Genomic DNA, 144,179 nt, shown 5'->3' on the forward strand with positions numbered 1-144,179 from the left:
GATCAATGTAGTATCTACATAGAGTCTTCATCTGTCTCTTCTAGTCAGTTTGGTATGGGAAGGTACTCTTTAGTCTGCCAAAAGAGAAGGATGACCACCAACCCAGCCACAAAACCTTTGATCTACAATGGTGCATACAAATTATGCTAGGGCAGTGCTAGCATAAAGCTTCAGATAGGAACCAAGTAATATATTACTAGATTTAAGGCCCATTTCAAGAGATGGAATCCATACCTGACACTGCTTGCATGGCTAAGAAACAAAGACAAAACAGCCAGACACCTTGGGTAAAACAAAATATTACTGGTTTTAAAAAAAGGGAGTGATAAAATGAGTACTAATGACATTCTGCTGTATTCTGTTAGGAGCCTTATTCAGCCATCTAGAAAAAAACCTCCTCCTCCTCGAGCAGATGGGAAAAAGTACTGAAACCCACGGTCAGTCAGAGAGAGAGAGAGACAGAGACAGAGACAGAGACAGAGACAGAGACAGACAGAGAGACAGAGAGACAGAGAGATACAAAGAAAGAGACAGAGAAACTTTGAAATATACAACTCTACATGGTATGTCTGTCTCCATCAAACCTCTCGGCTCATAGCTTAGGAAAGCCCACAAAACAGGAGTCAGAAACAGTTAAAGACCAAAAGACATGGAGGATACCCTGATATCAAGGCTGTCTAAATCAATTGAGCAAGGCTCACATAAACTGACAGAGACTAAAGTAGCATGGACAGGACTTAAACTGGTCTGCACCAGGTTTTCTGAGCATATATTATGGTATCCTCATTATTTTTGTGGTACGACAAAGTTTTTAAATGAGTGTGGGGGTGTCTCTGATTCTTGGGCCTTCTCTTGGGCTCTTTTCTTTCTTTTGGCTTACCGTTTGGAACTTGGGTATGATGAATTTTGTTTTTATCCTATATAATATTTTATTAAATAAGAATGCTTTTATTTTTTTTAGATGCTTAAGATACTCTACTAATTTTAAGATACACCTGCATGTTCTTATGGTCATGTCATTGATTTTTCATCTATGTCTTTGTAATTTTATTATCTGGTTTTTGAAAATGTCATAAAAAATACCATTTCTGCCTGTTCTCCAGACAAAGGACAATGGATACTTTCTGTAAAGAGCCAGGAAGAAAAGATGTAAGTTTTGTATAATGTATGATCTCAACTCCTACTACTCTCTACCTCTGTAAATTGAAATTAAGCATAACTTAAGCACAAAGTCATGGCTATGCAATTTTGACACTGTTTATTATATATCGTCTATAACAGCTTAGTCACAAATATCTTTATTCAACACTATTTTGGTAATTTAAATAACTACTCTCTTTGTTTTGAGATTATATTATAATTATATTCTTCCTCTCATGTCCTCTCTCTAAACTATCCCATATATCTCTCCCAACTCTCCTTTAAACACATGGCTTCCTTATTCATTATTTGTTATACACACACACACACACACACACACACACACACACACACACACACACATTTCTAAATATACCTTGCCTTGCTCAGTCTGTATATCATTAGTTATATCTATGTGTTCAAGTGTAACTATTTGATACTGGAAAACCAATTGGTGATGTTTTAGTTAAACACTACTTAGGAATCACACTACGAGATATATTTAGCCATCCTACAGGCTTTGTCTTACTAATACCTGACCCAGATTTATTTCTAGGAGTTAAAACACATTGCTGAGAGAGACCATACTAAGACGAGTAGAAAATTGCCAATAGGAATAAATGAGATTAATTCCTCTCATGAAGACAGGAAAATGGAATACAAAAATATTATGTAAGTTTAAGTTCATAAAAAGTTTTATAGGTAACCTAAGCTTAAATTATGAACTTAGGACTCACCTTCTGACTTATAACCTGCCACCTGGCCCTGGCCCAGAACCAGCATTTCCTACCACACATGAAATTGTACAAGTTTAACTAAAATTTTCCTATGTTTTCTGAATATTGGTGATGAATTCTCTTATGCACAAGTTATGGTTCAGGAAAACAAAGAGCTGTCTTATTTATTCTAAACAATAATGTATTTCCTGACCGTTTACCTTAGACACAGCAGGGTTTGGTCTATGACATATACAGTATTCCGTTATACTTGCAGAATTGTAACTATGGAAAGAAAATGTAATATTATTTTTATTATTGTTGATATTAATAGAACTATTCATAATGCATTTGTTATTAATGATGTTGTGATATAAAAAGAATCCTTAATTATTAATGGCATTGATATGACATTATTAATTTGGATACTAAAATGAGCATTTCATTATTCCAGATGCAATTATCTTGTTAGACAGAAGTTATTGCTAATAGATTATACTTTCTGCAGTCTTGCTTTGGCACACCATAATTAGCTGTGGGCTTATATAGCCGAATAAAAAAATATGCTAGAAATTTTATCTCTGGGTGCTAGACATTCAAGTATAACTCAGTGCAATAAGGTCAAAAGGGAAAAAATGGATGGCCAAACACTTTTCTGTCCATGTCCATCCTCCTCAGAGGGACTTTTCAAGTATATCATGTAGAGAAACTATGCTAACTATGCCAGTATGTAAAGACTTGACTTGTGGAAGGTCTTCTGTCATGTCATATTTTCTACACAGTAAATCAGCACAGAAGTCTCTCTCCTGTTCTGCACTGATTATTAAGATGTGATATTATCCAGTGATTTATATTACACTGTCACAATGCATTTCATTTTGCTTTGTTTCAATAATATAATGAATTCTTCAATAATTTCTTTCAATTTGACTCAGGAGTTATTATAGACTCTAGGATTTTATTTCTTGATATTCTGTTCAGCCTTATTAACACACATGAAGAAAGTATATCCCTCCATAATTGCTTATAGCCTGTACAGCGTAATACACCACATTACCTCATTTTAGATAATTCTTTTGTAGTGGTATGATATTCTAACACTTAAAAGCTCTGCACAGAAGCAAATAGCTTTATGAATTACATTATAATCTTGGTCAACTTCAACTGATTATTGCTATAGAACACTTTGGTCTTTGTCCTTTAGCAACCACCCTGCACTTTAAAAATCCTCAGGTACAATTTGAAGGACAGTTGAGCAGAAAAACTAATATGGACAATGAAATATTTTCAGAGAAACCCTGATCAGGATTTTGTACGGCTTCTTTTGTTCTCTTCCTGCTTCATCCATCCCCCTTGCCCTCAGCACATATACATATACTTGAAGAAATTATTGTCATCTTCAATCTTCTGATGCTTGAGATCTTAAAAATTAGGTGTAGTTTGAATTTAGGGACACCTAAGGTAGGTGAATTGCTTGTGCTTATTTCCTTAGAAAATGATTTCTTATAATCCAATTTTAAAGATATTTTGCCAGCTGGGCAGTGGTGGTGCATGCCTTTAATCCCAGCACTTGGGAGGCAGAGTCAGGCAGATTTCTGAGTTCAGAGCCAGCCTGGTCTACAGAGTGAGTTCCAGGACAGCCAGGGATATAGAGAGAAACCCTGTCCCTGTCCCGTATTCTAAGTTTCTGGGAGGAGCTAGAGAAAATACCCAAGGAGCTAAAGGGGTCTGCAACCCTATAGGTGGAACAACAATATGAACTAACCAGTACCCTCCGGAGCTCATGTCTCTAGCTGCATATGTATCAAAAGATGACCTAGTTGGCCGTCAGTGGAAAGAGAGGCCCATTGGTCTTGCAAACTTTATATGCCTCAGTACAGGGGAACGCCAGGGCCAAGAAGAGGGAGGGAAGAGGGAAATGGGGGGGAAGGGTTTTGGGGACTTTTGGGGTAGCATTGGAAATGTAAATGAAGAAAATACCTAATTAAAACATAATGAACAAAAAAAGAACTTCCTGTGCAAACCAATAGAACTAAGTCCTTTTAAAGAACGCACTAGCACTTTTAATGTCACTGTTTTCTGACAGTTCCAGTTGCTTTGTCTGACTTTTGTTGTTGTTACTTGTTGTCTGTTTGCTTGAGTGACTATTTTGGAAAAATTATTTAAGACCAAAAAAAGAAAAAAATTTGTCTCAAAAAAAAAAAAAAAGAAACCCTGTCCTGAAAAATCCAAAAAAATATTTTGCCCTTTTTACTGTGTATTAATAGACTCAAACTCATCCCTCGAGAGAATTTCAATGAAGAAACTGTAGCAGACAGAAGAAATTATTTGCACATTCTTGTTCTAAAATATTAGTAGCAGTAAGAAATTAGATATTCAAAGAACTGAGGAGATAATAATCAGTAAAATGTTTGCTTTGCAAGTGTGAAAACCAGAGTTATATTTCTATTGCTCAGAATAGTGCTACATGCTCTAAATCTAGGAGTAGCAAACCTACCCTTCTTGTGCAGTTCCCAGGGCATTGAGGATCCTGTCTCACAGAAAATAGGTGTTACCTCTCAAACAAAATGTGAGCTTACTCTCTGGTCTCCACATGAACAACCACATGTATATTACCTCATAGACATATAATATGACCTTACTACTATTAAAGATATTTTAGGGTAAATCTAATGCCATGGACGACTAATGCAATGAAAACTTTTAAAACACTGAAAAAGGAAATTTGAAATGATACCAGAAGATGGAAAGACCTCACTCACATGCTTATGTGACATTCTAAAAAAAATGTCTGTCTTATCAAAAGCAATCTACAAGTTCCATCGAATGAATCCTCACCAAAATTCAAAAGAAATTAAAAAAAAACACTCAAATTTTATTTGTAAATGGAGAAATCACAAGAAAATGAAGCAGAGCTGAATAATTAAATAATTGTTCAAGGCATCACCAGCTCTAACTTTAAGTTATTCTACAGAACTTTTGTAATAAAAACATCATGGTACTGGAATATGGATTAATAAAATAGAATTGAAGAGAATACAAACAATGAGGACCAATAATTTTAGACAAGGAATACAAAAATGTATAACAGAACCGGGCATGGTGCTGCATGCCTTGAATCCCAGCACTTAGGAAGCAGAGGCAGGCAGATTTCTGAGTTCGAGGCCAGCCTGGTCTACAGAGTGAGATCCAGGACAGCCAAGGATACACAGAGCAACCCTGTCTTGAAAAAAAAAAAAAACAAACAAACAAAAAACAAAAAAATATAACAGGGAAGAAAAGACAGCACTTCTATGAACAAATGTTGCTGGAGTTGGATAGCTCTTCTGTAGCATGTTTAGTTGGCAAAAGATTTTATTCTATTCTGTAGAATAAAATTCATTTTAATGGTGGCCTTTTGCTATTCAGATTAGTTTTTGTTTCATCTTGCAGCATTTGTCAATTATTGGTCTTGGTCAGAAAGCCCTTTCTGCTGTACAAAGTTCAAGTGTATTTCCTACTTTCTTCTACTTCGGATTCAGCTATTTGAAGTTGACTTTTGTGCAGAATCTAGGATTCTGTATACAGAGAAGTCAAAGGAGTTAGAGCAAGGACTGAAGGAGCAGAAGGGGTTTGTAGCCCCATAGGAAGAACAACAATATCAACCAACCAGACCCCCTCCCCTAGAGCTCCTAGGGACTAAACCACCAACCAAAGAATAAACATGGAGGGACCCATCGCTCCAGCCTCATATGTAGCAGAGGATGGCCTCGTCCAGCATCAATGGGAGGAGAGGCTCTTGGTCCTGTGAAGGCTCAATGCCCTAGTGTAGGGGAATGCCAGGGCATGGAGGCAGGAATGGGTGGGTGGGTGACTGAGCACCCTCATAGAAGCAGGGGGAGGGACAATGAAATAGGGGGTTTCAGAAGGGAAACTGGTAAAGGGGATAACATTTGAAATGTAAATAAAATATCCAATAAAAAAGCTAAACATTAAGAAAGCTAAATCCTAACTACCCAATGAAAAAATGGGATATAAGTTAGTTTGACATACCAGTGTAAATAAAGATACAGTATAAATGTAGGTGTGTGTTTGTGTGTATGTGTGTGTATATGTGTATGTGTAAGTGTGTGCACATATCAGAATAGCACTGGCCACTCAGGTGACTCAGCAGGTAAAGAGCTACATATGTAGCAGAGGATGGCCCAGTCGGCCATTAAAGGAAGGAGAGGTCCTTGGTCTTTCGAAGATTCTATGCTCCAGTATAGGGGAATGCCAGGGCCAGGAAGTGGAAGTGGGTGGGTTGGGGAGCAGGGGGAGGGGGACAGGATAGGGGATTTTCAGAGAGGAAACTAGGAAAGGGGATAGCATTTGAAATATCAATGAAGAAAATATCTAACAACAAACAAACAAACAAACAAAACAAAAAAACAAAACAAAACGAAATTTGGTTCCTAAAAATGCAAACATAATGATTTAAGTTTGTCCACCAAACCCATGTAAGAATGAGAGGAATGAACCAATTGTACAAAGCTGTCTTCTGACTCTACAGCTATGACATGACAAATGGAAAAACCACATACATGTTATCTATGCATACATTAACAAAACGTAGCTAAATAAAACCAATAGACAGAACTGAAACTTTATAAATGAAAATACATAGGAATATTTGCCTATGAACAAGAATGTTAATGATAAATAATATTCATAAATAAATGTAAGAAACTGGAGAACACCTTTGCATGGACCAGTGTTAATAGGAAGCCAAAAGCAATTGTGGCCAAGTCCAATGTTTCTACTCACACTCCTAAGAAAATGCACAGGGGTAAAGTGAAAAAGGCAGGAAGAATTATCACATAATTCTTTTCTCTGGATATTAAGCCAGGTGTTACTTGAAACTCAGCTTCTCAAATGTATTTGTAATGAGATTTATTTGTAGAATATCAATATCTAAAGCAGGAAGGCTCCTGAATGTAAATTAAGCAGTTATGATCCTATGAGTTTCATGAATGAATGAATTGTGGGGAGCGGGTGTGGCGGCAGTATATGGAGAAAGAAGAAACAGGACTGAATAAATGTGTGCAGAAGGATCCTGTAGCAGCGTCGTTCTTCCTGGCCAGTTGAGCGAACGCGGGTAACAGTTGGTGCCAGAAACCCGGGAAGAAAAACTCGGGACGGGACGAGAAGACCTGGGACGAGAAGACCTGGGACGAGAAGACCTGGGACGAGAAAACCCGGGAAAAGAAACATCTTCAGGCATGAGCGAAGACCCCCTGCTACAGGGAGGATTCAGAACTGCAACACGGGGAAGAAGTGGTTAATAAAGGTTCCCGTAAAACAGACTGTTGAGAAGGATCTGGTGTGGATTCAGAACTCTTCAGCTGGGGAACGGTACTGGTAAGTCTCCCAGATTGATCCCCGGGTTAAAGGGGGATATTTTTAAGAGAAAGAAGAGAGATGAAGACTGAAGTTTGCTGAATAAACTGCTGTTAGAAGGACTGGTGGTCACGTCGTTCTTGCTGGTCGAGAGTGGGCGCGACAATTGGTGGCCCGTACGGGGAACCGACTCCCCCACCGAGTTCAGAACTTTCAGCAGTCAGTGTTTGCCGGCAGGGTAAGTTCACGGTGAGTGAAACTTGCGACCCCAGGAGTTTGGGAAGGACCTCGGATAAAATAGAGGTGAGCATAAAGTTGCCAGGAAGTAGGCACAAAGTAACCCAGGAGTTTGGGAAGGACCTCGGATAAAATAGAGGGGAATATAAAGTTGCCAGGAAGCAGGCACAAAGTAACGATAAGGTTCATGGCTTTGGGACAAGATAAGGTTCATGGTTTGGGGACAAGTTAAGGAACTATGATAACCTCAGTGTAGTGATCAATAGATCCTCGCTGTGTAGTTATGCTTTTTTCTCCCGTTGACCCTTTGTGGGTAGGTCTGATAGTTTTGGTCTTGTTTGTTCTGATATATGGACTCTGTTACTGTTTGAAACTGTGTGTAGAGGCAGTCAAGACAGGTCAGAAAATCCTTACAGAGCAACAAGAAAGTATGTCGGAAGAGGAGAAGGGCTTAAAAAGAAAAAGGAAAAAGAAGACACAGTAAAATCAGGTGAACAGAAAGGACGAAACAAAAGAGCCGAGGTGGAGGAGGAAGGCGAATTAGCTTCTGTGCCTCCTCCCTATGCCTCCTCAGCAGCCACCTATAGGTGGACCTTCTGTCCGGAGATTTGGCGTATTGACTCCCCAGATGAACACACAGGTGATTGAGGTTATGGTCTCATTACCACGAGGTATTGTGTCCATCTCCCCTGGGATCGACCAGATCAGGTGTTGACTTGGGCGAGAGGGTCTGTTTGTGTGTTTCCACAGGACCAGACGGAACCTCTTTGGGTGCTGGAGAGGTTGGTGAGACGCTGCAAGAATGAGGCTCCTGATCCAGTTGCCCCTGTGGATGTGGTGGATGATCCCACAAGCACAAACGATGGAGCCGAGATGAGAGATCCTTTCGGTATTCCAGAAGCCAATACCAGCTCGACATGACGTTCAAATTTTTCCATGCCTTTTTGATCCCTGAATTCCCCTTAAAGAGATAGCCTCTCTGGCCATCTATCCCTTGCTTTAGGGAAGATGAGCGGGGATGAGAGCCCTGGGATGTATGATTGTTATAGTGTGTGTGTTTTTTGTGTTTGGCACATGTGTTAGGTGCAGAGTGTGCGGGTCTGCACTTTCGCCATGGTAGCGTAGGCTTTTGCTGCAGTGGAGGCGGGACAATCTCCTCAGATTCGGTTTGCCGCTCTAAAAGAAATTATGCTGCATTATGCCGTGGGGTGCGAGGCTAAGCACTGCACAGAGGATAGCTTGCTGTTGGCATCCTGTGGAAGGCACGTCTGATTGCATGAAGGTTCAGTGTCCTAGTTCCCTTCCCCCAGGAAAAATGACACGGGAGCTGGCCAAGACCTCTCTGGGTGATGAGCCTAAGGGATGGTTTTGTGTAGGGCCCCTATGCTTGCACACTGGGGATCAGACCTCTACCTTCACCCATGAGGCTTGCTTGCAGCAATTAAGATCTGGCCATAGGTTAATTAACATCCTGGCCTTTTGATGCACCTGCCGCAAGCAAAACACAATCTCCCCAGGTGTGGCTTGGCATGATAGAGAGGTAGTCAGTGATAAGACTCCCTGGGCATGTCACCAACCTAAGACAGGGATCAAACCAATGCTGTTTGTCTCCCAAGGACGGGTAAGGGGCATGGCTGCGAGGGGCTATCTACAGACATTCTCTCTGCCAAAAAAGAAAAAAGGGGGAATTGTGGGGAGCGGGTGTGGCGGCAGTCCCAAAGGCGCCAGGGACTGCAGCTAAGTCATATGACTTGCACCTGACTTCCTCATATAAGACACAAACATCTTGAGTGCTGCGCAGGTGTACCAGGATACAGGTGAATCCAATTTGGTGGAGATTTGCCCCTGCTGCCCTGATTAGCTGAGGCTGCGTGCCTGGTGAGGCGGCGTGGCCTGCAGTGCGTGGATGAGAGAGAGTATAAAAGGAGTGAGAGGCCCAGGGTTCGGGGGAGATATAAAAACAAGGGAGATATATAAACAAGGGAGATATAAAAACAAGGGAGATATAAACAAGGGAGATATATGGAGAAAGAAGAAACAGGACTGAATAAATGTGTGCAGAAGGATCCTGTAGCAGCGTCGTTCTTCCTGGCCAGTTGAGCGCGCGCAACAATGAATGTATGTAAGGGAATACAACAAACAAATATAACCTAATTTTTCCCTGCCACCAGAAAGTGAAGTGTGTGCATCTCAGAGCTTTACACTAACAAATAACTCTTTAAGACCCAGTCAGTTTCTCTATTATAATTAATTTTTATTGCTTGAGAAAAAGAGCACTGAAATTTTATTTCCATACAACAGCTTATCTAGGGTTTTTCAAGAATGTGAGAGACTTTGCTTTTTGATTTCAACTCTATTAAAAAGGAAAATACTGTAAATATTTGGCTCCTCTCTAGGGGAATATTTTCAGGGTATTGTCTTTTTCACTGGTAAGTGAAGAATTCTGAATTTTAATATAAATGGTGCAAGGAAAGTCATTTTAGTTTCATTCCATTTTTCCTGTCTGCTAAGTAATTTTGACACTGGCATTTGCAATAAAACAAACTCGTCATTCTAAGTGGAATGATTTTGTTAGAAAGGTTCCCTTCCTAGAGTTCTGGGCTTGAATCAATGGACTGTGATTCAGGGACACAACAATGTAAAATAAAAGCTGGGGGGGCCCGGCATTCTTCCTCTGCTGAATACCGGTTTTAGTAGGCTGAATGAAAAGTCTGTTCACGTAATCCATGAGATCAGTGCTGTTGGGACTTTCAGTGAGAGGGTGATAGCTGAGGAAATGCCAAGAGAGTAGGAAGTCATCAATAAAAATCGTTTCCTCAAACAAACCCCTCAACTTTCTTGCTCTGCGACCATTCTGAATACATCTGCTCATCCCTAAAATGAAGTGAAAGACACCTGTCTCAAATGTAAATTATTATAAAATATAGACACTGAAAACCTATTAAGCAATTTCCACATAATAATATTTCCTGGTACACAATTATGTGTAATGTTAAGAAACCCAAGTTTGTTTTGCTTTCTTCTCCTTCTTATAGAAATTTGAGGATCTGAAACTATGTCCTGGAGTCAATGTCATAACAAATTCTTATGTCCTCCATTATCCAGATAAGCCGTTTTTCTTATTTATTTATTTATTTATTTATTTATTTATTTATTTATTTATTTATTTATTTACATTAGAATCAAGGAGAAACATGTGGGTGGCATGTGATAGTGAAATTCTTACCCCTGTGCTTATGGCAGGGACCAATGTCTATCCCTTACCCTACCTTTGCCCATAATTTCTTCAATCTTAGATAAACACGTTGTGTTTTTGGTCAGGTGAAGGCAATATATTTATAGTTGGCTCCTGTGTTTGTACCTCACTGTTGCTTCCATGTAACATAATCTGTTCTCTTGATATTTACTGCAAGTACCTATGTGTGTCAGTGTATGTGTGTCCATGTACATATATGTGTGCATATACATGTGTGTGTGTGTGTGTGTGTGTGTGTGTGTGTGTGTGTGTGTGTGTGCATCTATGTGCTTGTGTGTGCCTGGGTGTGTGTAACTGATTCTGTGCAAAGGACCATTATTTTATTGGTCCATGAGTTGCTGTTCATTTACAGAGGCACTGTATGATGTTTTTAAGGTCCATTTGCATCAGAATTTCTTTACATGGATTATTTATCTACTTATACAGATGAATTCATTTGCTTTCTGGGATAGTTTTACACTATCTAGACTACATTTGCACTCAGGGATGTTGCTACCTCAGCATCATCAACACTGAGATTACCTGATGCGAACAAATAATACACCAGCAGTGTCTCCATCTTGTATCACACTATTTCTCTTCCTGTATGCTTTCTAGCATCTTGGATCAACAAAACAGGGCAGAAGTTTTAGAAAGATCCTAAAATAAATAATTTTATTTAGTATAGTACATTATTAAAAGAGCTTTAACTATGCTGAGGCTCCTGATGTACATAAATATAAATTAAATTATTTACTTAGTATGTGTGGTTTGAAGAAACATAACATATATTTGGTACTCTTCATGATTTCAGGAATTTACCAAGAGTATTTTAATTTATTGCACATGGATAAAGGAGGGTTTACTATAAAATCTTCTCCATCGTGGTTACTTAAATAATAATAAAAAAAATACACTGTAATTTCATCATTACCAAACAGAATAGTAAACGTTAAAAATCTTGGTCATATCAATGACTTGAAAAGGGATGTAGGAAATATATTCTCTACATACTATAAATCAAATTAAAGTGCTTACAAATACATATATATGAATATATATAATGTGTTCATATATTATATATTTTAATACTCTATCTATCTATCTAGCTATCTACTGTCAATATATGTGTGTAGGGGTGACCTATCCGGTGTAGGGGAAATTATGCTACTAGTCTATGAGTTACTTTGCATTTACAGGGCATTGTATATATGTATTACATATTATAATATACATCATAAAATATATAATGTACACATATATAAGTATATATTTGGTTATATATTACATAATACATAATAAATACATAATATCTATATATAAATATATATTTATATGTGTGTATTACATGATACATTATTGCATATGATACATATATAATTATATATATAATTATATATACAATACATATATATATAAGTAACTATATAAAGTGTTTGTGTACGTATGTCAGAAGAGTTCTGCCTACTGATTTTCCTAGCTAGGCAGAAGGATGAGACAGAAGATGTACCTGAGTTCACAGAAAACCCTGTCTCATAAAATAAAATAAAATAAAATAAAATAAAATAAAATAAAATAAAATTAAATTAAATTAAATTAAATTGTCAAGTAGCATGACACTGTTCTAGAGCCCAGCTACACGGGTGCTGCTGCATTTGTAAGTGTGTGTGCCATTCTCCAGTGTAGTTTTTTTCTTTTATGAAAACAGATACTTTTCTCACATAATATATTCTGATTATGGTTTTTTTCTTCGAGTTCATCCTCAGCTTCCCTCCCAACAAATATACTCCCTTTCTGTCTCTTATTAGAGAAGTTAAGTCCTATAAGAGATAATATTAAAGTATAACAGAAAAAAAGATTTTTTTCATAAAAAGGGAAGCAAACTCCAAATATTTTCAATGATTTTACACAAAATCAAACAGAGATGACATTTAATTATTATGTGTGTGTGTATGTGTGTATATATAATTTAGCTAGAATATCTGAATGAGATAGTGTGAAAACAAGGGCAAGGCAAAAGAAATATTTGACAGCAAGAAGTTAAACAAGGAATTGTTATTTAGGATGTATTAACAAGTTTCTTTATTTCTAACATAAGTGTTTCTAAACATCAGTAAGTAAAAATAAGCTATTAAAATATATAATAAACTCTATAGTTCTTTTAAATGGTTAAATGACCTATATGTTTGTTCATATGTAACTATAACTCTTACAGACAAGTTTATTCTGACTCAAATCAATAAGGTGTATAAATGCTTCTATTGAACAAGTGTGAATGACAGGGCCTGGGGAACTTTCAGTGTTTCCAATGAGGCTGAATGGGCATTGTACAATGAGCAACAAATAGAATACAATACAGCAAATAGAAAATAGATACACACCGTTGCTATAAGTTAGAACAATGTATAGAAATGATTTCTCAGATTAATATAGTAACATGATCACTGATGAACTTCTGTCTTTAATGAGGGTTTAATAAAACACACACACACATACACACACACACACACACACACACACACACATTCCAAATGGAATCTTTCATTTGAGTATCTGCCTCAGTTAATTCTGTCTGAGAATGTTCGGTTTTATGAGAGAATAAAAGGCCGAGTATGTGAAAGACCTCAAGCAGTTCAAACTCTAACCAAGGAAAGGCAAATCAGAGGCAAGCAGAAAGCCATCCATGATTTATTATTTAATTGAATCACAAGAACTATGAGCACAGATGTTCTATTGAAGGATTTCTGCAGATTTCATAACAACAATGCATTTAAACAATAAGTCTAGGTCATAGATCTTGGGGTGGCAATAAAGATGCTGTCATTATTTAGGCATAAAGGAAGGATGATCTATTCTTCTCAGAGGAGTGGGAAAAGCTCAGGGAAGGAGGTGGTGTTTTAGGATGTTGTTGAATTTCTATGCTTGGTGACAGCAGAGTTGTCTTTCCAGTCTAAGGAACTGGAGGCTCTTAATGAGTTACACTGAGGAGAAAGACATTTCAAAGCCTAGGGAGAGTCTATTGCTGGACTCATAGATGTGAGGGGATGAATTAGACACTCATCTGGGAAGGGAAACTGGGCTGAATCCTGTAGCTGTCTGAGTTGAGTTTATGTGTCTTGGGAAGAAATCATGGTTCTTTACACAGGGTACAGACTTTAACATGACTTAACCCATCAAACATCCAATCAAAAATATATCATGTACTGTAGATGTTAGCCACATGAATGGAAATGAAAACAGGGTTTGAATAAAGAAATAATCACTCTGAGGAGGAGAAAATGTCACCTGCCAACTTGATAGAGTAAGGTGGGACAGGAACTGTGGGAGTGCTCCTTAGCTCAGACATAAGAAGCTTTATCAAGTCTCTTCGTCAAATCCCTTCGTCATATCAGGTGGCTGAAGTGTGTTAGTTTTAGGTAACCGTCAATATTAGAGCATCTGTCAGCATGTGTGAAAATCTGTGGGCCTGGATTATATGAGAAGATAGTGAATGTTCACAATTCTTAAACATGTGCATTTTTTCTCCAGATGTAGTTATGTGGTTCTGATTCTTTCCATACCAGCCTTGCCTTCAGTGGAAGTCTCTGAGGCATGGCTCCTGGCTTGTCCCTTCCTGCAGCCACCAGCTCCTGAATTCTAATGAAGGCCTGGGGCTTCACTTCCATGCATACATATTTGCACTCACTAAAGGAAAAAAAATCCAAATCTTAACTTGAAATACTTAAATTGATGACAAGTGATAAAAGGGGGGGGGGCAGTTTAACCATGTTGGTGCTTTTATGGTGATACAAATTAGACCTGATTTGTTGGACAGGAAACAAAAAGAAATATAACCCTTTTCTAGGGTAAGAACAAATGAGAAGGGAAGTTATCCTTTTACGATGCAAAATATGCCCAAGGAGAGTGAAATGCTTGTTTTACTGGAAATTCAACCTACCCAATATACATTTAAATAACCATGGTCTGTGGTATTCAGTCCTTGAAATATCCAATTTAGACAGCCTTTGGCTGAGACCTCGCTTTTTAAAAAATAGTTCTGTTTTCAGTGTCAAATATTTGGTGTCCATCAGCTGCACTAAAGAAAAAAAAAATAGGTTGGGCAACATTGTGTCTTTTGAGATATAGTAGCATGACAGAAGGTGACAAATGGGAGAATGTGTCACAGTGAAGCATGATATATTGCAGTGCAGTGATGTGCTGATACTCAAAGAATCCATAATATGCATCTTTCTTTTTATTTGCTGCTATTTCAGAGGAGATTATTCTTATAGATTAAGGGACTACTGTCACATCCTAGGTAACAGAGTAAGTATATTTTACTACATTAATATTTTTGTGGAAGACTGCCGTGTGCTTTTTCTCTACTTCCATTCTAATAATTTCAGATTAGACCTAGAAGTGTTATAAATAGAATTCTATTGCCTGGCTTATCCAGACATCACACAACATAATACGTCTGAATTCTAGATCATTACCATGGGAAAAGATTAATGCCATGTTGGACATGCAAAAGATTGAATGAGATGTATAGATTTAAACAGTGATATTTTATAGTTTCCTCAGAAGCTTTTATGGTAAAATACAATGATGACTAGAAATTTCTATTCTATATTTAAAAATCATTTTGTTATTAGCTTTTAATAAAAATTGTTGTGTTTTTGTAGGACCACTATAGAATTAATGAACCTGTCTCTTATCATTCTTTCTAAATGTTAGCAAACAGTAATATTGAAAATACTTATGATGCATAGCACACTATCATTTTTTAAATCTGTATCTAAGGCCCTTAGATTTCTGATTCTGAAAGAGGTATGTAATTTGTGATATTTCTCAGAAACTTGCTGAGGGATTTTTAAAGGTAGAGCAAACACAGATCTGTGCTTGGTGCATGAATGCTTCTTATATATTTTATTACAAAATACCAACCAAACACAGTAGCTGCACTTGAAACATTAATATTAGTTTGGAAAAGTTGCAGTTTCATACTGAAAGTTCTGTTAGGATGCTTTTCTTTCATCCAGTTATAATCCTGGTGTCTCTTCGTTCCTGTAATCAGCAGGGAAAAGGGTATCTCTAAGAATAATTTATGTAGTATTCACATAAGAGTACTATTTTGTATCTTAAACTTTCAAAACCAATTTATATATACAAGACTCTAAAGTTAGTTTATATGAAAATGAAGAAATTCAATATCAACTTACCCTATCCTGCTTTCCCCAAACATGAAAATTTGTGTACCTGAAATTATCCTCACCCATTTTCCATCCCGTATATAGCATATAGCGCAATTCTCACCCATGTATACACATGACTATTATTTTTCATAAGTAGAAAATGCAGTTTACTCATACATGAGGCTTCTCACTTATCCTGATGAGTGAAATACAGAAACAAACAGCTGTAGATGGAGCCTAGTGTCAAAACATTTGATCAGCATATATAGAGCATTGACTTGATCCTGAGCAAGACAAAGTATCACTGCTTCTGCTAGGTTTTCTGCCCCTTGTCTCTTTCTTCCACTCTAGCTCTTACTTAGTAATGCCTATGGACTAATCAATCATACTCAAAGACAAAAGTATAGTCTTTCTCTGAACCACAGAAATATAGTTTTTGTAATTTAAAATGCATTGATAATGTCAGTATCATAATGAGTGTAAAATAATACATTTTGTGTCTTGGATTAAGATTTTGAAAATATGTCAAATCAAAGGTCAAATTTGAGGTAGAGGATATTTATAAAATAGTAGAAACTTTCATTTTTGTTTTGCTGGAGATCAAATGCAAGAATAGGCAATCACTCCTCTGTGAAATATACCTGGCCCTATGAAATATTTTTGAGTCCAAAATGCATTCTGCTCTAGTAAAAGAGTATAAAACGTGAATCTACACCCAGCTGCATTTTGTAGGGAGGAAAGGAACTTCATTTTATATATGTTCTCTTATGAATGAGACTTTCTTTCTAGCTGATACCTAGCAAAAGGGATATTTATCTGTCTGTGTTAAGAGCAACTACTTCATAAATATTAAACACCTGCAAATAGAACTAGTTAGTTGTGATGTCTTTAACTCACACACACACACACGTGCGCGCGCACACACACACACACACACACACACACACAAGCACACATACATCACAAACGTGGCACGCATGTACACACACACACATACACACACATACACACACCAAACAAACAAACAAACAAAAAAATGTAACACCACAAGGTCAAAGTATTCAGAAAATGATTCCTGGAGCCACGCTAGTATTCTGGTGTATGTTGAAATCTTGAACAAGTATAAGCTAGATTAACACTAACCACAGCAACATAATAAATGGATGAACTAGATTCAAGGGTTTGGGCCAGCAGGCTGATAACAAGGTTTTCTTCCATATTATTTTGTGTGGCTACCACTAGAATTTATGCCAAAGATTTTAGGGTGCTTCTTCCTTCTTCAAATAATATGATTAATATCCACTTATCAGTGAGTACATACCATGTGTGTTCTTTTGTGACTGAGTTACTTCACTCAGGATATTTTCTAGATCCATCCATTTGCCTGTGAATTTCATTAAGTCATTGTTTTTAACATCTGAGTAGTACTCCATTGGGTAAATGTACCACATTTTTTATATCCACTCTACTATTGAGAGATATCTAAGTTGTCTCCAGCTTCTGGTTATTATAAATAAGGCTGCTAGGAACATAGTGAAGCATGTGTTCTTGTTATATGTTGGAGCAACTTTTGGGTATATGCCCAGCAATAGTATAGCTGAGTCCTCAGGTAGTACTATGTTTAATTTTCTGAGGAACCACCAGATTGAGTTCTTGAGTAAGTACAAGTTTGCCTTCCCACCAACAATGGAGGAGTGTTCTTCTTTCCCCTAACTCTTCCATAAAGATCCCTGACCTCAGCCCAATGGGTGGGTGTAGGTATCTATGTCTTGTCTCAGTCAGCTGCTGATAGAGTCTCTCAGACGATAGCAATGTTAGGGTCCTGTCTGAAAGCACAACATGACATAATAGTGTCAGAGTTTGGTGCCCACCCATGAGATGAAGCCCAAGTTGAGCCAGTCTCTGGATGGCCTTTCCTTGAATATCTACTTCATATTTGTCCTTGCACTTCTCTTAGACAGAAACAATTCTGGGTGAATTGTAGGTAGGTTAGTGACCCATATCCCTCTCCTATCTACTGGAGGTGGTCTCTTCAGGTTCTATCTTTCCACTGTTGGATCTTTCAGCTAAAGTCATCCTTATTGTGTTCCAAGAGCCTCTCACATCCAAGGTCTGTAGACAATATCCCTTTCATGGGAGGTTAGAGATAAATTTAGACTTGGTTCACTCATTTGTTATTTTTATTACGTCATGATAAAATTATTTTTATGTTTTAAGACAGGAACTCAAGAGTTTGGCCCTTTGGCCAAAAACTCAGTATAGAATGTGTTGATCTTGAATACATAGAAACCATTCTATCTTTGTCTCTAAAGTATGTGAATTAAAGGCATGTGCCATCTATCCAGGCTACATGCTGCAACTTTAAAAAAAATACTTTAGGTTTTACAATGAAAGTTGACATTGACATTAGCCTCAATCATATTACAAAGAGATATAACACTTTTTTAGAATACATATTTACTGATTATTAAGTTGCTGAGACTTTTTGTTGGCCTGATCTAGAGTTGACATGAAATCCTTCTTTCTAAAGACTAGCTTTCATGATAAAAGAATTCATCATGTCAACATCCAATGGAGGAAAATAATCCAGGTATTATGTCTATCAACCACAAGGACCAGCATGGTATGGCATCCCTAAGGGTACACTGCTGGCACCATACTTTGGTGGTAACTACCAGCTCTCTAATTGGATTTAAGAGCCACTTAACATAAAATAAACCATAGCAAGGACTAGTAGAAATCTAGCCCACAACCTAGGGCTAGTCAGGGCAAGAATCTTGGTGAAGAACCTACAGTAAGTAACCACTTTGCTAAACCTGTGTGATCTCAAACTACTTCCTAAATACTTGTTCTTTTATCCACAGATAAATATCATTCTCTCCTCCAATCAAGGAGACATCACTTTACAATAGATGAAAACTATTATAAAAAGCCACAACTGTTGCCAGAAATATTAATAAAGAACGACGAGTTCCTGTCCTAGTGCTGCCTACTCTCTGTCCTGATGGCCTAGCTGGCCATGTGCTTGCAGGAAATGGCTGACCTGTTTTTATGTCATGGAGATTCTCTCACTCAGAGCTCCAAAATATCTCCACTCAGGTTGCTAGGTCCCCTCTGGTGGTTACCACACCAACCCCATGCTTCACATTCCCCATGGCCTTTGCTACTGTACCTTTCTCTCCAGAACCCAGATGAGCCACCACATGAAGGAAAACACAACACACACTTCAGAAATGATGGTAACTCAATCATTGGGTGCAAAAACTAAAATCCTAATCTTTTAAGCCTTGAATGATCTGGTGGCAAATCCTGACTAATCTGCCATTGAAACCAGGAGACACTACATCTTGTCCTCACACTATTCCCATCCAAAAGGACCTAACTCTATCCTGCTTCCTCTCATCCTCTGTCCAATCCAGAAGTCCCTCCTACTTGCCCAGTGATTGGCTCCTTTATTCATTAAGGGATTGGTTCACAAGAATCCCCTCCCCCCATACTTGTGACTCACTACTCATCCCTAGCTGCTCTCAGGAGAGTAGAATTTGCATCAAAATACAAGCAGCACTAGGCCCATCCACAACACTACAACCATTAAAAATGCAGAGCTGTGGAGTTCAGACCCAAAGATACATCTACAAAATAGCTACCCAATAAAACACGCAGGGATCCAGATATCATTGTAGAAGAGGGGGGCAGAAAGATTGTAAGAGCTAAATTAACATTGAGATTGCTTTATTTCCTGGGAATGTAAGAAGCTACACAACAAAATGATTGCCTATTCTTGAAATGGACTAGAACAACATAATTACTTGAGCAGAACAAGAACGGCATAATTGAGTTTTGGTTAGAATCATATTTTTCAGTTTATTTTTTGAGTTATTTATATATTCTGAATATTAATAACATATATCATATAATAGGTCATATATATATAGCTGGCCAAAGTTCATTCTCTCTCTCTCTCCCTCTCTCTCTCTCCCTCTCTCTCTCTCCCTCTCTCTCTCTCTCTCTCTCTCTCTCTCTCTCTCCCTCCTCCTCTTCCTCCTCCTCCTCCTTCTCCTCCTCCTCCTCTTCCTCCATTTATGCACTAGGTTGTATTCCTAAATATTCAAAAACTTTTATGAGGTGCCACTTGTAATTTGTCCTTAACTCCTGGGCACATCAGATGATATTCAGAAAAGCTAATCGCATCCTGTGGAATACTGCCTAATATTTCTTCTAGCATGTTCAGTGACGAAGATTTTGTATTATTAAAGTATTTGATCCTTCTGGAGATATTTTGTTTCAAGGTGATATATTTTGGTCTTATTTCTTTCTTCTACTTGTGAAGTTTCAGATTTCTCAGCATTATTTGTTGGAGATATTGGCATTTCTCCATTGTATTTTTTTGATAATATTTGAAATATCATAGAGCTATAGATATACATATCTATATTTGGGCCTTGTAGTTTGTTTCCTTTCTGTACATGTCAGCTGTGAGGGTATCATACTGCTTTTATTATTAAGGCTTTGTAATACACTTTGAAATCTGAAATAGGACTATCTCAAACATTTTTCTGTTTGCTTAGAGTGGCTTTTACTATATACAGCCTTTTATGGTTTTCAAGAATTTGGGGAAAAGTTTTTTTGTATTTATGTAAGGACTAAGATGGGTTTGATTGTGATTTGACTAAATCTGTAATAGATTTTGATAAAATGGCTATTTTTACAATATTAATTCTACCAATCCGTGAGCATGGTCTGTCCTTTCATTTTCAAGATTGTTTCTGTCTTTAGAGAAGTATAAATTTAAGTGTAGAGGACTTTTACCTCCGTTGTTAGGCTAATTTCTAAATATTTTATCTTCCTTTGAGGATGTTGTGGACATCCTCTAATATGCTTCTTAATGGTATGCATTAAGGCCATTGATTTTATAAGATGATTCTGTATCCTGAATTTACTGAAATTGATTATTGTGTTTATTAGTTTTATGGTACAATATCTGCTCCATAATATAATATCATTTACGATTTGGAATAGTTTGAATTGTTCTGTTTTCCCTTAAACATTTATGTCCTGCTAATTTCCTTCTCTTACCTTGTTGATCCCACTAATGTTTGAACAGTTCTTTGAAAACTATGAGAATAGTGGCAGATTGACTCAATATTGGGTGTAGTAAGATTAATTTCTGTTTTCCTGTTTATGATGATGTTCCCTGTAGGTTTGTCAAGTAGACCCTGTATTATATTATGTTATGTTACTTTCCTTTCAGCACTAATCTCCTTGCCAATTTTATCATGACAGTTTGCTTGGTTTTTTTTAAGGACTTTTTGCATCTATTAAAATTATCATGTGATTTTAAGTCCATTTGTTTGATTTGGCATTTGTCTTTCAAATATTGAACCATCCCTGTATCTCTAGGATGCAGTGAACATTATTTATCTGATTTCTATGTGGCTTTCTTTTCCTTTCCTTTCCTTTCCTTTCCTTTCCTTCCCTCTTTCTTTCTTTCTTTCTCTTTCTTTCTTTCTTTCTTTCTTTCTTTCTTTCTTCCTCCCTCCCTCCCTCCCTCCCTCCCTCCCTCCCTCTCTCTCTCTTTCTTTCTTTCTTTCTTTCTTTCTTTCTTTCTTTCCTTCATCCCTTCTTTCTTTTCATTCCTTCCTTCCTCCCTTTCTTTCTTCCTTCCTTCTTTTTATGTAGACGAGGTTTCTCTGTGAAACACTAGATGTCCTGGAACTTGCGCTTTAGATGAGACTGGCCTCAAACACATATCAGCCTTGCCTCCCAGTGCTGGGATTCAATGTATGCACAATTTAATTAGTATTTCAAATATATTTTCATAAGTATTTTAGAGATTTAATTTTCATTTTTAGGTGCTTTTACTTTGACCTGGTTTTAGTGATACAGTAACATCAGCTTCATAGAACATATTTGAAAATGTTCTATTTCTACTTTCTAAAAATAATTTAGGAAGTAAAGATTAACTTAGAAATTAACAGATTTATTTTAAATTTTACAACTGAATGGATTGCAATCTATTAAAGTACTTTATAATATTCTACATATCTATGGTGTCAATTGCAATGGTTCCCGGTTAATTTCAAGGTTTTTTGTTTTTATATTTTTAATTTGACTCATCTCTTTCTATTAAACTTATCTTCTCCAAAAAATTAGCTGTTTTATTTGCATCACTATATTTGGGTTTGCTTTGTTCTTATTTTTCCAAAATTTTACTTGCACCATTATGCTGTTTACTTTTGCTATTTCTGGTTTTCTGTTGTAGATAACTAGAGTTGTAATTTTTCTTCATAGGTCTGCTTTTAATGTGTCCCTGGGAGTTTCTAATAATTTCATTTTTATTTAGTTCCAGAAACTATTTTTATTTTTGATTTCTTTTTTGATCTATTCATTATGCATAAAATTTTACTTGAAAGTTATTTGTTGTAAATTTTGTTTCACTACATTATTGTTAAACATATATAGAAAGAAATTCTTATTTTAATTTTTATGAATATTTAGTTTGTGTTTGTGTCTCAGAATGTGTTCTATTTTAAACAAGCTTGCATGGGATGGTGGTTGGGAACAATAATATTTAGTGTTTTGCTTTAATAATTTGTAGATATCACTTAAGTCCAGTTTATATCTGTTGTAATTTAATTCTTACTTATCTCTGTTTATTTTTGTCTAAATCACCTATTGATTGGAGAAAATAATGTGCTGAAATCATCTACTATTTATCATTTGGTTGATATTAATAAGTGTTCTCAACCTTAGTATTACACATTTTAATAAAATTGGGTACACTAGAAGCATGTGAGCATGTGTGTGAATGTGTGTGCATATTTAAATATACTTATTTATTTAATTATATATTTAAGGCATGACCTCTTGCATAACTGTCTCTTTGATTACAAAGTAGTGTCCTTTTATAGCTCTTTAGATTAGTTTTAGTTTGAAGTTTATTTTGGCAGGTGTTAGGGATGTGTATATGTTTATCACTAGGATGAGTTTCTTGATTTTTGTTTCTTAATCCAGTCAGTCACCTTGTCTTTTGATTAGAGGACTGAGAGAACATATATTGTTCATCACTCTTAGCAATTATGAAAAAGCAAATTAAAGCAACTTTGAGATTTCATCTCACCCAGTCAGAATGGATATGATTAACAAAATAAACAAGAAAAAATGCTGATACGACGTGAGCAAAAGGAAATCCTCAGAAGGAAATCGTCACTCACTGTTGGTGCTTTTGCAAACTGATCTGGACACTGAAAATCACTATGCTGAATTCTTAAAAAGACACTAACAAATCAAAAATATGACTTGACTATGTCAGTGGCATAAGAGATCCAAAGGTCTTAGCATTCTCTACACAGACACTTGCTCAATGAACCATGTTCATTGCCATTTTATTCACAATATCTAATAAGTAGAAAGAGCCAAAGTATCCATAGACTGGAATGAGAGAGAGAGAGGGAGGGAGAGAGGTGCATGTGTGCTGAAATGAAGTTACGAAGCTGCCATTCGGAAAGAAAGTATTTCCCTTGAAAGCCATTTACCATTCAACAAAAATTCAGCAGAAGAAGCCTCTTTTCTAATTGATGTTCAGGAAGTCCTAGAGATTCTGAAAATATTTACACTGCCCATGGAGGAAAGCAATCAACCAGCTTACCCCTACTTGTATATATATCAAAACAATGGCTAGCATGGTAAGATATTATTTTTATTGGATATTTTATTCATTTACATTTCACATGTTATCCCCCTTCCTGATCCCCCCAAATTTCCCATCCCATCACTCTCCTGCTTCTTTGAGGTTGTACACCCACCTATCCGCCCACTCCTGTATCCTGCCCTCCCATTCCCCTACATCAGGGCATCAAGCCTCCACAGGACCAAGGACCTCTTCTCCCATTGATGCCCGACAAGGCCATCCTCTGCTACATATACAGCTGGTTCTTTGGCTCTTCTTAGAAGGGGTAAGAAAATATTCACAGTAGTAAATAAGGAGACAAAGTGTGAAGCAGAGACTGAAGGAAAGGCCATACAGAGACTGTCCACCTGGGGATCCATCCCATATACAGTCACCAAATGCAGACACTATTGTGGATGCCAAGAACTGCTTGCAGACAGGAGCCTGATATAGCTGTCTCCTGAGAGGCTCTTCCAGAACCTGACATTTACATAGGTGGATGCTCACAGCCAGCCATTTTTGCTCACAGCCAACCATTGACAAGATATTTTTAAAGATACTATAATGACCTGTGGGGAGCGGGTGTGGCGGCAGTCCCAAAGGCGCCAGGGACTGCAGCTAAGTCATATGACTTGCACCTGACTTCCTCATTTAAGACACAAACATCTTGAGTGCTGCGCAGGTGTACCAGGATACAGGTGAATCCAATTTGGTGGAGATTTGCCCCTGCTGCCCTGATTAGCTGAAGCTGCGTGCCTGGTGAGGTGGCGTGGCCTTCTGTGCGTGGATGGGAACTGAGAGTATAAAAGAGTGAGAGGCCCAGGGTTCGGGGGAGATATAAAAACAAGGGAGATATAAAAACAAGGGAGATATATAAACAGGGGAGATATAAACAAGGGAGATATAAACAAGAAGAAACAGGACTGAATAAATGTGTGCAGAAGGATCCTGTAGCAGCGTCGTTCTTCCTGGCCAGTTGAGCGCGCTACAAGGGAGATATAAACAAGAAGAAACAGGACTGAATAAATGTGTGCAGAAGGATCCTGTAGCAGCGTCGTTCTTCCTGGCCAGTTGAGCGCGCGCAACAAGTGGTGCCGAAACCCGGGAAAAGAAACATCTTCAGGCACGAGCGAAGACCCCCTGCTACAGGAAGGATTCAGAACTGCATCACTGGGAAGGAGCGGTTAATAAAGGTTCCCGTAAAACAGACTGTTGAGAAGGATCCGGCGTGGATTCAGAACTCTTCAGCTGGGGAACGGTACTGATGAAGAGAAAGAAGAAAGATGAGGACTGAATAAACTGCTGTTAGAAGGACTGGTGGTCGTGTCGTTCTTGCTGGTCGAGAGCGGGCGCGACAATTGGTGGCCCATACGGGGAACCGACTCCCCCACCGAGTTCAGAACTTTCAGCAGTCAGTGGTTGCTGGCAGGGTAAGTTCACGGTGAGTGAAACTTGCGACCCCAGGAGTTTGGGAAGGACCTCGATAAAATAGAGGTGAGCATAAAGTTGCCAGGAAGTAGGCACAAAGTAACCCAGGAGTTTGGGAAGGACCTCGGATAAAATAGAGGGGAATATAAAGTTGCCAGGAAGCAGGCACAAAGTAACGATACGTTCCCGGTTTTGGGATAAGTTAAGGTTCCCGGTTTCAGGACAGATTAAGGAACTATGATAACCTCAGTGTAGTGATCAATAGATCCTCGCTGTGTAGTTATGCTTTTTTCTCCCGTTGACCCTTTGTGGGTAGGTCTGATAGTTTTGGTCTTGTTTGTTCTGATATATGGACTCTGTTACTGTTTGAAACTGTGTGTAAAGGTAGTCAAGACAGGTCAGAAAATCCTTATAGAGCAACAAGAAAGTATGTCGGAGAAAGAGAAGGGCTTAAAAAGAAAAAGGAAAAAGAAAGGAGACACAGTGTTATCAGGTGGACAGAAAGGACAAAATAAAAGAGCTGAGGCGGAGGAGGAAGGCGAATTAGCTTCTGCGTCCTCTCCCTATGCCTCCTCAGCAGCCACCTGTAGGTGGACCTTCTGTCTGGAGATTTGGAGAGGATCGACCAGATCAGGTGTTGATGTGGGCGAGAGGGTCTGTTTGTGTGTTTCCACAGGACCAGATGGAACCTCTTTGGGTGCCGGAGAGATTGGTGAGACGCTGCAAGAATGAGCGTCCTGATCCAGTTGCCCCTGTGGATGTGGTGGATGATCCCACAAGCACAAAGGATGGAGCGGAGATGGGAGATCCTTTCGGTATTCCAGAAGCCGATACCAGCTCAACATGACATTCAAATTTTTCCACGCTTTTTGATCCCTGAATTCCCCTTAAAGAGATAGCCCCGCTGGCCATCTATCCCTTGCTTCAGGGAAGATGAGCGGGGGTGAGAGCCCTGGGATGTATGCTTGTTATAGTGTGTGTGTTTTTTGTGTTTGGCACAAGTGTTAGGTGCAGAGTGTGCGGCCCGCACTTTCGCCATGGTAGCGTAGGCTTTTGCTGCAGTGGAGGCGGGACAATCTCCTCAGATTCGGTTTGCCACTCTAAAAGAAATTATGCTGCGTTATGCCGTGGGGTGCAAGGCTAAGCACTGCACAGAGGATAGCTTGCTGTTGGCATCCTGTGGGAGGCACGTCTGATTGCATGAAGGTTCAGTGTCCTAGTTCCCTTCCCCCAGGAAAAATGACACGGGAGCTGGCCAAGACCTCTCTGGGTGATGAGCCTAAGGGATGGTTTTGTGTAGGGCCCCTATGCTTGCACACTGGGGATCAGACCTCTACCTTCACCCATGAGGCTTGCTTGCAGCAATTAAGATCTGGCCATAGATTAATCAACATCCTGGCCTTTTGATGCACCTGCCACAAGCAAAACACAATCTCCCCAGGAGTGGCTTGGCATGATTGAGAGATAGTCAGTGATAAGACTCCCTGGGCATGTCACCAACCTAAGACAGGGATCAAACCAATGCTGTTTGTCACCCAAGGACGGGTAAGGGGCATGGCTGCGGGGGGCTATCTACAGACATTCTCTCTGCCAAAAAAGAAAAAAGGGGGAATTGTGGGGAGCGGGTGTGGCGGCAGTCCCAAAGGCGCCAGGGACTGCAGCTAAGTCATATGACTTGCACCTGACTTCCTCATTTAAGACACAAACATCTTGAGTGCTGCGCAGGTGTACCAGGATACAGGTGAATCCAATTTGGTGGAGATTTGCCCCTGCTGCCCTGATTAGCTGAAGCTGCGTGCCTGGTGAGGTGGCGTGGCCTGCTGTGCGTGGATGGGAACTGAGAGTATAAAAGAGTGAGAGGCCCAGGGTTCGGGGGAGATATAAAAACAAGGGAGATATAAAAACAAGGGAGATATATAAACAAGGGAGATATAAAAACAAGGGAGATATAAACAAGGGAGATATAAACAAGAAGAAACAGGACTGAATAAATGTGTGCAGAAGGATCCTGTAGCAGCATCGTTCTTCCTGGCCAGTTGAGCGCGCGCAACAATGACCCTCATCTATATGTTAACTAACAACTATACAACAGGAGTGAAAACTCATTCAACAGGAAGGAAATCATGCCTGAGGCTGTAAACCTACAAAATTGAAAGGGCTTATTAAGGTCATGGGTCTTAAAAAAAGAAACTACTAGTGCCATTTTAACAAGCGAGCATGATTTCTAATTACAATCAAAATACTTATGCTAACAGATAAATGTAGCTCTCATCCCTCATTAAAGATGCTTCTCTTTGCAGCAGACATAGACTATCATAGAAAACCATAACTGTTCAAAATATAGTGATCAACTAATTTCAAGGTACTTAGCCCCAACCTATATAGCTACTACACAATTCCTGCTTAAAAATCATTATGGAGGAGAGTACTGAAAAATTTTAAGAGCTACAGGAATGGGATATCTGTTGAGATATTGTTTCTTTAAAATGACAGTAAAGCTACATCTGAAGAATGATACTTCAATGAGATGGCTGCTTAAACAACACCCAAATGATGACAATATGTATAGAAATGCTGAAGTAAAAGAGAGACCACTGATGGAGCCATATCTGTTGACAAAGTACTACAGGCAACAAAATGCTGAAAATGGGAGAATTACTCTTTTCTATGGATGAGCCTCTATTAAGCAATCAACCCTGAAATCACATGTATATAATTAACACTAAAGAGACCTACAAGATTATAGTTACATATTTATGTAGAGTGAGGGCAGCAGGAGAGAGGAGGCTGGGGGGAATAGAGGTGGAAGTGGAGGAGCACCCTCTCAGAAGCAAAGGGAAGGGGTATGGAGTGAAGAATTCTGGGAGGAGGGAGCAAGAAGGGGGACAACATTTGTAATGTAAATAAATAAAATAATTTAATTAATTAATTAATTAAAATTTAAATTAAATATTAATCAGTATTTCTGCCAGGTCAGCTCCCCTTTTTTCACTGCCAGAATTCATTTTTGTGTTTGTTTGTTTGTTTTAGTGGTGTAATATTCCATTCCTCATCTGCATTTACTATAATTACTATAATTACTGCAACTGGAACAGGTACCTTTTCATCCACTGTCATCACTCATGAGAATATAAAGGTTTTTTTCCTACCATTTACACCTACGATGAGAGAAGCTTGTCACATTTATTTAAAGACATTCTTTAACTATATCATGACTGTATGAAGCAATTCAAAGCTGATTCTGACATTTCAGTGTGAAATCACCAAATTAAAGTAAAATGAATAACTAAATGGAGCTGAGATGAAAGGATGGACCATCTAGAGACTGCCGCACCCGGGGATTCATCCCATAATCAGCCTCCAAATGCTGACACCATCACATACGCCAGCAAGATTTTGCTGAAAGGACCCAGATATAGCTGTCTCTTCTGAGGCTATGCTGGGGTCTGGCAAACACAGAAGTGGATGCTCACAGTCAGCTATTGGATGGATCACAGGGCCCCCAAAGGAGGAGCTAGAGAAAGTAGCCAAGGAGCTAAAGGGGTCTGCAACCCTATAGGTGGAACAACAATATGAACTAACCAGTACCCCCAGAGCTCATGTCTCTAGGTGCATATGTATCAGAAGATGGCCTAGTTGGCCATCATTGGGAAGAGAGGCCCCTTGGTCTTGCAAACTTTATATGCCTCAGTACAGGGGAAGAAGTGGGAGTGGGTGGGTAGGGGAGTGGGGGGAGGAGGGTATGGGGAACTTTTGGGATAGCATTTGAAATGTAAATGAAGAAAGTACCTAATAAAATATATTTAAAAATAATTTTAAAAAGAATGAAATAATTCTTTGACCTAATTTTTTCCTCTTTGAATGAGATAAGAATCATGAAGCTACAATTCCATCATCATCTTCCCGTTAAACATTAGAGGAGCCCTGTATCACTAAACCCTAAAGAAATTGCTTAATTGCTTATGCATAGTGAGTGACAGAGCTGGCAAGTATTTCCTAATTTGTATCTTTTGATTACATAATTTATTTTAAAACATTAACCTGAAATAGTCAGAGATATCATTTTTCCCAGGATTAGCTTATTTAAAATAGAACAGTATTAAATTACTAAAGCAAGTTAATAGAAAGCATTTCTATTTTTTAAATTTTTGTTTATAAAATAGAAAAATGACCACCTCTTTGACAAAGATTTGTGTTGGTGGCTCCTTATGAGTTGATTGCAGAGTTGTTATGAGTATTTAAACAACCTCTCAAGTTTAGATATGTGCTATACTTTAAAATAATGTAACTTGTATGTGTGTGTGTGTGTCCTATGTGTGTGACTGCGAGTAAGCGTGTTCATGTATGTGAATATGAGTACACATGTCATTGTGCACATGTGAAAGTCAAAGAACAACTTTGGTATTGGTCATTACTTTCTACTTGTGTGAGACTTTTTGTTGCTTTTTCAGTTACATCGTAAGATAGGCTAACTTTTCTAGGACTTTAGGAGAGTGTCATGTCAACTTCCATCTTTTGTAGTAGCTTTGAGTTGATAGGCATTCATGATACAGGTCCAGCTTTTACATGGTTATGGCGATCTGAGCTCAGATTCTCATACTTAGCCAAGCACTTTAATCCACTGAGCCATTTCCCTAGGCCCTAAAATAGATTTTAATAATAGTCATATGCCATTGACAAAGATTACACTCACCAATCAAGAGTAATGACGATTTATGAACAATTGAAGAATTACACCTGCTCTAATACAGTCTGCTGAGGTCCGTGTCTCTCAGACCTTCCCAAATAATTTATCTCTGTGCACTTCTACATAAGCAATAGAGAAATGTAATGCAATTTTTGTTGAAAGACTAATGATGAAATAGTTTGAAATGCATAAAATTTTTTTCCAAAACTCTAGTTTTAAGTGTCTGAGGGTTTTGCTCACATGTATGTCACACCTTGTTTGCCATGCTCATGGAGGCTTGACCAAAAGAGGATGCCAAGTGGATAATGGAACTCAAACCCAGGTTTGAAAAACAAGCTAGGTTTTTTGATCACTGAGACAATTCTCCAGTGCTTATTTTATATTTTTGATTAAAAGACTTATTACATGAAGTTTATACTCTTTACTGCTTTAATTGTACAATTCAATAATGTTAAGGATGTCCATACATTTATAAACTTCTAGCACATTGCAACTTGAAACTGAATCTCTATGCCTTAGCAATAACTTCCTTTTCCTCTTTTCCTGTTGTCCCTGGTACCCATTATTGCACTCTCCAGACTATGTATCAAACCACATAAGTAATATATTTAGTTGGGCTCATATGATATCAGTTCTTTTATCTTATGACATGTACATACTCTTTTCATGATTCATTCACCTGTAGGACATATTAGAATATATTCCTGTTCTAAGGCTCAATTTTACTTTGCTCTGTTATGTGTGTGACACAGTGTATTACGCATTAACCTACCTAGAGACATTTTCCCTCTTTCTATTATGGAAAGCACTGATATGAAGGTGAGTGTGTCAATAATTCCTGAGTACCTTTCTTTCTAACCAAGCAGTTATATTCTAAGAAGATGGATGGATGAATCTTTAATCACATTCATTGAATCAGTTCTTTTTCTCATTGCTATGAAAACTCATTGACAGAGCAACTTACAGGGAAGAGAAGTTGATTTTGATTCATGATATCAGAGGTTGAAATCCATTGGGGCATTGAAGAAGTGGCTACTAGAAATGTTTCATCAGTGGTGATAGGATATCTTGATATAACTTGTTCTTGGTGCAGCTGTAATAAAGGAAAAGAGCAGGAGCAGGCCTGTCACAAGGGATGTCCTTTCTCCAACTGGAACTCCTGTCTCAAATGTTATATATACGCAAATGCACAGTCACCTAGAGACCGAGTTCAGAAATACAAGTGCTTTGGGTACAAACTTCACATTGAAAGCTTAACATTAGTTCAAATGTCAATTTGTGAAGGGGCCATCGTATTGATTTCTCCAATATCTACAGCATCTGTCTTCCTATCAACAACGTGCCTAGGACCCAATTCATCCATGTTGGTTACTTCATTGCTTCCTACTTTCTTGTTTATGCTGATTTCTTCATTAATCCATCTGGTTATGGTTTTGATCTTTATTGAGGTAGACTCTCAGTCATTTTATTCACCTACTAGGTTCACATCTAGCTATATAAATTGACATAATTTAGAATTTCCTTAAGTTAGTTAGTGGCGATTTATTGTTATTTTGGTTGCTGCTGTTGATAATGTTTTTCATTTACAAACAAATATTCTGTATGATTTTAGAGATGGTTGTTCAACTGGATTTCCGGATTCTTGCAAAAGACTAGTGAAGGCCATAGAAATAAAAAATATAGTAGGAGGAACTTGACCAACTTTGAGGAGTGGAGGATTCTCTATAAACTAAGGAGGGTTCTTGCTAAGAACAAGGTAAGCAGACCACAGCAGAGGGGACAGGGTGAGAAGGAAGAATGGAGCCAGGGTTTAGTCCTGAGGAATCCTCTGTACATTAGCAGAGTTGGCCCAAGGGAAGAGTCTGTGTTACTATAAAATAAGAGGAAACCTGGCTTTTTTCTTTCAGCTCCTTTCCTTCCTCATGTCAGCCTTACTCACTAGAAAATATATAAAAACTGCAATGCCTACAGGTAATACTTTAAATAAGGCATTATTTTACGTTCAGATTGCTTGGGAGAATTTTGAGAGAGAGACAGACAGAGACAGAGATGGAGAGATAGAGATAGAGAAAGAGAGAAAAATAGAGAACATATTTATAAAACTATGAATTGTTTATTGTACAATTTAAACATGCCCATAACACACTCATATTAAATATGAGAACAAATTAGAGAAGCCACATGATATCAAAACACTTCATATTTTGAAAAGTGTAATAAGCATAACTTCCTACATAAAAAACTAACAGCATTATTTTACGTGAGAATCCTAAAATGAAATCAGATATAAAATTTTTACTTTAAGAATGTTAATATTTCTGTGAGTCGTATTATGGCTTTATATTTTATTTCAGGATACCAATAAGCTAATTATAGCTATCAAGACAGTATGTTTAATTGGTGCTAATTTTTACATGATGTGAATTGGTTTTCATGGAAAAAAAACTATTGTAAGGAATACGAATATAGAATTGTAGTATAGTATAAATAATAATGACTTAAAATTAAACATCAAGACTATTTTTTTGTGGCCAAGGATAAATTTTACAACTTTTGCTTTATTTTTTGTATGCACTCTTTTCCTTAGAAAGAACCTACCAAAACATCTGTACACTCTTCCTTTCCTGTTATGACTTTACACATTGCTAAGTCTCACGTAGATAAACAGATTCAAATAAAATTTGGTGATAAAAGAAACCAGCACCTACTGTATGTTGAGAATTTCGATGGCAACTTTCAGCTGAATATGAATTAAAATGGCTAGGTTATAAATCCCCTGAAAATAAGGTTTATAATGGAAATGCTGACAGGCATTTAACGATAGCAGCAGTAGCTGGCACCACTGTAATAAAAGGACTTAAATGAAAAAAAAATGTGTGCCGCACAAAGACATGCATATTTCAGGGTGAAGCTATGTGCAGACTCAATGTAGGGATGGATGATAATGTGTCTTGGCAATTATGATGCAGGGGGCTGGTAACAAAGGATCTTGAAATTCAGCTTCCAATCAAATTGTGGGAGAGTTTAAGGAAAAGCCTGACTATGTATTGTTCCTGTTCTATTACTTGTGCGCCATCATCTCAGGAATATATTTTATTCCGTTTCCCTGTGAGAGCAAAGAAAAACTTAGTCAGAAACTGAGCCTCAGGGAGCAAGACAGGTCTTATAACAGCCAGTCCTCTGAAGCCCTTGAACGAATACATGATTGAAGTGCTGGTTAGGCATTAGGGCAGGGAACACCAACCTATCCTCTAAGGATGATAAATCTCTTCAGTCACACAGTTCACCATTCTGCCTATTTCAACTCTCTCACTAGACAGGACAGCAACCCTAAGTGGCTCCTCTCAACCATCTGCATACAGATTTCACCCTCTGATTACATCCAAACAATACATTAGTATTTTGTTTCCCTTTCTTAGCAATGTAGCACTTAACCGTCTCTCCTCCTTTGCCTCCTTCTCTTCTACCTCCTCCCACTCCTCCTCCTCTTCTGCCTCCTCCTCTTCTCCCTTCTCTTCCTCTTCCTTCTCTCTCTCCTCTGCCTCTTCCTGTCACTTTTTGCTCTGCTTGTAAATTTTAAGCTCATATGTTTTAAACTCATAACATTCAATAAGTAATTGAATGTTAAGCATGCCAAGGTGTGCTGTTCTCATTATACCTATAAAAGTTATAAATCTCCTAAAAACGGACTTTTAAAAGTTCACTTGTAAATTCGTATTTCCAGACACCTGTGCCCAAGGTTAGTACCAAAGAGATCTACTCTGTAATTATTTTGAAAAATAACAAGGTCTTTACCTCTTTGGGGGAAGAATTTCCCCAGGAAATAGGATAAAGGCATGCTGGTGCTAAAATGTGTGTGTTCTTTCTTCATACCTATAAATCCCACCCAAACTGTCAAGGTTGACAATTCAAAATGATAATCAAAACCATTTTTTACTTTCCTTCTTGTAAGTGCCACAGGCAAGTTATAAAAGATAAGATAACTGATCCCAAAGAATGGCTGGCATTAAATATTTGACATAGGCTGAAATGAATACTATGAATATGACTGCAAGTCATAAAGCTGTTTAGTTTTCAAACTACAGGTAACTAGAACTACATGTGCTTATATTTGTATTGCAGACGTTCTCAATTGTTAAATTAAGTTAGTTTAGTTAAATAACTTTAAATAGTATATTAAAAGTCATTTAAAATTATATATGCATACATGTCTGTATATGCACAAATACATTAATATAAATTATCAATATATAAAGTTGAGAAAAATGCAGAGTACAAAATAAAGAGTTGTTTATGTACAAATTATTTATTTCTCTTACAACAAATTTGAATAGATTAAAAATATCCCAATATAATTGTTTAAAATAACTAAATTTAATATTTCTCACTATGGATTTTTAAATATTTAATAACTTATCTAAGCCCTATTTAAATTTTATACCAAATATACAAAAATAAATAAATTAGGCATTGTACATAAATTGCATGAAGTTAGGTGAAGTGAGTTTGACACCACCATATTAAGACAAATCATAGTAGAAGCTATGAGAGCTGAATCCTGGTTATTCTTCAGTCACAGTTATCACCAACTACAACAGCAACTGCACCATTTGAATCTCTAAGGAAAACCAACTGTTAGCATGACTTATTAAACAGGAATATAGGTTTTTAATATTGAAAAGAGACAAAGAAGAGAGAGAGTAACAATATGTGGGATAAAGAGGGGGTTAGTGATGTTAACCTCCAAGTCTCATCTCTAGACTGAATTCTCCAAAACCACATGAAATATTCTGGAAACTTGCTGAACTCCCACCTTGATGATAATGGACTGAACCTCTGAACCTGTAAGCCAGCCCCAATTAAATGTTGTCTTTTATAAGACTTGCTTTGGTCATGGTGACTGTTCACAGTAGTAAAACCCTAATTAAGACAGAAGAAGAGGATGTTTGACTGAAGCACACACCCTCCATCTAGCCTCTGGTTCCTGTTTGACTTGCAGAGGGTTTCCCAGAAGAATTTATTAATAGACATTTTATTTCTCTTTCAGAAAGACCAAATAAGTTTCATGGCTGTTGAGAGTCATCAGGTGATAGCTACATAAGGGAAGATGTTTAGTGACATAAGTGACATAGAGTAGAGGCTGGGGCATGATGGGTGGGGATGTTATGGCATATGCCATCAACCATTTCTGCTCCAATCTAGTTTTGAATTTTACCCAAATACTAGTTTTTTTTGCAAAATGCCCATTGAACACCAATTTTATTTCTTGTTTCTTTACTTTAATATTCTCTCTGTGACATAGTCTCTAATGTTGTGTTTGAGACACACCCATTTACTGCATTCTTGTACAGCAATAGATGTCATTAAGCTCCCATTTTCCCAGTTTTTATAAGGACATTACAATCATTTTTGCGATACTGAGTATTTTTAATAAGCCTCTTTAAATATATATCATGAATACCATTCAGGAAGATATTTTATTGAATGCATACTTGAATCGGCCATAGTTTGTTCATAGGTATGTTTAGCTGAAATGGAAATGTCTGATTCTTTGGAAACTCAGTCATATCACATTTTGTTTTTCTGGAATCTGTCTTGTGAGAGGATGTTTGACTGAAGCAGACACTCAAGAGGATGTTTTGTTGAAGCAAATGTGTGAGAGGACATGTGAAATTTTGCTGGAGAAACTGCTTGAGAGGCACATGAGATTTGGAAACAGTATAAATGCAACTCCCAAAATAGTAAAAGGTTGCTCCCCTCCTAAATTTTTTATTAATTTCTGGGCAGGTTCTTTTCCATGTATTTTCATTTTGTTTGGTTTTTTGTTGTTTTTTTTTTGTTGTTGTTAGTCTGTTTGGTTTTGTTTAGTTTTTAAGTTTTTATTAAGTATTTTCCTCATTTACATTTCCAATGCTATCCCAAAAGTCCCCCATACCCTCCCCCCACTCCCCTACCCACCCACTCCCACTTCTTGGCCCTGGCATTCCCCTGTACTGAGGCATATAAAGTTTGCATGACCAATGGGTCTCTCTTTCCACTGATGGACGATTAGGCCATCTTTTGATACATATGCAGCTAGAGTCAAGAGCTCAGGGGTACTGTTTAGTTCATATTGTTGTTCCACCTATAGGGTTGCAGATCCCTTTAGCTCCTTGGGTACTTTCTTTAGCTCCTCCTTTGGGGGCCCTGTGATCCATCCAATAGCTGACTGTGAGCATCCACTTATGTGTTTGCTAGGCCCCGGCCTAGTCTCACAAGAGACAACTATATCAGAGTACTTTCAGCAAAATCTTGCTAGTGTATGCAATAGTGTCAGCGTTTGGAGGCTGATTATGGGATGGATCCCTGGATATGGCAGTCTCTAGATGGTCCATCCTTTCGTCTCAGCTCCAAACTTTGTCTCTGTAACTCCTTCCATGGGTGTTTTGTTCCCAATTCTAAGAAGGGGCAAAGTGTCTACACTTGGGTCTTTCTTCTTCTTGAGTTTCATGTGTTTACCAAATTGTTTCTTATATCTTGGGTATTCTAAGTTTCTGGGCTAATTTCCACTTATCAGTGAGTACATATCATTTGAGTTCTTTTGTGATAGGGTTACCTCACTTAGGATGATGCCCTCCAGGTCCATCCATTTGTCTAGGAATTTCATAAATTCATTCTTTTTAATAGCTGAGTAGTACTCCATTGTGTAAATGTACCACATTTTTTGTATCCATTCCTCTGTTGAGGGGCATCTGGGTTCATTCCATCTTCTGGCTATTATAAATAAGGCTGCTATGAACATAGTGGAGTATGTGTATTTCTTACCAATTGGAACATCTTCTGGATATATGCCCAGCAGAGGTATTTCCAGAGTGGTTGTACAAGCTTGCAATCCTAAGAAAAATGGAGGAGTGTTCCTCTTTCTCCACATCCTCTCCAGCATCTGCTGTCACCTGAATTTTTGATCTTAGCCATTCTGACTGGTATGAGATGGAATCTCAGGGTTGTTTTGATTTGCATTTCCCTGATGATTAAGGATGATGAACATTTTTTCCGGTGCTTCTCAGCCATTGGGTATTCCTCAGGTGAGAATTCTTTGTTTAGCTCTGAGCCCCATTTTTTAATGGGGTTATTTAATTTTCTGGACTTCACATTCTTAAGTTTTTTATATGTATTGGATATTAGTCCCCTATCTGATTTAGGATAGGTAAAGATTCTTTGCCAATCTGTTGGTGGCCTTTCTGTCTTATTGACAGTGTCTTTTGCATTACAGAAGCTTTGCAGTTTTATGTGGTCCCATTTGCCAGTTCTCGATCTTACAGCACAAGCCATTGCTGTTCTATTCAGGAATTTTTCCCTTGTGCCCATATCTTCAAGACTTTCCCCCACTTTCTTCTTTATAAGTTTCACTGTCTCTGGTTTTATGTGGAGTTCCTTGATCCACTTAGATTTGACCTTAGTACAATGAGATAGGAATGGATCAATTCGCATTCTTGTACATGATAAGCACCAGTTGTGCTAGCACCATTTGTTGAAAATGCTGTCTTTTTTCCACTGGATGGTTTTAGCTCCCTTGTCAAAGATCAAGTGACTATAGGTGTGTGGGTTCATTTCTGGGTCTTCAATTCTATTCCATTGGTCTACTTGTCTGTCGCTATACTAGTACCATGCAGTTTTTATCACAATTGCTCTGTAGTACAGTTTTAGGTCAGGCATGGTGATTCTGAAAGACCCCCGAAGGGAGACCCTCACTCAAGCCTTGGGACAGCCGCGGACCCAAGAAGACACTGAGACCGAACTCAAAATGTAGAGGGCAAGATTTAATAAAGCAACAGCAAGAAAGCACATAGACCAGAGCTCTGGGGTCGAAGCTCATACACCTAGTATGGTGTAGAGGAGAATCGACCTCGAGCCAAATTTTTCACAGGCTTATATAGGAAAAACTCAAGGGGGGAGAGCGGGGCAGGGAAAGTACAAGTTTGCATAACTAAGGGGTTCTGCCAAGGGACAAGGGGTTCTGCCAAGGGAATTCTACGTAACTAAGGGGTCATGTCCTATTATTTGGCAATGTACCCGGTTCATTCTGAGGTTGTTCCAGGAGGCCCTTATCTCAAAAATGTTCTTGGAACAGTCCTTAGTTGGGAGGGTTCTAACTCTAGGGTAAGGAGTTCAGGAATGCATTCTGGGATGAAGAGTTCAGGAGTGTTCTGGGAACAATCTCTAGATGGGAGGGGTCGGGCTCTGGGGTGAGGAAGAGTTCAGTAATTTTTTATCTTTATTCTTCAATTCCACCAGAGGTTCTTTTATCATTGACAAGAGTTTTTGCTATACTAGGTTTTTTGTTATTCCAGATGAATTTGCAGATTGCTCGTTCTAATTCATTGAACAATTGAGTTGGAATTTTGATGGGGATTGCATTCAATCTGTAGATTGCTTTTGGCAAGATAGCCATTTTTTCTATACTGATCCTGCCAATCCATGAGCATGGGAGGTCTTTCCATCTTCTAAGACCTTCTTTAATTTGTTTCTTCAGAGACTTGAAGTTCTTATTATACAGATCTTTTACTTCATTAGTTAGAGTCACACCAAGGTATTTTATATTATTTGTGACTATTGAGAAGGGTGTTGTTTTAACAACAGATCCTGTAGAAATCCAAAACACCATCAGATCCTTCTACAAAAGGCTATACTCAACAAAACTGGAAAACCTGGATGAAATGGACAAATTTCTAGACAGATACCAGGTAGCAAAGTTAAATCAGGAACAAAATAAAGATCTAAACAGTCCCATATCCCCTAAAGAAATAGAAGCAGTCATTAATAGTCTCCCAATCAAAAAAAGCCCAGGACCAGATGGGTTTAGTGCAGAGTTCTATCAGACCTTCAAAGAAGATCTAATTTCAGTTCTGTACAAACTATTCCACAAAATGGAAGTAGAAGGTACTCTACCCAACTCATTCTATGAAGCCACAATTAGTCTGATACCTAAACCACGGAAAGATCCAACAAAGATAGAGAACTTCAGACAAATTTCCCTTATGAATATCGATGCAAAAATACTCAATAAAATTCTTGCTATCCAAATCCAAGAACACATTAAAACAATCATCCATCCTGACCAAGTAGGTTTTATTCCAGGGATGCAGGGATGGTTTAATATACGGAAATCCACCAACGTAATACATTACATAAACAAACTCAAAGACAAAAACCGCATGATCATCTCCTTAGTCCAAGAGAAAGCATTTGACAAAATCCAACACCCATTCATGATAAAAGTCTTGGAAAGATCAGGAATTCAAGGCCCATACCTAAACATGATCAAAGCAATCTACAGCAAACCAGTAGCAAACATCAAAGTAAATGGTGAGAAGCTGGAAGCAATCCCACTAAAATCAGGGACTAGACAAGGCTGCCCACTTTCTCCCTACCTATTCAACATTGTACTTGAAGTCCTAGCTGGAGCAACTTGACAACAAAAGGAGATCAAGGGTTTACAAATTGGAAAGAAAGAAGTCAAAATATCACTTTTTGCAGATGATATGATAGTATATAAGTGACCCTAAAAATTCCACCAGAGAACTCCTAAACCTGATAAGCAGCTTTGGCGAAGTAGCTGGATATAAAATTAACTCAAACAAGTCAATGGCCTTTCTCTACACAAAGAATAAACAGGCTGAGAAAGAAATTAGGGAAACAACACCCTTCTCAATAGTTTTTTTTTTGTTTTGTTTTCTTATTCAGTTTAAATCTCAGTATCAGCTCCCTTCTCCTCACAGTACTGAGCCAAGCAAGTTCTACCCCCATTTAACACTTTTCTTTCTCTTTGGAGAAGGGGAAGTTCCCCTCTGGGTGTCAACCCCCCAACTAAACAGCACCAAAGACACATAGGCACATCAAATCCCTGTGGTTCTAGACATATCCTCTCCCAGTGACGCAAGCAAGGTTATGCAATCCATTAAAGGAAGCAGGATCCACAGGCAGGCAGGCCACAATATCAGAGACAGTCTCTGCTTCAGTTCTTGGAGGTCCCACATGAAGACCAAACTGCTTATCTAATACATATGTAGAGGGGGCCTAGGTCCTGCCCATCCTCATTCTTTGGTTGGTGATTCACTGCAAGGCCCCAAGGGTCCAGAGTAGTTGACTCTGTTGTTCTTCCTATGGAGCCTCAGTTCTCTTCAGGCCCTTTAATCCTTACCCCAACTCTTCTGAAGGACTTCTTGAGCTCCATGTAATATTTGGGTGTGATTCTCTGCATATCTTTCCATTGGATGATGAGTGGAGCCTCTCAGAGAAAAGTTATGGTAGGTTCCTGTTTGTAATCATAATGAAGTATTATTAATAGTGTCATGGATTGGTTCTTGCCCATGGGAAGAGTTTCATTTGGGCCAGTAATTGGTTGGCTATTCCCAGTCTCTGCTCTATCTTTATCCCTGCACCTCTTGTAGGTAAGACACATTTTGGATCAAAGGTTTTATAGATTGTTTGCTGTCCTTACCTTTCCATTGGGAGTCCTGCCTTCAGGATCCATATTCCCCACTGCTAGGAGGTTCAGCCAGAGTTATTCCCACAGACCCTTTGAGGCCTCTCCTTATCCCAGGTCTCTTAAATATCCTAGAGTTTGCCTTCCCCAACCCCACTACCAATTTCCCTGCTCTCCTTACATACAGTCTCCCACCCTTCATCTCCCCATCCCCTCTTCCATCCAGTTCTCTCATTCCTTTGACCTCCAGGTATTTGGAGGTATGCCTGGGGATTTTCTTTTCTTTCCACATAGCATTTTAATTTATTCTCTGAGAGTTTTACATCACACATCCTGTTTACTATTCCTTCCAAGTTCTTCCATGTCTACCCCCACCTTGTGACCTCCCATCAATATAAGTAAAAAATAATAATAATATTTAAACAAAATTAAAAAGGGCCCAATTTCTGTTATCTGCAACACAAATTCTTAGTGGTCTGCCCCTTGAAATAGAACTGAGTTCTTCCTTCCCTTCCCACACCTTCATCAGAGTTCATCAATCATGGAGAGCTACTCTATAGCATCTCAATTACACTTAAAATATCTTTATTAAATTATTTTATTTATTTATATTCCAAAGGTTGTGCCCCTTCCTGGTCCCCCCTCCCAAGTTCTTTATCCCATCCCTCCCACCTCTGAGAGGGTGCGCCCCTACATGACAATCTACACCTGCCTCACCCCCACCAGCATCCCTCTTCCCTGAACCATCAAGCTTCCATGGGATTAAATACATCCTCTCCCACTGAGGACATACAAAGTAGTCCTCTGATACACATGTAGCCCATGTAAGCTCCTTGCTTTTTGAATTAGTCACTGGGAGCTCTGAGGGGTCCAGGTTAGTTGATACTGTTGTTCTTCCTATGGGGTTGCAATCTACTTTAGTTCCTTTATCCCTTTTTTCTAACTCTAATATATTGGTACCTGACCTCAATCCAATGGTTGGCTGTACATATCTACATGTGTCTCAGTCAGTTGCAGGTAAAGCCTCTCAGAGGACAACCACTCCAGGTTCCTGTCTGCATGCCCAGTAGGATCTTAGTAATAGTCAGGATTTGGTGTGTGTGCGTGGGATGGTTCCCAAGTTGGGCTGGTCACTGAGTGGCCATTTTCTCCCTGTATTTCCTTTAGATAAGAATGAATCAAAATATGCAGCAGTTAGAGGTTAGGGGATAGGAGCATCCTCTAGAAAGTCTCAGAACTGGGATGTGAGAGGCAACCAGGACTCAATGGCATGACATTAGCCAAAATGCCCAACAGTGGGGAGATGGAACCAGAAAAGAGCACCTCTAGTAGATAGGCATTCCCCCCCCACCCCCAGTTGAGGCAGGGGGCTACCCCTTGAAAATTTTTTTTTCTTTTTTTTTTTTTTTTTTTGTTTTGTTTTTTGAGACAGAGTTTCTCTGTGTAGCCCTGGCTTTCTGGAACTCACTTTGTAGACCAGGCTGGCCTCGAACTCAAAAATCCACCTGCCTCTGCCTTCCAAGTGCTGGGACTAAAGGCGTATGCCACCACCACCCGGCTCCCTTGAAATTTTTTAATGCATCACACTTTTGATAAATTCTCTTTGGTGGTTTCCTACCTAGGCTGTTACTTTCATTTTGGGGTAGTGGTGTTGGGAAGGGTGAGAGTTATCACAGAAGCCTTCCAAGCCTCTTTTTTTTTTTTTTCATCCATATGTCTGTAGCCATTTATATCAAGGCAAAATTAGCTTCCTTTTCATTCACAGTCAACTAGAGTATGGTTCATATGCCTCCACTCAGTTTCTAGCAACAGAACAAACCACAAAGATGGCTCCTTGCTGCAGCAGGACTGCAGACCCAGACAAGCTGCCTGAACCATAAACAACACGGCTTCAGATGGCAGCACAGGCCACCCACATCAATTTGGCTCCTGGTGTTAGAATGGCCTATGGAGATCAGTGGTCCTGCTTCAGACCACTGATAACTGCATGACCTTCCAGGACAGCATGCTCCCTGGAAAATAACACAACCCCATTTGCAGCAGTGTTTCAGACTCAGATGCAGTCCTCTGTAGCTGTGAAGACCCAGATCTGGATATGGTCATGATCTAAAATGGCAGCTAAAGCCACAAGTACCAACTTGGACCTGTCATCCAGCTAATCAATGTGTCTTGACATGGCCCCAGGCTGCAGCACAGCAACAGACACCGGCACAGTTCTCAGTGGAAACTTATGCCACAGATACCATCCCAATCCCCAGCAGAGACTGGCTGGGTGGGACTCCAGCATTCTCATAACTGGCTTACTCACTCTGCCTCGGGGCCTGGTACTGGCAACAGCTCTAGTGTTCTTTTTTCTTTGCTCATCTTGACAATCACCCTTTTAATTTTTGATATCAGGAAGTAGGTTGTAAAAAAATAATTATTTTTAAAACAGACATATGCATATGAAATTCTAGACTGACCTTCATTTTCTCTAAACGATTTAAAGCTATCGTTTCAACTATTTTTGGTTTTCAGCATTGCTGTGGAAAATCAGCTGCCAGTCTTAATACTCATTGCTCCTTTGAAGCTAATCTGTCAGATTGGCTTTTCCATATCTGATTTTAAAACTAATTTTTCTTTGATACTGACTTCCAATTTTTTTTCTATTATAAAGCTAGTCCATACGCTAGTTCATATTTACCATGCTCAGATTCTTGGAAACTTATACACTTGTTATTTGGTACATTTTGTCAGTTTAGAAATGCATTTGCTTTTATAATATTCTCTCTTCTCTCTCCCTATTTTCCCTCTCTCTCACTCCCTCTAACTCCCTCTCTCTCTCTCCCCACTTCTTTCCTCCCTCTCTCCTGCTCTTCCTCCCTACCCCTCCTCTCCCTCTCTTCCTCCCTAACTGTCCTCCCCCACTCTTTCTTTTTCTCTCCCTCCCCCCCCTCTGCCAGATAAATGCAATGATCATAATGGCCAGATGAGAATACTAGATCCCCTGATCTCCTGGTGCTGGATGCTGGATATGGAAGTTATAAGCTGTCTAACATGAGTGTTGCAAACAAATATTCTTCTAGAAGAGCAAGAAATTCTATATGCAACTTAGTAGCTCTCTTAAAGTTAGTTCTTAGGAAAGATTTTTATATTGTTTCTGCTTTAATGTCTTTGTCTCTCTTCTCCTTTTGAGGCTATTTATGTATATTGTATATTATATATATATCACATGTAATTCCTGATTATGTTTCCAAATATATTATGTACAATTAATTTTCATTGTTTGCCACAGACCCTCTGGGCCCCTTTGTCTGTGTGGAACGGGTCTCTGGGGCAGGTGGGCAAAGCGTTGGATAAGATGACAGACAAATGCACACAGGAGAGGTTGTGTAGAATCTGAATGTAATTTGTCAAATCGAGCATCAAACTTTTTATACAGAAGAAAATAAGGAAGTTGGGTGACACACCAGCAAGGTACAAAGAGGTTACTGGATTCTTACATAAAACAGAGGAATGCAAACACAGAAGGTCTAACAGGAACCACCTGGGATAGAATTCATTGCTAACAACTGGGATCACCAAGAGCTCCACCTAAGAGTCACTTAATCTTTGAAGCCAGGGTCAAGGGCTTCATGCCCTTGCCATAGTTCCTATTTTAGTCTATTGTATAGTCCACCTTTTCCTTAGGCCATTGTAAATATGTGTGTATGGGTTAGAGAGAACGCCAGACTCCAGGAGGCGAGTTTCCGTGAAACTCTTTGCCTTGTGAGTAGCTTCCAAGCTTCTCGGTCTGTCAAGCTGACTCAACCAGAGTGTGTGGCAATTGTTTTCTTTGTAATCTGTTATATTGCCTATATTTGTCTTTATCCTTTCTCCCTTTTTTGCTTTTATGTCTCTATGGCAATGTTAACAATATTATTCAGTCTATAAATTGATACATGAAAAAAGCAGGTCAAAAATTTATTTTTTCCTTTTCCTCACTTACTCACTTTCTCAATTTCATTTCAGCTTTCTTTTCCCTTATTGTGATGGTTTGTATATTCTTGGACCAGGGAGTGGTACCATTTGGAGGTGTGACCTTGTTAGAATAGGTGTGACCTGGTTGGAGTAGGTGTGTCACTGTTAGTGTGGGCTTAAGACTCTCACCCCAGTTGCTTGGAAGTCAGTCTTCCACTAGCAGCCTTTGGATGAAGATGTAGAACTCTCAGTTTTGCCTGTGCTATGACAACCTGGATGCTGCCATGCTGCCACCTTGATGATAATGGACTGAACCTCTGAACTTGTAAGCCAGCCCCAATTAAATGTTGTTTTGACTGTATTATAATAAAAATTACTTCATGTTAATGAATATTAATGAATATTGTAGAAAAAGAAGTTGATAGGAGTAAAATGGTTGATTTGAAGTGCCATTTAATTCACTTAATGAGCATGTTGGGCCAGGTTTTCTTTTAAAGAGCATGGCTGTGTTTAGTCTTCCCACTTCTGTATTTGAAGCAGTAACTATCATTGTTTATGAGTTTTATTCCCTGAAACAATATACCATGACCTGTTAAACTTTAATGGAGTAAGTATAACATTGTATTTTGTTATATGGATGACTATACATAATAAACAATGTATTATTTAGTTTGAATCAACTAACTAAAGGCAGTTATGGTATGAAATAATAAGGGTAGGTCATTTTATTGTTTTCCTCTTCAGATTTCAAGTTGCTCCGCACATGACTTTTGTCTGCTCTGAGTATTTTATGGAAATTCTAAATTCTGAGATTCAACACTATTTCATTATCAAACAATATGTCTATTACAATGGGAGAAAAAGCCAAATAGGCTATTAAAGCTATAAATTAATCAAGTATAATAAAAAAATTAAAAGTAGAAGATTATAATGATCTCATTGGAAATCATGTGAAATACGAATTTAAAAACTGTTGAATCACTCATCAATATTCAAAGAAAATTGATACATTATCCATGAATAAATACCGCCTTGACAAAACTAAAGGGAAAAGAAGATGGAACATATAAAAGAATCATTTTAATAACAGAAAAATAAAACTACAATTTAAAAATTAGCATGCATATATGCATTAATGTTACAATAACTCTATGCAAAGAATGTACAGTCTCCAATTAGCTTTCCAGTAGACTTCAATTTTCTTTCTAAAGATTGTTTTCAGAGACAAGTTGATACTTAACTCCACAACATGTGAAAATTCCAACAACTGATAGTGTGCTATTATGTAAGCCTTTATTTTAATATCATTTCAAGTGGCAAAAGGGTCATAACTATTTCTAAAACATCAATAAGCCCTTGACCAAAATTTCTTAATGTTTTATCATTCTACAAATTCTCGTGCAGTTCGTGTTAATTTGCCCTTATATACTGTAGTTTTAGAACTGAATAAAAGTCCTGAAGACACTACTTCCGGACGGTTTCAAAATATACGATGAAGAGCAATGACATTCTATTAACTGCCTCCCCTTAGAAGCACACATACACACACACACAAGCATGTACAACATAAAACTAAATTCCAAGTTAAACTCTAGGTTTATTAACCCAAAGTTCATATTCAGATACCTTTTTTTGTCTTAACAATTTATTTTATTTTATTTTTTTAATTAATTTATTTTTTATACTCCATATTCCGTTCTGCCTCCATCCACTAGAAAATATTCAAGTAGTAGAAACTATTTAACAAATAATACTGACCATGGTTAACCTCACGAAATCACATCAGCTTGTTTGATGGGCTCAGGTATTCTTTTTTTTTTTTTTTTTTTTTACATTATGCCACTTTTATTTACTTATTTACATATTACATTTGGCTGCTGGGACCAACCCAGAACCTTGTGCATGTTAAGCGAGGATTGTGCAACAGGGTGCAAATTCAACTCAAGCATGCAGTCCTTATGAGACAGGACTGTCTCACTATAATCACTATACAGCCCTGTAGTTGTCTTCAGGCACACCAGAAGAGGGCGTCAGATCCCATTACAGATGGTTGTGAGCCACCATGTGGTTGCTGGGACTTGAACTCAGAACCTCTGGAAGAGCAGTCAGTGCGTGCTCTTACCCGCTGAGCCATCACACCAGCCCTCAGGTATTCTTTGTATTAGGTTAATAGAGAGCTTTTTAAATTTTTTTTCAATTAATTTATTTTTGACACTCCCTATTCCATATCCCGCTCCCCCTCTGACCTACACTCCAACTGCTCTACATCCCACACCTCCTCCCCATCCCCTGTCTCCACATAGATGCCCCCATCCCCCACACAACCTGACCTCTAAACTCCCTGGGGCCTCTAATCTCTTGAGGTGTAGGTGCATCATCTCTGTATCAACACAGACCCGGAAGTCCTTTACTGTATGTGTGTTGAGGACTTCATATCAGCTGGTGTATGTGTTTGGTGGTCCAGTGTTTGAGAGATCTCGGGATTCATATTAATTGGGGCTGCCGGTCCTCCTACAGGATGGCTCTTCTCCTCAGCTTCTTTCAGCCTTCCCTAACTCAACAACAAGAGACAGCTGCTTCTGTTCATTGGTTGTGTGCAAATATCTGCATCTGACTCTTTCAGTCGCTTTTTGGGTCTTTCGGGGGCAGTCATTCTAAGTCCCTTTTTGTGAGTGCTCCATAGCCTCAATAATAGTGTCAGGCCTTGGGACCTACCCTTGAGCTGGATCCCACTTTGGGCCTGTCCTTGGACCTTCTTTCCCTCAGGCTCCTCTCAATTTCCATCCCTGTAATTCTTTCAGACAGGAACAATTATGGGTCAGAGATGTGACTGTGGGATGGCAAGCCCATCCCTCACTTGATGCCCTGTCTTCCTGCTGTATAAGTTTCCTCTCCCTACTGTTGGCATTTCATCTACAGTCCCTCCCTTTGAATTCTGAGAGTCTCTCACTTCCCAGGGCTCTGATGCATACTGGAGGGTTACCCTCAACTCCTATTTCCTGAGGTTGTCTGTTTCCATTCGCTCTGCTGGTCCTCAGGGCTTTAGTCCTTTTTCCTAGCCCAATACCAGATCAGGTTTCCTTCTCCCCCTGACTCCACTTCCTCCCCCCCCCCCCCCAACGTCCACTTTCCCTCCCAAGTCCCTCCCTCCCTCCCTGTCTCCCTCCCTCCCTTCCGACTTGTGATTGCTTTCTTCTGTCTCCCAAGTAGGACTGAGGTGTCCACACTTGGGCACTTCAGCTTGTTGATCTTTTTGAGTTCTGTCGACTGTATCTTGGGTATTCTGTACTTTTTTTGGTGTTTTTGTTTTTGTTTTTGTTTTGTTTTGTTTTGTTTTTTGGCTAACATCCACTTATTAGTGAGCACATACCATGCACATCCTTCTGGGTCTTAGTTGCCTCACTTGGGATAATATTTTCTAGTTCCATCCGTTTGCCTGCAAAAGTCAGGATGTCCACGTTTTTAATAGCTGAGTAGTATTCCGTTGTGTAAATGAACCACATTTTCTGTATCCATTCTTATGTCATGGGACATCTAGGTTGTTTCCAGCTTCTGGCTATCACAAATAAGGCCACTATGAGCATAGTGGAACACGTGCCCTTGTGGTATGGTAGGCCCTCTTTTGGGCATATTCCTAAGAGTGGTATAGATGAGTCTTCAGGTAAATCTATTTCCAAATTTCTGAGGAACCTCCACATTAATTCCCAGAGTGATTGTACCAGTTTGCAATCCCACCAGCAATGGAGGAGTGCTCTTCTTTCTCCACATCCTCTCCCACATGTGTTGTCACCAGAGGTTTTGATCTTAGCCATTCTGATCAGTGTAAGGTGGAATTGCAGGGTTGTTTTGATTTGCATTTTCTGATCACTAAGGACTTTGAACATTTCTTTAGGAGCCTTTCAGCCATTGGAGACTCTTCAGTTGTGAATTCTCAGTTTAGTTCTATACCCCAATTTTTTATTGTATTGTATTGTTTGTTTGTTTGTTTTTCATGATTAATTTCTTTAGTTCTTTATATATTTTGGGTATTAGCCCTCTATCAGATGTGGAGTTAGTGAATATTTTTTTCCCAATCTGTAGGTTGCTGATTTGTCTTATTGACTATGTCCTTTGCCTTACAGAAGCTTTCCAGTTTCATGAGGTCCCACTTATCAATTTTTGATCTTAGAACATGAGCCATTGGAGTTCTGTTTAAGAGATTCCCCCCTGTGCCAATGAGTTCAAGGCTCTTTTCCACTTTCTCTTCTATTAGATTCAGTGTGTCTGATTTTATGTTGGGGTCCTTTATCCAACTAAATAAATTTTATAGTTTTGCCATATTCCTGACCCATCTTGTGGATTTTCTTATGAACCTCTGAGACAACATATTTGTAAACATCTCTAAGTACATGCACTAATTTTTCAATTGCTATTACTCCCAGCTATTAGTTGAGAGCTAGAAATCTTTGGATGTTTAGTCAATGTTGATTAAAAGTTATATACTATATATAAAATGTGACATAAGTAATATCTACATATGTGGAAGAATGAGTCCTGTGTATTTTGAATTTATATAAAGTATGGTAGCATTGGTAGATTTTAGTACAATGCATTTCATTGGCACAGGTAAGCTTGTGTTCCCTTTGTATCTGTGACTTGTTTGCTCAACAGAGATGCCACCATCCATAATCTCCATGCATTTACTTACTACAAATTGCTGATTTATAACAGCAAGTTCCAGACAAAATTTCAAAGTTTGTTTTAATTTATAGGTAAAACTTATGGGAGTGAAATTCAGAAACCACAAATGAATAATTATATAAATTTTGAGAATGTTTATGCTTATCCTTTTCTCACAAAATTAGAATATTTATGGAGTAACAGAATTCATATGGAGTAACAGAGTATGTCTCTGTTTGACTTTGTTCATGCAGTATAATATTGGTAAAATTTGTCCATATTGTTGTATGTATTAGGAATTGTTCCATTTTATTGCTGATTAGTATTCCTTTGCATAATTACAACTAATTTATTCATTCTCTTTTTAATGAACATGTGGGTTGTTTTCAGCATTTGGCTTTTATGAATAAAAATGCCAAAATCATTTTTTAGAAGTCTTTTTGAAGACATATGTTTCTTCTTTTATTGCAAAACACCTAAGAATGGAGTTACTGGGTCATATGGTAGGTATAAATCCAACATTGGATGAAACTGCTAAAATCTTTCCCTGCACAGTTTGTGTCATTTGTGAACTCGGTGGTAATGTGAAAGTATTCCATTTGCTTCAAATCCTTGCTGACATTTGGTATTTTCATCTTAACATTTCAAGAATTCTAGGGGCTTCACAGGAAAGCATTATAATGGCTACAATATGTATTTTCTAAGTAAATGATACTTATTCATTTTATTTTCTTATAGTTTCCATCTACTGTGTCCTAAGAAACATTGCCATGTTGTCAAAATGGTCTCATCCGGTTGGATTAAGAATCATCATACCTTCATCTGTGGCATTTAGGCTACTGTACCTCTGAAGTTAATTTTATGTTTGGCGTTGGGTGGAGTTCAACCTTCACGTTTCTCCATATGGATGCTCAGTTGATATGCTTCATTTGTTGGCAAAGGCATTCCCCAATGGTTTTCTATGAGACTTTTATAAATATGCAGTTCTACTGTTTAAAACTAGGTCTGGTTCTATACTGCTTTGCCGATTTTTTTCATTCAATTAACTGCATTAAAAAACCACAAGCACCTCAGGTTTGGTAGAGTTACAGTTCTTCTTGAAGGTTGACGATGTATTTTTCCTCAAGAAATTTTAACTATGCTAGGTATTTATTATTTCCAAATAAATTTCAAATCAGCTTTTTATTTTTCCTTTGCAAAGCACTCTGTGATCTCCTTTGGAGTTATATTGAAACCATAAATCATTTGTAAGTATGTGAAGAATCCCCTAACAATTTTGAATACCATTGTTTCCATACTTTATATATTTCTTCATCCATTTTTTCATTAATTTCTCTTAACAGTATTTTATAAATTTCAACATAGCCTTTTATTATACTTATCAGTTTACATTTTTTAATACTACTTAGCACGGTACCAGTTTTCCAAAATTCATTTCCGAATTGTATGCTACTAGTATATTAATCTTGTAGCCTTGTATTACCCTAAAATTCACCCAATTGTTCTAGAATTCAAATATTTCATCACTATATATGACATTACCTATAAGATATATTGAGTATATATTTATAAAATTGAGAAAATAGATTCTTTCTATTCCTTCAGAGGATCTCAGGCTATTTCTCATTTAATCTGGTAATGTAAATTATAATAATTGGTTTCAAATGTTAAAATAGCTATATCACTTGAAGAAATCCCATTTGCTCAGTATATATTATCCCTTTTATATATTTCTGGCTTCATTTTGCTAGAAATTTTTCACATGTTTATTCATGAAGTATATTAGTCTTCCATCTTTGAAACTTTTTTAGTTTTTGAATAATGTGAGCCTCATATAATAAGCTTAGAAGTATCTCTCCATTTGTTAAAAAAAAAGTTGAGTATGATTGGTATTTCCTACTCTCCAGTAAAAATGGATGCAGCCAGTGACACCATACGGGACTTGATTTTTTTTTTATTTAAAAGTTTTATTTTTATATTATAAAATGACAAATAATACTTGTATATACATGTGTGAGCTTTTCAGATTTTCTATTTCACCTTCAGTTATCTTTTGGAAATTCTTTTTTCTCGAGGCTTTATCCATTTTATCTAAGTTGTCAAATATATATAGTAAAGCTATTATTTCTTTATTCATTAACTGTAAATATGTCATGTCCTTCCCCTTTTTAATATTATACTGGTAATGTGGATTTTCCTGATGTTTTCTTGGTTTTCCTAAAGATATAAACGTATAGGGCAGTCTGGTGCTTTCCATTAATCTGTTAAAAACATAAGAGTAAGTTCATCCCTTGGACCTCAAAGTTTCTCACCCCTGATTCATGGCTATATTTATAGTATGTGTTATAAATTCCTTCTTATGAAGCAGGTCTTAAATACAATCAGAATGCAATTAGTTGCCTTCATAACAGACATGCCCCTATGGTACTCATATGCATATCTTGGCACTCTGCTTACTATTGTAGTTCATATGTTTCATGGCACATCATGGCTGGTGGTGTTTTGCTTTTACAGCCTACATAAAACCTAGTTATTGAGACAAGAGTAATTTTCCCAACCACTAACCACATGATATCTTCATGGTTTGTTTAGAGTAGTATGTGATATCTTATATGATAATCTACATGAGTGACTTTGAAATAACGCACTATGAACTATGGTAAAAGATTACTTCCATTGAAAATTTAAAAAAATAAATTTAGCTTAAAATATGCCATTTTCTTTTAATTAATTTAATTCTATGACCCTTTCTTACAGAATAAAATTTGGGTTTGCTTATGTATTTATTATTATTATTTTTTAATATCTTGGCGTGACTCTTATGTATTTTTTAAATTCCTGGTCTTAAATATTTTCTCTAATTTGTATGTATAGGTATTTTTCTCTCCTTTTAAATACTACTACTTTCATATCATCTGCAAATAGAGATATCTTAACTTCTTCTTTGACAATTTGTACCCCTTGATCTCCTTTTGTTATCTTTAGCCATAACGTTGAGTACTATATTGAATAGATATGGAGAGAGTGGGCAGTTAATTTGTTATTGTCTGTTGGTTTGCTGTATAACACTTTTATTATGTTTAGGTTTGGGCACTGAATTCCTGATCTCTCCAATACTTTTAACATGAAGAGGTATTGTATTTTGTCAAATATTTTTCAGTATCTAATGAGGTGACCCAGTGATTTTTTTCCTTTCAGTTTGCTTATATAGTGGATTATGTTAATGGATTTTTGTATATTGAACCAACCTTACATTCCTGGGATGAAGTCTACTTGGTTAATGGTGGATGATGTTTTTGATGTGTTCTTGACTTTCGGTGTGAGAAAATTTTATTATTTATGCATCGATATTCATAGGTGAAATTGGTCTGAAGGTCTCTTTTCTTGTTGGGTCCTTGCGTAGTTTAGGTATCAAAGTAATTGTGGATTCATAGAATGAACTAGGTAGTGTTCCTTCATAAGCAACCCCAAAAATTCAACCAGAGAAATTCTACAGCTGATAAACAACTTCAGCAAAGTGGCCAGATATAAAATTAGCTCAAATAAATCAGTAGCCTTCCTTTACAAATGATAAACAGGCTGAGAAAAAAATTAGAGAAACAACACCCTTCACAATGGTCACAAATAATATAAAATATCTTGGAGGTGACTCCAAACAAACAAATGAAAGATCTCTGAAACAATAATTTCAAGTCTCTCAAGAAAAAATTGAAGAAGATCTCAGAAAATGGAGAGATCTCCCATGATCATGGATTGGTAGAATTAACACAGTAAAAATGGCCATCCTACCAAAGCAATCTACAGATTAAATGCAACCCCAATCAAAATCCCAACACAAGTTTTGTTTTCGAGACAGGGTTTGTTTGTGTAGCCCTGGCTGCCCTGGAACTCACTTTGTAGACCAGGCTGGCCTCGAATTCAGAAATCTGCATGCTTCTGCCTCCCAAGTGCTGGGATTAAAAATGTGTACCATCACTGCCTGTCACAATTCTTTAAGTATATGGAAAAAGCAATTCTAAAATTCATCTGGAAAAACAAAATATCCCTAACAATAAAAGAACTTCTGGGGGAATAACAATCCCTGACCTCAAGCTGTACTACAGAGCAATAGTGGAAAAAAATAAATAAATAAAACAGCATGGTATTGGTACAGAGACAGACAGGCTTATCAATAGAATAGAATTGAAGACCCAGTAAGGCCAGCGCATCTAATGAAATGATCATATGTCTTTTTTCTTTCAGTTTGTTTACATAATGGATTGCATTCATGGATTTCGATATATTAAACCATCCCTGCATCCCTATTGTTATGCCTACTTGGATGGTATTTTTTAAATACACTTTTTGCATTGTAACTAGTTATAGAAAGTACTTTTGCATCAATGTTCATAAGAGAAATTGGTCTGAAATTCTTTTTTGATTTGGTCTTTCTATGGTTTAGGTATCAGGATGACTGTTGACTTATAGAATGGGTTTGGCATAGTTCCTTCTGTTTCTGTTTTGTGAAATATTTTGAAGAATACTTTAGTATCAGAACTCTAATGGCTTTGGCTCTAAGATCAAGAACTAATAAATGGGACCTCTTGAAACTGATAAGCTTCTATAAGGCAAAGGACATAGTCAATAGGATATAGTCAACAGGACAAATTGGCAACCTATATATTAGAAAAATATTTGCACTAATCCCACATCTGATACAGGGCTAATATCCAAACTATGTAAAGAAATTAAGAAGGTAACCTCCAAAAAACACACAACCCGATTAAACTTGGGGTATAGAGTTAAGCATATAATTCACAACAGAGGAATCTCAAATGGCATAGAAACACTTAAAGAAATGTTAAAAATGCTTAGTGATCATTGAAGTGTCAATCAAAACGACACTAAGATTCCACCTTATACCTATCAAATCGCTAAGATCAAAAACCCATGTGTGAGGATACAGAGAAAGAGGAACACTTCTCCATTGCTAGTGGAATTGAAAACTGTTATAACATCTCTGGAAATAATGTGAGGTTCCTCATAAAATTAGAAATAGACCTACTTGAAGACCCAGCTCTTGGGCATACACCTAAAAGATTCTCCAACATGTCATAGAGGCACATGCTCCACTATGTTCACAGTGATCTTATCTGTGACAACCAGAGGCCGGAAACAATCCATATGTTCTACAATGGAAGTATGGGTACAGAAAATGTGGTTCATTTACACAATGGAATACTATGCAACTCTTAAGAACAAGGACATCATGAGTTTTCCAGGCAAATGGATGGAACCATGTAATCCTGAGTGAGGTAACTCAGACCCAAAAGTACATGCATGGTGTGTACTCACTAATATGCAGTGATTAGCCAAAAAAGTACAGAATGCCCAGGATACAACCCACAGAACTCAAGAAGGGTACAAGCCAAAGAGCCCAAGTTAGGATATTTCAACCCCTCTTGGAAGGGAAAAGAAAGCAATCAAAGGAAGCAGAAAGAGGGAGAGAACTGGGTGGGAGAGTGGAGAGGGGAAAAATGTGAACAAGATTAGGTATTGGAGAGGGGACAGGAAAGAAGCCCTGAGGGCCAGCAGAAAGAATGGAAATATGCAACCTCAGGGGTTAGGAGGTAGGGGTGACAGTCTTGATTGTACCAGAGATCTGGGAGGTGAGAGACTCTCAAGACTCAAAGGAAGGCTTGCTTTTCCCATGTGTTGGGGTATCCAGGACTTGCTGGGGTGGGAGTACTGGGTTCTGATGATGCCGAGCAGTCTTGATTTCTGTTACTAAGATTCTTATGTTTGCCTTTCACCATCTTGTAATCCCTGGTGTTAGATGTTCTAGGTGTCTCTGGCTGGAGCTTGTTCATCCTGTGAGTCTGATAGTCTCTATGAGCATTCCTGGGAGACCAGAACTCTCCTGAGTCCCAGGGGTCAGAGCATTCCTTGGAGGCAAGCTTTCCACTGTCTGGGAAGGTACACAAATGTCTGAGGTTCAGCTCTGCCTCCTGGCTGAAAATGAAGGCCTGAAGGGACCCTGTCCAAGAAGTTCTGTTACTTCTGCAGCCCATGCCTCTCCTGTGTGGACCAGTCTCAGAGAGAACACAGATAGCAAATGGTGGTCACACCTGAGTCCTGGGGTCAGAGCACTCCCTGGAGGCAAAGAAAGAAGTGTGGATAGTTAGTTCCTTCTTAGATGGGGGAACAAAATAGGAGTTACAGAAACAAAGTTTAAAGCTGAGACTGAAGGAAGGACCATCCAGAGACTGCCCCACCTGGGGATCCATCCCATAAACAACCACCAAATCCAGACACTATTGCAGATGCCAACAAGATTTTGCTGTCAGGACCCAGATATAGCTGTCTCTTGTGAGGCTATGCCAGTGCGTGGCTAATACAGAAGTGGATGCTCACAGTCATTTATTGGATGGAACACAGGTTCCCCAATGAAGGAGCTAGAAAAAGTACCCAAGGAGCTGAAGGGGTCTGCAACCCTATAGGAGAAATAACAATATGAACTAATCAGTACCCCTAGAGCTCCTGTCTCTAGCTGCATATGTAGCAGAGGATGGCCTAGTCTGCAATCAGTGGGAGAAGAGGCCCTTGGTCTTTCGAAGATTCTAGCCCCAGTATAGGGGAATGCCAGGCCAGGAAGTGGGAGTTGGTGGCTTGGGGAGAAGTGGGAGGGGGAGAGTATAGGTGATTTTCAGAGAGGAAACTAGAAAGGGGATAACATTTGAAATATAAGTGAAGAAAACATCTAATAAAACAAAAAAGAATCAAAGGGGTGGATCTTAGATGAAATTTCCAACAGTGGGGAGAGGGAACTTGTAGTGTCCACCTCCAGTTGAAAGACAGGGCATCAAGTGGAGGGATGGCATTGTCATCCCACAGTCAAAACATTGATTCAAAATTGCTCCTGTCTGAACGAACCGCAGGGTAACATGGAGAAGAGCCTGAGGGAAAGGAGGTCCAGTGACAGCCCTAAAGACTTTTTAGAGTTTAATGGATTCATCTCAAGGAGAGGCTCCAAAGCCTAAAACTATTACTGATCCTATGGTGTGCTTACAGACAGGAGCCTAACATGGCTGTCATCTGAGAGGCCCAACAAACAGCTAACTGAGACAGAGGCAGATTCTTACACCCAACCATTTGACTGAAGTCAGGGACCTCTGTGGTTGAATTAGGGAAAGGCTAGAATAAGCTGAGGAGAAGGGCATCCTCACAGGAAGACCAGCAATCTCAACTAGCCTGGACCCCTGAGATCTCTCAGAAACTGAGCCACCAACCAGGCAGCCTACGCTAGCAGGTCTGAGGCCTCTAACACATACATAGCAGATAACAATCTTGTCTGGCCTCAGTGAGAGAAGTTGTGCCAAAACCCATAGAGACTTGAGGCCCCTGGGAGTGGGGTGGCCTGGTGGGGTTGGGGATGGGGTGAGGTAAGGGTACAGGGGTGGGGACATTCTCTTGCAGACAGGATGGAGGAGGAATAGCATGAAGAACTGTGGGAGGGCAGACCAGAAAGGGATTACAACCGGACTGCAATAAATAAATAAATAAATAAATAAATAAATAAATAAATAAATAAAAGTATTAAATAAAAGACAGTTGGGTATACTAAAGTAAGTAAAATGATATAATGAATATTCCATATCACACTACAGTATATGTAATTTTTACTATAGTGCTAAGGTTGGTTTTATTTAGTTAGAAACAAGTACTGATTGGCCATCAATTTATGTCATACATTTTAAAATATTCAACAATATTATTGGGTTGTGTTCAATGGCAAAGCACTTGAAAGATATATCTGGAATTACTTGGTAGTGAATTATTGTTTCTGCCTAGTGTTGTGGGTAATGGGAAACATTTATTATTTTAAATGTTTATATAGGGTACTGTGTTTGTCTCAAAATTTAAGGTGTATCTAAGACTTTCTTTCAGATTCAATACAATAGTCACAATAAAAAAGTGACAATAGAATGCAGGGGAAAAAATCCATACCTCAGTGCTTTGCATAGAGATTTTTAGGTGAAAACATATTCATTTTTATAAAATTTTTATTTAATATAGATATAAACATTTAGGTTTTAAACAAGTAAACAAATTGCCACAACTTTTTAATTTTTAATTTTTTTCTTCTATCAAGTTTTCAGATTTATATTGTCTTAAAACTTTTCTATAATACTTATTAATTATAAAGGAAATTATTAATATACAAATTCAAAAATTTGGGAGTTTTGTAAATTTTGGTGTCCTTTATTACATAGAAAATTTATGCTTAGTTGCACTGTTTTCTAGGAATTAAAGGCTACAGTTATTTGTTTCATTATTCTGACCTGATAAAACACTCCAAATACAGCTTTAAATCCTAGTAGGATTGAGAGTATTCCATACATTTTGACAAGATATATTTCTATTTCTGTTTCAGAGAAAATCTATTTTTTTTTGGTTTTAAGGGTTTTATAATAGATCATTTTAAAATTGCATAAGTATTTTGCATAAATTATTCCATGTGTTCTTTAGGTTAGAGAATATGATCTTTATTCTGCAGAATCTGCAGCTCTATCTGAAGCTCAAATCAATGCTCTTTGTACTATGCTATTTGTATAAGAAATATATATATACATATATATTATTTTTATGCTAAATCTCTTTTGTGTTAAAGTGATATAAAACTTTGTATCATTCTGTCTTTGCTCTTTTTTTCTTTTTATAAGCTTAATTTCTGAATATTTTAAAGTATTATTAAAATAGCAAAAGACTTTTATACAGAAACAATTATGCTAGTGTGTAAAATAAAATATTAACATATTAAATAAAAATAAACTTTCACATTTCAGATCATTGATTTAGTGATTTTTTTTAAAAGTAGATATTGTATCTATGTTTTCTTAGTATAACAGTTTAAGACACTGATACTATGAATACTATATTTCTTCTTTTTAATTTTTTATTAGGTACTTTCTTCACTAATATTTCCAATGCTACCCCAAAAGTCCCCCATATCCCCCCCCACTCCCCTACCCACCCACTCCCACTTCTTGGCCCTAGCATTCCCTGTACTGAGGCATATAAAGTTTGCAAGACCAATGGGCCTCCCTTTCCAATGATGGCTGACTAGGCCATCTTCTGATACATATGCAGCTAGAGACATGAGCTCCCTGGGTACTGGTTAGCTCATATTGTTGTTCCACCTATAGGGTTGCAGACCCTTTTAGCTCCTTGGGTACTTTTTCTAGCTCCTCCTTTGAGGGCCCTGTGATCCATCTAATAGCTGACTGTGAGCATCCACTTCTGTGTTTGCTAGGCCCCGGTATAGTCTCACAAGAGACAGCTATATCAGGGTCCTTTCAGCAAAATATTGCTAGTGTATGCTATGGTATCAGTGTATGGAGGCTGGTTATGGGATGTATCCCAGGTTATGGCAGTCTCTACATGGTCCATCCTTTTGTCTCAGCTCCAAACTTTGTCTCTGTAACTCCTTCCATGGATGTTTTGTTCCCAATTCTAAGAAGGGGCAAAGTGTCCACACTTTGGTCTTCATTCTTCTTGAGTTTAATTTGTTTGCAAATTGTATTTTATATCTTGGGTATTCTAAGTTTCTGGGCTAATATCCACTTATCAGTGAGTACATATCATGTGAGTTCTTTTGGGATTTGGTTTCCTCACTCAGGATGATGCATGCCCTCTAGGTCCATCCATTTGCCTAGGAATTTCATAAATTCATTTCTTTTTAATAGCTGAGTAGTACTCCATTGTATAAATGTACCACGTTTTCTGTATCCATTCCTTTGTTGAGGGACATCTGGGTTCTTTCCAGCTTCTGGCTATTATAAATAAGGCTGCTATGAACATAGTGGAGCATGTGTCCTTCTTACCATTTTGGACATCTTCTGGATATATGCCCAAAATTGCGGGATCCTCCAGTAGTACTATGTCCAATTTTCTGAGAAACCGCCAGACTGATTTCCAGTACAAGCTTACAATCCCACCAACAATGGAGGAGTGTTCCTCTTTCTCCACATCCCCGCCAGCATCTGCTGTCACCTGAATTTTTGATTTTAGCCATTCTGACTGGTGTGAGATGAAATCTCAGGGTTGTTTTGATTTGCATTTTCCTGATGATTAAGGATGATGAACATTTTTTCAGGTGCTTCCCAGCCATTCGGTATTCCTCAGGTGAGAATTCTTTGTTTAGTTCTGAGCCCAAATTTTAATGGGGTTATTTGATTTTCTGGAGTCCACCTTCTTGAGTTCTTTAAATATATATATTGGATATTAGTCCCCTATCTGATTTAGGATAGGTAAAGATCCTTTCCCAATATGTTGGTGGCATTTTTGTCTTATTGATGGTGTCTTTTGCCTTACAGAAGCTTTGTAATTTTATGAGGTCCCATTTATAGATTCTAGATCTTACAGCACAAGCCATTGCTGTTCTATTCAGGAATTTTTCCTCTGTGCCCATATCTTCAAGGCTTTTCCCCACTTTCTCCTCTATAAGTTTCAGTGTCTCTGGTTTTATGTTGAGTTCCTTGATCCACTTAGATTTGACCTTAGTACAAGGAGATAGGAATGGATCAATTCGCATTCTTCTACATAATAACCGCCAACTGTGCCAGCACCATTTGTTGAAAATGCTGTCTGTTTTCCACTGGATGGTTTTAGGTCCCTTGTCAACGATCAGGTGACCATAGGTGTATGGGTTCATTTCTGGGTCTTCAATTCTATTCCATTGTTCTACATGTCTGTCGTAAGTACCATGTACCATGCAGTTTTTATCATAAATGCTCTGTAGTACAACTTTAGGTCAGGCATGGTGATTCCACCAGAGGTTCTTTTATCATTGAGAAGAATTTTTGCTAGGTTTTTTGTTATTCCAGATGAAGTTGCAGATTGCCCTTTCTAATTCATTGAAAAATTGAGTTGGAATTTTGATAGGGATTGCATTGAATTTGTAGATTACTTTAGGCAAGATAGCAATTTTTGCTATATTGATCCTGCCAATTCATGCGCATGGGAGATCTTTCCATCTTCTGAGATCTTTAATTTCTTTCTTCAGAGACTTGAAGTTCTCATCATACAGATCTTTCACTTCCTTAGTTAGAGTCACGCCAAGGTATTTTATATTATTTGTGACTATTGTGAAGGGTATTGTTTCCCTAATTTCTTTCCTAACCTGTTTATCCTTTGTGTAGAGAAAGGCCATTTACTTGTTTGAGTTAATTTTATATCCAGCTACTTCACCGAAGCTGTTTATCAGGTTTAGGAGTTCTCTGGTGGAATTTTTAGGGTCACTTATATATACTATTGTATCATCTGCAAAAAGTAATATTTTGACTTCTTCCTTTCCAATTTGTATCCCCTTGATCCCCTTTTGTTGTCTAATTGCTCTGGCGAGGACTTCGAGTACAATGTTGAATAGGTAGGGCGAGAGTGGACAGCCTTGTCTAGTCCCTGATTTTAGTGGGATTGCTTCCAGCTTCTCACCATTTACTTTGATGTTGGCTACTGGTTTGCTGTAGATTGCTTTTATCATGTTTAGGTATGGGCCTTGAATTCCTGATCTTTCCAAGACTTTTATCATGAATGGGTGTTGGATTTTGTCAAATGCTTTCTCTGGGATTAAGGAGATGATCATGTGGTTTTTGTCTCTGAGTTTGTTTATATAGTGGATTACGTTAAAGAATTTCCCTATATTAAACAATCCCGGCATCACTGGAATGAAACCTACTTGGTCAGGATGGATGATTGTTTTGATGTGTTCTTGGATTCGGTTTTTGAGAATTTTATTGAGTATTTTTACATAAATATTCATAAGGGAAATTGGTCTGAAGATCTTTATCTTTGTTGGATCTTTCTGTGGTTAGGTATCAGTGTAATTGTCGCTTCATAGAATGAGTTGGGTAGAGTATCTTCTGCTTGTATTTTGTGGAATAGTTTGTGAAGAACTGGAATTAGATCTTCTTTGAAGGTCTGATAGAACTCTGCACTAAACCCATCTGGTTCTGGGCTTTTTTTGGTTGGGAGACTATTAATGACTGCTTCTATTTTTTTAGGGAATATAGGACTGTCTAGATCATTAACATGATCCTGATTTAACTTGGTACCTGGTATCTGTCTAGAAATTTGTCCATTTCATCCAGGTTTTCCAGTTTTGTTGAGTGTAGCCTTTTGTAGAAGGATCTGATGGTGTTTTGGATTACTTCAGCATCTGTTATTATGTCTCCCATTTCATTTCTGATTTTGTTAATTAGGATGCTGTTCCTGTGCCCTCTAGTGAGTCTGGCTAAGGGTTTATCAATCTTGTTAATTTTCTCAAAGAACCAGCTCCTCCTTTGGTTAATTCCTTGAATAGTTCTTGTTTCCACTTGGTTGATTTTACCCCTGAGTTTGATTATTTCCTGCTGTCTACTCCTCTTGGGTGAATTTGCTTCCTTTTGGTCTAGAGCTTTTAGGTGTGTTGTCAAGCTGCTAGTGTGTGCTCTCTCTAGTTTCTTTTTGGAGGCACTCAGAGCTATGTGTTTTCCTCTTAGAAATGTTTTTATTGTGTCCCATAAGTTTGGGTATGTTGTGGCTTCATTTTCATTAAACTCTCAAAAGTCTTTAAGTTCTTTCTTTACTCCTTCCTTGACCAAGGTATCGTTGAGAAGAGTGTTGTTCAGTTTCCACGTGAATGTTGGCTTTCTATTATTTATTGAAGATCAGTCTAAGTCCATGGTGATCTCATAGGATGCATGGAAATATTTCAAATTTTTTACATCTGTTGAGGCCTGTTTTGTGACCAATTATATGGTCAATTTTGGAGAAGGTACCACGAGGAGCTGAGAAGAAGATATATCCTTTTGTTGTAAGATAAAATGTTCTGTAGATATCTGTTAAACCCATTTGCTTCATAACTTATGTTAGTTTCACTGTGGCCCTGTTTAGTTGCTTTTTCCACAATCTGTCCATAGATGAAAGTGGTGTGTTGAAGTCTCCCACTATTATTGTGTGAGGTACAATGTGTGCTTTGAGCTTTACTAAAGTTTCTTTAATGAATGTGGCTGCCCTTGCATTTGGAGCATAGATATTCAGAATTGAGAATTCCTCTTGGAAGATTTTAACTTGGATGAGTATGAAGTGTCCCTCTTTGTCTTTTTTGATATCTTTGGCTTGGAAGTCAATTTTATTAGATATTAGAATGGCTACTCCAGCTTTTTTCTTCAGACCATTTGCTTGGAAAATTGTTTTCCAGCCTTTCATTCTGAGGTAGTGTCTGTCTTTTTCCCTGAGATGGGTTTCCTGTAAGCAGGAAAATGTTGGGTCCTGTTTATGTAGCCAGTCTGTTAGTCTATGTCTTTTTATTGGGGAGTTGAGTCCATTGATATTAAGAGATACTAAGGAAAAGTAATTGTTGCTTCCTAATATTTTTGTTGTTAGAGTTGGCATTCTGTTCTTGTGGCTGTCTTCTTTTAGTTTTGTTGAAGGATTACTTTCTTTCTTTTTCTATGGCGTGGTTTCCGTCCTTGTATTGGTTTTTTCCTGTTATTATCCTTTGAAGGGCTGGATTCGTGGAAAGATAATGTCTGAATTTGGTTTTGTCATGGAATAATTTTGTTTCTCCATCTATGGTAATTGAGAGTTTGGCTGGGTATAGTGTCCTGAGCTGACATTTGTATTTTCTTTGTGTCTGTATAACATCTGTCCAGGGTCTTCTGGCCTTCATAGTCTCTTGTGAAAAGTCTGGTGTAATTCTGATAGGCCTGCCTTTATATTTTACTTGACCTTTTTCCCTTAGTGCTTTTAATATTCTATCTTTATTTAGTGCATTTCTTGTTCTGATTTTTATGTGTCTGGAGGAATTTCTTTTCTGGTCCACTGTTTGGAGTTCTGTAGGTTTCTTGTATGTTAATGGTCATCTCTTTCTTTAGGTTTGGGAAGTTTTCTTCTATGATTTTGTTGAAGATATTTGCTGGCCCTTTAAGTTGAAAATCTTCACGCTCATCTACTCCTATTATCTGTAGGTTTGGTCTTCTCATTGTGTCCTGGATTTCCTGGATGTTTTGAGTTAGGACCTTTTTGCATTTTGCATTTTCTTTGATTGTTGTGCTGATATTCTCTATGGAATCTTCTGCATCTGAGATTCTCTCTTCCATCTCTTGTATTCTGTTGCTGATGCTTGCATCTATGGTTCCAGATTTCTTTTCTAGGGTTTCTATCTCCAGCGTTTCCTTACTTCGTGTTTTCTTTATTGTGTCTACTTCCCTTTTTAGGTCTAGTATGGTTTTGTTCATTTCCATCACCTGTTTGGATGTGTTTTCCTGTTTTTCTTTAAGGACTTCTACCTGTTTGGTTGTGTTTTCTTGTTTTTTTTTAAGGACTTGTAACTCTTTAGCAGTGTTCTCCTATATTTCTTTAAGTGAGTTATTAAAGTCCTTCATGATGTCCTCTACCATCATCTTGAGATATGCTTTTAAATCCCGGTCTAGCTTTTCGGGTGTGTTGGGGTACCCAGGACTGGGTGGGGTGGGAGTGCTGCGTTCTGATGATGGTGAGTGGTCTTGGTTTCTGTTAGCAAGATTCTTAAGTTTACCTTTTGCCATCTGGTAATCTCTGGAGTTAGTTGTTATAGTTGTCTCTGGTTAGAGCTCGTTCCTCTGGTGATTCTGTTAGCCTCTATCAGCAGACCTGGGAGATAAGCTCTCTCCTGAGTTTCAGTGGTCAGAGCACTCTCTGCAGGCAATCTCTCCTCTTTCAGGGAAGGTGCACAGATATCTGGTGTTTGGACCTGCCTCCTGGCAGAAGATGAAGGCCCGAAACAGGGCCTGTCCCAGAAGCTGTGTCACTTCGGCTTGTTCCAGAAGCTGTTTCCTTCTCTATTCCACTCTCTTACCTGTGCAGATTAGTCTCGGAGGGATCTGGAAACCAAGATGGCTCCCCAGGTGCTCCTGCAAAGCCCTCCCAGGCAAGGCAGACACCTCTCCTTGGGCAGGGAAGGTGTCCTGATGTCTGGATCCCGAAACAGGGGCTGCCTCAGAAGGCATCCTTCTGGGACCTTGGGGGTGTCTGCCAACTTCGTGCCCAAGGTGATCAGGTGCTGGTGCCAACAGGAAGGGACTTGTGACCCTGGTCAGGTTGGGTTTTCTGCTTCCTTTATGCTGTCTCAGGTCCTGCACAATTAGAATGGAACAGAAGCTTTGTTCCACTCACTGGTGGTCCTAAGATCTTGTGTAGAGTCCCCTAGGGACCTTGGGGGTGTCTGCCGACCCCATGCCCAGGTGACCCGGTATTGGCTCTGACTGGTAGGGCGAATACTATATTTCTTATACAAACTTTTAAACTCTTATTACAACTTAAAGTTTAAAGTTTAAGATAATTCTTTCTTTATGGTAAAAGGGATATGTTTTTTTTTTCCTGGTTGTGAAAATCTTAAGCAATCCACAACTTAGTACTTTATATTGTTATTGGAGATCATATGCCTCTAAGATCTTCATGTCTGTTAACCCTCTTCTTGTCATTTATTTTTCTCAATGTTTCTACATATACTAGTTAGCTGATTTAATCTGGTTTATATTTGGCTTTAAATTTTTGCTGTTCTTCCAGTTTTATAATTGAGCATCAACTGAATCTTACTTCAAACCCAGAAAATGTATTGAATTTAGAAAAATACAAAATTGAGTTAATTGCCATCTCACAGTCACATCTCTGACACATAATTGTTCCTTTCTGAAAGAAATACAGGGATGGAAATGGAAGAACCTGAGGAAAAGAAGGTCCAACGACAGGCCCAAAGTGGGATGCAGCTCAAGGGGAGGTCCCAAGACCTGACACTATTACTGATGTTGTGGATCATTCACAAAAAAGGACCCATCATGACTGCTCTCCAAAAGACTTAACAAGCAACTGAAAGAGTCAGATGCAGATATTTGCACCCAATCAATGTACAGAAGCATCTGACCCCTGTTATTGAATTAGGGAAGGCTGAAAGAAGCTGAGAAGAATCATTCTGTAGGAGGACCAGCAATCTCAATTAATCTGAACCACTGAGATCTCTCAAAACACTGGACCACCAAACAGACAGCATAAAGCAGCTGTTATGAAGCCTCCAACACAAATACAGTAAATGACTTCTGGGTCTGTATTCATTCAGAGATGATGTACCTAACCCTCAAAAGACTGGAGGCCCCAGGGAGTTTAGAGGTCAGGTGGGGTGAAAGGTGGGGGCATCTATGTGGAGAAGTGGGCTAGGGAGGAGGTGTGAGATGTGGAGCAGTTGGAGGGTAGATGGGACGGGCAGGGAAAGTAATATGGAATGTAAAAATTAAATTAATTTAAAAAATAAGATAAAATCTCTGTATTAACCTAATACAAAAAATAACTGAGTTTATCAAACAAGCTGATGTGATTTCATGAGGCTAACCATGGTCAGTATCATTTGTTGAATAGTTTTTACTACTTGAATATTTTCTAGTCCACTTGTGGTATCAGGAGCTAGTCTCAGTCCCTGAAAAAGAAACATGTGTTTCCTTCTCAACACCTACCAGTATGACAAAGAAGATTAAAGTAGAAGGTAATCAATGAAAATAGGGAGATTATCCCAGATTATATCTATGGGTTCGATATTAATATAATGGTACCTTAAAACATAATTAGAGAACAGAGAGAAAAAGATTTGAAGGTAGAGAAGGACTCGGCACAATGTTCCCATTTTACATTTTAAGCAGGAGAAAGACAGCCAAGCTAGATAAGGAAGAGATACCGATTACCACCATGGTGACTTTATTCCAGTAAGATCCATAGCAACCTCGATCTATAAAATGGAAAGACTGCTTTAAGCTGCTAAGGTTTAGTAAATGCTTAGAGCATGGGTAAAAACTGAAAAACTATTGCAGTAGATCACAAGTACATATGAAACACTGTAAAAAATTAGCCAAACCAAATAATAAGTAACTGATCCCTAAAATACAAACTATGAAAATAATTAATAAATACAGTTAATCAGGAAAGAACACACACATCATATTGAGGAAAATAAGAAAAGCATCTTATCAAGAGATCACTAAACAAGCTAGAAGTTTTTGAAATGTGTGAAAATCATCAATAAGAGCTTTAAGATGAAAATCGTGTGTGACATGAAATTGAATAATAACTGTATGGTGACTTTAAAAAGCAGGTTAAAGGTGAACACATTTAATTAAAACACAAGGCCAGCCAAGTCTACATAGCAAGTTCCAAGATAGTTGTGGATACTACATTAAGACATTCTATTTCATAAGTAAAAAGCAAATAAGCATAAAATAAAAGGCAAAACCATGAAGTAGATGTAAAAACTCAAGTATTATGCCAAATTAATGCACAAATACTTTATAATCTTGCAATAGAATAGATAAATGAAAATACAAAAGCATTATCCCAAATTGATGCAAATACATTAAAAACATTGAACATAGCAGAGGAACAATTTGCTCTAAGTCAGTATTTTCTTAAGGAGACCATAACCATAATTAGAAAGTCAAGATTTATAATCTATTTTCAGATGTAGTTCAGTAAATTATTTTCTGAAAGAATTTAAAAAAAGCAAAATGTCTGCTTTTAAGTTGATATTCCCATAAAAGAGTGAATGCACAGTCAGGTATTGGATGGAACACAGGGCCCCCAATGGAGGAGCTAGAGAAGGCACCCAAGGAGCTGAAGGGATCTGCAACCCTATAGGTGGAACTACAATATGAACTAACCAGTACCCCCAGAGCTCATGTTTCTAGCTGCATATGTAGCAGAAGATGGCCTAGTTGGTCATCGTTGGAAAGAGAGGCCCTTTGGTCTTGCAAACTTTAAATGCACCAGTACAGGGGAATGCCGTGGCTGGGAAGTGGGAGTTGGTGGGTGGGGGAGCAGGGTGGGTGGAGGGTATAGGGAACTTTCGGGATAGCATTTGAAATGTAAATGGGGAAAATATCTAATAATAATAATAAAAAGAATGAATGGATCCAGAATGGAACAAGGAAGAAATTGAATGATGAATAAAACTTAGGTAAATGTTAAAATGTAATAAAAACAAGTTAAAGTACTAATGAAGAAAAAGATGATGAAGATGAGATGGTGAATAAGTGTGCAAGAACTCCTCTGCCTCAATCCTCTGAGCCTTTTGTCCTAAGAGCTGTAACACTTGGGAAGAGATCTGCTCTCCTAAACCACCTCCTGAGGCTCTGCTGCACTCCATGCTGGTTAGTCAACCTCTTGTTGGCCCAGCAGGGCAGCATGGAATTACCAAGTAACCTGGAAGGCACGCAGAGAAGGCATAGAACCAACCTCTATTGGGAGAAGCTACTTCCCCTCCCTGCACACACTCTTCCCCCTTCACCCAGAATCCTCACACCAGGCCTGGCCAGAGATCTCCGTGGAAAGCCTCTGGTACTCTGGTAATCAGGCCCACAAAGTTAATATTCTCTAATAAATTTATTACATTTCTTTTTTTTATTAGGAATTTTCCTTGTTTACATTTTCAATGCTATCCCAAAGGTCCCCCATACCCACCCCCCCAATCCCCTACCCACCCACTCCCCCTTTTAGGCCCTGGCGTTCCCCTGTACTGGGGCATATAAAGTTTGCAAGTCCAATGGGCCTCTCTTTGCAGTGATGGCCGACTAGGCCATCTTTTGATACATATGCAGCTAAAGACAAGAGCTCCCGGGTACTGGTTAGTTCATATTGTTGTTCCACCTATAGGGTTGCAGTTCCCTTTAGCTCCTTGGGTAATTTCTCTAGCTCCTCCATTGGGGACCCTGTGATCCATCCAATAGCTGACTGTGATCATCCACTTCTGTGTTTGCTAGACCCCGGCATAGTCTCACAAGAGAGAGCTATATCTGGGTCCTTTCAGCAAAATCTTGCTAGTGTATGCAATGGTGTCAGCGTTTGGAAGCTGATTATGGGATGGATCCCTGCATATGGCAGTCACTAGATGGTCCATTTCTTTATGTTTGTATGGTAGAGGCATGTCCCATAGACAGCCATGAATATAGAGGCCAGAGAACAACTAGTGGGAGTCAGCTCTCTCTTCCCATCACATGGGTCTAATGTATTGAACTCATGACTACCCAGTATGGGCTTGATGGCAAGTACTTTTACGTGGTGAGCTAAAACACACTGCTAGCCTAATAAAATACTGCAAAAACATTAAACATTAGTTTTGGTAAACAATAATTGTCAAGTAAAATTACAGTGCGAGGTACAAAAAATGAGGAACTTGGAAAGGAGAGAAAAAAAGAGAGACAATGAATAGAATAGTAGGCTATTTATCATTCCAGGATAATATGTTCAAGTGGATAGGATAGAAAACAAGCCTGGGGAAAGGATAGAAGTTAAATGTAGAAATACCAACATTAGAAAAAAATATGATTCACTAAATCTTGTAGGACATATCAAACATTAAGGGACACATAATAAATTTTAAGTAGTTTAACATCAGGAACCAGATAATGGTAGCAGATAGAGGTACTTGCTGCTAAGCAGGAAGACCTATAGTACTTCATCCAAAACATCCATGGTGTACATAATGGTACTAATGGTACTCTGTCCTACCTGCTGTGACACATGAGTGTTCACACACCCACACTTTTCAAAAAAAAAAAATCAAATTAATGGCATATCCCTGCACTTCCTGACAACATTTCCTCTGATGAAAGGGGGTTGCTGATTTAAAGACAAACATCATACTGTTGGGTCAAATAAAAATGAATCAAACTACCACAGTTGAAGTTTCTTTTGGTTTACTTTGTATTTTTGTGGAATATTAGCAGTTCATAAAACTCAGTAAATATGACGCGAATAAATAGAGATGCCTGCTTTCTTCCAACTGTGAATCCAGATAGGACTTGAAAAAGTAAAACAGTTTAGATAATAATAAAGTGGATTAATAACATGCAAATCAACAGGAAAGCACACAAGAACAAAGTGAATAATATAGTATTAAAAAAGAACAGAAAAGAAAAGATCTTAAATTGTCGACAAGTAAAAATTCAAGATTAGGTGTTGTTGTTTGAGACAGGGTCTCATTCTGTGATTCAGGCTGGCCTGTAAGTGACTGTGTAACCCAGGCTGTGAACTCAAAAGTCAGTTAGCAATGTACTGATATCACTCAGATGCCTTTCTCCTTGACTTCCCAAGAGTTGGAATCATAGATAAAAACCATCATATCCAAAAATAAAATTTTAATTTATATAGTTAACTGACTAAAACTTTCGACATGTGAGCAACTCCGCTCAAGACATGTGGCTCTTAAATTATAGATAAGTACTTGTTCACTCATTAATAAATAACTGAGTGATATCAGAATGCTTCTATAAAAGCATATAATGTACTTGTATTTTATACTGGATAAATTTTGCTATGGTAAGTAACATCATGCTGACAAGATATAAAGTTAATGAATAACAATAATACTGCTAATTACATTGCCGTATCAAAACCTAATAATAACACTACCAGACTTTTATTATCATGGTTTGTCCTTAAAACAAGTTTAAAATAAATATTATGTACTTCTGCATGCACACCACATGTGCTCACACAATACACCATTTACACATATACATATGCACACACATATTATACACATACAAACACACACAATTGACCACACATACACACAAGCAGGTGATCTTAAGAACTTGATATTGCCATAAACTGCCCTCATCCTACTGCAAAAAGTACAAAATTGATTTTATATTAGCAAATATAATTCCAATTAAATAACTGAATTGAAATGAAATATGAAAATCAACTGTCCTCTAGTTGTAGGGAATCAGGTTCTTTTTGCCAATTAGTTTTTTAAAAGAAAACCTAACAAATGTTCAAGTAAAGTTTTGGTGCTTCCTTTGAACATTAACTTTTCTGAACCTTTCTTAATAATATTTCTCAAAATGGAATGTTTTAAGACCTCTATAAAACTAATTTTAAAAGAAAAGAAACCATAATAGGGAAAGAAAATGAGTCTCTTTATAAGAAGATCAAAACCATTCCACGTAATGCATCCTTACAAACAGAATTAAACTTCACACAGCATTTGATGTGTCATTTGTCTTTTAGGCTTCTGAGATCCTATTGCTATGACATCATCAGTGCTTACTCATTGCCATTATACAATGAATAACTTAAAGTCAAACGTACTTTTACCAAGTTTCTCAGCAATACACTATATGTTCTCCAACACAGAAAAGGCTCTGGGTGTTATTCTAATGATCTGTAAAGCCTAGAAGAAGGTAGTGTGCCCTGTAAATCCCTTTTGTTCATGTAGCTGCAACATAGTACTAAACACCAAAATACAAAATATAGAAACTAGTGAAGAAAGGAATAGTGTGTGCAGAAATCAAGTACCTTCTCTATTATCTACCGTTTTCAGAAGATAGCTTGAACTCTGGCAGAATAAAATTCATTTCCTACATTAACTTTTAGAGATCTGAAGATCAAATCTACCTTTATTGATACTTAATATTCATTCATTTGAACCCTACAGGGTCTTATTATTACAAGTTGGCCATTTTTCTTAGTTTTAAAAATAATAAGATAATTTTGATTTACTCAATTTTGGCAAATATTAAACACATTAATTGCTGCCTTTGAAATTTCAAAACAGAAACAAATCATTATCAATTGTTCTGCTTTACAAACATTAGAAGAGAGGGCTTCTTCTTTGGGAAAATACCAATGGCAGATGACACCTGTGCAGCGAGAGGACCCAGAGGACCTGGAGACCCAGGATTGGAAGGCTGCAGCTGCTTCCACGGGGGATTTAGCAGCAGTCCTTTATTATTATTATTATTTTAGATACTTTCTTTACTTACATTTCAAATGTTATCCCTTTCCCTAGTTTCCCCTCCAAAAATACGCTATCCCCCACCTCTTCTTGCTCACCAACCTACCCACTCATGCTTCCTGACCCTGGCATTCCCCTGTACTGGGGCCTAGAACCTTCCCAGGACAAAGGACCTCTCTTCCCATTGATGACCGACTAGACCATCCTCTGCTACATATGCAACTAGAGCCCTGAGTCCCATCATAGCTTTGGTTGTTGGTTTAGTCCCAGAAAACACTAGGGGTACTGGTTAGTTCATATTGTTGTTCCTCTTATGGGGTGCACACTCCTTCAGCTCGTCAGAAGTCGTAGGGCCATGGTTGTGGTCGAAGCCATGGTCAAGGCCGAGGGGCTTGTGGAGGTAAAGCTGAAGACGAGTGGATCCCTGTCACCAAGATGGTCCTCCTGGTTAAGGACATGAAGATCAAGTTCTTGGAGGAGATCTACCTGTTTTCCCTACCCATTACGGAGTTTAGATCATTGACTTTTTCCTGGATGCATCCCTGAAGGATGAGGTTCTGAAAATCATGCTAGTGCAGAAGCAGAGGCATTCGTCGCTATTGGGGACTACAATGGTCAAGTTGGTCTTGGTGTTAATTGCTCCAAAGAGGTAGCCACTACCATCTGAGGGGTCATCATCTTGGCCAAGCTTTCCATTGTCCCTGTGCAGAGAGACTACTGGGGGAACAAGATTGGCAAGCCCCTCACTGTTCGATGCAAGGTGACAGGCTGCTGTGGCTCTGTGCTTGTGCTTCTCATCCCTGCCCCCAGAGGCACTGGCATTGTCTCTGCTCCTGATCCCAAGAAGATAATGATGATGGTCAATATAGATGGTCAATATAGATACAATTCAGCCAGAGAGGCTGCACTGCCACCTTAGGCAACTTTGCCAAGGCCACCTTTGATGCCATCCCCAAGATCTGCAGTTACCTGAACCCCAACATCTGGAAACAGACTGTGTTCACCAAGAGTCCTTATCAGAAATTCGCTGATTGTCTTGTGAAAAATCAAACCAGAGTCTCTGTTCAGAGGACCCAGGCTTCAGCTGTGGCAAGGAACTCCATATAAAACCAAAGACACTGAAACTTATAGAGGAGAAAGTGGGGAAAACTCTCGAAGATATGGGCACAGGGGAAAAAATCCTGAATAGAACAGCAATGGCTTGTGTTGTAAGACTGAGAATTGACAAATGGGACCTCATAAAATTACAAAGCTTCTGTAAGGCAAAAGACACCGTCAATAAGACCAAAAGGCCACCAACAGATTGGGAAAGGATCTTTACCAATCCTAAATCAGATAAGGGACTAATATCCAACATATATAAAGAACATAAGAAGGTGGACTCCAGAAAATCAAATAACCCCATTAAAAACTGGGGCTCAGAGCTAAACAAAGAATTCTCACCTGAGGAATACCAAATGGCTGAGAAGCACCTGAAAAATGTTCAGCATCCTTAATCACCAGGGAAATGCAAATCAAAACAACCTGGAGATTCCACCTCACACCAGTCAGAATAGCTAAGATCAAAAATTCAGGTGACAGCAGATGCTGGCACGGATGTGGAGAAAGAGGAACACCCCTCCATTTTTGGTGGGATTTCAAGCTTGTACAACCACTCTGGAAATCAGCCTGGTGGTTCCTCAGAAAACTGGACATAGTACTACCGGAGGATCCTGCAATACCTCTTCTGGGCATATGTCCAGAAGATGTTCCAACTGGTAAAAAGCACACATGCTCCACTATGTTCATAGCAACCTTATTTATAATAGCCAGAAGCTGGAAAGAACCCAGATGTCCCTCAACAGAGGAATGGATACAGAAAATGTGGTACATTTACACAATGGAGTATTACTCAGCTATTAAAAAGAATGAATTTATGAAATTCCTAGCCAAATGGATGGACCTGGAGGGCATCAACCTGAGTGAGGTAACCCAATCACAAAGGAACTCACATGATATGTATTTACTGATAAGTGGATGTTAGCCCAGAAACTTAGAATACCCAAGATACAATCTGCAAAACAAATGAAACTCAAGAAGAATGAAGATCAAAGTGTGGACACTTTGCCCCTTCTTAGAATTGGGAACAAAACATCCATGGAAGGAGTTACAGAGACAAAGTTTGGAGCTGAGACAAAAGGATGGACCATCTAGAGACTGCCATAACCTGGGATCCATCCCATAATCAGCCTCCAAATGCTGACACCATTGCATACACCAGCAAGATTTTGCTGAAAGGACCCTGATATAGTTGTCTCTTGTGAGGTTATGCTGGGGCCTGGCAAACACAGAAGTGGATGCTTACAGTCAGCTATTGGATGAATCACAGGACCCCCAATGGAGAACTAGAGAAAGTACCCAAGGAGCTAAAGGGGTCTTCAACCCTATAGGTGGAACAACAATATGAACTAACCAGTACCTCTGGAGCTTGTGTTTCTAGCTGTGTATGTATCAGAAGATGGCCTAGTCAGCCATCATTGGGAAGAGAGGCCGCTTGGTCTTGCAAACTTTATATGCCTCAGTATGGGGGAACACCAGGGCCAATAAGTGGGAGTGGGTGGTTAGGGGAGTGGGGGTGGAGGGTTCAGGAAACTTTTGGAATAGCATTTGAAATGTAAATTAAGAAAATACCTAATTAAAAAAAAAAAAAAAACAGGTTCATTCACAAATAGCTGAGGTTGATAGCACTTGGAGGAAGCCTGTGGGAAGGTAAGATTGTGTATTGAGTTAGCCTTGACAGAAAATGCTGTGACTTGGATATTTGTAGCACATCCTGTCTGGAGTTCACTAAGAATCCATGAAAGTCAGCTTGAATTACAGGCACATGATCTTTAAAACAGAGATTGTACAAATACTGCACCTCATGTATGTCATTATCCTTCATCAACCCAATATCCACATTGCTAGGAGTAAATGTGGTAAATGATTTTAATGGAGCAGAGAAGCCCACCATTAGTATACTAACTGAAAATAGACAAAGATACAGGGTAAGTATAAATACATGCTTACATACACACAGCTCTTTGACATTCTAGATTGTAGGACAATACATATGGAGGGTAATACATCATATCAAAATAGTTTTTAAAGATTCATTTTATTTAGTTGTATGTCTGTGCATATATATGCAAGATACAGGAGAGGTTGTGCACAGAGGACAGTAGTTAGATTTGGAATTGTATTAAACCAGTAAAAAGGATCATGTATGACTAGTTGTCACTAATTCATAAAATATAAACTAAGATTTGTTATAGCACCTACTATCACAGAGAATAATGAAATTACTTACTCATTTAATTAATTACTACCTCGGCAAAGGATTGCTGAATCTACATAGTTAGAGATATAGAAATATATAAAACTATAGAGAAAAACTGTGTGGTACTTAAAATGTCTGAGCTTCCTTGGGTAACTCTGGAAGCACTTTTCTAACTTGTGACCCCCTAAAGGAAGCACAGACTGGAACATGATGAGAATAAAAAAATGAAGTGGACCTTTGGTCGCTACTGAGAACTTATGTTTATTTAGGAACCTATTCTCTCCATGCCTTCACAATCGAAGATTCTGATGTTCTTCCTTTCTCACGTTAAATCAATTCTACTGTTTAACTCCTCCTCATAGATTAAACAACATCCAACCCAAAGCCCAACATAGCTCAACCTTCAAAAGTATTTCATATGGTCTCCTACATTTGCTTGAAAATAGGCAACATAAGTATGTTTGAAAAGTATTGTGGACCCACCCTTCACATCTAGGGTTCGCCAAGATACCTACTGTACTTTTGACCTCTGCCTCCACAGTGTCTGTAAATCAGACAGAAGACAGAGACATTTTCAGGTCCCTCTTCTAGCCTTAGCAGAATGTACTAGAATTTTCTCAACTGTGATGGACTCTGCTTGTTCTCTTGTAAAGTCTCCACCTATTGTTAAACGAAACCCATGATTCACTCTTCTGTAGTATGATATACCAGAGTTGTGAAGGTTAGTGATGGGGTCAAAATATTTGTCTCTAAATTAATGAAGGCTATAGAGGTAAACTTAGAAGACTTTTAGGTTGGAGATGTCTTTATTTTGAAATATATGTATATTCATAATGAGGCATCATTGGGTTGGGGTCCAAGGCTGAACTCATGATTTATGTTTAAAAAATATTTTATTAATATAGGCAATAGATTTTTAAAATATATTCTTAATATGCCTGCATTATAACCTCTATCTATCACATGAAGATAGATACAAAATCTTCCACAGGGGTATTTATTAAATCAACAGTTAAACACTTTCTGGTTTTGGAGCATTTGGGAATTCAGATCTTTAGATTAGATATTGTCATCTACTGGTTAAATATGTTTAACCCAATTGTCATGTTTTGGCAATTTGAGAGCTGCTCTCCTTTGAGAAGACTCATTATTTTCTTACTGGAGGACCTTTACAAATGCTGGGGGAATGGAGCAGGTGGCATGCAGGCTCGTCATCCTGTGTGGGCAAGTCTATGGTGAAGACCTACTGGCGTCTTCCAGAGGTGATAATTGCTTAATACATTGTTCCCTGAGAGACTTACCTTTTGCAAACCAACAAATAATTAGATGAGGGGAACAAGTGTGAACAGTTGTACTTTTCCCCAGTAAAGTCATCTTTTGCTCTTCTCTTATCTCCAATGTGAGCCAATAATGAAGTGAGTGTAAAGTTAAAAAAAAAAAAAAGTAACAGCATTATTACAGTAGAAAATACTGTTCTAATGGCTCTCTAGCCATGTGTGAATTCTTTTACTTATCACGTTTTCATTACAATGGGACTAGATGACCATCCCAGGTCTTTAATTGTTTTCTGGAGCAATACATTAAGTGTGTAAAACTATTAAATTGAAAGTATTTCTACCTTATTAAACCCCTGTGCCGTTATATAGAAACATTTTCTGTTTTATTTATTCCACAAATAAACCACTTTCATAATTGCTTCTGAACTTGAAGGAATGATCCAAATAAGAAAAACTGTAATGAAAATATTGTTCAACTTATTTCATGAGTGAAAACTAAAGCCATTTACCAGCAACTTACGTTCAGTTTCCTTGATTGGATAATAGTTACAGAGAATACTATAAATATTCATTCACAATAAATAGCAGTACGATGAGGTTATTTTTTTTGGCATTTAGAATCCTTTCTTTGTGTCATTTTCTGTAGTCTTAAAGTAATTTTTTTTTTAAAGCAGTGCATTCTAATCTGCCCCTCATCTGCCCTCACAACCTAGAGAAATTATCTCACACTTTTCTCCAGAGAGAGTAGCTACAAAGGGTTAAAGAAAATCCACCCTGACAATGCTACAAACAATTCTCTCCCTGTGTGTTGGTTCACTGATCCACAGGGCACAGCAGATGTTGTGTCTGGTAGTAAGAAGGGCCCAGGAGGTGTGGGCTGTCAATCACACGTTTGCTGCCTTTTTTCTCCTCTAACTACAGGCTATGCTATGGATATAAAATCCAACCAAGACAATCTGCCTCAGCTGGGGTGTATGAGGTACCAATAACCCTGGCGGAGGTGTCAGGAGCCTTGCTGGAACTTGGGTACCCTGGTGAGCAGACACTTTGCAAGTTAACATGATTCTGAACGCTCTCCACTCCTCTACCTCAGCAATTAACACAACTGGAAAATCACAGAATCAAAACGCTACAAAGAATCTCACCAAAGTTGCCCTAAATGAAGCAAAGGCTAAAACAAAATATTGGGTTACACTGAAGAAAATGTCGAAGTTTCAAGTGGGGCAGGGACTTTGGCTATCGAATGAGAGAAGGTGGAAAAACAGAAATATTATCAAAACATTTTCTCAGAACATCCGTATGGAAAATTTCTGAATTCATAAAAACAGCCCCAGTCTACCCTCACAGATATGATGCTCTGCCTTTGGGAATAATGAATCAACATAATTCAAGCAAGAATTCACAACTCAAATTTGGTCAGAGGATTATATCAGAGAAGGTTTGTTTATTAAAGGGCATAATATTAGTCAACAAAATGTATTGAATGTTCAAAATTTACTCATTTAACAAAATTTAGATATTTGTCAAAAATGAAATAATAGGCTGAGCTTATCAGATGATAAAAAAAAATCCCATCTAAGTGACTCCATACAAAGCTAGCAAGTTCCCTGACTTGCTTTATCCTAATCATGTTTGTTTTTCAACTTATGTTGCATTAAGATATTTCCTAAACTTTTATTTATAATTTTATTAAATTACACTTATTTTTTCTGAGAAAAGAGATCACATGGTATTTCTAGAAAAACACATAGGATACCAGAGAATATGTATATTTGTTTAAGCAGTTTAATGTTTTTTTTTTTTTTTGTCTTTGCTTTGAAATTCAATAATGCCATCAGCATGGAAGACCTCTCAGAACCCAGCACTTCACACAGTGCAAGCTGCTTTCTGTTATGAAAGACCAGCAGCTGTGGCTCCCACAGATACCCTTAAAGACAGATAGAATAAAACACAGGGCGGGGATAGGTCGACACAGGAGCATGAAATGGACTAGATGAAGCCCCTTTGTCACAGCCAAACAGACTATAAAGTTACTATAGTAACATGCAGTGTTAAACTCCTCAAGGATTGAGTTAACCTTCCTCAAACAAACAAACAAAAATGAGCCCCCCCCCCAAAAAAAATCCAAAACCAAAAAAAACAAAACCCAAAGGTTAACAAAAAACAAATAATGATCACAATCATGCTGTCCAAATATTGTTCACCAAGTTATTTTTGGTTTCATTTGGATAGACAAGGAAATAAATACATGTTTTAATTTTAGGAAGTAACCTTAGAGATTCACAGTATGGGAGGAAAATGCAATTTTGAATATCCCCAATAAATACAATTATCTGTGTGTGCAGCAAGAACACCTAGGCCACAAAGGGAGGAAAATTAAGCAGTAGAGTTCTTAAACCTTGTGTTTTTTCTTCTCTATTTACCTTCCTTCCTTGTTTGTTCTTTCTTTCCCTTTTTCTTTCTTCTTTTCTTCCTTCCTTCTTTCTTTCTTTCTTTCTTTCTTTCTTTCTTTCTTTCTTCCTTTCTTTCTTTCTTCCTTTCTTTCTTTCTTGACATGTTCTTGTTTTTTTTTTTTTTAATGCATTTATCAAAAATTTTCCGGGTGCAGAGCATTTAATTGTCCATAACTCTGGATCCCATTCTACAGTCAAAAAGAAATCTGCAGGCTTTTCTTACCTATAGCTGCAAAGTTTCTAGCTTTCTCTGTTTTAACCTTTCTCAGAGATGATTTAAGATTAAAGATGCAATAACTGTAAAGTATGAATTGTTAGAAACAAAAGTTTCTATTCAAGCACAGAAAGAAAAAAATCACAAATAGAATTCTAATTTTGAAATTGCTTTCCCTGGTGGGCTGGATCAGTGATGTAGGGTAGGTGTGGCGTCCTGATTATCCCTACTTCCTGCACAGTACTGCCTGTCTCTGGTTATGTATGATTACCATCTATAAATGCTGCAGGTAAAATCTTGCAAGCTCTTTGTTTCACCCAACACTCCTTCTACTACTCCTTGTGCACACAGTTTCTTACATTCACATTCTAGTCTCTTTTATTTTAATTGGTCCCCATTTTTGTGGTTTCATTTTCAAATATTGAATTTAAGTCTGAAACATCAGTGAATCCTTTCAATAATAAATAAACTTTAACATTCACGTTCCTTGGATTTAGGGTTAAATTAATGGTCATGTGAATTTTTCTTCTTGAAGGCTGCTCTACTGATCTGAAAGAGTTAAGAGATGTTCCCTTGCCCTTAATTTATGCCATGGTGTTAGGCACCAAGGCAGGCTGGACTCAATAAGAATATTTTTAGTGGGATTTAGCTAACAGTGTGAGACATACCTTTAATGGATTTAGTTTGGGTAAACAACCTTTGTCTAGACAGCCCAAATGTCAGAGGTATTGGTGTTCATTTTAAGTGGTAACTGCTAGGTAAATAATTTCAAAGTTGCCTTTCATTATTCATACTGATATTTTATAAATTAAGTTTTTCCATTATCAAAAGACTAGATGTACATTATCTGCAGTGGTTTTTAAGCACAGATGTTTTTGTCGATCACTACTATCATTAGATAATATAGGAATAGTTAGGTATTAGATTGCCTCATTCCTGATGAAAAAATGTTAAGGCTGCTTAAGAAACGTCAGTATGAAGAATATAGAAAGCAGAGTTAAAAGAAGAGTGGATAGCAGAGTTTTGGAAAAAGTAAAGAGCACAATTATTTAGATATAAAAGATAAACAATCAACAGAACACAATACAGGAAGGCATAAAACGTTCATTTTGTGTGAAAGTTATCTTACATTAAACTTATCTTACATATCTCTGCTTATAAGAAATAAAAATAAGTACTCTAAGACAGTTGTGTCATTTTTAAAGAATGGAACAAAATTTAGTCCATTTCCTTAAAGAAAACAATGACTTATCTTTTTAATAACTAAATATACTATAATCTAAGTTTTTAAATTTTATTTATGGCTATGTATTTGTATCTAATTATGTTAAATGTACCTATAAAACATCTTGTTTGTCATAATATTTGCTGGAGACTCATTATAAAGGGATGGGGAACAGAGCTGAGCTTGGAGAAGAGTCGCACATCCAAGCATCTATGTCACCACAGTGAGGACTCTTCCCCCAGATTATAATCCACTAATTCATTCAGATTTCAATATTTTAATAATTCATGCTCCATGATTGCTTGGTTCTCTATATTTTCTAAAATTATAGAAATGAGTAATACAATGTATTCTTTATCTATAAAGCAGTAAGTGTATAATTTTATAGGAAAAGTAAATTTTAAAAATCTTACATGAAAAATGGGTTTTAAAAATTGACTAAGTGTGGGTAAAGGGTGTCTTTGCAAAACTTTAATTCTAAAGAAAATGTGATTATAGCATTTAGTACAGGGCAAAGTTGTTACTTTTACATAAAGCATTCAATTATTTATGCATGCAAATTCCCGTTCTTCATTGCTTTAATTTTGTTAAAAACAAGTGTCATCTGAGGTTGTACTTTTTTACTTATTGTTAACATTGGAAACTATTCCACAATACAAAATAAATGGGATATGGGACTGAAGGCAACAAGTATTGTATTAAATATTGCCTTAAATGAGAATGCATTGTGGGTAATCCTATTTATATATTGCATAATATATTATTTCTTTTGATTATGCCTTTTCTTCCAGAGTACATTGTACATTTTACTGGAAGGGCTATGAGGTTCAAACTAGTAATTAGAAACCTGAGGCTCTAATAATTTGACAAAGATACTAAGTCTGCTCCTTTGTATAAGTTGTTCAGAGAGAAGAAAAAAGTAAATGGATTCTTTGAAAATAAATTAGTTTAATTCACAAATATTCACAAAAGAGGCAATAGTTCATCTGGACCTATCCAGCTATTTTCATTCAGAGAAGCAAAGGAAGAGAGAAGACATCACTAAGTCATGTTGTCAGTGCTATCAGCCGAAATGTTTGTCAGGCTGTTGCAGTTGCTGTAATTTTCACCTCAGGTAACACAGAGAGTTGTGGAAACTTCATGGGTGCAATCAATGAGAATCCATAAAGTTCAAGCATCCTCCTTACCACACTGCAGGACCACGCAAGGGAGGTCTCAACGCTCCATCAGCATCTTCTAGGTTGTGGTTCAGACACCACTGACCATTCAATCAGAGCAGCATGGCCACCCCTATCTGATTCTCTGTAGGAATAGGAAAGGGAAGGATCATGAAGTACTGGCAACAATCATTAAAACAATTTCCATACAGAACAAAAGTGTTTATTTTAAGTGTGTTTATTTTTATTTTATATATATGATTATTTTGTCTGTATATACGCATGTGTCTCATGTTGCAGTGTCCACTGGAGATCAGAAGAGGGCATTAGATATCCTGGAACTGGTTCTATTGGTTCTAGGGAAGCTGTCATAGGTACTTATCACCAATACAAGTTCCTTTACATGAGTAGCAACTATTCTAAACTGCTGAGCCATCTCTCCACCCTCAAGATAAGTGTTTTAATGACCTTATAAATTTCAATACATGTTCCCTGACTTCAAATGGAAGTCCTCTGAGAAGAAGCCACACCACTGCACTCCCCACCCCCATCCCCATCCCCACACCCAGTTACATCAAGTCACTACAGGCCTATGTTTGTCCTTTCCGACTGATGCCAGACACTGCAGCTCAGCTAGAACAAGATACACAGGGACAGCTCCCACGTCAGTTGTTGGGGACCCTTATGAAGACCAAGCTGCACTTCTGCTACTTATGTGCAGTGGGTTTAGGTCAAGCCTATGCTTGCTCTTTGGCTGGTGATTCAGTCTCTGGGAAAGCCAAAGAGTCCTGGTTAATTGATTCTCTTGGTCTTTCTGTGGAGTACCTGTCCCCTTCGGGTTCCTCAATCCTTCCACCAATTCTTCCACAAGATTCTCTGAGCTCTATCTAATGTTTGGCTGTGGGTCACTATATCTGTTTCCATTGGCTGCTGGGTTGAGACTCTCAGAAGACAGTGATGCTAGGCTCGTGTCTGCAAGCATAACAAGGCATCATTAATAGTGTCAGGGATTGGTTCCTGACCATGGGGTGGTTCTCAATTGTGGAAAGTCACTGATGGACCATTCCTTGAGTCTCTGTTCTATCTTTCTTCCAGCACATCTTATAGACAGGACACATTTTATGTTGAAGGTTTTGTGGGTTGGTTACTGTCCTTATACCTCCTCCTTATACTTCCACTGCCTGGCTATGGGAACTGGTCACTTCAGGATTCATATTATTCACTGCTTAGAGATTCAGCTAGAAGAGCTGCCCCCATAGCACCCTGCTTCCCTGCCCCCCAGTCCTAGGTCTCTGGCATGTCCAAGAGATGCCCCCCTCTCTCTACTGATTTTTGTTCTCTTTCCCCAGCTCTCCCTACACCTGATTCCTCCACCCTACCCTGCTTCCTATCCCACACAGTTCCCTCTGTCCATCCACCTTCCATATATTTCTTATTTCTCCCTCTGAGAATGATTCAACCATCCTCCTGTGGACCTTAATATTATCTGGCTTCTTGGTTCTATGGATTATAGTGTGGTTATCCTGTACTTTATGGCTAATATAACCACTTATAACTAAGTACATATTATGCATGTCTTCTTGGATCTGAGTTAACTCACTCAGGATGACATTTTCTAGTTCCATATATTTGCCTGCAGATTTCATAGTGTCCTTGTTTTTAATAGCTCACTAATTTTCCATTGTGTAAATGAACCACAGTTTCTGTATCCATTCTTTGGGAGAGGGACATCGAAGTTGTTTCCAGTTTCTGGCTATTATGAGTAACATTACTATAAACATAGTTGAGCAAGTGTCCTTGTGGGATGTTGGAGCCTCTTTGAGGTATATGCCCAGGAATGGTTTAGCTGGGTCTTTTGGTAGAACTATTCCCAATTTTCTGAGAATTCACCAAATTTATTTCTCCAGTGGTTAAGTGCAGATAAGAGAAATTATAGTTATATGTATATACTACAGTTGCAGATATTTTTTCTGATGCTCCTCTTAGTTTCTCACAGAAAGGCAGCACTTCTGCTTGGACTTGGGTTCCAGCAGTGGCCATGGTTCCTCCATAGTGTTGTGCTGGTTGAATATCTTGAAGCTGGTGTCTGCATTTGAGATCCTGGCTGTGCTCATGCACCATCCCTTGTGGCCACAGCTGTGGATGCTGGATCCCCATAGCTCCCTCAAATTAACATATTTTAAATACTGTAATGTCCATATTTGTTTTACATGAAAATAACCTAGTATCCAAAGCCTATTATTTGGTTTCTTAGTATGATTATAATGTTTGGGCTGAGAGGTTGGGTAGCAGGGAATAATACATGCTGTACAAACATAAGTATCAGAATTCAGTCTTAAATACTATGGGTAAAATAAAAAGGAACTTCTGTGTCTCTCAGTAAGCCAGCACTGTCAGAGCCCAGATATAGGGATTGCTGGGGCTATCTGGCCACCAACCTCATTGAGAGACACTATCTCAAAAAATAGGATGGTGGTGGTGGGTTGGGGGGGTGGCTATAGGGTAGGATATAAGACTTCCTCTGTTCCCTGTGAGTACCTGCACACACATACACACATGTCACACAATCAACACACACCCTTTGTCTCACAAACACATACACACAAAAATCAATCAAGTATTCAATCATGCTAGTGATCTTTTCTGTTTCATCTTAACAAATTTTCTCAAAAGATGAAGAATTGAAAGGAAGTGTCAGTGATACTAAACACTAAAACATTCAGAGGAGGCTGTGTTTCTTTTTGCTATATAACAACCTGTTCCTTGGAGGTTGTATTTGTACAAAAGATCTTCAAATAAACGCATTTAAATTTACAAAATACTTAAAAATAAAATACTGCTTAAATTAGATATGAATTCCCAAGTTTCACAAATGTCTAAAGTATATAAATTAATTGAGCCTATATCTGCTTTGCTCAGTCTTTACATTCTTTTCAGTGATTACCATTGGTTCTAGCATGCAATGTTTGATGTTTACTGAATGTAAAGATAGTGGAGTTCCTGAATTGTGCAACATTTTCTATGGTTTTATAAGTATACGAACAGAAGTCAATCCTCAACTTGAGATAAGTTAGATATATTTAAATCTGATGCGGAAGGAGTGCCAAGAGCTTGGTACTCACCAGTGTAAAAAGTGTATGGAATGCACAGATACCATTTGTATTGTGTTGTTTATAAATTAGTGCTCTCCGTAGATTTATTACTTAGTTCATGTCTGAGGAAAACCAGAGGCAAATATTTAAGAAAAATATAGAATATTTATTATATATCATATATTTTATATATGATATATAAAATTAAATAATTCATAAGGGACTTTTCTGGGTAAAAATTGTTCATTGAAACACCCAAAACTCAAGATCAATGAAGTTGCATTCCACCTTTTCATGGTACTGAGATTTATAACATAATGAGACACTGGCCATAGTCACAAAAACAATGGCTTGCCAGGTTCATGTCATTCTCTTTGTAAGCTAGTATTTTCAGAGGCAGCACTAAAACTGTGACAGATTTGATACTGTTGCAAATAGGAACTTCTGCTAAGTTTAATCACCCATGATGCAATGGTTTTGCTTATATGCATATTTTGAGTATCTCTCTGATGGAATCATGAGCTCAGCCAGCCTGGAAACGGGAAAAAAAATATATGTTTTGCTTTTTTAGGTGTTTGGCAGTGAAATGTGAATTGTTTGCAAGTTATTCACTGCAGCCTCTGTATGAAGATACAAATAATCTGAATGTTTAAGCAGGCACTTCAGCAATGCTGAATTAAGAGAAAAACAGTATACTTTTCTGTGCTGCTCTAGATTAGCTCTGCTCTCTAGCTATCAACTGCAATTTTTCTAATATCTCAGTCTACCAAGTTCTGAACGTACCATGTTTAACTCTGACCTACTTCCAAGTCACTTCTCCAGTGTTTAGGAACCAGGGAGGACATCCTTGAATCTAGAGTCACACTGATCTTTTGAAGTCACTTCTAACGTCTGGGCATTCTGAACCTCTCCAATTTTTCAGTTATGAAGTATCAATAACAATCTTCAAGGCTACATGATTAGTTATGATACTGTAAATATTTGCAAGAAGAATTTGTGAATGTGATTCCTCTCTCCCAGAAGTGATTCAATTAAAAGTCTCATTCTATATAGTCAGCAGGATATAAAAACATATTTATTTTTCTGGTTTTACTTTGTAGTATAGCTTTTTAAATATTTTAGACTGTTACTTAGACATGGTTTATACAGTGTAAAATTCATTTTTCTTTCACAACACTAGAAACTCACACTTATCTCTGACTGAATGTGTGTGTGTGCTCCAACATGCATAGGGAACACACATATGGTGATTTAGAGAACACGTTGTGGGAGTTAACTATGGGAGCTCAACAGTGAGTCATCAGGCTTGGAGGCAGGAACCATTATCAGTTCAGTCATCTCTAGGGCTCTACTTTGACTTCTCAATGCCTCTGAAGACATTTCTTTTTTTTTTTTTTTCTGAGTTTAAGTCCTACAACCACACCATGTTCGTGCTGCTGCTCCTAGATGGACTGTTCCCATGTGACACACTGTGCCTGTGATACTATAGTGATACACACTTAATTCTCTCAATTATGGTTTATACTTCTTGCTTGGACACTACTTCCCTGTTCTCTAGCTACTTTACTCATAGAATGTTTATTGACAATTGCCACAGCATCAGGGGAAATAAATTGAATAATGTGAAATGCTATCTGTGAAATACATTTATAGCCATTTTTCTTATAGTGTTTTTAAAATATGCCCATGAATACTGAGTTTGTTTGTAGAAAAAAGTCTGTTAAACTGTTCCACAAGAAGGGTAAAACTAGTCTATAAAACATGGATGGAGTTTTAAGATAGTGTACTATGCTTCTATGAAAGTCTGACAAATACATATATTAGTCTAAAGATATAGGTAAATGCTCAGATTCAAAGACTACTATTTTCTGACATTTAAATCTGCAATTTTTATATTGGAAAATGCATTGATTTTTTTAACATCACAATATCATTTGAGAATGTTATTTTTATATTTCCGTTATAATTTCACACACATACATAATATATTTTTATCATAATCAGCATTCTCCTTCTCTCCTCTTAAATCTGCCCTCTCCATAATTTCATGCCTTTTGTACTTTTTAATGGACTCTTTGACTTGAATTTGTGACTTCAGCAAATTTTAGGTGAAACACTGGAGCAAGGACAACTTACCAGGAATACCAACCTTTGAAAAAACTCTCTCTCTCTCTTCCTCTTAGCAGCCATAAACTTTCAAAAGAGCTCTTCTACTATCACATGCAGAAATGTTGACTATCTTTGCCTTGTGCCTAAAACCATACCTGTTGGAAATTCACTGAAGCAATGGTCCTATCATTTCCAAATGAAAGTTTTTTGCTCCAGTCCTTCCCAAACTCTAGCTCTACATTCCTTCTGTTCTCTCTCTCTCTCTCTCTCTCTCTCTCTCTCTCTCTCTCTCTCTCTCTCTCTGTGTGTGTGTGTGTGTGTGTGTGTGTGTGTGTGTGTGTGTGTAAAATGTGTACATGCTCTCTTGCTCTCTTTTTTTTTTCCTAACTGGGCTCTTATTTATATTTTTGACATTTCCATGGAAATATTTTTAGATTACTTTATCTTATAATACTTGTGTCCTTATTACACAAAACATCAGACCATCAGAGTCATGTGACCACCTACAATGGCCTGGTTCCTGCCCCATGAATAACTATTTAAGAAAATGCTTTTTAGATAGTTTTCTTTCTTTTTTCTTCAGATAACTCTAGTTTGTGTGTCAAGTTGACACAAGACAATCCAATACACCTTATAGCCTTACAAATAATTAAAAGAAAAGTACCCTACAACCTAATTCCAGAATGGGATGATATTCTAGTTTACATAAGCCTCATATAGAAATAGAAGTCTAAGAATAGAAGTATATGTCTAAGACTGTTGATGACATTTCTCTGCAATAGCTTGAAAGAGAAGCTTCCAGTACTATGGAAGGAATGTACCTATGTTTCCAGGTCAGCACCAGATTGATTTCTCTGTGTTCTGTGATTCAAATATATGATGTTTACAGGAATCGGGTCTCTCTGTCAAGTTTTGGAGTGTAGGAAGGAGCAAAAGCAATAGCCTGTTATATATGATAGTGTGTGGGGCAGATATGAGACCTGACTAACCAACAACTCAAAATGAGGTAACTGATATCTAGCACAGTTCTTGTTATTTTATTATTTTATATTTTATGGTATCTAGAAGGGCTATTGTTTCCCACAGTATAGACTATTTCCTCTTAATCTCCTTTTCTGTATGCATCTGTATATATTTTAAGAAGCTTCTAGACTAGTAGGATTTCATACAGCAGTTTTAGCAGACATCAGAGTTAGCCATCCCTCCCTGTATGCACCCTGAAACATGACTTCCCATCCCCTAACCTATTTAACAAAATCTTCCCTTCACTACCTATGTTTTGTTTTTCTTCCTTTCAAATCCACCCATATGGACCTTTATTCATTTCCTGAGTTCTCTTTGTACTCAAATTTAAACAATCATTAAATGACAAGCAATGCCAGTGTTCATGTAAGGAGAATGAAATGTTCATAAACTGTTGGCAGGTATGGAAACTGGTAAAGAAACTTTGAGAATACGTTTGGAAGTTCCTTAAAAAGCTAGAACTGGATCTACCATATTATACAGTTCCTGAGCATATTTACAAAGGACTCTGTCCTAATATGAGCATTCATATTCATTACTGGTCTTTCTATAATAACCAGAAAATGGAATCACACTATATGTCCATCAAGGTCTGAACTAATAATAAAAAAATACATGTATAAATGGATAGAAGTGAAAAAAGCTTATTCTAAATGAGGTAACCTCTACCCAATAAAATAAACACTGATCATTCTTTCTTAAATGTAGATGATAGCTTTGAATATTTCCATATGTGTGTTTAAACTGTGGTGCCCACAGTAGTCAAGGAACTAACTTGCCTTAAGTGTAGGGTTAAATAAAAGTTAAAATAGTGTAGAGTTCTTAAGTATGATGTGAAGATTCCTCCTGCCATAAGTGTAATTGCTAGTTTTAATTTTTTTCTTAATTTCCAGTGTCATTTACAGACTGTGCCAATATTGTTTTTGTCAGCATTATTGTTCATGTTTCTGAAAAGTCAGAGATTATAGAATAGAAAATAAGTAGGTTCTTTAGGTGCTCAGAACATGACTCAGAAAAAAAAATGATTAATTTGTCTAGTATGTGTTCACCAAGTCAGTGTCTACAGTGACTTGGTGTCATTGCATTGTCTGTGAATGTCATTGTCTTTCCACTTGAATGTCATTGTCTTTCCACTGAAATTCCAAGCTGATTGCAAAAAGGGTATGTTTTTGAGACTTCTAAAAATAAGTGAAATGATTTAAAAAGTACATAAGTCAGAATTCCTTCCAGGTAATAGTACAAAATACTACAAGAATTATCTTTGGTCCATTGCTTAGCACAAAGATGCCAGTAGATCTGGCATGCTAGGATTGGAGTTTGCAAAGAGACTAATGTTGGCTACAAGTGTGGATGGGTTATTCCTGTCGGACCACAAAATTTTTGCAACAAAATCTTAGGAGATTTTTGATAGTCATTTGTAGAAAAAGACTATGATAAAGCAAACAGATTTTTAAATCCTGATGAAAATATTTTTTAAAAAATGTATTTAATGATACTCAATATATCTCCAGGCCCCCAAATATCTCTATTTGTGTTTTGTAGTTCTTAGAGTAAGAAATCATAAACATTCCAAATAATATTTAAATTTGTTTCCCAAAGCAGATTGTAAATTATGGGTAAGAGACATATGAAAATGAAATTCACACAGATATCTCCTGTAATAAAAAATCAATTTTTACTACATATATCAACCCAGGCAAATAAACACATTTGGGAAATGAACCTCATTCTTTCTATATAACCCAATTCAAATATAAATTTCACTATTAAAATTTTATTATATTAACTCTATGCTATGATGCACTTTTCTTTGTGTACCAAGATTGTTTTCAAGTTCTGATTAATTACTTATTGTCTTAGTCAGGGTTTCTATTCCTGCACAAACATCATGACCAAGAAGCAAGTTGGGGAGGAAAGGGTTTATTTGGATTACACTTCCATACTGCTGTTCATCACCAAAGGAAGTCAGGACTGGAACTCAAGCAGGTCAGAAAGCAGGAGCTGATGCAGAGGCCATGGAGAGATGTTCTTTACTGGCTTGCCTCCCCTGGCTTGCTCTGCTTGCTCTCTTATAGAACTCAAGACTACCAGTCCAGGGATGGTCCCACCCACAAGGGGCCTTTCCCCCTTGATCACTAATTAAGAAAATGCCTTACAGTTGGATCTCATGAAGGCATTTCCTCAACTGAAGCTCCTTTCTCTGTGATAATTCCAGCTGTGTCAAGTTGACACAAAACTAGCCAGAACACTTAACAAATCAGATTTATATTATTAAGAATTAATAAGAGTATTATAAAGTAGTTTTAAGAATTTGTATGTATCCTTTATTATTGTTATCATTATTATATCTTTATTTTTACAGTCCAGTCCATATTCCCGTCCTGTTTCACACTCTGACAGTTTCTCATACCATTCCTCCTTCTCTGTCTCCAAAAGGATCTCCCCTTCCCCTAACCCCCTTCCATATCCTCCTCCTTCCTGGGGCCTCGAGTCTCTCAAGAGTTAGGTGCCTCATCTATCATGTCAGGGGCCTAATATCAGCTAGTGTATGTTGTTTGATTCTTGGCTCAGTGCAAGAGATCTCGGGTGGGGGGTGTCCTTTTTTGTTTGTTTGTTTTTGTTTTGTTTTGTTTTTGTTTGTTTATTTGTTTTTAGAGACAGGGTTTCTCTGTATAGTCCTGGTTGTCCTGGAATTCACTCTGTAGACCTGGCTGACCTCGAACTCGGAAATCTGCCTGCCTCTGCCTCCCAAGTGCTAGGATCGGGGGTCCTTTCAATTAGGAAGTATATAATTTTGCCACAGGTTAGACTTGATAGAAATTCAAGGTTACCTAAATCTAACTACTATACCCTGTAGAACATTGCATAATTGCATGCATATGTGACTTTTTAAAAAATATTTTAAAGTTTATAACACACAAATATTAACTGTTCTCCAAGCACAACTTAGATATTGTCAGTTCATTTAATAATACTAATACACATTTTAATTTACAAGTCACTTCACTACCAACATATTTAAAAGTTATCTTAATGATAATTTCAATAAAATTATTATTTTATTATGTTTTTTAATATTCTTATAGTAAGGAAACTAGTTTCACTGACATTGAGCACTGGATAACCATTGTGCATTCCCTTGGGAAGAATATTTTCCTTCTCAGAATTCCTTAGTGGCTATAGATATGAAAACATAAATACTAGTAACATTATAAGCAGGCTGGATTTATGAACTTGGGAATTTATATGTATAGACATATACTATTTATGTGATAATTAATACAAAATGCATCATGGATTTAAAAGAAGATCAAAGAGGGGTATGTGGAAGGGTATGGAGAGAGAAAGGGACAGGGAAAATGGTATAATTATATTATAATCTCATAACATAAAAGGAATAATTAGGGTTTTTTTTTATAAAACAGTTTTTCTGCATCCAGTTCAAGAGTTGTTTTTTGTCTTTTGTTGCTGTTTGCTTGTTTTGCAATTGCATTAAGTTATTTACAACAAATCAGTTTTGAATCAGAGAAACTTAAAGAAGAAAACAATGGCTCTGGATTTCATTTATGTTAAACTTTTTCCCATTGTGATGATTCTCCCACCATTTAAAACACATCATTGATGATGTTCATACATATAATACAGGAGATACTGTCTGTAGACTTTCTATCAGATTCATTACAGTTGTAAAACTTTAGCAATAAAACAAAAATGAACCTAGACACTAGAAGCTTAACATTCTCCATTCAGTTAAACAAAATTCACATATATTGCATATAAAATCATAGTAAATTAGTTTTAAAATATAAAAACAAGAGTTGTTAGTGTGTTGGTAGGTTATGCTTATTCTATTACACTTACCAACAAAAAGATTCGTCACAAATTTGTTGATTATGCTAACACAAATGTTCTGAAAACAACACTAGCTTGCTCACATCTTTGAGTTTTCCCCATCTGCAGGGAGGGGTATGGGAGAGGAGACATCTCTAGAAAAGCTACTTTGTTAATCTTTGAAACAACACTGCTTTTTATTCATTTGGATTTTATTTCATTCTTGTAGGCTTAACATCTCACTGCATGAACAAAGAAAATACCATGTGAAAAGGGCTTCAGGCTAGCTACTTCCAAAAGGATTCAACCTTCCAAGTGCTATCAATATCAGCCGCACACCCACACAGTTAGCACTTTTGAATACATTTACTGAAAACCATTAATAAAGCAACAGTCTTACTCTGGTTCTTAACCATGTGTCACAGTGAAATAAGTTCATGTAAATCTGTGAACTGCACGACAACGATCAAATTAACAGTCATTTCAAGAAAAAAAAATGCCCCTCAGGCTGAAAAATAATTAGTAGTCTCTCACTATCTTTTCTCCTAATAAAAATCACGATATTATTGTTGACTGTGCTAATAAAACACCTCCCGTGACCCTGATGTAGCTTGATGTAAAATGTAAGGACTGTTCTATTGTGCAGCCTCACACATCTTTTATTGAACATTTCCATTTGGCTCTTCATCTGGGAACACAAGGGCTCATAGACGCTGAAGAACTTTTGTTACAGTATAATGCAACCCTCACTTGTTTGTTACTGCAGCTAATAAAACACCTGCTTTAAAATTCATTATCATTAAAATCTAACTTTTAACTCCAAAGCTGATACTTAGACCTATGGCTGTGGGAAGGAATAAGAGCAAGAAACAGAGAAATCAAACAGGACAAACCCAGTTGGTGCATAAGCAACACACAGCTATCAGAAACACTGCTGTAACATAATTTCCAAGATCTTGATACTTAGAAACATTAAAAATTTCTTCAACATATTTTGGAGGCATGACTTATCTGCTGTAACTACTTTCTGTATTATTTTGCACTAAACAGTATTGTAGGTCCTTTAGGGACAGAAGAAAGTAGATATATATTTTTCTCTTTAATTTACCAAAGACGGGAGCTGGTTAGTTTTGTGTGTGAAAGTGGACAATAAATTGGGTACTACTTGTATAAACACAAAATTCTAATAAATTCAGAAAAACACTGAAGTATATTAATCACAACATTGAAGAGTTCCTACATATCAGTAACACAATTTATGAACATTCTGGTTTCAAGAACTGATAAGACTTAACTGATATCTTTGGATGTATGATGATGTGAGCAAGATAACGTCTTTGCTTGGGATCCAGGGGAAAAATTCACAACATAATCAAATGCAACAAAAGCCAGGACATGACCAGTTTTCCTAGTGATGATGTACTCTGAAGAAAATATGTTTATTGAATTTTGGAAAACTTTTAGTATAGACCTTTTTTTGGCATGTAATATTTATATTTTAATCCCCAGTGCGTTTTTATTGGTTATTTTATTTATTTACATTTCAAATGTTATTTCCCTTCCTGGTTTATCCTCCCCCAGCAAGCCCCCAATTCCATCCCCTCTCCCCCTGCATCTGTGAGGGTGCTCCCCCACAACCCACTCTTTCTCTACAGGACCAAGGGCCTCTTCTCCCATTGATGCCAGATAAGGCAATTCTTTGCTACATATGCAGCTGGAGCCATGGGTCCCTCCATGTGTATTCTTTGGTTAGTGGTTTAGTCCCTGGGAAATCTGAGGGTCTGATTGGTTGATATTGTTGTTCTTCCTATGGTTGCAAACCCCTTCAGCTCCTTCAGTCCTTCCCCTAACCCCACTGGGGTCCCAGTGTTCAGTCTGATGGTTGGCTGTCAGCATCTGCATCTGTATTGGTCATGCTAGACCTTTTAAGAAATGTGCAATATAGATGATACTAAAAAAACAAACCTACAACAAACAAAACAAAAATGGGTATTTCAGTTGTGCATGTCTCCCCCAAAATATATAAGTTTTAAGGTGTTTTGTATCTTTGGCAGCTTAACAAAAATTGCATATAAATTAGAAATGAATAGTAAGCAGTATGCAATTGGATAGCAAAAATAACTGTCAAAATTACAGGAAAAAAATTGTAGCAATTTCTAAAAAAATATATAAATAAATAAAAATAAAAATAAAAATGCCCCGTCCCTAAACAAAGGAATTTGTATGCTTTGCTTAAATTTTTTATAAACCTCACATTTTCATCATTCTACTTAATACCTACTTAAGTGGGTTTGCATTGAGTGCTATCTTATAAACTATTTTGAAGGTCTAGTAGACTTGGAAATATCAGATTTTGCCAAGATAAACATTTGTAGGACTCTAATGTGGTCAGGAGCACTTGAAACTCTCTGGAAAGAAGCACACACAATCCAGTGGTTGATGAGCAAAGACAGGATCTTGGGCCCTCTCCCAAAAGAGGCTAGATGCTGTGTTCTTAAGGATTCAGGGAGATATTAGTGCAACTATACGGTGATAGAGCTTAAACTCATTTTGACAGTCTCACCTAGTAATAAAGATAAACCCTTACATTTAGGTGCTTCAGATGACATCAAGTTCACAAACACTGTCACTATCAGAACACATCAAAACATTATTTCAATAAGCAGATGGAGATAACCGATGTCTATAATTTCTCTGTTTTAGAGAAAAATCTATGATTTAATATAATGACTGACAATCTCTAAAGAATGATTTGCTTTGCTCCCATTTCTAGACAAAGTCCAAAAACCTGGCAGTCCCATTGGTACCGATTTGGGAATTTGACTAAGAGTGAACAGCATCCTAATGGTGTGTACATGGAGAAAGGTATCACATCTTGAAACAGGAAGACAGAGACAGAGTTCATAGCCCCTACTTCTTATCCAAAGGCATCTCCAAGTGACCTCCACTAGGACTCACATCTTGAGATTCTCATCTCCCAGCACTGTAGACCAAGCTTAAAATAGACAAGACCTTCAGATAAGAAAATATATCCAAATCAAAGAACACTCTTTTGGAACTTTGAGATTCTTTCATGCCTTATGTTATACTCTTTTTTACAACAAAGCAATGCTAATACTTTGCAGAGAATGATTAATTCCTGAATAAACTAGTTAGTGCCTAAATGATTCTATATGTTTAATTACTAAATATGGTATCCACCAATATTTTTCAGCATGAAGTGAACTCCACTGAGGTTTCCCTTTCTCGCCTTCCCACCATCTTCCTTTCCCTACTTTTAAATACTGAAGCCTAATTAAAACGAGTCAGGCAGAGATGCACCATAGCTTTAGATATTACAAGCTGTTAGGTTTCTGAATAATAAGCACACCCTTCTCAATATTGCTTTTGTATATAAAGTACATGGGTTGTTTTGACAAGCCATTTCTACTCTCTGAGTTTTATAACTTTAGTTTCACAAAAGTGATTTTTTAAAAAAAGAAGAAACAGATGCAACTGTCAAAGCAGACCAAAGGAACTATGCAAAAAGAAAAATACATAGTTTTTTTGAAGAAGCCAAACTTATAAGTTTGCTTTTGCATTCAGTTATCTCTCTCCAGAAAGGTATGGCTTTATGTGAAAATGTTCATTATGGCAGATAAAATGGAATAGACATTATATAATTATATAATAAATAAATAATAAAATTAAGAATACTACCTCAACTATAAAAACAAGTTAAAAAAAAAAAGGTTTTTTATAAGGTGTCACTCTGCTCCTAGCCATTCAGTCATTGTTTTCTCTCCTTTTACATTCTGGATTTGCAAATGCTGACCAAACTGGAAACTCTGTGCACAGAAGTTTTATATGGAGCAAGCAGTATACAGTATAATTTAGAGTTAAAATAAATCATCACAAAGCCTGGTAACATACTGCAGATCTTAAAGTGATTTGATTGGGTTCAATTTAAAGTGTCAAATTGATGGACCATTTGCGTTTCATCTTATAAGAAGTATCTGTTCCGATTATTTGTCCATTTTAGACTTAATTACTTTTTTCCACTCAGGATCACAGTTACTGGTAGAGTTCAGTATTATATTTCTCTAGCCTTAGCCTCCTGAGAGTTAGATTACTAAATCACAATTAGTTACATGATTTTGTTGCACTAGTTATCATTCTATTTCTTATATTTTTTGCATAAAAACCCTTTGTGTGGGAATTTTTGACAAATATTTTTTTACTCTATATGTTGTCACTTCAACTATTGAATGTATATCCTTTGTTATGCAAAAGCTTTTAAATATGATAATCCTACTTTGAGATAGCAGGACAATGTAAATCAAAGCTATAATGATATAATTCCAATTCTTAGTTAGAATTCTTATTGTCTTTTGATAAATGTAAAAAAATAAAGAGTCACAGAAATGTATAAATCAATAAATTCTCAGATACTATCAGTAGGAGAGTATAGACTAATTTAAATTACACGTGCACAAACACACACACAAATAAATCAGTATAACACAGAGATATTTTAAATGCCAGTATTTACTATAGCTCTACTCAGAATAGCCAAGACTAGGTGTTCATTAATAGATGAACGATTAAGGAAAGATGTGCTACATAGTATTATTTCATGATAAGGAAAAATTAAAATATGCCATCCATATAATGAATAGAATCAGAGTACTTTCACCAAGTGAAAAAGCCACAATGACAAATAGTATAGGTTTGTCTTGATTTGTGGTAAGTAAAAATTTGATCTGAATGTAGATTTACTAAGGTTCCAAAGAGTGTATTTGAGATGAAGGAATAAAATGGAAGTTGGGTTTCATGAGTGCCTGCTCTATGATGCATAGAATATTCAAGGAACTCAACTAATATTTACAGTCCATACATTTTAAAGAAAAGTAAAAATAAGTTTTTTCATCTCATATGAGGTTTCTTGAGTATGAATTTGATAATGGTAGTGAATAATTCAAAACCAATATACATTTAAGAATGAAAACTCCTTTCAATATATACACAAAAATAACTCCTAGCTCATGGTAGTAATTTAATAGAAGAAGAATAAAGATAAATAAAAATGCACACAAGCACAATCCTTCCCTAAATGATTCAATGATGTTGAAGTGAAGATTTTCTTAATTTGTCACTAAAAGGCAAAATTTTTATAAAATATGCATATGGATTGTTTTATTATTATCGCATCAGGTTTTTTTTTTTAATACAGAGAACCATTCATAGTCATACTGCTATAGAACTATTTTTTTCTCAACTGAAATAGTTTTTCCTAGATGTTTATAGGTGTCTCCGAAAAAATTTGAGGCTTGTATTATCTGAAGGTTTGATTGAGCTGAGCATTCAATGTGGCAGGAAGTACACACTAAAAGTCATGGGTTACTGAGCTAAGCCAGAAGACCAGCACCTCCACAGGGGACATTTTGTAGAACTCAGATTCCTCAACATATTCTTGCTTTCAGAAAGTATCATATACCCACAAATCCAGAAGGAAGTTGCAAAGGTCAAAATGACCTGATCATATGTATCCCAGGAAATCATATAGCTACAGGAAAAGCAAGGTGGAACATTCCAGTATGATTCAAGAGGAGAGAAATTGGATATATATATATATATATATATATATATATATATATATATATATATATATATGCAGGCCAAAAAGGAAATGGTGGTGGAATGGTGGTTATCTTTCACTATTGCAGCTTTGTAGTGGTTTTTCCCCTTTACACACACACACATACATACAAAATGGTGTCTCAGAATTAAGATTTTTCCAGAAGAAAAAAACAAAATAATTGATAGTACAAAATATTTTAAGTTGCTGTAAAAATGGCAAGTACTTGGTAAACTACGAAGCAAAATGGAAATATAATTGCCTTACTATATCTGCAGTAACCCAACTGTTACAGCAAGTGAAGGTTCATGGTCCTGATTACATATGGATTTGAATGGAATAAATACTCCCAAGTCTATTTTGCAGCTAAGGCTCAAGTTAAAATGGTAGGTGGTGTCTTTCACTTTTATGAGGGATGGAGAAGTTAACTTCTGCCTGAAGATACAAATTAAATAGATACTAAAATGGGATTATCACCCTGGGTCTTTGCCGTATTGAACATGTTATTCAGTAAACAATGCATTCTAAAAACCTATGGAGAAATTAGTGGTACAAACAGGGGTGTGGGCAAGGAGAAGAAATAAGAGATTGGGACAGTCTAGTGAGGAGCCTTCACTGTAAGTCACTCCAACAAAAATGTTTGGTCATCCTAACTTGCCAGAGTTACTGTGTCTTACAGTATCCACACTATGTTAAACACACACACACACACACACACACACACACACACGAAAAAACAGAACCTATGGAGAGTGGAGAGAGAACAATGGTGTGAGGTCATGGAGCAGGCTGCCAGTGGGGCACAGAATGGCAAGTGCTGGTGCATGGGAAACAGTGACAAGTGATGACAATGGTATACAGGGTAGACGAGAGGGGTGAGAATGTCCCTCCCTCGGCACTCACACCCCTGCTGCTGAGGAGGCTTTTGGGTATGTATAGAGCTGGTGGGAATCTGGGAAAGGGGGGAACAGCCATGTGCAGCAGATATGGCATAGTCTGAGTTTAAACAGAAAGCATGCCCATAGCAAAACGAGTTAATTAAAATTTTCAGTAAGGTAACAATTGAAACCCATTCTGCACAAATATATTTCTCTTTTTGCCATGGTTATAGTTCAGTCTTTAATATGGGAAAAATATTAGGAGCAACCACAACTTCATTTCTCTAAGCAGTGTTTAATAGTTTTAGGATGGAGATAATTTTTCTAAGAAAACACTTTGAAAAAATTATGAGTAAAGGTATATAATCGTGTTAAACACCACCTATTATGTTGGAATTCTTCTTTACAACTGACTTAAATATGTTACCAGTTAGAAAACCAATCTAGCGAATGTTGTTTATTAGACTTGAAAATCTCATCATCAAAGTCTTCTCAAAAATGCTTGAAAGAATGAGCAACTTTTTAAATGTATGTTTTGAATCACTTGGCTAATATATTAAGTGATCTCAAATTGCGCTTGACAACACTAGTATAACTTGTAGTTCCGGGGAACAAACTTGTTTTACTAAAAAAAAAATCAAATTGTAAATGTGCCTGTGTCTCTTATCTATGCATTCATTTAAAATCCACCCCATCCTATTATGAATAATACTTTCTAGCTATTTTATGATCCATGTTTTTGCTACAAAATGCACAAAAGTAAATAGCCAATGTGAAAGTTTTAGAAATACACTACACAGTAACTCAGTTTCCAAAAAAGTTTTACTCTACCCTAAGGAGTCAAAACCAAAAATGCCCATGCAGCAGAAATATCATTCCGCATGTTACATTTAGCCGTGCAAGCCAACCAAGCTCAAATTAATTGTACTGACTAAACTTTCCTTCTCAGAGAAAATTAAAGATATGCTGTTGTCAACACTTGAGCACAACCTCATGACACTTAAATGCAGAGAAGGGTGTGACATCCTGCCCCGGCTGCCTCGCGCTAATTAATCACTCTGGTATTTAGGACCATTCAAGCAGACAAATTAATGGGGAATAATTAGTGTATCTTTGTTCCAGCTCAGCTTTGCACACCAGACACTCTTGGGGAGAGGGAAGCTTGTGGAGTGCAGCCATTAGCATGCACATAGTTTCACTTCTGTTTTGCAAGTTCTTCTGAGATTAAGAGAAAGGCCAAATTAGCAGACGTGTGAGTGGGGTTAGGACACCCTTCTGGAAAGAAAGCTCTCTGGGCATCAGCCTTCAAATGCACATTGATCATCCAGACATTGAATTTCATGAAACCCAATTAAGCTTTAGGGAAAATACAATTTAGAAAAATAAGTAGTATGGGTGGGAAATCATTTTTCTTTATACCACTTCTATTATATTTATTTCTATAATATAGAATTGAATGCTAGCGAATTTATTTATTTATTTATTTATTTATTTATCTTATTTATGCTAGCAAATTTATTTATTTATTTATCTTATTTATTATATTGTTGGGTTTTTTAAATTTTACTGAAAATGGATTTGATCAACAAACAGCACTTACACATTTTGTAATTAAATAGTTTAATCCATTTAACCTCTCGCCATTTCCTAAAAACTCTCTGTAGATAATCCCTACAGCCATAATACTTAAATTTTTTCTTTTTCTTTTGATAGGAATCATAGACTATAATATTCAGACAGTCTCCATCCATAGCCAGTGTGACAGTACTGATTATTTTCTGCTCCACTTTATAGCAGTGTCCTATATACACTGCTGACTGGTTTCAGTCATGTAGAGTAAAGGACTACATATACATCCTTGTTTTAAACACTAAAACTTAAATATTGGTGTCAAATATCAATTGAACTCACTACTGAAAAAAATGACAAAAACAAAATCTAGTGAGTTACAAGTGTTCAAATTTTCCTGAATTAAACATAGCATTTCTATTGGCTATATCAATTTCACTCCTCACCAGACAAAAGACCTCACATTTTTCTACAAATAAAACTTCAAACTACAGATTTTTTACTGATGATAAATTTTCTGAAGTACTGTTAACAGTGTGCTATATACACAACTTATCTAAGCATACTACATATGAGTGATGTGAATATATGCATGTTCCTTCATATAATCACACAGGTTTTGGTGGTACATGTGTACAAGATTTTCAAATATATCTTTTTCATTTCTAATGCAATCTACAAAAGGGAGAATCGATGTTTGCCTCCCTAAGGTTGCTATGGGTTCTACTTTCTAAGTTTTACTATGTAACTGTCCAGATAAGAATGATTGCACTCACCATATAGACAGCATTCCTGAAAAATCTCATACCCATTACACAGTCTCACACCCTGAAATCTTTACCTTGAAGGGTAAGTGTGATGCATGGAAGGCCGTCCCTACAGGCTCAGAGGGTGATGAAATTAAGATCATAGAAGTCAGAAAGCATTATGCTCAAAGTAGGAGCTCAAAACTTTTAGAAAGATTTTTCACCACCTAAAATAAAAAGGTAAATTTAGTGTTTAGCACTATGAATGGATTCACTCCTGTTAATAGCACATAACTAAAATGATATAAAAGAGTAATTTCCCTGCCTGCCACAATTTAGGATGCTTTTTAACCACACTCAAGTTCTACATTTAATAAAAATGTACTTGTAAGCATATTGCTCTTGAATTTGTTCTGGTGAGGGAAGGGGGAAACGATAAATCACAAAACCACACATTCTCACAATTTCTTAGAGGCAAGGAATGAATCTCTCTCCAGTCTCCTATGAGACACTAAATTACTGCCTACCCTCAGCACAGATGCCATTAGAAAGGCCTCCATCCTGGGAGTGGGTCCTCCTAGATCTTTGAAGGCGCCTAATCCTCATTAAAGGCAAACCCTGGGCTTAGGAGGGGCTGTGCTGGCATCAAGGCACCTGGCAATGACTAAAAGCGCTGTCCCCATGTGCGGCTGCTGCTGAGCAGCAGAATGTAATTTAGTCGCACCAGCAGGAGCAGGGGTCAATGATTTTATATTAATGGGGATCACGACAGTTCTAAGCTGTGGCGTGCTTTGAAATAAGTGTTTTACACCACGGCAGCAAAGAGAGCCGAGCTGGGGAAATGAGCTGTGTCACCGTCTCCTCATGCCTTGCAGCAAACACTGGAATGTTTTTAGTTGCTACAGACTGTGCCATCATAATATTTTATAAACAACAATTACCTTTTTCATTTCAAAAAACCCAAACTCCTGAAGTAATTCTGCTAAAGAAGCTATTGATGATGAACGAGTTCCTTTCTAATAAAGCTACATACCAAGCATGCAGCTGAAACAATGGATGAACTACACATGGGATGTTCAGGCTGTGCATGAGTCTTCTGTAATTGTCAGATGTGTCCTTACCCACTTTTGACAGGCTATCCAAAGTGTCCACACCTAAAACAAAAAAGACGAAAGTGGAGTTTTGGATAATGATGTAAATTTTAGTCAGGTTTTGACCTTTTACTGTGATAGAAAGTACCATTATCTCATTCTATTGAAATTTAACTAAAACAATATTAATTTTCATGAATACATTTTTTACCATATATATATATATATATATATATATATATATACACATACATATATATATATATTGCCACAGGGGTGTTTCATCAAAGTAGTAATTAGGAATGAAGTGCAAAAATGCTATTTCTATGAGTATCTGTGAACAATCACATTTTGAAGAATTGGGGGTTTCAGTTTTCTTGAAATGGTCATATGAAAAGGTATGTTATATGTAGGGGAATATAGAGTTATTGCAAGGAAGAAGTCTTCTTCAGTTTGCAAACTTTCTTTGAATTGACTAGGCCAAACATATCAGAAACAACAGTGATAAACAAGCACTTCTTCCAAATATGACTGATTAGTAGACACATCTTCATTAAATGATTAATGGCTATCCAAGAGTTAATTAAAAAATAACTACTGGAAAATGTGTGTTTGTTGACCAGAAAAATAAAATCTATTCTTATACATTAGATCTTGAAAAAAACAATTGATTAATTTTCAATATTTCTCTCATGCACAAGAATAGTCTTAGCTGGGCTTTGGGGTTATTGAACAATTACTGAAGAGCAGGGTAGTATAATTAAAGACTGAATTACATGCCACCTCAAAAACACTTCAATAAAGCAAAACCCAAGCTTCACTAGTCTGTTAGAGATGCACATTCCAAAGATTATCTTTGAAACAATTAAGCTGTGACAGTTAGTCTATGCAAAAGCCCACTGTGCCCCCCTCCCCCACACACACTCACACAAGTTAGGGAAGAGAGTGTTCAGTAATCAGGCATGTTAAGAGGTACAACATATCATTTCTCTTAGAGTGTCTGGATACAACATATTAAAGAGTCTGAGAAGTGTCAGTGTTCTTCAAATCTTCATTCAACACATTTCACATTTTATAATTACTTTTTCCCTGAACCCACAGTCACTACTTCCCCTTTAAAAACGCACTGTGGCATGAAGTTCTGCCAGAGATACAAAAATTTGTGAATATGCATTTTCATTAGGTGACACCAGTAGATCAAATCTGTATCCCAAGTTCATTCCTCTGTTTGTAGAAAACTGGCTGAAGATTTGGTGATATTGAAATGTTGTGTTTTTAGATTGCATGAAGACAACTTTATATTAAAAATTACTATCTACCCAAATTGGAGAAACATTCCATTATTCCAATAACAAAAATACAAAGAATGGTTGTCCCATTTTTGTCTCCAAATATGAAGATATGAATCAGCACAGGTTGTGTTTTGATGTGGCGACTTGACTAACTCATCACACTGTTATGATTTGGAATGTGAAATGTTTCAGATATTCTTAGACTAGAGTTGCACGGAGCCTGATGTGGGCAATCAGAGCCAAGATGGGAGCAAGATGAATGAGGTCCTTTCATGATCACAAGATATGAGGAGGAACAAAAATCCAGTAATCAGGATCCATAACAGTTTAATCAGATTTTTATATTAAAATTTATGCAAATAAACCCATGGTGAGCAAAATATCAAAATTTTAAATAAGGACAGGATTAGTGTTGCTCATGGATCATTTTGCTTCAGGCTCCAATGTGGCTAAGCATAGGACTGGGAATAAGAAATCACCAGGAGAAAAGCTGTGAAAGTGAGAGAAGCGCTGGCTTGAAAGCCGAAATTAGTTCTGATTCATTAACAGCTAAACAACTTTCACAAGCCCACAGCATAGCATGCTCTGTTCACTTACTGATGGAGACAAGAGGACTTCTCAAATTGTTGTGGAAAACGTTGATTCAATGAGGTCGTAGATGTTCAAAGGGAACATAGAACTAATCACAATTTCATTTTTCAATCAGTTTGTTTCATGTGTATCACATGTGTGCGCCTGGTACCCACAGGGGTCAGGAGAGGGACTTGGATACCTTGCAATGGGAGTGAAACATGGTTGTGATGTGCCATATGGGTCCTGGGAGCCAAACCTGGGTCTTCTTTAAGGACAAGTACTCTTAAGCACTAAGCCATTTCTCCGGAACCAGTAATAATTTTTTTTTAACTGAACATAGCAGTTTATTAGAACAACAACAACCAAAAAAATCAAGACAAGTCTGATTTCAAATTTTCAATATAAAAGCAAAAGTATGTAAGGCAACAGCTGTTCAACTTCCAACTCTATAGGCCCCTAACAAAACAGCCCCATGTTTAAATTTCTCCAGCACACAATCCAGTAGAAATGCTCAACTCTAATCAACTAATAACCAACGTGAATAGAACCTTAGAAAAGAAGTTATATTACTTCCCTTCACCCTCTCCTCTTATAGTGGGAGGAACAGGTATCAGGAGATATAAAAGTCAAAGGAAGAAGAATTATAATGAAAAAAAAATCCAAAAGCTGCTGCTGTTTGGAATAGAAAAGAAGACAGTATTTTACAAATGTTCAAAAACTGCAAGACATTAACACAATTCATTCACTATCACTCCTAACTTGAAAGAATAGAGAACAGTATCTCATCATATAAACTGTTATGTTCAGGTTCACAAAAAACTATGGATGTAGTTTTAGGCTTTATGAAGGAAAACAGGTTCAGTTCAAATCATTGAATACTATACATCTAGTCTGACTGTATTGGTGTTCACTGTCACCCTGAACAACTATAAACAATAGCATGTAACTCCATGGGAAGCTTAAGGATTGAAGATATGTACACAGCTAGTTAGATCTCCCCTGCTTCACGCTCTTCAGAGCTCCTCCTGTCTTCTGATCTGCCATTAGCACTCTCATAGGACCGCTTCTTATCTTTTCGATCTCGGTCACGAGGTGATCTGTCTCTTGAACTCCTGTCTCTGTCACGTGATGCTAAGTATTGATCTCCGAATCTTTCTTTTGAGGATCTCCTCCTGGATCGCTCTCTGCTCCTATCTCTTGAACTGTGCCGACTTCTCTGGTGGCTATGGCTGCGGCTTCGGCTACTGGACCTGGACCTGTGGCGATGGCGTTTCTCACGAGACTTGGATCGAGTCCTCCTCTTGCGTCCTCGTGACATGGAGCGAGATCGGTGTCTGCGATGCTCTCTGGATCTAGATCTCCTCAGTTTCTCCCGTTCTTCTCTCTCCCTCTCTTCTCTTCGTTTCAGACGTTCCTGGTTTCTCTTCTCCTGCTTCTCAGCTACAACTCTAATTCTTCCAGCTTCTCTCTTATTTCAATAAATCCCAGGTGCAATTTACCCCCAAAATGATCAGCAAGTCGTCTGTCATTATCATGAAGACCTAAACACACAGAGCAGACTTCATAGACACGAAGTTACTGCTGTTGAAAGCTGGAAGCTGGAAGCGTAGAATTCCGATAAACTTCCTCTGCTTCTGTTTTCTTTGCCTGTGCTTTCTCTACTTCATCCATGACTTTCTGAGATTCTTCCACATTTCCTTCAGCTCCTAGTTGTTCCACTTTGGCCAACAACTTGCCTATTTCCTCATTTAACTCATGAACACGCTCTGCCTTTGCAGCCACTTCAGCACGTATCTCTTCTTGAGTTTCTGCTAATCTTTTCTTAGGTACTTCTGTTCTTCTATCACAATCTGCAATGAATGACTGCAGATGATCCATGGCATCAAGTTCAAAGAAAAAGTCTTGTTCTTTGGACACAATTTCATAATCTGCTCTTAAAGCCAGGTCATGGACTTTCAAGCATTCTCCAAGATCCATTCTTGTTCCAGAAAGGACATCGTGGGGGCAACAGTTGAGAAGGTGGCTCTTTCATACTCTGTCATCACTGAATTTGATTCGTTGACGAGTAGTTTCTCGGCTCGGCGAATGCGGGGCCTTTATGAAACTCCCTTGCAGATTGAAGTAGGCAGGCATAGATACATTGAACCCATTCTCTCCGATGCTCCCTGTATTTTTTTAAGATGTGAGTGGATGACCATGCTATGTGATCAACAACATATTCTTGAGACAGGATAAAAGAGTCAGCAAGGGCAGCTGGTTAAATTCTTTTCACATTGAGTCAAATAGGTCAAACATCAGTTGTACATGGTTCACAACCTGGTTCACTCCCTCATTTTTTTCTTCAATATGATGATCCAATTTCTTTCGTCTTCTTAGTCTACAATTTCTTCAAAGACTGATTAGGGTGGATAGGCCTGTTTATATTTCCTCAAAAGTAGCAGTTCTGAACTGCTTCACACATCTTTTTTTTTCCCCGTTGAAACCTACATTGACCTCAAAACTCATCATCTTCCAGCTTCAGCCTCCCAAATGGTAGAATGTTGAGGAGTGCTAAACAACTGCAGAGATTCCAAGATAACAGGGTTCTATGAGGTTGAGATTTTTATTGTTTTCTGGGCTGCTGCGGTACCCTGCTTCCATTTATGCAGTATGCCAGGCATCGGCACGATTTTCAGTGGCACACAGGCGGTTGCCACCACCAGGGCCCGTCCTGAGAGGTGCCCATTAACTGGTCCAGCATAGCGTGCATCTGGGCCTGCGCCAACATGGCGGCAGCGTAGCAGGCGGGCGGTCCGGCAGACAGGCAGGCGGGGGTGGGGCACGGGCCCGGCCCTGGAGGGAGGGGGACGAGGGGAAGGGGTGGGGGAAGTGCGGTGCTGTCTGGGTGGCCGCCACGGCCTCGAGGCCCGCGAATAGGGAGTCGGGGGGTCGTAGAGAGTCCAGGCTGCGCTCCTCAGGACGGCTTGGACATGGAAGATGGCAGCCCCCTAGAAAGTGAGCCCTGGTGCCCTCACTCTCCATCCGGTTCCTGAGACAGACGCAACACAGGCTAAGCCGACTCTCACCTCCTCCCCGACACCAACACCCTCCAGAAGCCGTCAACCCCCCCCCCAAAAAAAATTTATATTAAATCAATGTAAGAAAACTAAACTGGATTTAGTAAATTATTTAGGAGGTTTCACATGTCACTTTAAATAATATTTAGTATATAAAATACCATTGAATCTTCAAACATGGCTTATTTTTGTTGATCTTCCTATTTATTCTCTTACTTATTCATTCCTGCCTTCTGTTTTCTAGTCAAACAAGTTTTTTTGCCCTACCTGCTTTCTTAACTCTTTTTTTCCATTTTTGGGCTTCATTGTCCAGTTTCATGATCCATCCCAAACTCATGGACATATGTACATACATACATAGATACATATACATAAATATGTGTATATACAAACATACATGACTTAGTTTGGGGTTTCATTACTGAGAAGAGACACCATGACTAAGGCAACTCTTCTGAAAGACAACAATTAAATCAGGGCTGGCTTACATGTTCTAAGATTTAGTCCACTGTTATCTTAGCAGGAAGCATGGCACCATTCAAGCAGGCATGGCACTTGAGAAGCTGAGAGTACCTCATCTTGTCCTGAAGACAAAGATGAAGACACTAACATCCTCAGGCAGCTAGAAAGAAGCCATCTCAAAGCCTAATGCCACAGTGTCACAGTTTCTCCAAGGCCACAGCTGCTCCATACCTTCTAATACTCCCTAATACTCCTAATAGTGCCAATCCATGGGCATAATAGAATATATATATATATATATATATATATATATATATATATATATATATATATATAGTGTGTGTGTGTTTGTTATATATATTGTATATATGTATATTTATTATATATATTATATATACATATACACACATAATTTACACATATATGTATATATATATATAATTAAAGCCTAAGATCAATATATTAAGATATGAATATGGTATTATTCTAAGTTACCTCATATAGTATAATGATGTTCAGATCCATCTTTTTTTCTTAAATTTCAGTTACAGTTTTAGGGATGAAAAATAAATTCTATTGAGTATATACACCACATTTTATTATCTATTCATTTGTTTCTAGAGATCCGCTCTGATTCTATTCCCTTCTGTTGTTAATAGGTTCCCCTGATGTACAGGTCTTCTTTGAAATGTTTGTTAAGGATTATATACCCATAAGAATATGAGTTTATTTCTGTGTTTCAATCCTGTTCTATCAATCTAAATATATGCCTTTGTATCTATACCATGCTGTCTTTGTCACTATGGATATGCCCTGTAATTTGAACTGAATTATTTTTATAACTTCAATGGTGTTCCTTCTGCTTAGGATTGTCTTGAGTATTTGTGGTCTTTTGCATTTCCATACGAAATTTTTTGGATTGATTCTTCTAGTTCTTTGAAGCATCTCATTAAGTTTTTAATTGAGTTTTTATTGAGTCCACGAATTATTTTGTTAATAAAGCCTACCTCACAATAGTAACCCTGCAAATCCTTGAGTATCAAAGATATTTCTGTCATCTAGTTACTTTGATTTATTTTGTTAGTTCTTGGAATTTTCACTATAAATATCTTAGCCTCCTTGGTTAGGTTATTTTTAGGTACTTTTCCGAGTTATTGTGAATAAGGTTCTTTTTCTATCGCTTATGTCATGAATTTTCAATTTGTATAATGTAAGCTAGTAATTTTTAAATAGTTTATGTCTTGAAAATTGCTAAACTTTTTCTTTTTCTTTTGTTTTTAAGTATCTGTATGTCTCCACCTTATTTTGTTTTTTATTAGATATTTTCTTTATTTACATTTCAAATGCTATCCCGAAAGTTCCCTATACCCTCCCCCTACCCCACCCGCTCCCCTACCCACCCACTCCCACTTCTTGGCCGTGGCATTCCCCTGTACTAGGGCATATAAAGTTTGCAAGACCAAGGTGTCTCTCTTCCCAATGTTGGCCTACTAGGCCATCTTCTGCTACATCTGCAGCTACAGACATGAACTCTGGGGGTACTGGTTATTTCATATTGTTGTTCCACCTACAGGGTTGAAAATCAAGAAGGAAGACCAAAGTGTGGATACTTCATTCCTTCTTACAATAGGGAACAAAACACCTATGGAAGGAGTTACAGAGGCAAAGTTTGGAGCTAGGACGAAAGGATGTACCATCCAGAGACTGCTCCACCCGGGGATCCATACCATAATCATCCACCAAATACAGACACTATTGCATGTGCCAGCAAGATTTTGCTGAAAGAACTCTGATATCGCTGTCTGGTGTGAGGCTATACCAGTGCCTGGCAAATACAGAAGTGGATGCTCACAGTCATCTATAGGATGGAACACAGGGCCCCGAATGGAGGAGCTAGAGAAAATACCCAAGGAGCAAAACTCTTTTTCAAATTGGATGCTTTTCTGGTGAAATTCCTAGGATCTTTTATATAGAATTTTTCCTTCTGAGAATAGAGGTCATTTAATCCTATTTTTTTTATTAGTTTTATATCTTGAGAGTTGGTTGACCTCATTGAATAAAAATGAACAGAGTGCACATACTTGTCAATTACAGTTTTAGAACAAATATTCTGAAATAATTAAAAGTTGGATGTGGGAAGCCGTGCACAATCACCATTACAAGATGGCGCTGGCTTCCTCAGTGCCTAACTAGTAAACAAGCAATGTGCACAGGTGCTGGAGTAAATTCATGTCAAGTCACTGCCCATCTCAGGGCATAGCAGTGGGGTGATGAGTGAGCAGCTAATCAGGAGCTGACACGTCACACTGAGGGGTATTTAAGCAGCTCCATTTTCCGGGTTCAGGGTCTTCCTGAGAAGTAAGCAATAAAGCTTTGCCGTAGAAGGATCTGGTTGTCCGAGTGTGTTTTGCTGGTGAAACGTTACAAGGACAAAGTGGCGCTGATAACCCGGGAATATATCATCACCAGGCGCTGTAAGGAGAATCCCCCCCATTTCACAGGGCAGATTCAGAACTAAGGGACAATACAGCTCTGCAAATTATGGCCTTGAACTTTCTCCAGGGTTAGAAGCCTTTCTGTTCCTTTTCTCAGGGCTCGTTCTTTTCTTTAGATTGCGTACAGTTTCCATAGGAGGAATTGCTAACTAGTGTTCAGTCGAGGTCAGGCAAGGTTAGAAAAAAGGCAAGAAGATAGCATGGGAGCCTCCCACTCTGTGGTGACGGCCTTACGGTCGGTCCTGAGGCAGCGTGGCTTGAAAGTCTCCATCAAGACACTAGAAGGCTTTGTAAAAGAGATAGATCGAATAGCACCGTGGTTTGTGTGCTCAGGGTCCTTAACTATCCCCTCTTGGGAGAAATTCAGGGGATATTTAGTTGGGGAGCAGGAGAACGGCAAACTTAAAGCAGGAATCATGCCTTGTGGAAGCTGATAAAGCTTAAAGGACGTGCTTAAAGGATGAGGAATGTCAACAAGTATTTAAGGCAGGGCAGAAAATTCTGGATGAAATTCAAGAAAGCCTATCAGAGGCAGAGCAGCGAGAGAGAGTAGGAGCTAAAAGGGAAACATGGTGCACCAATCAAGCATACAGGCCTTTCCACGGGTCTTAAACCCGAGGAAAAGATAATGTCGGGAAAGAATGCCTGGGGAGAGTTTAGAAAAGGAGAAAACAGAAAAACAAAAGATAATATAAAATATAAAGATACAAAAGATAATATAAATTATAAAGATACAAAGGATAATATAAATTAAGTCAATTTACCCTCCTCTCAAGGACTTTGACTAAAGAGGCAGCCTTCATTAAAGGCTTAAAGATAGCTCTCAGGGTCACTGTGCCTCCTCTCTCTTCTCTGGCAGTATACCCAGAAGAAGGAGATAAGGAAGTAGAGTCTGAACATGAGAGAGAGAAAATAAGTTTTAGAAAAGCAGTTATCCCCTGTTTGGGATCTTTTAGCAAAAAAGAGAAAAAATGAAAATAACTGTTTCAGAGCTCTCCTGGGAACAGAAGAAAAATGGGAGACGCCCTACTTTCTCTCTGGCTCCAATGGAGATATTCTTAGCTCTGGTTAGGATATCTGTGTCCCTTTGAGACACCAAGTTCTATTCCGTGTCTGTCTATTGTCTCTTTTTGGTGCACCACAACAAATTGTCCATATGTCTGTCAATTCATGTTTGTTTTTGTTATGTTGTTTGAATGATTATTGTTCTGTGTTTCATGTTGAAAAAATATAAATGGTTAAAACTATCTGCTGGCTGTCCATCCTTTAACTTGTTTATAAGTTAGATGCACTGTGGCTGGGAGCCAAGTACAGCTGAAAAAGCCTTGCTGAGGGCCGATTGGAAACGGAGCTCTTAAAGGGCCAGACAGCCTTTCGCTTGTAACAGAAAGTTGGCTTGGGGTTGGGAACTCAGGGTTAGAGTCATTCTAGACAACATGAACGAACACAAGAGGGCAGGTCTTTAGGGATACTTCAATATGGGGATAGTCTTTGGGCCAGGACTCTGGCAGTGTGTTCAGATTGAGAAAAGTTTGCATTTGGGTTGAGGCAGAGCTCAGAGGGGAGCAGCCTCAGCTTGGCTTGTGTGACACTTTTTAGAGCCTTATTACAGACCTAGCCAGATGTTATTCTAAATAAAATTTAAATTCAAAGTTTATAAAAGGTCAATTAGGCTGTGAAATTTATCTATACAATGTGATTTGACTTGCCTACTTTATATAAAGTTATAGTGTACAGAGTTTGCTTACATGTATAAGTGTCTTTTCCTTGTTCCAAACAGCCATTAATTTGGTTATTGCAGAATATTGATGTTTGATTTATTGCATACCATCATATAAAGTAAAATTGATAATCATTATCCTAAGATAAGTTAAAAATTTATAAATTCATGCATGCATGCATCTCATTTACTGTGTTTAAAAAATAGCCTTTATATGAGAGAAAAGTATATGTGAATTAAATTACATGATTATTCTTTTGAGTTTCCTCCTGTTTCAGCACAGATAATTAAATTGTGTGCTGAAGATGGTGTTTAAAAATGTTGAACAATCAAACTTTAAGTTATATATTAATAGTTAATATTCTATCTCAGAGCTTGCAATTGCTTATGCAACTTATAGGAAAAAAAATACTGTTTCTTTAAGAAAATTGTTTTTGGGCAGTTAAGAACTTGTCCTGGGTTGCCTAGAAATGACCCCCAGGATTTGCTTTTGTGTTATAGAGGTTTACATAAAGCTTTAACTGATAAAGATTACAGATAGCTCCTGAAAAGATACAAACTCAGGATTCTTATATTTATTTGGGTTTTAAAAGATAGTTATTTGCAGAGACAACTTAAAGATTTTCTCTAATTTCTGGTTAATAAATAAATAAATTATGCACAAGTGACTATGACTTTTCAAGCATTCTAGTTACAATCTCTCTTCAAGAGAAACAATTGAAAGTGTAATTAGTCACTGTTCATGTTATATTAAAACTGACTAACAGTTCAGTATCTGAAATTTTGATGAAAATACAAGATTGTATTTTGATGCGTGAGCACCCTTTTTATATTCAACATATTAGAGCACATACATCATTACCTGGCTCCTATTCAAGGGAGAAATTCCTAAGCTGAAGATAGCCACTGGCAAGAAAGACTAAACAGATAAGTCCTAGCTGTTTATTTTGTAAATCTAAATAGTATATATGACTGGGCTGAAAAGCCACCCTAGAAACAAATGTTCTGTTCTTGTTAGTCAAAAACATTCATGACCTACACCTGGCATCAAAGCAACCGACTCCCACATGCTATATCCTGGGGAGGACACGGAATGTATATGAAGGCCTCTATCTCAAACCGGTCATTAGGTAACTAGGAGAATTAAAACTTTTTTAAAAAACAAAAACAAAAAGGGGGGATAAAGGTTATGATGCCAAAGATGGCTCTATCCCTTATAATATTTACTCTTAATTTCTCTTAATTTCTTAAAATTGGATAATGCTGGGAGAGCACCAGCTAAAAGGCACAGACAATGGCCTCAACCACTCAATGAAATGGTCAAGTGGAAGAATGTCCTTGATAATAAATGGTATGGCCCGGATCCTATCTTAATCAGATCCCAGGGAGCTATTTGTGTTTTTTCCACAGGGTGAAGAAAATCCACTTTGGGTCCCGACGCGACTGACAAGGACCGTGAAAGATCAAGATGAATCCCAAGATGATCCTGTTATTCTTATTCCTGATGATTGAGACCAGGATAAGTATACCTTTGTGGGTCATCGTAAGATCATGGCCAGTACCTTTACTGGTACATTCCAATTCTTCTATCTTCCCTTTGTTTTTGGCAACTGAATATTTTTAAAGAAAAAGATTATCTCTAATTGGGCAGATTTCATTAGCCAAAATAAAGTGAGCTCTGGAGTGTTATTTAATGCTTTAACGCAAGTTGCTCAAGGAGCACAGCCAGGCTCAAGTGATGTTGGAAATAATGTAACTTCACCTATAAACATCACCATGATTATAATAAAGGGAAATGTGACTATTCTCAAAAGATCACGATGGCCTGTTGGCAATACTACTGCTATACACAGCATGCCTTGGTGTCATCCGGACCTTGCATTTCCTATAGTTTTTTCACCTTGTCAATCAAAAACTTTTTCCTCAGAAAGAAATAACATAGGATTTTGTTTTGTCACCTCCATTGGATTTTGCTGTAATAACTGGTAAAGGAGATGCTACAGGAAAAGAAAATATTTGGCCATATTACCAATGGATTCTAAGTAATGAGACAGGTGTTGGTGCCCAGTTGAAAGGAGGGCTGATGATTTTGAATCAGCACCTCGATCTGGTTGAGGAACAAATAAGTGTTCTATACCAGTTGGCCCAGTTGGGCTGTGAAAGAAAAGTGGGTGCTCTGTGCATTACCAGTGTTCTATATGAAAAATTTACTCATGCAGCTAATCTGTCTAGGCAGCTTTCTTTGTATCTTGCAGGAAATTGGTCTGAAAGATTCAATGAGACCCTTGAGGCCCTGAGAACGGCTGTTCTCAGGATCAACTTGACGCAAGTAGACCTGTCATTGACAGAGGGTCTCTCCTCCTGGATTTCATCTACATTTTCTTATTTTAAGGAATGGGTGGGTAGTTTTATTTGCTGCTGCCATCTGCTGTGGACTTGTGTTTATGCTCTGGTTAGTTTGCAAGCTCAGAACCCAACAAAACCGTGACAAGGTCATTATTGCTGAGGCACTTGCTACCATTGAACAAGGGGCCTCCCCTGAAATTTGGCTGTCCATGATTAAGACCTAAATGGCATCTGAGTTCTCTGCTATTGCATCCTACGGATTTGTGGATCCATTGCACTGGGATGTAAGAGACTCAACGCACATTGATCAGCACTTGCACTTCGCTGAGTTTTACTAATTCGTTTTTTGGCTGGCCTCTTTTATAGAGTTCGCCCTAAGTCATTTGGCAGGTACTGTCACACAGTACTGCGGTATCCAGAGACGGGCAACTTTCCTCATGTACAGACCAATCTAAGACACGGGACCTGGTGGCGATAGGGTTACCCTATGACAGGAAAGGCTGTGACATTGGAGGAATGACCTAAGACAGGAGCCACAGCAGATTGACATAACTGCAGAGGCCTAGACCAGCCTCAATTTTTAATAAAATAAAAAGGGGAGATGTGGGAAGCCGTGCACAATCACCATTACAAGATGGCACTGGCTTCCTCAGTGCCTAACTAGTAAACAAGCAATGTGTGCAGGTGCTGGAGTAAATTCATGCCAAGTCCCTGCCCATCTCAGGGCATAGCAGTGGGGTGATGAGTGAGCAGCTAATCAGGAGCTGACACGTCACATGGAGGGGTATTTAAGCAGCTCCTTTTTCCGGGTTCGGGGTCTTCCTGAGAAGTAAGCAATAAAGCTTTGCCGTAGAAGGATCTGGTTGTCTGAGTGTGTTTTGCTGCCGAAACGTTACAAGGACAGTTGGATATGAATTTTATCACATAAAATTTTATTATTTTAGTGAATGTTGCATTTATTTACAAATCTCTTCAGAATTTTTATCATAAAGGCATGATGAACATTGTCAAATATCTTGCTACATCTATCAAGAGGATTATGTGATTTATATCTTTAATTTTATTTATATAGTGTATAACATTTAATTATTTGCATATGTCAAATCAGCCTTGAATCTCTGAGATGAAAACAACTCAGTTACAATTCACCGTATTCTTGATGTACTATTTGTTTGTTTGTTTGTTTGTTTTCAAGATAGGGTTTCTCTGTGTAGCCCTGGCTGTCCTGGAACTCACTCTGTAATCCAGGCTGGCCTAGAACTCAGAAATTCGCCTGTCTCTGCCTCCCAAGTGCTGAGATTAAAGGTGTACACCACCACACCCAGCACTTTTTTTAAAATTTTTTTATTAGATATTTTCTTTATTTACATTTCAAATGTTATCCCCTGTCCTAGTTTCCCCTCAAAAGCCCCCTATCCTCTCCTTCCTCCCCCTTCTCCCCAACCCATCCACTTCTGCTTCACTGTGTCCTTGATATACTTTTTTAAAGATAAGCAAACAAAAATCTTTTGAGAGATAGACTAATAGCTTCCTTAGACAAAGAGAAATGTCTAAAATGATTTGGCCTAAGTATTCTTGATTTTGTTTTTGTTTGTTTGTTTGCTTGGTTGGTTGGTTTAAATGGTTTCTATGTTCACTGGGGAATTTTTTCTTATGGGAAGAGTTATGTCTTCACCCTTTTTATTTTTTTAAAGCAGGCTGATACTCGTTTCGCAAATGGCACTCTGATTCTTTGTCCCTGCTTCTTTTGTTAAATAGTTTTAGGAGCATTGTTAGATGTTCCTTAAAAGCTTAGAACAATTTAGCAATGATAATGTCTGGTTTTGAGGTTTTCTATGTATGATGTTTCAATAAAACTTTATCTCATTATCTTCTAACCACCTTTGGTCAGAATCTACTTATTATACATATAACTTTCTATACCTACTTGTTTAGGTCTTCGGCTTCCTTAGGTTTTAACATTTTTATTCGTTAGATAAAACATAGCGTTGCATTTTCATAGTGCTAACCAGCAACATGAAGCTGGCTTTTGTTTAGTTGATTGGATTATAGATATTTATTGTCCTGTCCTCCTCTTAGGATGAGGAATTTCCTGCTTTGCTACATTGGACCTGTTTGGTTTCTTCTCAGATTGTCTGTTTATTAGTTGCTTTTATGCAAAATGTTCTTTCCCATAGTCTAAGGGATTAAACTGTCTTTATTCTTCCATGTATAATATTCCTTTAAAATTTTTCATTGCTGTTATAAATTGCCTTAATAATTAGTGTTTGTTTAAATGTCTTTATTTATTGATTAATGTTGAGAGATAATGTTGCTAAGAATAGTGATTATAGTTGGAAATTATTCTCTCAACGTTTGAAATATATCCTTCAATGTTTTTATGCCTTTTAGGGTCCTTGTAAATTATCTGATGTTATTCTGCTGCTTACTTTTGAATGTGGGTTGGTATTTTTTCCTTAGAGATTTTTCTATTTGCATTGAAGAAGTAATATCTTGACTGCATTTCATGGAGAAGCTGTTCTTTGTAGTACATATTTGTGTTCTGAATGCTTGTAATTAGATGTTATTTCTAATAGCCTTTCTCTAGGCTTGTAAAATTATCTGCTATGATCTCAGTCAATGAGCTGGTCATGAAATTGAGAAAGAACATGAAAAGGACTTACATGAAACAGGTGGGAGGGAAGAAAGGGAAAAGGAAAAAATATCATTACTTTTCAATTAAAAATAAAAAAGCAAATAAATAAATAAAATAAAAAATATAAATATATTTTTACTCCAAGTCTCTACCTTTTACTACTGAGACACATGTTCATTTGCATTTTTTGTTGCTTTTCTCAGAATGGTCAAGAAATAGAAAAAGCCTAGATACCAAGCAATAGAGGCATGAAAAAAAAATAAAAAGGGAAATAGATATAGATATAGATTTTTGTACAACTTCTAAATAGATTCAGAGAATTTTCAAAAGGTGAAATAAAAATGGTTGAGAAGCATTTAAAAAAAGTTCAACATTCTTTTCCATGAAGGAAATAAAAATTAAAATTACTTTGATATTTTATCTTAAACCAGTGAGAATGACAAAGTATTTTTTTAATGAATGAAAATACTAGCATGGGTGTGCGAAAAAGGAAACAAATATTCACTCTTTGTAAAAGTGAAAACTCTTTGTACAGCCACTATAAAGTCATGGTAGAGGTTCTTCAAGTCACTCTTCTTTAAAAGCGTAGGACATTTTTCAGTAGATGACTGTTCCTCTGTCTCAACTATTCTTAATTGCCAATAGTTCATTGGCTAAGGGTAGAACTTCTTGCCCAACTCTTAGTGCTTGAGTTTTGGCTGGCTTTGTGTTTAGGCATGCTGTCACAATCTTTGTGAGTCTGTATTTGTAGCTGCCATGGTGTCTCTTGTGCTCAGTGGTTATTTCTTACCTGTAGATTTTGACTAGGGATTGGAAACCTCAAGCTCTTCCTTATTCTGAATTAACTGTTCTGTTGGTACTGTCATTTTTTTTTCAAGTCTTGTTTAGACATCACTTCCTAGAAGACACAGTGTCACAGTTCCTCTGTCTCTTCCAATCGTTCTGCCCCTACTTTAGCAATGTTTTCTGAATCTTAGGATCAGAACTTGTGTTCTAGATGTATCCAGTAGGTCTCTGCATTGTATACAATTGAAGTGGTGCATAGCTGTCTTTACTGTAAAAAGAATAATTTTTTGATGAAGGATGAGAATTATACTTCTCTGAGTATAACAGGATAATTTTATAATATACTTATGCTGATCTATCAAAGTGGTAGGTCCTCTTCTAAGATTAATGACATTAAAATTTGAGGATTTGGCTTTTTTTTCTAGTTCTAAGCAAGATGCCACTGCTGTTGAGTGGACTTGAACTCAATGAGGCAGCTGTTACTTACTATGTGAGCGTCACTAGTACACCTTGAGAAATGCCTTCATGTTGGTTATCACTGTGATTTATAGTCATTATGAATCACACAGCTGAGTAGGGATATTGGTTACTTCTCTCACTCAGTAGTATGGAACTATGAAATCTAGAGCACAGGAAGGAGGAATGCAGGTTAAGTCTACTTAAAATCAACTGAGTCCTTGGTCCTCATTTTTGGTGTCTTCTGCAATAGCAATTCTAACAAAAATAAGAGAAAGCAAGAATCATTTTTCCTTAATCTCTCTTAACATCAATGAACTCAATTCCCCAATAATAAAACATAAACTAAGAGTCTGGATAAGTAAACAGGACCCAGCTATCCTGAGCTTTTGTCCCCGCCGGCAAGAGCATACTCGGGACAACCGGAATCTTCTGCGGCAAAAGCTTTATTGCTTACTTCTCAGGAGGAAGACCCCGAACCCAGAAAATGGTGCTGCTTATATAGCCCGCAGCGTGACGTTTCAGCACCTGATGTGGCATGACAGCTCCCGATTCGTTGCTCGCCCATCACCCCATTACTACGCCGCGAGATGGGCAGTGACTAGGCGTGAATTCACTCTTGCACTAGCGCATAAGGCTTGTTTACTAGTTAGGCACAGTGGAAGCCAGCGCCATCTTATAATGGCGATTGCTCATGGCACGGCTCTCCACACCCAGCATTTTACATCATGCAGGAAATGCACCTCAGTGACAAAGGCAGACACTACCACAGAGTAAAAGGCTAGAAAACAAATTTCTAGCAATGGTCTCAAGAAACAAGCTGGAGTAGCCATTCTAATATCTAATGAAATCAATATTCAACCAAAAGTTATCAAAGAGATCTATCCCATGATTAGCTTCCAAACGCTGGCACCATTGCATACACTAGCAAGATTTTGCTGAAAGGACCCAGATATAGCTGTCTCTTGTGAGACTATGCCAGGGCCTAGCAAACACAGAAGTGGATGCTTACAGTCAGCTATTGAATGGACCACAGGGCCCCCAATGGAGGAACTAGAGAAAGCACCCAAGGAACTAAAGGGAACTGCAACCCTATAGGTGGAACAATATGAACTAAGCAGTACCCTGGAACTCTGGTCTCTAGCTGCATACGTATCAAAAGATGGCCTAGTCGGCCATCACTGCAAAGAGAGGCCCATTGGACTTGCAAACTTTATATGCCCCAGTACAGGGGAACGCCAGGGCCAAAAAGGGGGAGTGGGTGGGTAGGGGAGTGGGGGTGGGTGGGTATGGGGGACTTTTGGTATAGCATTGGAAATGTAAATGAGCTAAATACCTAATAAAAATGGGAAAAAAAAAGGATAAGGAAGGACACTTCATACTCATCAAAGGAAAAATCTACCAAGAAGAACTCTCAATTCTGAACATCTATGTTCCAAATGCAAGAATACCCACATTCATAAAAGAAACTTTACTAAAGCTCAAAGCAGACAATGCACTTAACACAATAATATTGGGAGACTTCAATACTCCACTCTCATCAATGGACAGATCATGGGAACTCAAACTAAACAGAGACAGTGAAACTAACAGAAGTTATGAATCAAATGGATTTAACAGATATCTATTGAATACTTCATCCTAAAACAAAAGAATATACCTTCTTCTCATCATCTCATGGTACTCCAAAACTGACTATGTAATTGGTCACAAAATAGGCCTCAACCAAAACAAGAAAATTGAAATAATCTCATGCATCCCAGGGACTAAGGCTTGTCATCCATAGCAACAAAAAATAATAGAAAGCCCACATACGCATGGTAGCTGAATAACACCCTATGCAATGATAACTTGGTCAAGGAAGAAAGAAAGAAAGCAATTTAAAAGGCTTTTTAGAATTTAACGAAAATGAAGGCACAACATACCCAAACTTTGGGATACAATAAAAGCAGTGGTAAGAGGAAATCTCATAGCTCTGAGTGCCTCCAAAAAGAAACTGAAGAGAGCATACACTAGCAGCTTAACAGAACAGCTATAAGCTCTAGAACAAAAAGAAGCAAATACACCGAAGTGGAGTAGACAGCAGGAAATAATCAAACTTAGGGCTGAAATCAACCAAACAGAAACAAACAAACAAACTATACAAAGAATAAATAAAACCAGGAGCAGAAGCTGGTTCTTTGAGAGAATCAAGAAAATAGATAAAATAACTACAGCGCACAGAGACGGTATCCAAATTAACAAAATCAGAAATGATAAGTGGATATTAGCCCAAAACTTTGGAATACCCAAAATTCAATTCACAGACCATATGAAGCCCAAGAAGAAGGAAAACAAAACTGTGGAAGCTTCAGTGCTTCTTAGAAGGGGGAATAAAATAGTCACAGGAGGAAATATAGAGACAAATTGTGGAGCAAAGACTGAAGGGAAGGCCATCCAGAGACTTCCCCACCTGGGGATCCATCTTATATACAGTCACCAAACCCACATGCTGTTGTGGATGCTGGGAAGTGCTTGCTGATGGGAGGCTGATATGGCTGTCTCTTGAGAGGCTCTTCCAGAGCCTGACAAATACAGAGGCAGATGCTCACACCAAACCATTGGACTGAGCACAGGGTCCTCAATGGAGGAGTTGGAGAAGGAACTGGAGGAACTGAAGGGGTTTACTGCATTATGGGGGGACCTGGAGCTCCAGGGACTGGACTACCAACAAAGAGTACACATGGAGGGACCCGTGGCTCTGGCCTCATATGTGGAAGATGGTCTTTTTGGACATCAGTGGGAGGAAAGGCCCTTGGGTCTGAGGGTGTTCGATGCCCCAGTGTAGGTGAATACCAGGAGTGAAGAAGGTACTGTGTGGGTGGGAAGGAACATCCTCATAAGGGAGGTGAAGAGGAGGTGAGATAGAGGGTTTATGAAGGGGAGATTTGGAAAGGGCAAAACATTTGAAATGTAAATAAAAAAGATAGTCAACAAAGAAATGCTTGGCTAGCAAGCACAGAGCCCTGTAATATATATATATATATATATTTGAAATTATGTTAGAAATGTATATGTGTTTACAATATAGTTGAAATTTTATATATTATTAATATACCAACATATATTGATATACAATATATATATATATATATATATATATATATATATATATTTCCAGTATTTTCTTGATGAATTGTTCCCTTAATTAGAATGAAGTACTCTTTTTTGTATCCTCAAATTAGTTTGTTTGAAGCCTGGTTTTTCAGTTATTAGGATGACTGCCTGCTTGCCTCTTGATCTGCTTTATAACAACGTTTCACTAGTGGCAATGGCTATCTTTAAAACTAAGATGAGTTTATTGTACACAACAGATAGGTGGATATTATTTCTTAATTCATTAGCCAACCTATGTCATTGGATTGACCAGTTGGGGTCATTAATATTCACAGTTATTGAAATGTATATGTTGTACTCAGTAATTTTGTTCTATTTTTGCTATTTCATGCTCCAAGTAGCAGTTTGTGTTTTGTTGGTTATGAATTTGCTTGTTTGTTTGTTTGTTTGTTTGTTTGTTTTTTCTCTAGAGTCATTTGGCTGTGTTTATGCTCTTTTCAGTTCAAAATGTTGCTTCTAGTATTCTCTTTGGGGTTGTTTTTGTACTCTATTTTTTGTACTAACTTTTTTATGGGGGGTGGGGTTCAAGACAGGGTTTCTCTGTGTAGCCCTGGCTGTCCTGGAACTCACATTGTAGACCAGGCTGGCCTCAAACTCAGAAATCTGCCTGCCTCTGTCTCCCAAGTGCTGGGATTAAAGGTGTGCGCCACCACGCCTGGCTGTACTAACATTTTAAAAAAAGACTGTTAGTATTAATAAAAAGTTTTATTTTGCTTCCTCCTCTGGCAGATAGTTTTGGCAGGTAGAGTAGTTTATGTTTCAGTTGTCGTTTAAAATTTATTTGCAGTGCTACAGGCTCTTTCTGGGTTTCAGTCTCCATTGAGAAACCAGCTGTTTTCCTCACAAGCGTTGTTTATATGCAGCTTCCTTTCCCTGGTGCTTTTAATAACTTTTACATGTTCTATATACTTTCTCTTTTGAACATTTTACTACACAGGGTAACTCTTTTCTTGTCATGTCTGTTTGGTGTTCTGTGTTTCTTGCATCTGTTTGCACATGTCTTTTATGAGTTTTATGAACTCCTATGATGTTGTTTAATTGTCTTGTTGAGCACTGGGATTCTCCTCCTACACATCCATTCCCATCTTTGGAAAGGTTTTGCCTATTTGTGGTGTCCCAGATTTCCTGGCTCCTCCTTTCTTGTTATTTAATTATTTCATCTTTCCTTTTACCTTATCTTTGAGTCCTGATATTCTATCGTCTACTTGTTCAATTCTCTTTGTAAGGCTGCCTCCTGAATCACCTAGTTGGATTATTGAGTTTGTTGATTCCATCTTCATTCCAGCTTGAGAGTGCTTTAATAATTCTAGTTCTACTGAATTCTAATTTCAAATCCCAAATATTCCTTTGTTCACTCATGTGTCTATATCAGGTGTTTATTTTTATCGTATACAGTTAATATTCTGGGTAATTCTCAATAGAGTACGCTCTATGGGGACTAGGGGAGATGTTTTCTTGTCCATTAATATTGTTTTTAGTTTTTGGTTTGGTAATGTCACCTGGAGATATTGACTTATTTGTTTTTGTGTCTGATGGGAGAATGCCTTACCTTAGTTGGAGCCAGGGCAGAAGGTGGACTACTAAGATAGGCTGGGTAAAACTCCACACATGAGTGTTTATTTGCACCAGACAAAAATGGCTCCTAAATCATGGGTAAGGCAGTTGGTGTGAAGACAGTAGTAGGTAGTGTGAGTAGTGGGAAAGGGAAAAGCCAATTGTTTTGCAAAGTAGGCTTGTGAATAAAGTAGATTCATAAGCTGTAGGCCTGGAGGTAGGCAGGGGAAAAGGTAGACCCACCTAGCAGGCAGGGCTGGGGCTACTCAGCATTATTGAGTTTGTTGATCAATTCTTTAGTATCCCCATTTAGAGATTGTTGGCCTGTTAAATGCAAATACACGGCACAATTTTAAAGTAATAAATTTCATTAGTTAGTACTTGTCATCATTGGTAAATAATGATTTACCAGACCTGACATTATTTCTAGCATCTTTTATTTTTAGTTTTGAATGATATTAATTGGCTCACCTTTTGGTGCTTGTATACCATTAATTCAGTACCGTAAGCTTACTTTTAAGTTTTTCTTACATGTTAACCCAACTCTTGTAATGAGAAAAAATGTCTATTCACACTTACTTTAAAATTTAACTTGTCTTGTTTCCAATTTAACTGTACATTTCTTATATTTCAATTTTCTTTACTTCATTGGAAAAAGGCTTTTTTTTTTTTTTTTTTGCGGCGGAGGGGGGGGTGCGGGGTCCAAGACAGGGTTTCTCTGTATAGACCTGGCTGTCCTTGAACTCACTTTGTAGACCAGGCTGGCCTCGAACTCAGAAATCTGCCTGCCTCTGCCTCCTGAGTGCTGGGGTTAAAGGTGTGTGCCACCATGCCTGGCTGGCTATTTTTATTATACTTAATTTTGTGAATTTGAGAGTAAACTGTAATTTACCACTTTATCTATCATTGAACAATTTTTCCTACTTGTATAATCAGGTATTATTCTCTATATCATGATGAGAAAAGAGAATGATATAATTTCTTGCAGATGAACTTTTCTGTTCAATAAAATGCTTTCTAACTCCTTTCTTTCAGCCTTTTTACTACAGTAAGACCAGTAAGAATAACTTTACTACCTCTGTTCCTTTTCTTTTCTTTCCTCATGGTGTTGGAACAATTTACTTACTAATTCCATTCCTCTACCTACTGGAAACGCAAATATCAACTGCTAGGTTTATTGAGATACTTACACATTTTCAATCAAATAAGTGAATTAAAATATCACTTATAGAATATATCATGTTTCTAGTGTCCTGCTAGAGCACTAACACTATATATTGACTATATATTGTTAATTTATCCATTTTAATAAACGTGTATATTATACATTTTAATGATCCAGCCATATCTATCTTAAATTCTGTTGTTCATCTTACCAGAGACCTTAGCACTTTTTGTAGAAGTGGTGTGTATGTGTTTCAGTGGTATTCTCAAATAGAATATATTTGCTAGCAGCTTTTTCTTGACCTTATTATATAATTATTTTGGATAATATACAATTTTACTGATCTCCATATTTTCTATAAGAATTCAAAACTTGGAACATTGAATTAAAATGTTCTAAGCTCATAACACAATATAATTTTTCCTTTACATTTTCTAATGCAACCGGTGTGATAATTGGTAATGAAATCATGCAAAATAGGATTGAATTGACTACAAAATAATAAAATACCTTAAAAACAATTTTAATCAAAGCATGATTACTAATTTTGGTAAATAACCTAGTGAAATATTACTCTCTTAGTGAAATCTTAATAATATAATCTAGATAAAGAGATAAGGTTTACTTGACTGAAACAGTAAAGTTATAAGTGATATCAACTATTTCTTAAATTAAAGTTAATAAGATGGTTAATATAGTCTAATAAAAAAGGCTTATTAAATTTGGTATATATCTTAAAACATTCATTATTCATTATATTGAAGGCAATATGGAAAACATTATTTCACATTTCACCTGCTGAGGTTACTTATATTCTGCATAATTATTGTTTTATGTGACTGAAAATTGAGAGTATATTATTTCTACTCTCTAAATGAAATATTTTAAGCTAGTATCAATTAATTTTTATAGAAATTCTAAGGTTATTTAGAATCAAAATTCAGAAAATCAAAGATTATGAAAAATTAGAAGGTAAACAAAATTTGAGAAACTGTTACAAACGGAAAAAGGAATTTAAAGTATTATCAAAGCAAGATCATGTTAATCAACAAAACCATCAGTGCTTTACATGAGATCATATGACATGAGAAGAAGACAGAGGCTTAGTTAACACATGAAAACATTAAATAGATTTGAAATGGTGAAATACAAATTAAAGAAAACTTTGAGGTAAAGCTGCCTTGAAGGAATCATCTCACCTCCTACCTTGCATCTATCTTTTCTTCCCACAGAGTGAAGACATTTGGTACATATTTTACTACATTCTTTATTCATGCATACTGAAGACAATGTGGAAAACATGATTACATATTTTATCGCCTGAAGGTATGTACTCAGATTGTTCTATTAGAACTCCCCCATACTATCTTCTACTGCCTATTGTTACCACAAAATGACAGTTTATACTTTATTTTGGTCAATTCATAATTCTTTATATTAGAAGTAGATTTTCTATTGAAATTGACTTCCCATCCCCTACCCTGCACATGCAGAGGTATATGTAAGTTGGGGACAAAAAATTGAAGTGAAGTATACAATTTATTGGTAGATATTAAATAATTTTTCTCAACATCATTTTTTCAAAATGTATTTATTATTTTTATCTTATCCATGTGTTCCTTATGCGTGCAGTTTCAGAGAGGTCCAAAGACAATGCAATGGTTTTGAATTAAAGATATAGTAAGTTGTGAGCCGCTGTTTGGGAGCTGAGAATCGAACCTGAGACTTCTGATAAAACAAGTGCTCATAACCACTGTGCCATCTCTCCAACACCTGAATATCCATTTAATAACCATTGCTAAGCATTTCAGAAAAAAACATAGGAAGAACAATAGTATCAACCAACCAGACACCCCTGAGCTCCCAAGGACTAAATTACCAACTAAAGAAGAAGACACATCTCCATAGGTCTCTATGGCTCCAGGTGCATATGTAGCAGAGGATGGCCTTATCTGGCATCAGTGGGAGGAGAGGCCCTTGTCCTGTGAAGGATAGATGCCCCAGTTTAGGGGAATGCCAGGGCAGTGAGGTGGGAATGGGAATGTGGGTGTGGGAACACCCTCACAGAAGCAGGGGGAGAGAGGATGGGATAGAGGGTTTGCAGACAGGAAACTAGGAAGTGGAATAATATTTTAAATGTAAAAAAAATAGAACATCCAATGAAAAGGAATGCCCTCTATGAGATGTGGGGTTAGTGAAGATTTTTTTTTCCCAATCTGTAAGATGCAGATTTGTCTTATTGATTATGTCCTTTGCCTTACAGAAGCTTTCTAGTTTTATGAGGTCCCATTTATCAATTCTTGATCTTACAGTATTAGCCATTAGAGTTCTGTTAAGAAACGTTTCCCCTGTGCCAATGAGTTCAAGGCTCTTTCCCACTTTCTCTTCTGTTAGATTCAGTGTATCTGATTTTATGTTGGGGTCCTTGATTCACTTGGACTTGAGCTTTGTGTAAGGTGACAAATATGGGTCTATTTCATTTTTCTACATACAGACAGCCAGTTAGACCAGCACTTTTTATTGAAGATGCTTTCTTTTTTCCATTGTGTATTTTTGGTTTCTTTGTCAAAGATCAAGTGTCTGTAAGTGTGTCTTTATTTCTGGGTCTTCAATTCTATGCCATTGATTAGTGTGTCTATCTCTGTACCAATAATATGAAGTTTTGGTCACTATTGCTCTGTAGTAAAACTTGAGGTCAGGAATGGCGATTCCCCAAGTCTTTCTTTTATTGTCACTATTCAGGGGTCTTTCTTTTATTGTCACTATTCAGGGTTTTTGTTGTTGTTTTTTGTTTGGTTGTTTTTTGTTTGTTTGTTTGTTTTTGGTTTTTTTTGTTTTGTTTTGTTTTTGCCTTTCTGGATGAATTTGAGAAAAGCTCTTTCCATGTCTTTGAAAAATTGTGTTGGCATTTTGATGGCAATTGCATTGAATCTGTAGATTGCCTAACCACCAAAAAACAAACAAACAAACAAAACAAAAAACAAACAATAAAACAACACAATTTAAAAAATGGGGTATAGAACCAAACTGAGAATTCAAAACAGAGGAGTCTCAAATGATTGAGAAGCACCTAAAGAAGTGTTCAAAGTCCTTAGTGATCAGAGAAATGCAAATCAAACTAACCTGAGATTCCACCTTATACCAATCAGAATGGCTAAGTTCAAAACCTCAGGTTTGCTGAGGATGTGAAAAAATAGGAACACTCCTCCATTGCTGATGGGATTGTACAATGGTACAGTCACTATGGAAATCAATCTGGAGGTCCCTCAGAAAATTAGAAACAGGTCTACCTAAAGACCCAGTAATACCACTCTTGGGAATATAGTCCAAGGATACCCCACCTTACCACAGGGGCGAATGTTCCAGTATGTTCATCGTGGCCTTGTTTGTAATAGCAAGGAGGTAGAAACAACCCAGATGTCCACACAGAAGAATGCATACAGAAAATGTGGTTCATTTACACAATGGAATACTACTCAGCTGTTAAGAATGAGGACATCCTGAGTTTTGCAGGCAAATGGATGGAACTAAAAAATATCATCCTGAGTGAGGTAACACAAAACCAAAGGACATGCACGGTATGTACACAGCAAAAAAAGAAAAAAGAAAGAAAAAGGAAAAAAAGGACAGAATATCCAGATACAGTCCACAGAACTCAAAAATGTCAACAAGCTGAAAGGCCCAAGTAAGGACAACTCAGTGCCACTTGGGAGGGAAAAGAAAACAATCTCAAGTGGGGAGGGAGGGGGGTTTTGGGAGGGAAAAGTGGCCAGGGGTTGGGGGTAGAGGGGAATCTAATTTGCTATTGGGTGAGAGAAAAGTACTGAAGCCCTGAGGGCCAGCAGAAAGAATGGAAACAGGCAAAATCAGGAAGTAGGAGGTTGGGGGCGGGGGGGGGGGTCTCCCAAAGGCACCAGAGACCTGGGAGATGAGACTCTCAGGACTCAAAGGAAGGGACCTTCGATGAAATGCTGAACAGCAGGGAAAGGGAACTTATAAAGACTACCTTCAGTAGGAAGACAGGGCATCAAGTGAGGGAGGGGGGTTGCCATCCCATAGTCAAAACTCTAACCCATAATTGTTCCTGTCTGAAACAAATGCAGGGATGGAAATTGAGAGGAGCCTGATGAAAAGAAGGTCCAGCGACAGTCTCAAAAAGGGGTTCAACTTAAAAGAGGTCCTAAGGCATTACACTATTACTGAGGCTATGGAGCTCGTACAAAAAGGGACCTTTCATAACTGTCATCCTGAAGAACCAAAAAGCAGCTGAATGAGTCAAATGCAGATATTTATACCCAACCAATGGACAGAAGCTCCTGACCCCTGTGGTTGAATTAGGAAAAGGCTGGAAGAAGTTGAGGAGGATAACCCAGTAGGAGGACTAGCAGTCTCAATTAACCTGGACTCTGAGATCTCTCAGACATTGCACCACCAACCAGGCAGCATACACCAGCTGATATGATGTGGTATAGTGAAAGAGAGCCTGTTTTCTAGAGCTGAGTTTAAGTTCTGGAGACCCAAGAGGTGCTCCTGTAAGGGATGGAAAGCCCATTTGCCATGATCCAGACACTAGGCTCCTAACACAAGGCCACAGCTCCATAATTCTGTGGCCATCAGTCACTTAAGGCTACCAAGCCCCTAGTATTCTGTCTGGACTCCACCCCCACAGTTACCTGGCAACAGTCAGGTAGGCCAGCCCACTATAAAAGGAGCTGCTTGCTCCCTCCTCCCTCTCTTGCTCTTACTCCCTTATTCTTGCCTCTCTCTCTCTCTCTCTTGCCCTCTTACTCCACCTCTCTCCACATTCCCTACCCGCCTCTCTCCACATGGCCATGACACGCATCTACTTCTCTACTCTTCTCCTTCTCTCTGCCTTTCTACAATAAATGCCTTAAAAACATGAATGCCAGGGCCAAGAAGTGGGAGTGGTTAGGTAGGGGAGCAGGGCAGAGGGAGGATATAGGGAACTTTCGGGATAGCATTTGAAATGTAAATAAAGAAAAAAATCTAATAAAAAATGAAAAAAAAAAACCACAAAACAAAAACATGAACTGCTTCTTCTCATTGGGATCGGCTGCGTGGGAGCAAGCCAAAGATTCTCCTCCCAGAAAGAATCTCAGGAGCTCTCTCTCCCCACCCTTTTCCCTTCGGCCAGGGCCAGAGACAGATCCATGGATCCCCACTCTGTTCTCAGCTCTTCTGAGACATCCAGTGGTGTCTGTAGTATCTAAGCGATAACCTGCCATCCTGGGGAACCCGGTCTGACTCCAGCAGCTCCAATGAGACCTCAGACTTCATTTCCCACCCCCTGAATTGGGGTCCTGAAACTTTTCTTTTTTTTTAATTTATTTATTTTTATTAGGTATTTTCTTTATATACATTTCAAATGCTATTCCGAAAGTTCCCTATACACTCCCTCCTCCCTGCTCCCCTACCCACCCACTCCTGCTTCTTGCCCCTGGCATTCCCCTGTACTGGGGCATATAACGTTTGCAGTACCAAGGGCTTCTCTTCCCAGTGATGGCCGACTAGGCCACTTTCTGCTACCTATGCAGCTAGAGACATGAGCTCTGGGGATACTGGTTAGTTCATATTGTTGTTCCACCTATAGGGTTGCAGACCCCTTCAGCTTCTTGGGTGCTTTCTCTAGCTTCTCCATTGGGTGACCTGTCTTCCATCTTATAGATGACTGTGAGCATCCACTTCTGTATTTGCCAGGCACTGGCATCCTCATACTAGACAGCTATAACAGGTTCCCTTCAGCAAAATCTTTCTGGCATATGCAATAGTGTCTGGGTTTGGTGGCTGATTATGGGATGGATCCCCAGGTGGGGTAGTCTCTGGATAGTCTATCCTTTCGTCTTAGCTCCAAACCTTGTCTCTGTAACTCCGTTCATAGGTATTTTGTTCCCTATTCTAAGGAGGAATGAAGTATCCACCCATTGGTCTTCCCTCTTCTTGATTTTCTTGTGTATTGCAAATTGTATCTTGGGTGTTCTATGTTTCTGGGTTAATATCCACTTATCAGTTAGTGAGTGCATATCTAATGACTTCTTTTGTGATTGGGTTACCTCACTAAGGATGATATAGTCCAGATGCATCCATTTGTCCAAGAATTTCATAAATCCATTGTTTTTAATAGCTGAGTAGTACTCCACTGTGTAAATGTACCACATTTTCTGTATCCATTCTTCTGTTGAGGGACATCTGGGTTCTTTCCACCTTCTGGCTATTATAAATAAGGCTGTTATGAACATAGTGGAGCCTGTGTTCTTATTACCAGTTGGAACTTCTTCTGGATATATGCCCAGGAGAGGGATAGCTGGACCTTCCAGTAGTATTATGTCCAATTTTTCTGAGGAACCTCCAGACTGACTTCCAGAGTGGTTGTACAAGCTTGCAATCCCACCAGCAGTGGAGGAGTGTTCCTCTTCCTCCACATCCTCACCAACAACTGCTATCACCTGAATTTTTTATCTTAGCCCTGGTGGCAGCATGGGCTCTGTGCAGTCAAACTTCCCATGCCCCACCTCCATTAGCAACCCTAGCCCTGTGGCAGCCCAGATGGGCCACCATTTTTAACCCATAATAAGAGGCCCCAACACATATATACCAGAGGACTGCCTGTTCTGGGTGGGTTCAGTCAGAGAAAATGCACCTAATCCTCAATAGATTAGAGGCTCCAGTGAGTTTAGAGGTCTGGTTGGGTGGGGTGTGGGGTTGGAGATATCTTCATGGAGACAGGGGTTGGAGAGGAGATATGGGATGTGAAACAGTCAGAAGGTTGATGGAGTTGTGGGCAGATAAAATGTAGAGTGTAAATAAATAAAATATTTTTTTAAAAAAGGAATGCTTGATAAAGAAATTAATTCTTAAATCATCACAAGCACCAAACACTGAACAAGACAAACATCTAAGGAAAGAAATATTGAATGAATTTTAGCTCACATATTTGTTGTTTAAGAATGATTACATGTGGCCAGCAGAGTCTTGCCCAACACCCGCAAGGGCCCACACGGGACTCCCCACGGGATCCTAAGACCTCTGATGAGTGGAACATAGCGCCTGCCCCAATCCAATCGCGCGGAACCTGAGACTGCGGTACATAGGGAAGCAGGCTACCCGGGCCTGATCTGGGGCACAAACCCCTTCCGCTCCACTCGAGCCCCGGGCTACCTTGCCAGCGGAGTCGACTGACACCCGCAAGGGCCCACACAGGATTCCACACGAGATCCTAAGACCTCTAGTGAGTGGAACACAACTTCTGCCAGGAGTCTGGTTCAAACACCAGATATCTGGGTACCTGCCCTGCAAGAAGAGAGCTTGCCTGCAGAGAATACTCTGCCCACTGAAACTAAGGAGAGTGCTACCCTCCAGGTCTGCTTAGAGAGGCTAACAGAGTCACCTGAAGAACAAGCTCTTAACAGTGACAACTAAAACAGCTAGCTTCAGAGATTACCAGATGGCGAAAGGCAAACGTAAGAATCCTACTAACAGAAATCAAGACCACTCACCATCATCAGAACGCAGCACTCCCACCCCACCTAGTCCTGGGCACCCCAACACAACCGAAAATCTAGACCCAGATTTAAAAACATTTCTCATGATGATGATAGAGGACATCAAGAAGGACTTTCATAAGTCACTTAAAGAATTACAGGAGAGCACTGCTAAAGAGTTACAGGCCCTTAAAGAAAAGCAGGAAAACACAGCCAAACAGGTAGAAATCATTAAAGAAAAACAGGAAAACACATCCAAACAGGTGATGGAAATGAACAAAACCATACTAGAACTAAAAGGGGAAGTAGACACGATAAAGAAAACCCAAAGCGAGGCAACGCTGGAGATAGAAACCCTAGGAAAGAGATCTGGAACCATAGATGCGAGCATCAGCAACAGAATACAAGAAATGGAAGAGAGAATCTCAGGTGCAGAAGATTCCATAGAGAACATCGACACAACAGTCAAAGAAAATACAAAATGCAAAAGGATCTTAACTCAAAACATCCAGGTAATCCAGGACACAATGAGAAGACCAAACCTACGGATAATAGGAATTGATGAGAATGAAGATTTTCAACTTAAAGGGCCAGCTAATATCTTCAACAAAATAATAGAAGAAAACTTCCCAAACATAAAAAAAGAGATGCCCATGATCATACAAGAAGCCTACAGAACTCCAAATAGACTGGACCAGAAAAGAAATTCCTCCCGACACATAATAATCAGAACAACAAATGCACTAAATAAAGATAGAATATTAAAAGCAGTAAGGGAGAAAGGTCAAGTAACATATAAAGGAAGGCCTATCAGAATTACACCAGACTTTTCACCAGAGACTATGTAAGCCAGAAGAGCCTGGACAGATGTTATACAGACACTAAGAGAACACAAATGCCAGCCCAGGCTACTATACCCGGCCAAACTCTCAATTACCATAGATGGAGAAACCAAAGTATTCCACGACAAAAACAAATTCACACAATATCTTTCCACGAATCCAGCCCTTCAAAGGATAATAACAGAAAAGAAGCAATACAAGGACGGAAATCACGCCCTAGAACAACCAAGAAAGTAATCATTCAACAAACCAAAAAGAAGACAGCCACAAGAACAGAATGCCAACACTTAACAACAAAAATAAAAGGAAGCAACAATTACTTTTCCTTAATATCTGTTAATATCAATGGACTCAATTCCCCAATAAAAAGACATAGACTAACAGACTGGCTACACAAACAGGACCCAACATTCTGCTGCTTACAGGAAACCCATCTCAGGGAAAAAGACAGACACTACCTCAGAGTGAAAGGCTGGAAAACAATTTTCCAAGCAAATGGACTGAAGAAACAAGCTGGAGTAGCCATTTTAATATCGGATAAAATCGACTTCCAACCCAAAGTTATCAAAAAAGACAAGGAGGGACACTTCATACTCATCAAAGGTAAAATCCTCCAAGAGGAACTCTCAATTCTGAATATCTACGCACCAAATGCAAGGGCAGTCACATTCATTAGAGACACTTTAGTAAAGCTCAAAGCATACATTGCACCTCACACAATAATAGTGGGAGACTTCAACACACCACTTTCTTCAAAGGACAGATCGTGGAAACAGAAACTAAACAGGGACACAGTGAAACTAACAGAAGTTATGAAACAAATGGACCTGACAGATATCTACAGAACATTTTATCCTAAAACAAAAGGATATACCTTCTTCTCAGCACCTCACGGGACCTTCTCCAAAATTGACCATATAATTGGTCACAAAACAGGCCTCAATAGATACAAAAATATTGAAATTGTCCCATGTATCCTATCAGACCACCATGGCCTAAGACTGATCTTCAATAACAACATAAATAATGGAAAGCCAACATTCACGTGGAAACTGAATAACACTCTTCTCAATGATACCTTGGTCAAGGAAGGAATAAAGAAAGAAATTAAAGACTTTTTAGAGTTTAATGAAAATGAAGCCACAACGTACCCAAACCTATGGGACACAATGAAAGCATTTCTAAGAGGGAAACTCATAGCTCTGAGTGCCTCCAAGAAGAAACGGGAGACAGCACATACTAGCAGCTTGACAACACATCTAAAAGCCCTAGAAAAAAAGGAAGCAAATTCACCCAAGAGGAGTAGACGGCAGGAAATAATCAAACTCAGGGGTGAAATCAACCAAGGGGAAACAAGAAGAACTATTCAAAGAATTAACCAAAGGAGGAGTTGGTTCTTTGAGAAAATCAACAAGATAGATAAACCCTTAGCTAGACTTACTAAAGGGCACAGGGACAAAATCCTAATTAACAAAATCAGAAATGAAAAGGGAGACATAACAACAGATCCTGAAGAAATCCAAAACACCATCAGATCCTTCTACAAAAGGCTATACTCAACAAAACTGGAAAACCTGGACGAAATGGACAAATTCCTGGACAGATACCAGGTACCAAAGTTGAATCAGGATCAAGTTGACCATCTAAACAGTCCCATATCACCTAAAGAAATAGAAGCAGTTATTAATAGTCTCCCAACCAAAAAAAGCCCAGGACCAGATGGGATTAGTGCAGAGTTCTATCAGACCTTCAAAGAAGATCTAATTCCAGTTCTGCACAAACTATTTCACAAAATAGAAGTAGAAGGTACTCTACCCAACTCATTTTATGAAGCCACTATTACTCTGATACCTAAACCACAGAAAGACCCAACAAAGATAGAGAACTTCAGACCAATTTCTCTTATGAATATCGATGCAAAAATCCTCAATAAAATTCTCGCTAACCGAATCCAAGAACACATTAAAGCAATCATCCATCCTGACCAAGTAGGTTTTATTCCAGGGATGCAGGGATGGTTTAATATACGAAAATCCATCAATGTACTCCATTATATAAACAAACTCAAAGACAAAAACCACATGATCATCTCGTTAGATGCAGAAAAAGCATTTGACAAGATTCAACACCCATTCATGATAAAAGTGTTGGAAAGATCAGGAATTCAAGGCCCATACCTAAACATGATAAAAGCAATCTACAGCAAACCAGTAGCCAACATCAAAGTAAATGGAGAGAAGCTGGAAGCAATCCCACTAAAATCAGGGACTAGACAAGGCTGCCCACTTTCTCCCTACCTTTTCAACATAGTACTTGAAGTATTAGCCAGAGCAATTCGACAACAAAAGGAGATCAAGGGGATACAAATTGGAAAAGAGGAAGTCAAAATATCACTTTTTGCAGATGATATGATAGTATATATAAGTGACCCTAAAAATTCTACCAGAGAACTCCTAAACCTGATAAACAGCTTAGGTGAAGTAGCTGGATATAAAATAAACTCAAACAAGTCAATGGCCTTTCTCTATACAAAGAATAAACAGGCTGAGAAAGAAATTAGGGAAACAACACCCTTCTCAATAGTCACAAATAATATAAAATATCTTGGCGTGACTCTAACTAAGGAAGTGAAAGATCTGTATGATAAAAACTTCAAATCTCTGAAGAAAGAAATTAAGGAAGATCTCAGAAGATGGAAAGATCTCCCATGCTCATGGATTGGCAGGATCAACATTGTAAAAATGGCTATCTTGCCAAAAGCAATCTACAGATTCAATGCAATCCCCATCAAAATTCCAACTCAATTCTTCAACGAATTGGAAGGAGCAATTTGCAAATTTGTCTGGAATAACAAAAAACCTAGGATAGCAAAAAGTCTTCTCAAGGATAAAAGAACTTCTGGCGGAATCACCATGCCAGACCTAAAGCTTTACTACAGAGCAATTGTGATAAAAACTGCATGGTACTGGTATAGAGACAGACAAGTAGACCAATGGAATAGAATTGAAGACCCAGAAATGAACCCACACACCTAAGGTCACTTGATCTTCGACAAGGGAGCTAAAACCATCCAGTGGAAGAAAGACAGCATTTTCAACAATTGGTGCTGGCACAACTGGTTGTTATCGTGTAGAAGAATGCGAATCGATCCATACTTATCTCCTTGTACTAAGGTCAAATCTAAGTGGATCAAAGAACTTCACATAAAACCAGAGACACTGAAACTTATAGAGGAGAAAGTGGGGAAAAGCCTTGAAGATATGGGCACAGGGGAAAAATTCCTGAACAGAACAGCAATGGCTTGTGCTGTAAGATCGAGAATTGACAAATGGGACCTAATGAAACTCCAAAGTTTCTGCAAGGCAAAAGACACCGTCAATAAGACAAAAAGACGACCAACAGATTGGGAAAGGATCTTTACCTGTCCTAAATCAGATAGGGGACTAATATCCAACATATATAAAGAACTCAAGAAGGTGGACTTCAGAAAATCAAATAACCCCATTAAAAAATGGGGCTCAGAACTGAACAAAGAATTCTCACCTGAGGAATACCGAATGGCAGAGAAACACCTGAAAAAATGTTCAACATCCTTAATCATCAGGGAAATGCAAATCAAAACAGCCCTGAGATTCCACCTCACACCAGTCAGAATGGCTAAGATCAAAAATTCAGGTGACAGCAGATGCTGGCGTGGATGTGGAGAAAGAGGAACACTCCTCCCTTGTTGGTGGGAGTGCAGGCTTGTACAACCACTCTGGAAATCAGTCTGGCGGTTCCTCAGAAAATTGGACATAGTACTACCGGAGGATCCAGCAATACCTCTCCTGGGCATATATCCAGAAGATGCCCCAACTGGTAAGAAGGACACATGCTCCACTATGTTCATAGCAGCCTTATTTATAATAGCCAGAAGCTGGAAAGAACCTAGATGCCCCTCAACAGAGGAATGGATACAGAAAATGTGGTACATCTACACAATGGAGTACTACTCAGCTATTAAAAAGAATGAATTTATGAAATTCCTAGCCAAATTGATGGACCTGGAGGGCATCATCCTGAGTGAGGTAACACATTCACAAAGAAACCCACACAATATGTACTCACTGATAAGTGGATATTAGCCCCAAACCTAGGATACCCAAGATATAAGATATAATTTGCTAAACACATGAAACTCAAGAAGAATGAAGACTGAAGTGTGGACACTATGCCCCTCCTTAGATTTGGGAACAAAACACCCATGGAAGGAGTTACAGAGACAAAGTTTGGAGCTGAGATGAAAGGATGGACCATGTAGAGACTGCCATGTCCAGGGATCCACCCCATAACCAGCATCCAAACGCTGACACCATTGCATACACTAGCAAGATTTTATTGAAAGGACCCAGATGTAGCTGTGTCTTGTGAGACTATGCCGGGGGCTAGCAAACACAGAAGTGGATGCTCACAGTCAGCTAATGGATGGATCATAGGGCTCCCAATGGAGGAGCTAGAGAAAGTACCCAAGGAGCTAAAGGGATCTGCAACCCTATAGGTGGAACAACATTATGAACTAACCAGTACCCCGGAGCTCTTGACTCTAGCTGCATATATATCAAAAGATGGCCTAGTCGGCCATCACTGGAAAGAGAGGCCCATTGGACTTGCAAACTTTATATGCCCCAGTACAGGGGAACACCAGGGCCAAAAAGGGGGAGTGGGTGGGCAGGGGAGTGGGGGTGGGTGGATATGGGGAACTTTTTGTATAGCATTGGAAATGTAAATGAGCTAAATACCTAATAAAAAATGGAAAAAAAAATAAAGTTAATGATTAAAGATAAAAAAAAGAATGATTACATGTTTTAAAAATGATCATAAAACAATGTGAGCTTTGAAAAACCATCCATTCAGCTCAATATTTTGAAGATTTTTCAGTAAACAAAATATCCACAAATTGGACACTTTTATAAATGTAGGGGTTTTTCCTTTTAGAGGATGCCAGCAAAATTGTTTCTCTTTGAGCACTTTGTTTGTATTTATATAGAATTCAATTCATGTTTATTAAATATATTAACACTGAGTCTTATGCTCAATTCTCAATTCATTTTTTATACTGAGGGTTATCTATAAAAAACAGCCCTGTTTTAATATCAATATATGTATTATAAAAGTTTTTATATCAAAAATTAGTTGTTGGTTAAACAGGAGTGCAGTAAGTTATGGAAATGACTGTTAATAACAGAAGAGTTTTTAAATAATGATCATTGAGTGAAGAATACACCTAATATTATTTTAGATTTCCTAACCTATTTACTTATTCTTCCTTCCTTAATATGTTGTTTCTCCATCCTTCTTTTATAGATTCTTTCTCTAAAATCTTTTTTAATTTTTCTTGTTCAATTGACTGTTATTTTTCATTATTTCTGAAATGTTTGGAAAAAAAGACAACACTATATCAATTGCCAAGCGATTAATCAATGCATTCCTGTTGTCAAATATATTATTTTTATTTTTGTATTATTGTTTGCACATATTAATCTCAAATCAAAAACAACATTTACACATAAAAATGAATGCAGTGTATAGACATCTGAACCTCAGATGAAGGTTCAGAAGAAGCACATAGTGAATATGTAAGATTTCAGTTACTTTTAAGTATTCCTAAAAAAATTTAAATACAATAGAATAAATGTGCTTGTAAGTTAAGAACCCTAAAATATAAAGCAATTTATACAAGTCAGTCTTAAATAAGAAAAGGCTTTTGGAAATAATCATGTATTTCAGTAATAATTTTTTCAGAATATTCCACAAGGTTATAGGCAAAATATGGATATTGGCAATTATTATAGATAAGAAAAATGTGCATCAAAAAACGTGTGTCTGATTTACCAAATACAAATAGTTGGCATCAGTGAAAGTATGGTTATTGGCATTGCTCTAAGTGTAAATTCTTAATTATGTATCAAAGTTGAGTTTGGAAGATAAAGAAACATAAAACTTTATGGGAAATACAAGTAAGTATAGAAAATTTCATCTGAGCAAAAATGCACCAGGGTTAAAAATTGATCTACATACTATTTTCTTACGAATGTGTAACAAGAGAGTAGAAGCCAGTTGTCAGAAGTCCATGTAGGCCACCCATCAAGGGAACTCTCATTCTTTTTGCATTCCTCCACACTATCTCTAATCTTTTTCTCATTTTTCTGTCCCAGCCTCCAACTCACATGGAGAGCCCTTGCTCAACCACAGGCCACACTGGTCAGAAGACCAGATGAGGAAATAGAAACCAAGGAACAGAACACCCATCCTACCAAAGACAGGCACAGTATTTTGCACCTAAACCTGTAATCATTCCAAACCCAGATGCCTAAATGCCAGCGTAAGAACAACAATCAAACAATAGCAAAGTCAGTATTTCTCTGGAACCTAGCTATCCTACTACATTAAACCATAAATATTTCAATATAGCTTATGCATATTGAAAAGACCTTAAAATCAACTTCATGCAGATGATAGAGATCCTTAAAGAGGAGTTGAATAAATCTCTTAAAAACAAGAAAGATAAACAATTAATAAATGGGACCTCATGAAAAGCTTCTCCAAGTTAAAGGGCTTTATCTAAAAGATAAAACAGGAGACTAAAGAATGGGAAAATCCAGTAATGGGGCATACGGAATCTGAACTGGCTGTCTTCTATAGCCAGGCAAGTTTCCCAGGAGTGAGACTGGGACATCACCCTAGTCACAGAACCTTTGTTGTCCAAGCTGTCCCACCAACAAAATGTACTAGGACAGTGGTGGTCCAGAACCTATGGTAGTGGTCAACCAATGACTGATTTAATTTGGGGCCCATGCCACAATAGGGAGTTCATGCTTGACACTGCCTAGATGACTAGGAACCAGAGTCAGGATACTCTAAAGACCTAGAGTAGAAAGAAACATGGCAGGCCATAAAAAGAAAAAAAAATCAATAAAATGATTCCTAATGATGTTCTCCTGTATGTATAGATTAGAGCCTAGTCTAGTTTTATCAATTCGGCTGCCTCTTGCACCTCTTGCAGCTGATGGGAAGGGTTGCAGAGACCCACAGCCAAACATTATGAGGAGAAAAGTCCTAGGTTGGAGGTTTTCATCCTTTATCAGGTCCTTTCCCTCAGAGCTCAGTAATTGCTTTATCATTTCCTTCAGCCAGTAAAGGACTTGGAGGTACCAGAAGGTTTCCATGGGAAGAACAAAACCAAATCAACTAAGCATGGCTCATCGTGGGTCATAGAGACTCATGTGGCAATTGAGCAGCCTACACGGGTCTGTGCATGAGTCCTCTGCATGTACGTCATGATTGTTGGCTTGTTTGGGGGAGGAAATTTCTGACAGTGGGAATGGAGGTATATCTGACTCTTTTGCCTGCTTTTAAGATCCTTGTCCTCCTGCTGGATTGCCTTGCCCAGCCTTGATGTGCAGTTTTGTGCCTGGTCTAATTGTAATTTGTTATCCTATGCTTGTTGATGTCCCTAGGAGGCCTGCCCTTTTCGGGGAGAGACAGGGAACTGTATATCCCAAGATGAGTGGACTGCAGCACCATTTCAGTTGAGATGAACTGTATGAGAGATGAATAAATAAAAATTTTAAGTAAATATATAACAAATAACATTTATTGCCTTAGTATTTCCTTCAGCCATTCAAGTCTGATTCTGATGAGAATCAAGGTTGTCTATTACATTCATTAAAAATATTTTTTAAGTTGGTCAAATGGACTAATAGCCATTTGCAACAATGGCATTCTATCAGAGTCCATTGTTATATTTTACTACTGTTCACATCTTGATAAACTTCTCTGTGTCTCTCTGTGTGTATGTTTGTAAATGTATGTAGTTATGCATCTCTGTGCGTGTGTGCAAATAGGTGTTCATGTGACTGTGGGAATTTGTCTCTCTGTGTATTTGTATGCGTTTTTGTGTATGCCTGTGTGTTCGTGTATGCATGGGTATGCAAGTGTGTATATGTGTATCTACTTGTCTCTGTGGGTGTATGTGTGTGTTTGTGCCTGTGTGTGTTCTCCTGTGTTCCTGTCTATATGCCTGTGTGTCTCTGTCTGTAGGTGGGCCTAAGTGTCCATGTCTGTATGTGTGTGTCTGTTTTTTCTGTGTATGTGTGGCTCTGTATCTGTTTGTGTGTGTATTTGAGTGGATATGTGTACCTGTGTGTACATCTATGTGTGTGTATGATTATATTTGTGTGTATGTGTGTGCTTGTGTGTCTGTCTGTGTATGTCTCTTTGTATGTTTGTATGTGTATGTGTTTCTTTGTGCTTGTGTTTTTTCTGTGTATATGTGTATATATTTGTGTGTGTCTTTGTGTGTGTCTTTGTGTGTATATATATGTGTGTGTGTGTGTGTATGTGCATTTGTGTGTACATTTCTGTGTGTCTTTGTATATGTGTATATGTATGTAGGTCTATGTGTATGTTTGTGTGTGTCTGTGTGTGTGTATGGTGTGTGTTTATGTATGTGTTCTGTTTGTCTGTGTGTATGTGTTTGTGTGTGTGTGCATGTGTGTGCATTTGTGTGTGTATATGTGTGAAATGACCATGTCAGAAAGATTTCCACACTGGGAGGAAAAATGAACTGGAGAAACAGAAATGGAAAAAAAAAAGGAATATAAAAGAAAAAATAAATTTTTTTTGAGAAAATAAAATACATGTTTCTTAATACACATAGCAACTAGAACTTTTTAAAAAATATGTCTTGAATATCTATGTATTTTATTTTATTTTATTTATATTCAAGAGAAAAATCAGAATTGTTATTAAATTGCCAAATACAGGTAGAAGGAATTCTTTGCCATGTCTCTAATGTCAAAATTTTACAGGTGTCTTTTACCTTGAGTCCTGAAGGTTTCCAGAGGCCACATGAATTCCTCATGTACTTGAAAATGAAGTCATTGTGAATCCAAACATAAATGAACCTTCAGAAGAGGGCAAAGGATGTCAAATGTACAGCTTGCCACTGTTGTTGGGCCAACTTTCCTTATGCTGGGTCAGTGACCTCTGTGCCCAGGACTGTCAAGGAAGATGGTCTGAGCGACAACAGGTTTCCCAGAACCCTTGATCCTGCCTAAGACAGGAGACCTGGTGTGCCCTATGATCTGCATAGCAATGGAGTCAAGAAAATGGGCAGTTGCCAGGGGATTTTTTTCTGAGATTTGACTAGCCGTTTTATATTATCTTTCACTTTATCGGTGATGAATATAAATTCATCTACACAACTGGAGAGCTGGATTGATGGGTCTTAAAAGTCTTAACTTGGTTTCAAGTTATCACAGCTTTATTTACTGTTTTATGATATCATATAAATATGTTCTTATAAACCATCTGAACATTAATATGAGATCAGTAAGAAAATTTTAACCATAATTTTAGTAAATTACCTGGAAGGAATTACCTGTATACCAGTTTTGCTTTTACATCCCAGATTTTAAAAAATCTGTTTTAAAAATCTAAAATTCAATAAAGTCATTACTGAATTTTATTCATAAAATACACATAGCAATATGATACTGCTTCTAACTGATTTGATTCTGTTTGGTAGATTCATTTATGCTTTGTAAAACCCAGCCAGTGCATGTGGCATATGGACTTGATGCAGAAGAGAGCAAAACCCTAGGATTACCTATTAGTGTGTTTATCTGGTTATACAGATATGGATGTAAGACTTGTGGATGAGTTAAACAAAGAGAATTACCTAATTAACTCTTCAGTTAGTACTTATATGTGTGCTTTGCTGTCAAGAATTTAGCAGTTTAAAAATAAATTACAATGGGGGAATGGTAACAGGTGCTTCTGAGCTTGGGCCAGAAGGATTGCAACAACTTCAAGGTCCACTGATGACATAAAAAGTACCTCAGTCAGTGTATCAATAAATAAATTAAATTAAAAATAAATAAATAGCAATATCTATTTATGTTAAACATCTTCTTTAAAACTCTGTATCAAAGGAAGGGTTGAAGAGAACTTCATGCAGTCCCACACCTGTATCAGCACATATTGAAACACTTTTTTCTTTCTTTTTTTTTTTTGCAGAGGGTTCAGTCCCAGGTCTGTGTCAGGACACACCTTCCCCTCACTTAATACAATTCCAGTTCTTTGTCAGGAGAGGCTGAAATAGAGGCCAGCACCATGAAGTTCTCTAGCTTTGACCCAGATGGATCCACATTCACCTGCCCCAGGTTCTGCCTCCCTAGGAGAATTTGACATAGAAATACATATGAACAACAGAGAATGCAAGAAGAGACTGCAGGTTCATCTCAGCTATAGCACTGAAAAAATAAAACAGAATATTCACACAAATTCACACAGCACCGAGTAGGTTTTGTGTTATCTGATATGAAGTAAGAGTCAAGAGTAACAGTAATTTTCCAAAGTCATAGTAACTGCAGAGAAAATGGCAAAATGACAGAAATGACAAAACAGAGTTTTAGAAGCTATAATCAAGATAAAGGTCTGCCTTAGTTAGGATTCCTATTGCTATGATGAGACACCATGACCTGGGGAGTAAAGATTTATTTGACTTATGCTTCCACATCATTAAAGGAAGTCAGAACAGGAACTCAAAGGGCAGGAACTACCAGCTTCTCACCGTAAATAATGTGGGCTACTGGTTTGCTGTAGATTGCTTTTATTATGTTTAGGTATGGGCCTTGAATTCCTGATATTTCCAAGACTTTTATCATGAATGGGTGTTGGATTTTGTCAAATGCTTGCTCAGTAACTAATGAGATGATCATGTGGTTTTTGTCTTTGAGTTTGTTTATATGCTGGATTACGTTGATGGATTTCCATATATTGAACCATCTGTGCATCACTGGGATGAAACCTACTTGGTCAGGATAGATGATTGTTTTGATGTATTCTTGGATTCAGTTAGCGAGACCTTTATTGAGGATTTTTGCATCGATATTCATAAGGGAAATTGGTCTGAAGTTCTCAATCTTTGTTGGGTCTTTTTGTTGTTTAGGTGTCAGAGTAATTGTGGCTTCATAGAATGAGTCAGGAAGAGTACCTTCTGCTTCTATTTTGTGGAATAGTTTGTGAAGAACTGGGATTAGATCTTCATTGAAGGTCTGATAGAACTCTGCCCTAAACCCATCTGGTCCTGGGCATTTTTTGGTTGGGAGACTATTAATGACTGCTTCTATTTCTTTAAGGGATATAGGACTGTTTAGATCATTAACTTGACACTGGTTTAATTTTGGTACCTGGTATCTGTCTAGAAATTTGTCCATTTCATCCAGGTTCTCCAGTTTTGTTGAGTATAGCCTTTTGTAGAAGGATCTGATAGTGTTTTGGATTTCTTTAGGATCTGATGTTATGTCTCCCTTTTCATTTCTGATTTTGTTAATTAGGATGCTTTCCCTGTGCCCTCTAGTGAGTCTGGCTAAGGGTTTATCTATCTTGTTGATTTTCTCAAAGAACCAGCTCCTCATTTGGTTGATTCTTTGAATAGTTCTTCTTGTTTTCAGTTGGTTGATTTCACCCCTGAGTTAGATTATTTCATGCCATCTACTCCTCTTGCATGAATTTGCTTCCTTTTGTTCTAGAGCTTTTAGGTGTGTTGTCAAGCTTCTAGTGTGTGCTCTCTCTAGTTTCTTTTTGGAGGCACTCAAAGCTATGAGTTTTCCTCTTAGAATGCTTTCATTGTGTCCCATAAGTTTGGGTATGTTGAGGCTTCATTTTCACTAAACCCTAAAAAGTCCTGAAGCTTGAAGCAATCCCACTAAAATCAGGGACTAGACAAGGCTGCCCACTTTCTCCCTACCTATTCATCATTGTACTTGGAGTCCTAGCCAGAGCAATGCGAAAACAAAAGTAGAACAAAGGTATACAAATTGGAAAGGAAGAAGTCAAAATATCACTTTTTGCAGATGATATGATAGTATATATAAGTGACCCTAAAAATTCTACCAGAGAACTCCTAAACCTGATAAACAGCTTAGGTGAAGTAGCTGCATATAAAATTGACTCAAACAAGTCAATGGCATTTCTGTACACCAAGGATAAACAGGCTGAGAAAGAAATTAGGGAAACAACACCCTTCTCAATAGTCACAAATAATATAAAATACCTTGGTGTGACTCTAACTAAGGAAGTCAAAGATCTGTATGATAAGAAAGTCAAGTCTCTGAAGAAAGAAATTAAAGAAGATTGCCAAAGATGGAAAGATCTCCCATGCTCATGGATTGGCAGGATCAATATAGTAAAAATGGCTATCTTGCCAAAAGCAATCTACAGATTCAATGCAATCCCCATCAAAATTCCAACACAATTCTTCAACGAATTAGAAAGGGCAATCTGCAAATTCATCTGGAATAACAAAAAAACCTAGGATAGCAAAAACACTTCTCATGGATAAAAGAACCTCTGGTGGAATCACCATGCCTGACCTCAAGCTGTACTACAGAGAAATTGTGATAAAAACTTCATGGTACTGGTATAGCAACAGACAAGTAGACCAATGGAATAGAATTGAAGACCCAGAAATGAACCCACACACCTATGGTCACTTGATCTTTGACAAGGGACCAAAAACCATTCAGTGGAAAAAAGACAGCATTTTCAACAAATGGTGCTGGCACAACTGGCGGTTATCATGTAGAAGAATGGGAATTGATCCATTCCTATCTCCTTGTACTAAGGTCAAATCTAAGTGGATTAAGGAACTCCACATAAAATCAGAGAAACTGAAACTTATAGAGGAGAAAGAAGGTAAAAGCCTCAAAGATATGGGTATAGGGGAAAAGTTCCTGAATAGAACTGCAATGGCTTGTGCTGTAAGATCAAGAATAGACAAATGGGACCTCATAAAATTGCAAAGCTTCTGCAAGGCAAAAGACACTCTCAATAAGACAAAAAGGCCACCAACAGATTGGGAAAGAATCTTTACCTATCCTAATTCAGATAGGGGACTAATATCCAATATATATAAAGAAGGTGGACTCCAGAATGTCAAATAACTAATTAACTCCATTAAAAATGGGGGCTCAGAGCTAAACAAAGAATTCTCACATGAGGAATACTGAATGGCTGAGAAGCACCTGAAAAAATGTTCAACATCCTTAATTATCAGGGAAATGCAAATCAAAACAACCCTGAGATTCCACCTCACACCAGTCAGAATGACTAAGATGAAAAATACAGGTGACAGCAGATGCTGGCGAGGTTGTGGAGAAAGAGGAACACTCCTCCATTGTTGGTGGGATTGCAAGCTTGTACAACCACTCTGGAAATCAGTCTGGCTGTTCCTCAGAAAATTGGACATAGTACTACTAGAGGATCCCGCAATACCTCTCATGGGCATATATCCAGAAAATGTTCCAACCGGTAAAAAGGACACATGCTCCACTATGTTCATAGCAGCCTTATTTATAATAGCCAGAAGCTGGAAAGAACCCAGGTGACTCTCAACAGAGGAATGGATACAGAAAATGTGGTACATTTACACAATGGAGTACTACTCAGCTATTAAAAAGAATGAATTTATGAACTTCCTAGGCAAATGGATGGACCTGGAGGGCATCATTCTGAGTGAGGTAACCCAATCACAAAGGAACTCACACAATATGTACTCACTGGTAAGTGGATATTAGCCCAGAAACTTAGGATACCCAAGATATAAGATATAATTTGCAAAACAAATGAAACTCAAGAAGAATAAAGACCAAAGTGTGGACACTTTGCCCCTTCTTAGAAGTGGGAACAAAACACCAATGGAAGGAGTTACAGAGACACAGTTTGGACAAATGGATGACCATCTAGAGACTGCCATATCCAGAGATCCATCCCATAGTCAGCCTCCAAATGCTGACACCATTGCATACAGTAGCAAGATTTTGCTGAAAGAACCCAGATATATCTATCTCTTGTGAGACTATGCTGGGGCCTAGCAAACACAGAAGTGAGTGCTCACAGTCAACTATTGGATGGATCACAGGGCCCCCAATGGAGGACCTAGAGAAAGTAACCAAGGAGCTAAAGGGATCTGCAACCCTATAGGTGGAACGACAATATGAACTAACCAGTACCCCCCCCCCCACCAGAGCTC

The 144,179-nt window shown here is 37.8% G+C and overlaps 1 long non-coding RNA gene and 2 pseudogenes across 2 annotated transcripts; 1 reads left to right on the forward strand and 2 right to left on the reverse strand.

Moving 5' to 3' along the window:
* Window positions 1-54,504: 54,504 nt before the first annotated feature.
* Window positions 54,505-100,128, reverse strand: Gm31085. 2 transcript variants are annotated; one of them, XR_881154.1, is made up of 4 exons: window positions 100,008-100,122; window positions 99,070-99,201; window positions 80,140-80,254; window positions 54,505-54,839 (listed from the first exon to the last, which is right to left on the reverse strand). It is a non-coding gene; the product is annotated as a predicted gene, 31085 (long non-coding RNA). The 2 variants fall into 2 exon arrangements; XR_390441.2 differs by lacking the exon at window positions 54,505-54,839 and having other exon boundaries at window positions 79,884-80,254; window positions 100,008-100,128.
* Gm11888 (predicted gene 11888) lies at window positions 70,821-71,576 on the forward strand (annotated as a pseudogene).
* Gm11889 (predicted gene 11889) lies at window positions 102,260-105,042 on the reverse strand (annotated as a pseudogene).

Source organism: Mus musculus, chromosome 4 (genome assembly GCF_000001635.26).
Source record: "Mus musculus strain C57BL/6J chromosome 4, GRCm38.p6 C57BL/6J".
NCBI classification, from domain to species: domain Eukaryota; kingdom Metazoa; phylum Chordata; class Mammalia; order Rodentia; family Muridae; genus Mus; species Mus musculus.